The 144,179-nt window shown below is 39.6% G+C and overlaps 8 protein-coding genes and 1 non-coding gene across 19 annotated transcripts; 2 read left to right on the top strand and 7 right to left on the bottom strand.

Moving 5' to 3' along the window:
• The first annotated feature begins 1,469 nt into the window (after positions 1–1,469).
• On the top strand, positions 1,470–54,237 carry pkd1l3 (polycystic kidney disease 1-like 3). The gene is made up of 23 exons (XM_057842452.1): positions 1,470–1,525; positions 10,883–10,996; positions 11,121–11,146; positions 11,237–11,258; positions 11,343–11,404; positions 15,570–15,632; positions 22,804–22,962; positions 23,067–23,179; positions 23,271–23,394; positions 23,478–23,600; positions 25,208–25,427; positions 30,685–30,866; positions 31,152–31,382; positions 31,519–31,620; positions 34,787–34,965; positions 46,119–46,265; positions 46,343–46,545; positions 47,204–47,391; positions 47,570–47,702; positions 47,782–47,977; positions 48,086–48,302; positions 52,760–52,844; positions 53,610–54,237. Exons 2-23 carry the CDS (start codon positions 10,918–10,920, stop codon positions 53,654–53,656), a joined length of 2,901 nt encoding a protein of 966 aa, XP_057698435.1. The 5' UTR covers positions 1,470–1,525; positions 10,883–10,917; the 3' UTR covers positions 53,657–54,237.
• Positions 54,238–58,909: 4,672 nt separating this feature from the next.
• ist1 (IST1 factor associated with ESCRT-III) lies at positions 58,910–69,045 on the bottom strand. Of its 4 annotated transcripts, XR_009066352.1 has the most exons (11): positions 68,880–69,045; positions 67,840–67,939; positions 64,181–64,361; positions 64,004–64,091; positions 63,828–63,911; positions 63,635–63,745; positions 63,388–63,546; positions 62,455–62,556; positions 62,106–62,219; positions 61,933–61,972; positions 59,221–59,325 (listed from the first exon to the last, which is right to left on the bottom strand). XR_009066352.1 is itself a non-coding variant. In XM_057852692.1 (10 exons), exons 2-10 carry the CDS (start codon positions 67,925–67,927, stop codon positions 59,165–59,167), a joined length of 1,014 nt encoding a protein of 337 aa, XP_057708675.1. In that variant the 5' UTR covers positions 67,928–67,939; positions 68,880–69,045; the 3' UTR covers positions 58,910–59,164. The 4 variants fall into 4 exon arrangements, 2 of the variants coding, with proteins under 2 accessions (XP_057708675.1, XP_057708683.1); XM_057852692.1 differs by lacking the exon at positions 62,106–62,219 and having other exon boundaries at positions 58,910–59,325; XR_009066351.1 differs by having other exon boundaries at positions 59,208–59,325; positions 61,933–62,219.
• Positions 69,046–74,885: 5,840 nt separating this feature from the next.
• Positions 74,886–83,909, bottom strand: mphosph10 (M-phase phosphoprotein 10 (U3 small nucleolar ribonucleoprotein)). The gene is made up of 11 exons (XM_057837715.1): positions 82,624–83,909; positions 80,842–81,496; positions 80,610–80,767; positions 80,338–80,494; positions 80,081–80,222; positions 79,165–79,232; positions 78,922–79,059; positions 78,695–78,805; positions 75,686–75,793; positions 75,376–75,606; positions 74,886–75,244 (listed from the first exon to the last, which is right to left on the bottom strand). Exons 1-11 carry the CDS (start codon positions 82,707–82,709, stop codon positions 75,098–75,100), a joined length of 2,001 nt encoding a protein of 666 aa, XP_057693698.1. The 5' UTR covers positions 82,710–83,909; the 3' UTR covers positions 74,886–75,097.
• mcee (methylmalonyl CoA epimerase) lies at positions 82,785–91,306 on the top strand. Its single transcript, XM_057837741.1, has 3 exons — positions 82,785–82,830; positions 84,947–85,287; positions 89,477–91,306. Exons 1-3 carry the CDS (start codon positions 82,803–82,805, stop codon positions 89,627–89,629), a joined length of 522 nt encoding a protein of 173 aa, XP_057693724.1. The 5' UTR covers positions 82,785–82,802; the 3' UTR covers positions 89,630–91,306.
• Positions 91,307–91,415: 109 nt separating this feature from the next.
• On the bottom strand, positions 91,416–94,478 carry fth1a (ferritin, heavy polypeptide 1a). The gene is made up of 5 exons (XM_057837727.1): positions 94,217–94,478; positions 93,525–93,630; positions 92,439–92,585; positions 92,013–92,138; positions 91,416–91,827 (listed from the first exon to the last, which is right to left on the bottom strand). Exons 2-5 carry the CDS (start codon positions 93,624–93,626, stop codon positions 91,669–91,671), a joined length of 534 nt encoding a protein of 177 aa, XP_057693710.1. The 5' UTR covers positions 93,627–93,630; positions 94,217–94,478; the 3' UTR covers positions 91,416–91,668.
• A 4,241-nt stretch (positions 94,479–98,719) lies between these two features.
• trnaw-cca (transfer RNA tryptophan (anticodon CCA)) lies at positions 98,720–98,791 on the bottom strand. Its single transcript has one exon. It is a non-coding gene; the product is annotated as a tRNA-Trp (tRNA).
• Positions 98,792–100,529: 1,738 nt separating this feature from the next.
• On the bottom strand, positions 100,530–104,295 carry LOC130914918 (60S acidic ribosomal protein P2-like). The gene is made up of 5 exons (XM_057834546.1): positions 104,138–104,295; positions 102,895–103,018; positions 102,772–102,820; positions 100,708–100,803; positions 100,530–100,634 (listed from the first exon to the last, which is right to left on the bottom strand). The coding sequence occupies exons 2-5, from the start codon at positions 103,015–103,017 to the stop codon at positions 100,555–100,557; spliced, it is 348 nt and encodes a 115-aa protein (XP_057690529.1). The 5' UTR covers position 103,018; positions 104,138–104,295; the 3' UTR covers positions 100,530–100,554.
• Positions 104,296–105,305: 1,010 nt separating this feature from the next.
• lin7c (lin-7 homolog C (C. elegans)) lies at positions 105,306–121,771 on the bottom strand. Its single transcript, XM_057847039.1, has 5 exons — positions 121,552–121,771; positions 112,697–112,815; positions 110,547–110,618; positions 110,209–110,418; positions 105,306–107,799 (listed from the first exon to the last, which is right to left on the bottom strand). The coding sequence occupies exons 1-5, from the start codon at positions 121,586–121,588 to the stop codon at positions 107,632–107,634; spliced, it is 606 nt and encodes a 201-aa protein (XP_057703022.1). The 5' UTR covers positions 121,589–121,771; the 3' UTR covers positions 105,306–107,631.
• A 3,234-nt stretch (positions 121,772–125,005) lies between these two features.
• Positions 125,006–140,278, bottom strand: bdnf (brain-derived neurotrophic factor). Of its 8 annotated transcripts, none has more exons than XM_057846967.1 (2): positions 140,132–140,278; positions 125,006–126,504 (listed from the first exon to the last, which is right to left on the bottom strand). In XM_057846967.1, the coding sequence occupies exons 1-2, from the start codon at positions 140,276–140,278 to the stop codon at positions 125,662–125,664; spliced, it is 990 nt and encodes a 329-aa protein (XP_057702950.1). In that variant the 3' UTR covers positions 125,006–125,661. The 8 variants fall into 8 exon arrangements, with proteins under 8 accessions (XP_057702950.1, XP_057702974.1, XP_057702958.1 ...); XM_057846991.1 differs by lacking the exon at positions 140,132–140,278 and adding an exon at positions 139,533–139,808; XM_057846975.1 differs by lacking the exon at positions 140,132–140,278 and adding an exon at positions 139,309–139,452.
• Between the last annotated feature and the right edge of the window lie 3,901 nt (positions 140,279–144,179).

Below are 144,179 nucleotides of genomic sequence, written 5' to 3'. Positions count from 1 at the left end.
GCTTGTTCTTCAACTTATATTGGGATTTATGTGTACCATTTTATAAACGGTTAATTAAGTTAATTAAGTCTTACACATATTACCTAAATTATTGTATATTAAACTAAAGTTCTGAGGATTGCTGGATAGCAATATATATTATTGATGTTAATTCCTCTGGAGTGCCAGAAGAGTTTTCTATTATTTTGGAAAAGAGGCAGCTGAGTGAATTTTTGGGGGGAAATAAATATAAGATGTTTGCTAGTGAGCAGTTAAAAAGGCAAAATGCAAGTGTCTCATATGTATCCAACAGTAGAGTTACAATACGATAAAATTTATTTTCAATTATTTCTCTATTTATATTATTACTTATTTAATACATTTATTATGTTTATGTTTTGATTGTTAGTAGTTTTAAATGTTGATGTTGCAAATGTTAGCTAAATGCATTAGCGTTAGCTGTAGCGGATGATGTATGGGAGTTGAGCCTCAGACTACAACACAATCACATCGACGCAAGCGCCAGACTGGATGCTTTGTTGGCCTATAGGCTATATTATTATATTATTTGACGTCACCTCCATTCTACTCTACTCATATGTTATATGTTTCTTGTTGTATCCCCACTCTGATCTAAACTGGCCCTTCTCCAAAAATTGAAGTATTCCACCACCCCGAAGGCTGATTTATGCTTCTGTGTAGCAGTGACGGCGGACCTACGCCATTAACGCAGACCCGATTATGATCCTACGCCATAGCCTGACGTGCACCTCCAAAAAGTCCTGACTACACGTCACGTCAACGCGCTTGACGTGAACGTCGAAGGACTGCGATTGGTCCGCTCAGACCACTGTTCGCGGTTCAGCACAACAACAACACCATTTTCAAACATTCACAAATGACTTCTGTGTCGCCTACGCTTCAACATTTGTATTGACAACATTTGTTGTTTAATATTAATCAGCTGCAGCTGCAAATGCACACGTTTCATCTCCATTGCCATTGCTGTCAATGACCAGTGGAAAATAAAGGAATTCAACAAGAGTCCCCCCAAACCACACAAAGACAAAGCCACACCAATCTAGTGGTATAGCGGTGAATTACTGCGGAAACGTCACTGGCTGTGACAAACTTTGTCCCCACATCACACATGAGACCAATGTTTACATTTGGAGTAAATTAGACAGGTGCTTTTTTGCTCCAATTTTTTTTTTTTTCTTTTTACAAACTCTTACTTCTTCATATTGAAGAATCCATGCGAAGAATGGGAGTATTACGGACAATGATTTTTCACGCATTGTAAAGTCAAACCCTGATAAACATCATCAAAAAAGCATTGAGCAGACAACCAGGGCGTGAACTGGAAAATCACCGGCATGCAAGCACTATGGAAACGATGCACAGCTGGAAGAGATTGGCCAATCAACCCATGAGCAACCCAGAGCTATAAAAGCAGGAAAGGAAGATGGCAGCCTGGTTTGGCTATTGATACTTGCAGTCCTGTGCAGCTGGAGACGTTGGCAAAAGAGAACCAGAGAGGCAGCCGGTAAGCAGCAGAATTAAAAGATGAAATGTGCCAGCAGCGGCCATTAGCACATGGCTTCTGTACTAAACTGAAATACAGTATATGCATTCATAGACTGTAGTCATTTTCCCAAATCCCGTTAAAACACAGTATATCGTCAAAACGCAGCATACTGCAGCTCCTCAGTTGGCTGCTCTTTACTGTGAATTCTGGATTGTACTACTACTGTTAAATATTTTTACATTACCAAGACTGTAAAATAAGTCTGGTAATAGCAATCCAGCCAACGGACTTTTACTGTATTTTCTATAAATACAGGAATCAACCGTTTTTCTGGATTACGGACTATAACTGTGAAACATTTTTACATTACCAAGACTGTAAAATAATAGTCTGGTAATGGCAATTCTGCTGACAGACTTTTACTGTATTTTCTATAAATACAGGAATCAACAGTTTTTCTGGATAACGGACAATTAATGTGAAACATTTTTACATTACCAAGACTGTAAAACAACAGTATATAAATGGCAAACCTGCTACCAGCTCTTTACCGTTATTTTACACTGAAATTTTTTTACAGTTTGTCTGTTATTTGTGTCTTCTTTTTTTAAAAGCAAAATATGATATCCCTGGAATGACGGACGACAGCCAGCATGTGTGGTCATTTGTTTTGATGCTTCTGCGCATGCGGGTCTTCTTGCTCAGCGCGTGTCGGACTGCGAATTAGTGAGCAAGCGTAATATTTGAATGATCTCAATGGACAAAGGCAGTCTGAACGGGCATGCCAAAAAAACATGATAAAAAATTGAATTTGTGTATTAAGACCTGTAGTATCAACCTAGCCTAAGTGTCATCGAGCAAATTATGTCACTATCTTAGCTTGGATCGTTTATATCCGTTCAAAAGTGAGATAATTTGCCAGATAACACTAAATGACATCTGTTATACAGTGGGGAGAACAAGTATAATACTTGTTCTCCCCACTGTAAGTAGGGCTGTCAAAATTATCACGGGCGGTAATTAACTTTTTTAATTAATCACGTTAAAATATTTGATGCAATTAACGCACATGCCCCGCTCAAACAGATTAAAATGACAGTGTCATGTCCATTTGTTACTTGTGTTTTTTTGTGTTTTGTCGCCCTCTGCTGGCGCTTGGGTGCGACTGATTTTATGGCACCATCCATGAGCATTGTGTAATTATTGACATCAACAATGGCGAGCTACTAGTTTATTTTTTGTTCGAAAATCTTACAAATTTAATTAAAACGAAAACATTAAGAGGGGTTTTAATATTAAATTTCTATAACTTGTACTAACATTTATCTTTTAAGAACTACAAGTCTTTCTATCCATGGATCACTTTAACAGAATGTTAATATTATTAATGGCATCTTGTTGATTTATTGTTATAATAAACAAATACAGTACTTATGTACAGTATGTTGAATGTATATATTCGTAGTGTGTCTTATTCCAACAATAATTTACAGAAGAAATATGGCATATTTTATAGATGGTTTGAATTCAACCAACTTCAAACCATATGACTTCTGTTAAAAGTGTTGGATATCTTTCGTTAAGCTCCTCACAATGGGCAGCAGGAGGTTTTGTCCATTCCTCCAGAAAAAAATTGATGCTACTGAGCCTTGTTTGGCAACCGCCGTGCCTGAAATTTTAAATACTAAGGGACTGAGATCAGAACTTGATTATCATTTCAAAACATAGACTTTAGTATCCCTAAGTCTCTTTGTAACCTGTTTGGCAGATGGCCAAATTGTACATGTCATTGTACATCTGGCTGATTGATGTCTTTATGTTGTTTCAATATTCCTACATAAAATTCTTTCCTAATGAGGTCATCTATTGTTCTACCTGTAAATCTTTCAGCCACCTAATCCTTATCTCAGTGCAAATAATAGAACAGACTATCCCAGATTGCAAGCGAATAGTAGACTATAACCGGGATTCATTGCTAGCAAATAGCAGGACAAATGTAGAGACAGGCAACTATTCATACTGGTCAAACTTGCAATAGAGCTTTCATTTTGCATCTTGTTTGGGTGTCTGCAGTGATTTTCCTAATGTATTAAGAACACATGCAGAGTTTTTCTGAAGAAAGGGCTGTGATTTACATCTCAGCAGAAGTAACCTTGCCCATTTGGTGATACATCATCTCTCTCGGCACTATTAAACGCCTTTTGCTAGATGCAGTATAGAAAGAGCAAACATGTTTGCCAGAGTTGCAGTCTTTTTGTGGATTGCTGTGAGATATTTATCTGAAACAACTGAACTCTGTCAAGCTGACAGAAGATCCTCACAATGTGAACTTATTTTCAAGAATGTTTGTTATGAGATTTGGCTGGAATCTAAATCCTGGCCCCAAGCAAAAAGAACCTGTGCAGAGCGAGGAGGAGAATTAATGAGGTTTGATGATGCCATCAAAATGTTTTTGAGCAACATCACCAGAAAGAGAAGCATCTGTAACCTGACCTGGTGGCTGGGGCAGGAGGTTCGCATGGACAATTTGGATGCCTCATTGGGTGAGGATGGTACATATCTGTTCTTTTCTTGGTCATTAAAATTCAAGAAATGTTTATTACAAAACATACGGTATTGCTATAGAACTGCAAATCTGTGATTCTTTATATCTTTATGAGAATACAATAAAAGTAGACTAGAACTAAAGAGGTTTGTAGTAGAGGTAGTAACGTGTTACATAGGGTGCCCATATTTTGATTTCCAAAAAAAAGGACACTCAGCCCGGCCTCAAAATACTTGAATTTTACTCGAAGTTCACTCAAAGATGCCTATATCACTTTAATAAATTCAAAGAGTGCCCCCTCACTCTGGATGGAAAAATGCAGTTTGAAATAATAAAATAATAATAATAATATATATACAATGCAGACCCATGGAAATGTAGTCCAGTCAATACACATACACACAGTAGGCTATGTGCCATCTAAACATTTTTATAAATTACTATCACGACAATTGTCCTTGACGAATTGTTATTCCCATTCAATTGATATTCTCATTCAATGTTCTAGATTGCACACAAACAATAACCGAAATAAACTGACAAACTATTCAACCAGCATGTTTTCAAACGTAGCAGTTCAAAACTACGTTTGCCATAATGCCTCGCGTGGTTTAGTTTACTGATAGCTAGCTAAGGCAAAAATCAAACTTTGTGATAGTTTACAATCATCGGCAGCGCAACGATGCGACACCAAACGGGATTTTACAGTCAAAGCTCCGACAGAAGTCAACAGTTGCCATTATATACCTATTTATCGTAAAAAACTTAACAACTGGGCAGGCGTTGTGGCCAAATCGTCAACCCAGTAGATGGCGGTAATGCCTCATGATAGGGGTAAACTGCCAACAAAAACAAGAACTACTTCTTCCCTCTCTACTACTAGGAGCCATGTCATCGCAGGTAGGCGCTGCCACCCAGCGGCGGGAGGGATTCTCTTCAAATTGGTCCCATGAAAAATAATAAAAACCAGACATTTTTATGAATTTATAAAACCCGCCCGGATGACGAGGATACTACGTGAAAGTAGGACTTGTCCGGGCAAAAGAGGACGTTTGGTCACCCTAGTGTTACATTTACCCCATTACACTTAGTTGAGTAACCTTTTGTGTAAAAATGGACTTCTTAGTGTAATTTTTGGATTTGTGGAGAAAAAATGCTGCTCTTACTCCGTTACTTTGGGCTATACAACATTCGATACTTTCCCTCTTTATCCTAAACCTCTTTATCCTAAATCCTAAATTTCACTTTATTTATACCAGAGATGCCCACATGGGCTCTACCAGTTTCACCAGTGAGACGTTGAAACAATATTCACATGACTCCATTATACCAATCAGATGTGACAATATAGTCACATGACCACACACAAGCTTACAGTCGGAAATCCTATAATCACACCACCCTGATCAATCTCGTGGTGTCTTTAAAGCATTGGGGGTACAGAAAAAAATATATTTCACATAGAGGCTTGAAAGCATGGATTTCAACTCCTCTTCCAATTTTCACTTGGCACCAATAGACCACGGAAAACCAGAGATTTGATCATTTTATTTTGATGATAGTAAATGTTTTCCCCACTAGGGGGCACCTATGCTCTTTGGACAGGTGATATTTCATTTCTGTAGATTTTTCTAGTCGGAATTTGATGATTTTTGTGAATTCTTTAAGCCTAATATGGTCATGTAATCGGTTCTAGTACAGTGTAATAGTACCAGTTTATATAGATAACGTCGTGCTGAGAGAAATATTTAGGCACCCAAATCCAAGTCACCTGACTTTGAGAATCTGCCGATGCAAAGTCCTGATCCGATACCAAAAAAGTCTCTTTTTTTTTTTCTTTTGGCTGGAGGGGGAGACAAAACAGGTAACAGTACTGAACAGTTTACAATACTTCCGCTATTCCGTGAGTATTGAGGAGTATAAAACGTATGTGGCGGAAAACACTCAGGTGAATTGAAGTTCCGCTCTGAGACCACCAATTTGGCGAAATTTCAAAATTGTCCAATATGCATGCGTGATACATCATTGGAAAACTTACAATCTCAATTTTCTGGGGGAAGAAAATTTTTGAACAGGAGGGCATTTAAAAAATATATATATTTAATAAGATTAATTAAACAGCAAAATCGTAACTGAAGGTGAGAGCACGCGAGAGCATAATTAAAGACGCCATGATTTTAACTAGATATTATCCTGTACTTACGTCTTTTTGATCCAAAAACTCCATGTTGCATGTATCACCGAGTGTCAAGACACAATTGTGAATGGCCACAGCCAGATTTTGGGGGGATTTTATGGGTGAAACATGTTCATATAACAAGGGTCGCGATGCAGAAATCGCAGACATCATGGAGTGGTAGAGATTTTCTTTTTCATATATTTACTTTTTCAAACTTTTTTTTTTTTTTTTCAATTTTTCTTTGTTTGGATCGATCATTTATCATCTAAAATATTGGGGAAAATACGACAGTAACGAAAAAAATACAATTAAGCCATAGTTAAAAGGTAGATATCCGTGACATATTTACAGATGCCTTGTGAGGTAATTTGTTTAAAAGTTTAAAATATGCAAGTGAATAATTTTTCAAAGTCTTTTTTTTTTTTTTTTTTTTTTTTTTTTTTTTTTTTTTTTTTTTTTAACTAAATATTAGACATCAATTAATGGTTCCAAGCTAAAAATGACAGACATTTTGAATAATAAATACGATTACTTACCTTCTTTTTATGTCTAGCTTGAAACAAAAGTGGTTGCTTGACGTCTGTAAACGGGGGTTTTCAGGGTAAAACGGATACATTAAAAATAGTTCGGGGACTTAATGCGCCATGAATTTGCTATGGCAGCATATAGACATATTGTTCTATCAAACACAACAGTTCTTTTGGCTTAAAATACAGCTGTTTATTTTAAAGAGGGGTGCACCAGCAGAAACTGCTTTTTCAGCCTTGTCTGTTTTTTTTCGCCATATATATTTTTGTTTCTTTTGGCAATGCCATTGTATTTCTGGAATTTGTTGGAATTTTTATTTATTTATTTATTTTTTATTAAAATTCCGATCCCCCCCCATGAGTCATCACCTTATCGTGGTGGAGGGGTTTGCGTGTCTCAATGATCCTAGGAGCTATGTTGTCTGGGGCTTCAAGCCCCTGGTAGGGTCACCCATGGCAAACAGGTGCTAGGTGAGAGGCCAGACAAAGTATGGCTCAAAAAGACCCCTTATGATGAGCAACATTAATGAACCCCAGTTTCCCTTGCCCGGACGCGGGTTACCGGGGCCCCCCTCTGGAGCCAGGCCTGGAGGTGGGGCTCGAAGGCAAGCGTCTGGTGGCCGGGCCTGCCCCCATGGGGCCCGGCCGGGCTCAGCCCGAAAAGGCAACGTGGGTTCCCCTTCCCATGGGCTCACCACCTGTGGGAGGGGCCAAAGGGGTCGGGTGCGTAGGGAGTTGGGTGGCAGCCAAAGGCGGGGGCCTTGGCGGTCCGACCCCCAGCTGCTGAAGCTAACTCTTGGGACATGGAATGTCACCTCTCTGGCAGGGAAGGAGCCTGAGCTGGTGTGTGAGGCAGAGAAGTTCCGACTAGATATAGTCGGACTCTCCTCCACACACAGCTTGGGTTCTGGTACCAATCCTCTCGAGAGGGGTTGGACTCTCTTCCACTCTGGAGTTGCCCATGGTGAGAGGCGCCGGGCAGGTGTGGGCATACTTATTGCCCCCCGGCTTGGCGCCTGTACTTTGGGGTTTACCCCGGTAGACGAGAGGGTAGCCTCCCTCCGCCTTCGGGTGGGGGGACGGGTTCTAACTGTTGTTTGTGCTTATGCACCGAACAGCAGTTCAGAATACCCACCCTTTTTGGAGTCCTTGGAGGGTGTGCTAGAGAGCGCCCCCTCTGGGGACTCCCTCGTTCTACTGGGGGACTTCAACGCTCACGTGGGCAATGACAGTGAGACCTGGAGGGGCGTGATTGGGAGGAACGGCCCCCCCGATCAGAACCCGAGTGGTGTTCTGTTATTGGACTTCTGTGCTCCTCACGGTTTGTCTATAACGAACACCATGTTCAAACATAGGGGTGTCCATATGTGCACTTGGCACCAGGACACCCTAGGCTGCAGTTCGATGATCGACTTCGTAATCGTGTCATCGGACTTGCGGCCGCATGTTTTGGACACTGGGGTGAAGAGAGGGGCGAAGCTGTCAACTGATCACCACCTGGTGGTGTGTTGGCTCCGATGGCGGAGGAAGATGCTGGCCAGACCTGGCAGGCCCAAACGTATTGTGAGGGTCTGCTGGGAACGTCTGGGAGAATCCCCTGTCAGAAAGAGTTTCAACACCCACCTCCGGCAGAACTTCTCCCTTGTCCCGGGGGAGGTGGGGGACATTGAGTCCGAGTGGGCCATGTTCCGCACCTCCATTGTTGAGGCGGCCGATCAGAGCTGTGGCCGTAAGGTGGTTGGTGCCTGTCGTGGCGGCAATCCCCAAACCCGCTGGTGGACACCAGCGGTAAGGGATGCCGTCAAGCTGAAGAAGGAGGCCTATCGGGCCTTTTTGGCCTGTGGGACTCCGGAGGCAGCTGACAGGTACCGGCTGGCCAAGCGGACTGCGGCCTCAGCGGTCGCCGAGGCAAAAACTCGGACATGGGAGGAGTTCGGTGAGGCCATGGAAAACGACTTCCGGACGGCTTCGAGGAAATTCTGGTCCACCATTCGGCGTCTGAGGAGAGGAAAGCAGTGCACTATTAACACTGTGTATAGTGAAGATGGTGTACTGCTGACCTCGACTCAAGACGTCGTGAGTCGGTGGGGAGAATACTTCGAAGCCCTCCTCAATTCCACCGACACGCCTTCCTTTGAGGAAGCAGAGTCTGGGGACTCTGAGGTGGGCTCTTCGATCTCTGGGGTTGAAGTCACTGAGGCGGTTGGCAAGCTCCTCGGTGGCAAGGCCCCGGGGGTGGATGAGATCCGCCCGGAGTTCCTAAAGGCTCTGGATGTTGTAGGGCTGTCATGGCTGACACGCCTCTACAACATCGCGTGGACATCGGGGACAGTGCCTCTGGATTGGCAGACCGGGGTGGTGGTCCCCCTTTTTAAAAAGGAGGACCGGAGGGTGTGTTCCAATTATAGAGGAATCACACTCCTCAGCCTCCCCGGTAAAGTCTATTCAGGGGTGCTGGAGAGGAGGGTCCGTCGGGAAGTCGAATCTCTGATTCAGGAGGAGCAGTGTGGTTTTCGTCCCGGCCGTGGAACAGTGGACCAGCTCTACACCCTCAGCAGGGTCCTCGAGGGTGCATGGGAGTTCGCCCAACCAGTCTACATGTGTTTTGTGGATTTGGAGAAGGCGTTCGACCGTGTGCCTAGGGGAATCCTGTGGAGGGTGCTCCGGGAGTACGGGGTACCAAGCCCCTTGGTAAGGGCTGTTCGGTCCCTGTACGACCGGTGTCAGAGTCTGGTCCGCATTGCCGGCAGTAAGTCGAATTCGTTCCCAGTGAGGGTTGGACTCCGCCAAGGCTGCCCTTTGTCACCGATTTTGTTCATAATTTTTATGGACAGAATTTCTAGGCGCAGCTGAAGCGTTGAGGGGGTCTGGTTTGGTGACCTCAGCATTGAATATCTGCTTTTTGCAGATGATTTAGTGCTGTTGGCTTCATCAAGCCGTGACCTCCAACTCTCACTGGGGCGGTTCGCAGCTGAGTGTGAAGCGGTTGGGATGAAGATCAGCACCTCCAAATCCGAGACCATGGTCCTCAGTCGGAAAAGGGTGGAGTGCCCTCTCCGGGTCGGGGATGAGATCCTGCCCCAAGTGGAGGAGTTCAAGTATCTTGGGGTCTTGTTCACGAGTGACGGTAGGAGGGAGCGGGAGATCGACAGGCGAATCGGTGCGGCGTCTGCAGTAATGCGGACTCTGCACCGGTCCGTAGTGGTGAAGAAGGAGCTGAGCCGAAAGGCAAAGCTCTCGATTTACCAGTCGATCTACGTTCCTACCCTCACCTATGGTCACGAGCTTTGGGTCGTGACCGAAAGAGCAAGATCCCGGACACAAGCGGCCGAAATGAGTTTCCTCCGCAGGGTGTCCGGGCTCTCCCTTAGAGATAGGGTGAGAAGCTCTGTCATCCGGGAGGGACTCTGCGTCGAGCCGCTACTCCTCCGCGTAAAGAGGAGCCAGCTGAGGTGGCTCGGGCATCTGGTTCGGATGCCTCCCGGACGCCTCCCTGGAGAGGTGTTCCGGGCATGTCCCACCGGCGGGAGGCCCAGGGGACGACCCAGGACACGCTGGAGAGACTATGTCTCTCGGCTGGCCTGGGAACGCCTTGGGATCCCGCCGGAGGAGCTGGTTGAAGTGGCTGGGGAGAGGGAAGTCTGGGCTTCCCTGTTAAAGCTGCTGCCCCCGCGACCTGACCCCGGAACAAGCGGAAGATAATGGATGGATGGAATTCCGATCCTTTAGACGCATTTTCTATCCTCTGAAAAATGGCGCGATCGGCCCAATTTCCAATCACGTGATTGGATCGGGCACATCACTAATATAAAATAATATATATACACACAGACATTGTAATAAGTTACTCATTACTTGAGAAGTTCATCACTTTTTTTACTTGCACATTTATCTTTTCATAGCACTGCTAAACTTGAAAGGCTTGTCCCTAACTCAACCAGAATCTCATCAGTAACATCTTTCGCTACATTAGCTTTTGTAAATCATTAAAATGCAAACACTCTACTAGTGGCCAAATTCCAAAAGCTTTTGTACAGTATTCTGCCTCTTATAAGAACGGTAATGACCTGTGTGTCTGTGTACATGCATAAGTGCATTGTATCTGTGCATCTTTCTCAACACAGGAGATGCTGTTGCTTCCAAAGATGCTGCCAGCTGCATGTATGTAAAGCAGGATCCTTTTCAACTTGTTTTATCGTCTGCCTGCAACAAGAAACGAGGCTTCATCTGCGCCTACGGTAGGTTTCATATTATTAAGTTTTCTCCTTTTTGATTAATAACATAATTGTCATGTAGTTGTGTAAACTTCTCAATTCAAATACTTGTGTTTGTATTTTTTTTTTTTTATATAAATCTGGAAAGGTTTACAGCCACCACAAATCTCATGGGTGAGACTTACATTCATTATGCTGCCAGAAAAAAGTTATGTCTGAATAGCAGAATACATAATTATAGGATGATTTTGTTTTTGATTACAGAACGCTTCAACATCCAGATTGCGTGAGTGAGACGGTGCAACAAATCAGCAAAACTCAAACTGAACATTATTTTGGTTTATCACTATTGTGTGACACCCTTTAACAGGGTTTAAAAGGAGTGAACACCCTATGGCTCCCCATATTAATAACATTGTACACCTGCTCTGGGTAAGATTTTTTCAAACCCTTTCATGCACAAATTACGACTTCTGTTTTTCCCCCTTACAGGGCACACATTTAACTCATTGGCTGCCATTGACTGTAATAGACTTCCAATCCATTTCGACTGGGCATATTCCATTCAATATTGGTTGGATGGCTAGTGCCGTCAATGCAAGGGCGTAGGTTTGGTCTCAATGTTGATAGGGAAAATATAACCTTAATCCAGTGACGTGCGGTGAGGTTCATGGTTGGTGAGGCACTGACTCCTTTAGTGTCAGATTTCCAAATATATAAACCAAAAAGGGTAGCTTATTCAATTGGCTACTGGTTATTTCATATCTCATCAGCATTCTTCACAAAACACGCACACACAGTACATATTATCGATACGTAAAAGTAAGAAAATAACATGCATTTGCTCTACACCCTCAATGTGTTGGTCGTCGCAATTCTATAATTCATGCAACATAAATGAGAGTAAAGAGTGGTGTACAAGACCACAGAATTCAATTCTGACCTTTTGTGAAATATTCAGTTGTTTTTAAAACTTTTAATTCTGATACTTTAATCAATTTATTACAGATTGCTAAACAAAAAGTGTGAAAAGAAAAACAAAGAATATTTTATTTAAGGCCAAAATTTAGTTTTTAAATATTGTATTGTATTTTTCTTGGTCTAAGCTCTTTTTTTAATTTTTTTTTTTTTTTATAAGATTGAAATGAAAACTGTTTGTGCTCTTGCGCCTGTCCTTCACCACAAAAACCGGCGTTACTTTGGAAGGGCATAGGCTTGGTATCAACATTCGTAGGGACAATATAACAGCATAACCTGCATGTAGGTACACTTTTTGCTGGGGACGGGACATTAATTAGACCAAACAGAATGGATGAAGGGGGCAAAGGGCCACATTTCTCATGTATATGAACCTAATTAATTAATAGGCAAAATGATCAATGCAAAATAAATCCTTATCTACTGATAATAACTTTTACATGCATTGGTTCAGATGACTGCGGTTGGCTGGCAACCAGTTCAGGGTGTCCCCTGCCTACTGCCCGTAGTTGGCTGGGATTGGCTCCGGCACCTCCGCGACCCTCGTGAGGAAAAGCGGCATGGAAAATGAATGAATGGTTCAGATGATACACTGTTCGATTCAAACCTTTGTTTTCAAAAAATACTAAAGAAACATTTTGAAAACTTCCTGAATAAATGTCTGGTTTTTATTAGCAAACATAAACATAATGAAAATAATTCACTTAATAATGGTAGGGTCAATTCTATCCTTACAACATATGGAACTATTGAAAGATCTAAATTCTCTATATAACTGAACATTATATCATGCAAAAAAGGTAAGGTTGCTTAAAAGTTGGTGGGGACAATTTTAGCATCCTGAAAAGTTGGTAGTGTTATGTCCCTACCGTCCCTATGCAAACCTACGCCCTTTTTGTAAAAGTCCTCCTTATTTTCCTTTACTTTAAAAAAATCTCTCCGCCTCAATGGAGAGGATTGCTTCAATTAGATCGTTCTGTGTTCTATTTGACATGCCAGAAAACACTGTGGATGAGTCCAAAAGTCTAGCTAACCTTTCATCTTTCTCAGCAAAACCATGTAATTGTTCTACGTATATGCCACGTTTAGAAGTGCTTACACGCTCATCGTTACCACGAAATGTTAACTCCTGTTTGGCTAGGATGCAGGTTGCATTAATGAGGTCTTTCAAACTCTTTTCTTTACCTTAGCATGGAGGATGCTACCGTTGAGCTTCCGCTGTTCGTCAAAGCCAAATCGATCCTTGAGCTTCCAAAAGTTTTTAAAGCAATCAGGCTTTGAATGTGAGTGGTCGAGCTCTCATGTTTGCTGAGGCTTCGTGGTAGTTTTTTAATGTCACAATATCTCGTGTTAGTCCAGACATTGGCACAAGTTGAGAAGAAAAGGCAGGGAAAGCAGCAAAGGCGATTTTTCGAAGGACAGCCACATAGCCAGTCTTTTCGGGTGTACCAGTCCGTTTGAAAAGCACGAGTTATCTTCTGTCCCGTAGTTTGAAGCAAACCTTTTAGCTCCGGTGTTGTGTTAACCGCGTCCACATTTAACGGAAAGTCCAGTTTCACGTACGCCCCCTTGCAGTGCGGCAGAGTACTATCTGCCGCAACCTGTGCCTTTTCACTGCGGTTTTATTTCCCATCAGCAAAACTAAATATGTCGCTAACAAACATTAAACTTTAAGGGATAAAGACATTAGCCAGACTGTGGAAAATCAGGTCAAATAAACGTATCTGGAAACATTATAATGGCGACATGCAGATGTACGGCAACCAGCACGCTCCAATTCCATGTATCAACCCAGTTTGTTATGGATTGCGCAATCAGAGGTGAGGCTTTACTCGTTGCTGCCGCACCTCTCGTTTCATTTCTTTATTTGAACAGGAAATAGGCAAATTCAGCGATTTTTGACTATAAAAAAATGTTTGAAATGAGTCATACATAAAGAGCAATGGACAAATATTCATATAAATTTAATGCTATAATTATTTTTTTGTCATGATGACAGATGAGGCTCTGCCTCACCTGCCTCCCCTGACCGCACGTCACTGCCTTAATCATAACCTGCATGTACACATTTTGCTTGGGACGCGACATTAATAAAACTAAATAGATTGGGTGAAGGCCGGTCAGGGCTAAATTTATCTCCAATAAGAACCTCATTAATTGACAGGCTTGATGACTGATGCAAAATAAATCTCTACTGACCTATACTAACTTCCACACTGCAAATTTACAGTATAATTTCTTAATCCGTCAATTTTTCTTGAATGTAGTCGAATAATTTTTATCTTGAGTTTTAAAGGCTAGTTAACATATTAATGTGTCAGATTCTTCCACTTACTTTTAGTAAATATTACCATTTGTTCTTATTAAGCCTATACCTCTAAAAGTAATACCACTCAAAATTGTCTGTCTAAATAAATTAAATACAATTAAAAAAACTCAGGGAATAACAAAAATAAATTAAAATGGAGCCTTTTTTCAGGAAAAACACTACTGCTTTTGTCCACAAGCACAGCCAAACTCAACAAAAAAATGAAAACTCCTTTGGGCTGCTTAAAGACCACATAAGCAAAATAAAAATGAAAACTGGGGAGAAGGAGGTAAACCTTGGTACACTAAATTTTTTACAGCTGAGCGGAGTTTACTATATTTCTCACAGTTAGAACAGTAGAAAACACATGCAGAAGGACAGTTCTCCCAAGCAGCTTCCTATTCCGTTAGCAAGTTCACACGGTTTAATGTAATGGTAATGCTAAACTGTGATGCAGGTCAGACTTTCAGTAGCAAAATTAGTGGTGAGTTTCACAACAATTACGTTTTACAGTACTTACAGCGGGCTGCTGGCTGAAAATAACCTAGTAATATCCCTCTCATATAACATAATTCTGTACTGTGAGAGTTGCGTGTGTATGTGTGGGGAGGGTGGGGGGCAAGTCATCAGCCAATCAAACGTACATTTGAGGAAAAAAAACATGGAATGGCACATTCAGCAAGTGAAAAAGGGGTAAATGTAAGTCTGAAAATAAGGAAAATAATTCACTTAATAATGGTAGGGTTAATTCTATTGTTACAACAAATGGGCAATCAAAAGTTGGTGGGGACAATTTGAACCTTTTGAAAAGTTGTGTTTTGTCCCTACCGACCCTATGCACACCTACGCCCTTGGTACTGGTACTGTTAATGAATGGTACTGAAAGATGAACATTCATGGCCAGTCCTCCCAGTTTAAATAAATTTGGACATCTATCGCCGTCAATGGCAGGCCATAAGGTAAATACTGTGGAGGGAAAAAATCTACAAAAGAGTGTTACTAAAGGCCGTAAACAGACTTTCTTTCTTTTTTTAATACATTTTAATTCAATGACTTTAGCATTTGTTGATACCGTTTTCGTGTGTTAATGATTAACTGAAATCATACAAAAACACAATATGTTTGCCAATATGTTTTTAATGACCGAAAATAGTCAATTAATGGGCATAAAGGGCTGAAGGTCTTAAGTGTCACGTTTTGTATGGCTAGCTGTCCACTATAGTGACCGCTGTCCCTGAAAGAGTTAAAAAATGAATTTGGAAAAGTTTTCATATGTACTTTGGGCTTATATTTATGTTTTACTTGTCAAAGGAAGCAGACAATGAGATTATGCGAATGGAAACAGAGCCAGGAGAACCAACAGATGAAAGTAGGGTGAGAAAATTGCCTTTTTTTTCTTGTTCACGCATGAGTCTTTTTTCACACGCCTGGTTTGTGCACCTCATGTCCGTTCTATTCTCTTTTCTTCTCACATTACATCAATCTACACACATTATCCCATCCAGACTTCAGACTTACCCACCATGCAAAACCTGGAAATTTGTGCACAAGTTTCCTTGCATGTAACAACTTACAGATGATTAGCTTTACAAATAATTCACTGGAAATTTACATGTATCTGCACATGCGGCAAGGACTCCCTGTAACCTCAACAACCTGTTAAACGTGCTCCATGCTATGTATGCAAAGATTTTATTTTCTTAGTCTTGGCATCTTACTTCAGAAAAGTTCCTTCTAAATAATTACTACAGTGATTTCCTATTTGCCAGGGCTTTGGTACTAAATTCCATGATAGGTTGCACAGAAAAAGTAAAAGACTGCATTGTTAAAAGCACCTGTTGGGATACTCGATTAGGAAATAAGGATGTAATTGTACCTTCACATGGAAAAATGAAACATAGCCAGAAATGTGATTTTATAGTTTGGCAATGACTGCAAACTATAAGCCAAGCTGGGTAACAATTTGCACAACACCTAAAAGGAGCATTGTTATTCACCAAGTGTTGAATTTTTCATACACTAATAACATTTAAATGTTGACGTAAGGCCAAACCATTCCCAACTTCAAAATGTTAAATGTTGTGTGTGAAGTGGCGTGGGAAGAGGGGGAGCTGAGGGTTCTGCAGCAGCACCCCCAGGTGTTGGGGAGAAAAAGGAGCGTTTTCGGATTTTTTCCGAGGTACTTCTGCTTTACTTCCGCATTTCTGCTCGCAATTTCAGCTTTATAATTTCTCCATCCAAAACAACAGTGGATCTGGAATAACATAACTAATCAAAATCCCTTAAAAAAAGACAGTTTGGAAATACCGCATCCATCTGCCATTATCACGACAGGGGAAGACAACATATTCATGAAGGCAGATGTGGAACCAAGCTCGTGCCACCACAAAGACCGGTTGTTTTTGTAGCAATGTTGCTGCTGTGTTATGAAAGGTATGTTCTTCCTATCCTGCATTTTCATGTGTCCGGTGCTCAAAAAAATGCTAAAACTAAAATCTTGCGCATGAAACGACTTGTTGCCTTTTATTTTGTTATTACGATGATGATTGTAATAATGATGATCTTTAATATTATTTACTACAACTACTGTACTGCTGTGGCTGCTAGCCTGTTGCTAATCAGTACGAGTAGATGGCACAATTATGTCAAGGCATAAAATGCAAGTGTTACAAGTTTTTTGTTCATTTGTTTACAGGTGGAAACACTGTCAGGCAAGGGAAGACAAGTTGATGTGCCTCACAACAACACTTACTGTGCGTTGATGGACATATATCGAGACTACATACGTTCTACCCGGGGGCAGCCGAGAGGCTGGGGGCCGGTGGCTCGCCTTGCGACGGACCGTCAGCTCGATCCCGAGATCCAACTACAAGCTTTTACCTGCAGCAACTTTAAGATACACTATTGGAGCTGGAATTACCGAGGACAGCGGGAGAAAGCCCGTCTAGAGGTCAGCAAGGCTTTCCGTAATGTCAGGTAAAAGTTTGGAGAGGCTCTCTTAAAGGGGATGTTTCGGCAAAGGGTGTGTGAGACATCAATAGAACCGTTATGCGCCAAGATAACAAATATTGATAAAGTTAACAAAAAAATCAATCACATTAATGAGCAATTATCGAAAATAGATCGAAAATGACGAACACTACCGAAAGTGTTCCGGAAACAGCCGAATGGGGCGGCGACGTCACGACAAGTGATTGAAAGTCGAGGCGGAGCTAGGTGCCATTGTTTTTTAACGACGAGAGAGTAGCGTTGGGGTTTGTTTGACCAAAACATCACAACAATGGTTCAAAACTGCTGTGCTATGTGGTGTACAAATAGTTGTTTATCGGAATATAGTATCCATGAGTTCCTGAACGCGAAAAAAAAAGCTGGACTACACAGAAAATGGGTAAAGTTCGTCCGTGCAAAGAGGGCTAATTTTCTAGACACAGCCTCCGGCACGCTTTTCTGTGGTGCGCATTTTCCAACTGAAAGCTTCTCGAACTATGGACAAGAGAAATCGGGTTTTGCTAAAAGATTGCTGCTCAAAGGAGATGCGGTGCCGACCATAGATGCACAGCCACCTAAATGTCCCGAGATATCAAGAGAGAGACGATGACTGCTAAAGGAGGCTAAAGCTACGCAAAGAAGGGAGCAGCCAAGCTTGAAATGGCCAGAGTGAGTACTCTTTTATAATTAATAAAAAAAAATGTCACGCCTTTGGATACAGGACTCGACACATGTATAAATGATCGTTCGTAAAATATATAGAACAAATCCTCTGATCCCGTTCATATTTGTGTCTGTTGGCAGAGCGAAAAGCTATGATAGCGCAATAAATTATAATTATTCTATGCATTCCTTTATTTTGCAGTCACGGTGTATCAGCTTCACAAAAAGAAATGCTAAACAAATCATTGGTGTTTCCCACACGATCTGCTGCCGATGTTTCATCAGTGTCATTGCTCCCCTCAATGACCGTTTCATTACGCTGCATTGGCGTTCGTTTGGGCTCAAATTGGTCACCTATAACACCGATTAAAGCTTTGCAACTCTCCTCGTCACCATTAGATGAACATTCGTTACGTCCTTCTACGTCGGATTCGTCGCTGAAACTAGAAACGAAATTGTCTGCCATCATCGCCGCCATTCAGTATTAAAGCACTGAGCCTTTTTCTTGTTGAAGAAACAGCCCTCACTGCCAACTCTGAATTCTCTTTTATTGACAACGAGCGGTGTTTCTTCATGAGGGAACCTGGAATATGTGCAGGACGAACACAATGCATCAGCATAAACAGCTCAAAACACCCCTAATTCTCCCCACACTAGAAGGAATTATATTGATGCAGACAGGCGCTGCCCCCCTAGTGGCCGGTGGCACTCTCTTCACTTGACGTGACGTCACGCACACAATCTGCCAGATCTCGGGCGCCGGTCGTTTTAGCTTGACAATCGAGCCAAATTTCTCTCATTTTCTTGTGTGTAATTACACGAAGTGGCATGATATGAATACAAAAGGCATGCGTTTATGGATAAATGATGGAATATCAAAATTTTCCCAGGGCGCTACATCCCCTTTAAGCCGCTCTGCAGCTCTGCTGGCAGATATCACGTTTTCGAATCTATTTTTCGAATAATTTTATAAATCGTGCTTTATTTATCTCGTTTTTGATATGCACCAATCATTTTAAATAAAACAATAAATGAAATCATGTTGTCCAAATGTTTCATTGCGTTCAGTATCTGCAATAAAAAAGAATGACATACTATTTTTGTTGATATGTCCATACCTTGTAGTATTTCCTTGTAACAACAAAATCCTTGTCAGCCCTTCTGCATTCGGCAAATGTTATTATGTTATGTGTTTTTATGTTATGTTATTTTTAATTTCACCTCATTTTGGTCACACTAGTGGCCTGCGTATCAGTCTACACCTCACGTCAACACAGGCCGACAGGTTGTTGTAATTTCATCCACTAATGATCAACGAAGTGAAAAGTGTTGATTTCTCACACAAGAAAATCCGCCGTGTTGCCGTTCTGTGGGAAAACAATTACTGTATTGGCCTGAATATAAGACGGTGTTTTTTTAATTGAAATAAGACTGAAAAAGTGGGTGTAGTCTTATATTCGCGGTCTAGATGTTATACCCATTCACGACGCTAGATGGCGCCAGATATCATTGAAGCGATTTTCTGTCATGAGTCATGACAGATCTCAGCTACTCCCAATTTTAACCAGTTTGCATTATTTTATTGCAATGTTTTTCCTTATTCAGATTTGTTTCAAGACTACAGTTACAGTTAGACCTCACTTATTATGTTATTGCAATTTTGTTGTTTTATCACAATAGATTGGTTTATTTATATTTCAAAAACCAGAAGCCATTCATTTACGAATGTGATTGCACTTTAGTTTACATATTTAAATGTTCAGATATTAAGATTTGAATTAGGCAAAATAACATGCTTTTTCTCTCAAATATATTGTTATAATCATTTGTTCCAGATGTACTGTAACTATTTTCTGTATAAAAATTAATTTGGTGTTCAAAAAGTCTTTTTTCAAACTTGTGTCTTGAAAAAGACGTGGTCGTTTTATAATCAGGGCCATCTTATATTCGGGCCAATATGGTATATAGGTACAGTGGGGAGATCAAGTATTTGATACACTGCCGATTTTGCTGGTTTTCCCACTTGCAAGCCATGTAGAGGTCTGTAATTTGTATCATAAGTTCTCTTCAACTGTGAGGGACGGAATCTAATACAAAAATCCAGAAAATCACATTGTATAATTTTTAAATAATAAATTTGTATTTAACTGCATGAAATAAGTATTTGATACATTACCAACTTTTAACTGCATGAAATAAGTATTTGATACATTACCAACTAGTAAATATTTCGGCTCTTAGTTCTTTTTTAAGAACCCCTCCTGTTCTCCACTCATTACCGGAAGTAACTGCACCTGTTTGAACTTGTTACCTTTATGAAAGACACCTGTTCACATGCTCAAACAAACAAACTCCAACCTCTCCACAATGGCCAAGACCAAAGAGCTGTGTAAGGACATCAGGGATAAAAAAAAAAATAGACCTGCACAAGGCTGGGATGGGCAACAGGAAAATAAGCAAGCAGCTTGGTGAGAAGGTAACAACTGTTGGAGCGATTATTAGAAAATGGTTCAAGTTCAAGTTGACGGTCAATCTGCCTCGTTCTGGGGCTCCATGCAAGATCTCACCTCGTGGGGCATCACTGATCATGAGGAAGGTGAGGGATCAGCCCAGAACTACACTGCAGGACCTGGTCAATGACCTGAAGAGAGCTGGAACCACAGTCTCGAAGAAAACCATCGGAAACACATTACGCCGTCATGGATTAAAATCCTACAGCGCACACAAGGTCCCGCTGCTGAAGCCAGTGCATGTCCAGACACGTCTGAAGTTTGCCACTGACCATCTGGATGATCCAGAGGAGCAATGGGAGAAGGTCATGTGGTCGGATGAGACCAAAATTGAACTTTTTGGTCTAAACTCGGCTCGTTGTGTTTGGAGGAAAAAGAAGGATGAGTACAACCCCAAGAACACCATCCCAACCGTGAAACATGGAGGAAGAAACATCATTTTTTGGGGCTTCTTCTCTGCCAAGGGTACAGGACGACTGCACCGTATTGAGGGGAGGATGGATGGGGCTATGTATCGCCAGATCTTGGCTGACAACCGCCTTCCTGAGCCCTGAAGATGGGTCGTGGCTGGGTCTTCCAGAATGACAAAGACCCAAAGCACACAGCCAAGGCAACTAAAGAGTGGCTCCGTAAGAAGCACCTTAAGGTCCTCGAGTGGCCTAGCCAGTCACCAGATCTGAACCCGATAGAAAATCTATGGAGGGAGCTGAAAGTCCGTGTTGCCCGGCAGCAGCCCCGAAACCTGAAGGCTCTGGAGAAGATCTGCATGGAGGAGTGGGCCAAAATCCCTGCTGCAGTGTGTGCAAACCTTGTCAAGGACTACAGAAAACGTTTGGTATCTGTAATGGCAAACAAAGGTTTCTGTACCAAATATTAAGTTTGATTTTTGTGATGTATCAAATACTTATTTCATGCAATTAAATGCAAATTTATTATTTAAAAATCATACAACGTGATTTTCTGGATTTTTGTATTAGATTCCGTCCCTCACAGTTGAAGAGAATTTGATACAAATTACAGACCTCTACATGCTTTTCAAGTGGGAAAACCAGCAAAATTGGCAGTGTATCAAATACTTGTTCTCCCCACTGTATATCCTTAGGTTTAAATAACATTCTTAACTTCTTGTCTGCAGCTGGTTTCGATTTAAGGTGTTTGGCAAGGTAGATCCACACTGGCGCTTTGAAACTGGACGCTGTTCAAAACATTCCACTTTGAACCATATATATAGGCGCTTCCAGGAGTTCACGCACAGCACAGAAAGTCTTGGAGTCTCATCTACGTCGTGCTGAATCCATTTTGGGAGATTCCGTGTGTTCCTCTGGTTTGATTTTGCAGTTTTAACTTTGTCAACTCATTGCTTACTTTAACCGCAATTCATGTTGTTCTTTCTAAACCTGAAGTTCGGCGTAGAAATTTTCCAAGACGGCGATGCCCATGTTTTTGCTTAGGAAACTTGTCTATAAAACAAATAAATAAAACATATTGAAACAACAGCGTATTTAATTTTGGGGATTAATAATATGTAGTATGTTGACAAAGATTTGTTTTTTATATTTTTTTTGTTAATAACATGGTCACCACCTGACACCATGCTTGCTACCAGATCATATTGAATAAGGTGCTATTGGAGAGGAAAAGTTAACTGTTGGCAGAAGAGGCATTAACATGGCGCAAAAAGAAATTAGAATTTTTTTTCTTTACAAAAACAGCAACATTTTCTAAAATTTGAAGAGATTATGATTGTTCATAATAGTCCCCAGCAAGGAAAAGTTACAGATTTAGACCACGGAGAACTTCATATAGCTTGCGTTGTAGCTCTACTATGGTTTGTTGTTGAGCTGCCGTCGTGCAGAGCGCAGTTGGCTATTCGTGTACAATTTATTTGAGTGTTGTGAAAAGTGGGTGTTAAACCGAGGCTTATTGGACCTTTTCGTTTTGAAATGCGTTTGTGTGTCATTACGCCATCTAGCTGAGGGGATTTGCATTATAATACACGAGTGTTTTTATTTCCGATACAAAAACTCCAACACACACTGTAGTTGAAATAGAACGCTGTCTTTGTAGTGGCCTAGTAGTAGTACGTAAACCATCTGGCATGTGTGTGTACTGCCATTGTGCACGCCTTGTATGGAGAAAAAGCATGAGCATGACAAATTTGGACCGAATTGGCTGTTTTTGGATGGGACTTCCTGCGCCCCTGATGTTGTATGTCTGTACAAAACCAGTCGGTTCTTGTTTGTTTGTTTATTTGTATGCTAGTTAGTTAGTTTGTTTGTTTGTTTGTTTTTTCGTATACCTGTCCAAGATCACTCATAGTAGCTCTGACCCACCTAAATAGCACTCTCTGCTATACATAACATCTCTTTTTTCATCTGTTACAGGACAGTTTTATTATGTATTTGTTGAAAGGCACTCAAAATCTCACACCTGAACTTGCTTTTGAAAACACTGACATAATAAGTCGCATCATCAGCTGCAGCATTGGCATCCTTGAAATATCCATGAACAAATGTGATATTCAAGCTAACCCAAACCCTACAGTAAGTTTCAGACTATATCGAAGCTTTGGATGGAAATTTGTCATTATAGTTAAGTATTGGACTGCTGATTCATCAATATAGTAATGTTACATTACTTCCCCCAGTCTCTGTTTGAGGATATATTCGAAATTTTTCGGACCATTTCAGTCTTGCTGGGTTCAGCAACATCAGAGAGAATTGTCATCAAGTCCTCAACAGGTACCGTCTATCACAGCAGGTTGGTTCTGACTTTCTTAATCGACCTCAGATGACAGAAAATATGCATTTGTAACAGAATTTAAATTTGTTGTTTCATTGTTTTCACTCAGTCACATACCTGAAGATCTCAGCAATGTCATTCTGGGCTCTGTGGAAGATGGCGAGTACATCATAATGCCCCCATATTCCATTCTTCAAAGTCATATTGGACAGTACGAAAAAATTGTCGCTCAGGTGTGTGCACATGCCATTGGCATCCATGTTTTTGTGTCGTTGTTGAAACGAGCGCCATTCTCAACGGTTCTTTTGCCTATTAGATGGCTACATTCCCTTTGAATCCCCATCCATCCGATGACAAAATCTCGGGAAAGGTTTGCAGCCTGATACTCAGTGATGGAATTTCTGATGTTGAATTGGCCAATCTTACAGAGATGATAGAGGTACATTTCTTCTTGAGCTTGACAAAGGCAGATGCTTTTCTCTTTGTCCCCTCTCTGCTCTTTCATCTATCTGAGCCTCTTCCTGAATTTCCTTTGAAATTGGAAAATTATGGAATTGATCAACCGGTCCATCAATGCAATTGATCAAAAATTCTCAACAACAAGAGCAAGCAAAGGTGAAGCTGCTTGCCCTGGAGGAGCATTTGAGGTAAGATAAAAGCTGGACTCCTGGAACATGTTGATTCTTTCCATCGAGTATCTTGAAGATGTCGGCATCATTGGAATCCTGATTTCAGCGATTCCGCTGATTGGAATTATCAATATCCTGATCTATCGAAAGTGTCAAAAGCACTTTTGGAATCGGGAAAGCTGCCATGTTAATTTAGGGAATTAAGACTCAGGTGACATGAGTTTATTCACAAATTGGGTGTGATTCTTGAAGTCCTTCTAGGAAGTGATGTCCACACTGGTCAAGGTTGGCTTGGCTTGGCACCACATGTGCACCTCGTCGAGATCTGGTTTAATGTTTTATCTTATTGCTTATGAGCTGAGTTGGTTTTTCCTAATTCCCCATTGTGTCCCCCACCCATAGAAGTATAGCTGGAAGTTTTTTTTTCCCTCTGTGATTCTTTTTCCATTTTTTTTTCATCTAACAAGCTATCTTTTCTCCCCACCACAGTTCTCCCACTGATGCGTCACTGTCATTGTTTATATTATTGTGCCTTTCCAAATTACTTGGCCAATAAAGATGATTCTGATCTGGTCAGGGTTTGACATATATGTACGCATCTTTTTATGAGAGAGGTAGTGAAAGAAACACAACAAAAGGTGTGATTAGTGTACCATCTGATATCTTTTATCTTTCAAACCAAATTGCTTTCACATTACACTCTATGTACAGTGAGGAGCCAAAGTATTTGCACCCCTTGTGATTTTGCAAGTTCATCCACTTAGAAAATAGGTGGAGGTCTGAAATTTTAATCATAGATGCATTTCTACTTATAGAGACATAACCTAAAAAAATCCGGAATTTACATTGTATGATTTTTCAGTAATTTATTTGTAATTTACTGGGGTTCATAAGTATTTGTACCCCTGAGAAAATCAGTGCTAATATTTCTAGTAGAAGTCTTTGTTTGCAATTATAGAGGTCAGACGCTTTCTGTAGTTATTCAACAGGTTTTCACATGTGGAAACAGGGATTTTGGCCCATTCCTGCACACAAATCTTCTCTAGATCTGTCAGGTTTCGGGGCTGTCATTGAGAAACACAAAGTTTGAGTTCCATCCAAAGACTTTCTATTGACTTGAGGTCTGGAGACTGGCTAGGCCTCTCCAGAACCTTGACATGCTTTTTACTGAAGGAATCTGACCTTCCAGCCAGACCGCCAGAATCACGCCACCCGAACCACCGGACCCGCACCGGCGCAGCTCCAACGGCCCGGGCCGGTGGGACCCCGGCAATCCGGCCAGAAGGGCAAACTCCGCATGTTCACCTTAGTCTTAACTCTTTGTACTGACTCTATTTGGAAAGGTTTGAAGAAGGCTCACCTTCAAAAAACCCAATTTCCTTGGAAGACGTAATAATACTCAGTTGCTTTTTCACAGATATTCATCCCCCGCCCTACTGCTCCAACAGAGATTAACCGGACAGTCGTACTTGAAAAAAACACAAAGGTACTGACTACAGTCAACGTCTCAGACCCTACTATGACCATCGTTGTCAAAGTGGAACCCAATGGAAATGTGTCCTTGCGTCTTACGCTCTCTGAAGGGTCACCACCTAATTCCAGCTATTTTGCCAACAGAACCATCCTCAGCCAAATAGGTAACATCGCCCTTATCATTGACTGTAAACTCAACGAAACTTCCACAAGGTTTGAATTTTAATGATATAGGTAGGTATTTTAGTGTAGCCTATTGCAAGATTCAGTTAGCTCAAAATTAAGTAACCCTCTGTCATAGTAATGCTTAGAAATTAATTTAATTGTAAGTTATCCTAACCCTTTCTTTTGGTAAGTGTCTTTTTTTTTTTTTTTTGACTATTTTGTTCATAGGTGTGTTCTCGTTTTCATCGTGTTTAATGTTTGTAAAAATTGGGGAATGCCCGCAAATAGTATGCTTCAATTCCTTTTGCTCAAATTGATATTTTTTTTGTACAGATTCATCATCCGCAGCTTGCTTGAGTTATGGGGGGATTCATGCCTACATCCCTTTATTTTTCGTTATATATAATACTGTGTGCTTACTGAGTAATCTATTTTTAGAATGCACAATATCCAATTACATTGTTTTGCAGATGATGTGCAAATCTGGAGGTGGTTCAATTCCAAAGTAAAGAATATCCAGGTCATTCTGGAATGTCCATTTGTAGAGATGTAATTGAAGCAATCGTCTCAAAACATACCTAAATTGAGTTGTTGTTGCAGTTGTTTTCGTTTGTTTGTTTGTTTTCTAGTCTGAAATCATTTACCTGCAGTCTGCTATATACAGAATACTAAAGTGCCTTGCAAAAGTATTCGGCCCCCTTGAATCTTGCAACCTTTCGCCACATTTCAGGCTTCAAACATAAAGATATGAAATTTAATTTTTTGTCAAGAATCAACAACAAGTGGGACACAATCTTGAAGTGGAACAACATTTATTGGATAATTTAAACTTTTTTAACAAATAAAAAACTGAAAAGTGGGGCGTGCAATATTATTCGGCCCCTTTACTTTCAGTGCAGCAAACTCACTCCAGAAGTTCAGTGAGGATCTCTGAATGATCCAATGTTGTCCTAAATGACCGATGATGATAAATAGAATCCACCTGTGTGTAATCAAGTCTCCGTATAAATGCACCTGCTCTGTGATAGTCTCAGGGTTCTGTTTAAAGTGCAGAGAGCAGTATGAAAACCAAGGAACACACCAGGCAGGTCCGAGATACTGTTGTGGAAAAGTTTAAAGCCGGATTTGGATACAAAAAGATTTCCCAAGCTTTAAACATCTCAAGGAGCACTGTGCAAGCCATCATATTGAAATGGAAGGAGCATCACACCACTGCAAATCTACCAAGACCTGGCCATCCTTCCAAACTTTCTTCTCAAACAAGGAGAAAACTGATCAGAGATGCAGCCAAGAGGCCCATGATCACTCTGGATGAACTGCAGAGATCTACAGCTGAGGTGGGAGAGTCTGTCCATAGGACAACAATCAGTCGTACACTGCACAAATCTGGCCTTTATGGAAGAGTGGCAAGAAGAAAGCCATTTCTCAACGATATCCATAAAAAGTCTCGTTTAAAGTTTGCCACAAGCCACCTGGGAGACACACCAAACATGTGGAAGAAGGTGCTCTGCTCAGATGAAACCAAAATTGAACTTTTTGGCCACAATGCAAAACGATATGTTTGGCGTAAAAGCAACACAGCTCATCACCCTGAACACACCATCCCCACTGTCAAACATGGTGGTGGCAGCATCATGGTTTGGGCCTGCTTTTCTTCAGCAGGGACAGGGAAGATGGTTAAAATTGACGGAAAGATGGATGCAGCCAAATACAGGAACATTCTGGAAGAAAACCTGTTGGTATCTGCACAAGACCTGAGACTGGGACGGAGATTTATCTTCCAACAGGACAATGATCCAAAACATAAAGCCAAATCTACAATGGAATGGTTCAAAAATAAACGTATCCAGGTGTTAGAATGGCCAAGTCAAAGTCCAGACCTGAATCCAATCGAGAATCTGTGGAAAGAGCTGAAGACTGCTGTTCACAAACACTCTCCATCCAACCTCACTGAGCTCGAGCTGTTTTGCAAGGAAGAATGGGCAAGAATGTCAGTCTCTCGATGTGCAAAACTGATAGAAACATACCCCAAGCGACTTGCAGCTGTAATTGGAGCAAAAGGTGGCGCTACAAAGTATTAAAGCAAGGGGGCCGAATAATATTGCACGCCCCACTTTTCAGTTTTTTATTTGTTAAAAAAAGTTTAAATTATCCAATAAATTTTGTTCCACTTCACGATTGTGTCCCACTTGTTGTTGATTCTTGACAAAAAATTGAAATTTTATATCTTCATGTTTGAAGCCTGAAATGTGGCGAAAGGTTGCAAGGTTCAAGGGGGCCGAATACTTTTGCAAGGCACTGTATATGAAGTGCCAGGAATGTGAGGGTGGTCTTGTTCAAGACTTCTAATTTAACAAACTATTCAGCTCCATTTGTAAGACAAGTTTGATCCAATTGCAAGTGTTTATGGTGAAGATTTTGATTTAAAAAAATATGTGAGTTCCGTAATTTTCGCACTATAAGGCGCACCTGTCTATAAGCCGCCACCCACCAAATTTGACACGAACACAGCATTTGTTCAGAGATAACCACACCGGACTATAAACTGCAGCTGTCCTAACTGTATTATGGGATTATACCAAAAGATATTAACCGGTAACACTTTATTTGACAGCGGCGTCATAAAGATAATAATAACCATAATTATGACATGACACCGTCATGAGCATTAATGAATGCTTATGACAGATGTCATTTAGTGTCATCCGGCAAATTATCTAATTTTTGAATGGATTAAAAGATCCTAGCTGGACGTAGTAAATGGAGTTAGTGACAAAATTTGCTGGATGACACTTAATGATATCGGTCATAAGCATTCATTAATGCCCATGACAGTGTCATGTCAATATTATAACGGTCTTATGACAGTCTAATGCCGCCGCTGTCAAATAAAGTGTTAACTATTAACCCAAATGAATTAAAAATAAGACGTACCGGACTATAAGCCGCAGAATTCAAAATGAGGGGAAAATGTAGCGGCTTCTATTTCGAAAATTAAGGTAATCAATTTGTACTTGACAACACAAACTATGTACAGTGGGGCAAATAAGTATTTAGTCAACCGCTAATTGTGCAAGTTCTCCCACTTGAAAATATTAGAGAGGCCTGAAATTGTCAACATGGTTAAACCTCAACCATGAGAGACAGAATGTGAAGAGAAAAAAAAACAGAAAATCACATTGTTTGATTTTAAAAGAATTTGCAAATCATGTTGGAAAATAAGTATTTGGTCAATACCAAAAGTTCATCTCAATACTTTGTTATGTACCCTTTGTTGGCAATAACGGAGGCCAAACGTTTTCTGTAATTCTTCACAAGCTTTTCACACACTGTTGCTGGTATTTTGGCCCATTCCTCCATGCAGATCTCCTCTAAAGCAATGATGTTTTGGGGCTGTTGTTGGGCAACACGGACGTTCAACTCCTTCCACAGATTTTCTATGGGGTTGAGATCTGGAGACTGGCTCGGCCACTCCAGGATCTTGAAATGCTTCTTACGAAGCCACTCCTTTGTTGGCCTGTCTGTGTGTTTGGGATCATTGTCATGCTGAAATACCCAGCCACGTCTCATCTTCAATGCCTTTGCTGATGGAAGGAGATTTTCACTCAAAATCTCTCGATACATGGCCCCATTCATTCTTTCCTTTACACAGATCAGTCGTCCTGGTCCCTTTGCAGAAAAACAGGATGTTTCCACACCCATGCTTCACAGTGGGTGTGGTGCAATTCAGTATTCTTTTTCCTCCAAACACAAGAACCTGTGTTTCTACCAAAAAATTTATTTTGGTTTCATCTGACCATAACACATTCTCCCAGTCCTCTTCTGGATCATCCAAATGCTCTCTAGCGAACCGCAGACGGGCCTGGACGTGTACTGGCTTCAGCAGGGGGACACGTCTGGCAGTGCAGAATTTGAGTCCCTGGCGGCGCATTGTGTTACTGATAGTAGCTTTTGTTACTGTGGTCCCAGCTCTCTGTAGGTCATTCACTAGGTCCCCCCGTGTGGTTCTGGGATTTTTGCTCACCGTTCGTTATCATTTTGACGCCACCGGGCGAGATCTTTTTTTTTTTTTTTTTAATTTGTTTTTTATTGTTTTCCAGTCACATGTTACATTGAGCATTCATTTCTAAGCAGTGGAATCAAACTAGCAAACTATGTGACAATGTATAAAGAACAATACCCCCCCCAAAACAGAAAACACCGGGCGAGATCTTGCATGGAGCCCCAGATCGAGGGAGATTATCAGTGGTCCTGTATGTCTTCGATGTTCTAATAATTGCTCCCACAGTTGATTTCTTTACACCAAGCGTTTTACCTATTGCAAATTCAGTCTTCCCAGTTTGGTGCAGGTCTACAACTTTGTCTCTGGTGTCCTTCAACAGCTCTTTGGTCTTGGCCATAGTGGAATTTGGAGTGTGACAGACTGAAATTGTGGACAGGTGTCTTTTATACCGATAATGAGTTAAAACAGGTGCCATTAATACAGGTAACGAGTGGAGCCTCGTTAGCCCTCGTTAGACCTCGTTAGAAGAAGTTAGACCTTTTTGACAGCCAGAAATCTTGCTTGTTTGTAGGTGACCAAATACTTATTTTCCACTCTAATCTTGAAATAAATTCTTTAAAAATCAAACAATGTGATTTTCGTTTTTTTTTTTTCTACATTCTGTTTTGGGTCTTTCAGCATGACAATGGTCCCAAACACACAGCCAGCGGAACAAAGGAGTGGCTTCGTAAGAAGCATTTCAAGGCCCTTTAGTGGCCTAGCTAGTCTCCAGATCTCAACCGCATTGAAAATCTGTGGAGGGAGTTGAAAGTCCGTATTGTCCAACGATAGCCCCAAAACATCACTGCTGGATGGAGGAATGGGTGTTTTAAAAGCTTGTGAAGAGTTACAGAAAACGTTGTGGCCTCCGTTATTGCCAACAAAGGGTACATAACAAAGTATTGAGATGAACTTTTGGTATTGACCAAATACTTATTTTCCACCATGATTTGCAAATAAATTCTTTAAAAATCAAACAATGTGATTTTCTGTTTTTTTTTTTTTCCACACTGTGTCTCTCATGGTTGAGGTTTATCCATGTTGACAATTACAGGTCTTTCTAATCTTTAAAAGTAGGAGAACTTGCACAATTGGTGGTTGACTAAATACTTATTTGCCCCACTGTATTATGCAGTTTTTTTTTTTTTTTTCTTTATCATTTACTCAAGTTATTGATAATGCACTTTAATATTTGATATTTCATTTTAACAAAGATGGCTATCAATGGATCATAACCCCAGAGATGTTTCAGCAGTCTGTTGGGGTATGGTACATTAGCAGTGAACTCTTCAACTCAACGTGGGAGCCAGGCATTACACTGAGCATCGCCACATTTATGACTAAGTGCATGTACTGGAGCATAGATGGACAAACATGGAGCACAGATGGCTGTCAGGTGAGTTCCATGTGCACTGTATACAGAGAGCCATCAGAGAGGAACAGTCAAATGATCTCCTCTTTTGAATGATTTTCCTGGAGGTACGCATCTAGAGCTCAGTTTGTTATTGTTTTCCTTGTACATCACTGTCTCCATCAGTCAAAAACTTGTTTGTCGACAAAATCATTCAAGGTAATTAGAATTTATGTTGGGGGGGGGGGTGCTTGGAGGTCAGGGGGTAGCGTTTAAGAGTGACGATTTGACATGCGGCTCAAATTTATTGTAATGTTGTTTTTGCGACAGGTTGGGAAGCAAAGCAATTCTGGACAAATCCATTGTCTCTGCAACCATCTAACTCTTTTTGGTGGTTCCTTCTTTGTGATGCCCAACCATGTGGACATAACACGCACAGCTGAGTTGTTTGGTACTGTGTCTCAAAACTATGTGGTGCTGTCACTGCTTTGTGCCTTCTTTGGCCTCTACCTGGTCACCCTCTTCTGGGCGTGCTATGCTGACCGCAGGTCACTCTCCAGAGTGAGTCACTACACGCACAAAAGTATTAACTATCCATAGATTCCTATAAACAATACAATATGAAAATTGTCATGTCTCCATGCTAATAACTTCTTTTCAACTAATTTTTGTGTCAATGACAATAATCAAATATCAGAGGAAGATGACTCTACTGGAGGATAACCACCCGTGTGCGCAGTATAACTACTTGATTAGTGTCCAAACCGGACAGCGCAAGAATGCGGGGACAACTGCCAATGTAAGTCTTTATTACATGACACACTCGCAGGTGTTCTTTCATTAATGTTGAATCGCCAAAAATATATTTTTTAAAAATGTACATATCCATAGACTTCATAATGATATTGACGGGTCATATTCGACCTTCACTGCGCCACGCCTTCAAGTAAGGGGCCATCCCAGAATCCGCTTCAGTTATTCGCAGTCAGTCGCAGCGACACATGCAGCGGTCCAACGCTGGATTTAGGTTGAAAAAGTACGAAAGCTGTACCGCATACAAACAGGAAAGATTGTCTCAGAAGTGATTTGTTCGAGGAGTCAAGAAAATTAATATATTTTTTGTTTTCTCACAATTTTTAACGTACAAAGCTCTTTGTTGTAAGGCTGCCGCTACATTGTCTAACAGACTAGCATCGTACTTCGACATATTTACGTAAAATAAATGCTAGCTTCACATTTTTTTTTTTTTTTTTTTGCTTTTAACCAAGAATCAAGACTTTTACGCCCATACCTATAAAGAATTCAGGGATTTAAGCATTTATTCACAAGAATTTTCACCGGAAAAGCTCTGTTTACATAAGGCGGCCGCCACATTGACTAACAGACTAGCATCGTACTTCGACATATTAACGTAGAATAAATGCTAACTACACTTTTTTTTTTTTTTTTTTTTTTCTTGTTTGCTTTTAACCAAGAATCAAGACTTTTACGCCCATACCTATAAAGAATTCAGGGATTTAAGCATTTATTCACAAGAATTTTCCCTGGAAAAGCTCTGTTTACATAAGGCGGCCGCCACGTTGACTAACAGACAAGCATCGTAGTTCGACATATTCATGTAAAATATACAGGTTTTGATTTAAAAAATCAGTCAGGAAGCTGCAGATAGTATAGAATGCTGCAGCAAGAGTCCTCACAAATACAAGGAAACTGAACCACATTATCACTGGACCACAAATCGTTATACTGGCTTCCAGTGAGTCAAAGGATAGACTATGAAATACTACTGTTCGTCTACAAAACACTCAATGACCTTGGACCAAAATACATGCTTGATTTGTTAGATTCCTATGAAACATCCAGACCCCTAAGATCATCTGGAACTGGTCTCTTGTATGTTCCAAGAACAAGAACTAAGCACAGTGAGGCAGCATTTAGTTGTTATGCTCCTCACCTCTAGAACAAGTTACCTAAAGGTCTGAAGTATGCTCAAACTGTTAGCGCCTTTAAATCAGGGCTAAAAATGCTTTTATTTAGCACAGCATATCCATAACTGTCTATATATTTCAAGTTATTTGCTTTCTATTCCTCTTGGGCTTTATCTCCATTGCTGATTTCAATTATTATTAGTAGTAGTAGTAGTAGTAGTGGTGGTATTTTTTTCTTTATTTTTTTTTTAATTCTATTCGTGATTAAACGCGATTTTTATGTATAATTTTGTGTCCTGTTTCGATTGCCTTTGTTTTTACGTTCTATTGATTTTATTTTATTTTTATGATCTTCATGTGATGTAAAGCACTTTGAATTGCCTTGTGTTGAATTGTGCTGTATAAATTTGCCTTGCCTAAAATAAATGCTAACTGTACTTTTTTTTTTTTCTTTTAACCAAGAATCGAGACTGTTTTATGTCCACATCTATAATGAATTCAGGGATTTAAGCATTTATTCACAAGAATTTTCCCTGGAAATGCTCTGATTACATAAGGCGGCCACCACATTAACTAACAGACTAGCATCATGCTTCGACATATTCATGTAAATAAATGCTAACTGCATGTTTTTTTTTTGTTTTTTTTTTTGTTTTTTTTGCTTTTAACCAAGTATCGAGACTGTTTTACCTCATATTTATAAAGAATTCATGGTTTGAAGCATTTATTCACAAGAATTTCCACCGGAAAAGCTCTGTTTACATAAGGCGGTCGCCACATCGACAAACAGGCTAGCATCGTACTTCGACAAATTTACCTAAAATAAATGCTAACTGCACGTTTTTTTGCTTTTGAACAAGAATCGAGACTGTTTTATGTCCATATCTATAACAAATTCAGGGATTTAAGCATTTATTTACAAGAATTTTCAACGAAAAAAGCTCTTTGTCTGTGATTCCCCTCGGTCAGCTTTCCGGCCACGCCAACAATGCAGGCCTATTATTCGGCCCTGCTCCACGTGTCCTGTCAATATCATTATGAAGTCTATGACATATCCAAACTTCTATATAAATGGAGCTTTGTCTGTGTAGGTGTGTGTGCGTGTTTGCGGGTGTGTGTGTGCGTGTGTGCGTTCGTTCCTTATGGACTCCGAAACGGCTGGGTAGATTTTGACAAAATTGTACTTTGTTTTCTGAGAATGTTCTTAGATGGGTTTGATCACTGTAGGCCTCATTTAGTGCAGAAAATTAATTCGACATTCCAAAAATTAGCAAAGAAAATCCCCGATTGTGGAGGCAACAGCGCCATCTTTTGGGCGAAAGATGCGTCTGTTGCGATTGCAATGACGTAGTTGGCTTTCAAACTTTTTCCTGTATAAATTTTAATGTGTTGCAATGATACGTTGTGGCTTCGAGTACTCAACAACAAAACGCTGGATTACAAAAAAATGAAAATGAATTTTTCGAGAATATTACTAAGGGATTTATTTCAGCTGGATATTCATAGTGAACACAGTGATGGAAAAGCGACTGCGCATTAACCCCTTTACTATTACTACATTACAGCTGCATCTCTAAAGAAAGTATGTTTTATCTGCTATTCGATTGTATTGCGTTCACGTTACACAAACCCGAGCAACAGCGAGCCATACTGCTAGTACCGTATATATCAAGTAAAATAAGGAAATGAATAAAGAAATGAAATATTGTATCGTCCAACATTAATTGGAAGTTATGTAACAGGCCTGCATGGTGGCTAAGTGGTGATTAGTATGTCTGATTTACAGTTCAGTGAATAAAGGTTTAATCCAGGGCTCCAGGTCTTCCCACATCCCAGAAACATGAACGGTAGGCTGATTGGACACTCGAAATTCTCCATACATGTGATTGGGAGCGTGAAAAATGGGTACAAAGGGGTACGGAAAAATGAATGAAATACTCAACATTGCGGAAAATGGTCTTCAGCTTGTTAAATTTACGTTTGCCATTGTGTGAGTTTTGCTGCATCAGTTAATTAAATATCGGTACCTATCCTTAGGTCACAGTGACATTGATTGGCTCAGAGGGACAAAGTGATGCATACCATCTTACAGATCCCGACAAGTCTGTGTTGGAGAGGGGATCTGTCGACATGTTTCTGTCCGCTACTCCCTACCCGCTAGGTGAAGTGCGAAACATTAGGTTGCAACACGACAACTCTGGAGGTCATCCATCATGGTACGTGAGACATAAGGCTTGTAGCAAGTGCAACTGCAGCAAGGTGCAAGTGCCTGCATATCCTAATTTTTGCGCTTGAGCAATGCTCCGGATGCTTGTTTGGTGAATTCGCGGACTGGAAATGCTGAAATGACTGGCAATTACATCACACAGTCATAATAATTAGTATTATTTTTTATTATTACTATTACAGAAATCACCATATTCCAGTGGTGAGCGAAATACTTTCTTTACTGACTTAAAAGTACAGACAAAGGTGCAAAAAAATACTTAAGTAAAAGTACAAGTATCTAAGAAGAAATTTACTCACTTTGTACCAAGAGTACAAAAGCTCTTGTACCAAGAGTTCAAAATTACTTGCTTTAAAATTTACTTTACAAGTAAAAAGTAATTTTCTCCCAATGCAAAAATGTAATACACGTGTAATGTGTATATATTCATTAATTCATTCATTTTCATGCTGCATATATGTGTGTGTGTGTGTGTGTGTGTGTGTGTGTGTGTGTGTGTGTGTGTATATATATACAATATGCGTCAATAGTAAAAGAAAGAACCAGAAAATTGCTCAGTTTTATTTAAAACGGTGCAGAATGGAAAAACATGCAATTAAATTGACTGCACTGTAAACAAAAGCTTAACAAGTTCAAAAACTCCAAAATTTGGCTTAATGGCGGATTGAAATCAACTATCGGGTGCATACTGCCACCTACTGTACCAGAATTTGGTGGTTAATATTGTTCAATATCTTGTTCACCTGCCTAATCTGACTTCTACTTGTGTTGCTGCCTCTACGGCTCAATTACATTATAGTTGCACGGGGCTGATCGATTGAGCCTTACAATGAGAAAATAAGAAAACAAACAAAATTCATGTGTAACGCATGCGACAATTTGAAAAGTATTGGAGTAAAAACGATAGATACCTGCTGTAAAATGTAGTGAACTATTAGTAAAAAGTGCCAGTTCATATTTGTTTTTTGTTTTTTTTAACCTGTCCTGTTCAGCTGTTTGACACAGAGAATGGAAATCTGAGTGTCCGATCAGTCTGAACAGTTTTAATGTTTCACATAGGAGTATAACATACTCCTGTTGTGATCCTTCAACAACGAACAGGACGGGGTTATAGGGAAACAGAAGAAAAGGACAGAGAGACAGAAGAAACACAAACAACAACATTAAATACATTGAACGTCTACACTAACTATGAATATGTTGGTGCTATCGTCAACTAGATGTATTTCCGGTTGACAACATGTGGGGGGGCTGTCAACCAAGGAAAAAGAGTGGGGGGGTAGCCTAAAAGATAAGTGTTTGTGAGAGGTGGAGTGTACACAAATCAGCCCTGTGATCTAGAACTTAGTAATCGTGTGAATGCCTTGTGAGTGTGAGTTTGTTGGCATCCTACCCAACGCCATTCATCGCCAATCCCACCACCAAGCTCCTCCACCCGAGCGCGTCCAAACACATCCAGCCACACACGAAACCCACCAAACACATGACACCCCCGCAAACGAGCGGCGCCGCCCCAGGGCCACGGCCCCCCCTCAACCAACCGGGGCAGAAGGGGGGCAAGCCAGCACAGCCCGTCCCTCCTCCCGCAGCCCAACAAAGGAGCCATCGTCATCCCCCCGGGATCCTGAATGATCCCCCGGGCCATCTGCTCCCCCATCAACCGGCCTTCAGGGATGGGATAAGGGGACGTGCCACCACCCCCCCACGTCCACCCCCGCATGCCCACCCGGCCCCCGTGCCACTGCCCCATTTTCCCGACCAGCAGGGCACATCGCGGGACCCCCAATTGACCACCAAGCGCAGGGCAGTGCCCCCCACTGGAGCAGGCGATACGCAGCCAGTCAGCCGGCACCCAGCCATCGCCCCGCTACGGAGTGCGTGGCGGATATCCAGGCAGAAAAGATAGGGGAAGGCGGAGGCAGGAGAACGCCGAGGAGCCGCCGCGGGATGACGCGAGATCAGAGCCCCGTCCTCCCCCCACTCCCACAGCCGGCAGCTCAGGCAGAGGGGAGGCCGCACCCCAGGAGCCACGCCATATAGAAAAAGTGTGGGACCCACCTACCACACTATTACTGTGGCTGCCAGTTCCCCGACTGGCAGTCATTACCCAACACCGTGATGGGATTGTATGCGGAGGGTATTCTGTGTATGCATTAAAATAGAAGAGTCCGGCTTAGGGCAGTGGGACCGCCGCATGGAGATTCTACCCAGCCGCTCGTCCCACTGCCCCATGCCGGAGCTCCCCCGTGGAGTATAATGTTTGTGGTGCGTTAAAAGAGGTGCAGGAATGGCGGGCCCTGCTGCGAGGAGACAACCGTGAAGTCACCCCGCTCCCAACAGGTCCCATCCATCACACAACCTCGGTGTGTGGTGAAACAGGTCCCATCCATCACACAACCTCTGTGTGTGGTGCATTAATACCAGTTGCGAGTTCATATTTGTACTCAAGGACAGTACAGATACACAAAATTGTACTTAAGTAGAGTAATGAAGTACTTTTACTTCATTACATTTGTTTGCATGGTATATATATGCATATATACCATGCAAACAAATGCTATGCAAATACAAGACTTCCTTGGGTCACGACAGACGGTCCCAACATAAGTAGTTACAAATTTTAAAGATGCGCTTGATTTAAAATTTTACATGAGTTTTTTTTATAACATTAGATGCCATTACCTGGTTGGCAAGACAGTTTGCAGACATTTGTGGGTAATGTTCGTGTGTTGATTGATACATTGCACAGATGCAACTACAATCTTCTTGACAATGACACCAAGCTTTGCTATTTCACTTATTACTGTAACAAAATTAAAATATTCACTCACTTTACATTGCATTTGCATTTATTGGCGTTCTATAAGTATCCTTATGTGTATTTCTAAGACTTCCTGGTTATAAAATCCTTAATTCTAAATAAAACATTAGCTTCCATGATGCTAACACATACTCACGGTGCGCGGCTCTCGCCGTCTTTCAAGTGTTGGGACACAAAGCAATGTCGATCAGACTAGGATGGCGACTTTTGGCGGCCAACAAGTAAGCGAAATACCTCCTCTGCCGTTGTTATTTCAATTTGAGCTCCCCGTCAAATTGATATCCAAAGCGCTACTGAGCATACGCATGGCGACCCTTAACCCCCAAGGTTTATCACAGGTCAAATGTCCGTCAAATTGGTCTTCCATTTTGACTACGATGTCGTTGCTGCAAGTGAGCAATATTTTTAAAGTATATTTATTATATAGTATTTTTGACGACTAGCCTCAATAAGCAATTACACATGCACGAAAGACTAGACTAGAATATTGATGATATAATAATAATTATAGCGTAATGAAGTTAACGTTGTATGATACGCAGTAAACACGCGTGTTGCCTTGGTTTTAATGGCAGGTAGATTTGTCCGACGTTAAGCTGCTATCAACAACAGGGAGTTCACTTCGAAATCGACATAACACAGGCACAGGTGCATCTCAGCCGGATAAAAAGCAAAGAGCGTTGCGAAGTGGAGGTGCTGTTAAAGTCAATGGCAGACAAGACCAAAAGGACGACTCAACACCGGCAGAGGCGGTTCTAGGGCCGGTTAGACTGTCGACAACGGCTTTGGGATAGAGGTTACAGCAGAAAAAAGTGAAAAAAAAAAGGAACTGGTCATGCGATAAAAGTATTGCACTAAACCGCAGCAAGTGCACATGTATAGATTTACAGTGCCTTGCAAAAGTATTCGGCCCCCTTGAATCTTGCAACCTTTCGCCACATTTCAGGCTTCAAACATAAAGATATGAAATTTAATTTTTTTGTCAAGAATCAACAGCAAGTGGGACACAATCGTGAAGTGGAACAACATTTATTGGATAATTTAAACTTTTTTAACAAATAAAAAACTGAAAAGTGGGGCATGCAATATTATTCGGCCCCTTTACTTTCAGTGCAGCAAACTCACTCCAGAAGTTCAGTGAGGATCTCTGAATGGTCGAATGTTGTCCTAAATGACCGATGATGATAAATAGAATCCACCTGTGTGTAATCAATTCTCCGTATAAATGCACCTGCTCTGTGATAGTCTCAGGGTTCTGTTTAAAGTGCAGAGAGCATTATGAAAACCAAGGAACACACCAGGCAGGTCCGAGATACTGTTGTGGAAAAGTTTAAAGCCGGATTTGGATACAAAAAGATTTCCCAAGCTTTAAACATCTCAAGGAGCACTGTGCAAGCCATCATATTGAAATGGAAGGAGCATCAGAACACTGCAAATCTACCAAGACCCGGCCGTCCTTCCAAACTTTCTTCTCAAACAAGGAGAAAACTGATCAGAGATGCAGCCAAGAGGCCCATGATCACTCTGGAGTGATCTACAGCTGAGGTGGGAGAGTCTGTCCATAGGACAACAATCTGTCGTACACTGCACAAATCTGGCCTTTATGGAAGAGTGGCAAGAAGAAAGCCATTTCTCAAAGATATCCATAAAAAGTCTCGTTTAAAGTTTGCCACAAGCCACCTGGGAGACACACCAAACATGTGGAAGAAGGTGCTCTGGTCAGATGAAACCAAAATTGAACTTTTTGGCCACAAATGCAAAACGATATGTTTGGCGTAAAAGCAACACAGCTCATCACCCTGAACACACCATCCCCACTGTCAAACATGGTGGTGGCGGCATCATGGTTTGGGCCTGCTTTTCTTCAGCAGGGACAGGGAAGATGGTTAAAATTGACGGAAAGATGGATGCAGCCAAATACAGGAACATTCTGGAAGAAAACCTGTTGGTATCTGCACAAGACCTGAGACTGGGACGGAGATTTATCTTCCAACAGGACAATGATCCAAAACATAAAGCCAAATCTACAATGGAATGGTTAAAAAATAAACGTATCCAGGTGTTAGAATGGCCAAGTCAAAGTCCAGACCTGAATCCAATCGAGAATCTGTGGAAAGAGCTGAAGACTGCTGTTCACAAACACTCTCCATCCAACCTCACTGAGCTCGAGCTGTTTTGCAAGGAAGAATGGGCAAGAATGTCAGTCTCTCCATGTGCAAAACTGATAGAAACATACCCCAAGCGACTTGCAGCTGTAATTGGAGCAAAAGGTGGCGCTACAAAGTATTTACGCAAGGGGGCCGAATAATATTGCACACCCCACTTTTCAGTTTTTTATTTGTTCAAAAAGTTTAAATTATCCAATAAATTTTGATCCACTTCACGATTGTGTCCCACTTGTTGTTGATTCTTGACAAAAAATTTAAATTTTATATCTTTATGTTTGAAGCCTGAAATGTGGCGAAAGGTTGCAAGGTTCAAGGGGGCCGATTACTTTTGCAAGGCACTGTAAGTCTAAATAAAGTCTAAATCATTAAATAAAGTATTATTTACCGTATTGGCCCGAATATAAGACGGCCCTGATTATAAGATGACCCCCTCTTTTTCAAGACTCAAGTTTGAAAAAAATACTTTTTGAACACCAAATTATTTTTTATACAGAAAATAATTACAGTACATCTGAAACAAATGATTATAACAATATATCTGAGAGAAAAGGCATGTTATTTTGCCTCACTCAAATCTTAATATCTGATCATATGTAAACTAAAGTGCAATCACATTTGTAAATGAATGGCTTCTGGTTTTTTAAATGTAAATAAACCAATCTATTGTGATAAAACAACAAAATTGCAATAACTGCATTCACCATCAAAGTGAAGTCTAACTGTAACTGCAGTCTTGAAACAAATCTGAATAAAGAAAAACATTGCAATAAAATAATGCAAACTGGTTAAACTAAAAAGAGTAGCTGAGATCTGTCATGACAGAACATCGCTTCAATGATATCTGGCGCCAACTAGCGTCGTGAATGGGGAGATTAGCTGAGATCTGTCATGACAAGAACATCGCTTCAATAATATCTGGCGCCATCTAGCGTCGTGAATGGGTATAATGTCTAGACCGCGAATATAAGACGACTCCCTCTTTTTCAGTGTTATTTCAATGCAAAAAAACACCATCTTATATTCGGGCCAATACAGTGTATACCATATGCAGGAAGTGGCAACCTCCAGACGGCTCAGTGCTCAGCGCTCCTGATAAAAGTGGGCGTGAAAGATGAACAAGAAGGGCGGAAACCTGCCTATTTGTGCGCTGTTTGACGTCACTGAGTGCACAGTTTCAAATCCTGCAGGATTTAATTTCCAAACGCGATTGCAATCTAATTAGAAATAATAGTACTTGAACAGCATACTCCAACCAAGGGCACATTTCCATTTCGACCCATGAAACAGTTCAAAATATTGGAACTGAGTTAAGTGCCTCTTTATACAATTAACTTGTTTGGAGATTGGGTGATAGGCACACTTCCCATTGTAATATCATTACTAAAAATGTTCTCTCAAGTAACATCATAGAAGAAGAAAAGGCTGCTGTAGTCCTAACAAAGCGTTTCAGAGTGGGCAGCTCTTTTAACAGCTAAAAATGAGTGGGTGTGGAAACCTTACAGCACAAAAAGTGTGAGTTTGAAAAGCCCACACCTTGACTGGTGCGATACCCTTGACTATTACACATCATGCATAGCAATTGTTCACAGAATACTTTCCAAACAACACATCAGTAGTGGGTCACACATTTGGTAACTGGGCCTTCGGGAAGGATTCACAGTACAACACATAATCCAGCTATTAATACGGTCAATATAATGAATTGCAATAATATAAACATATTATTATACAGAGGCAATATAACAGCATTCAACATCAGAAGCAATTCAACAATTAATATCTATCCGAAAACATGGCAAAAAGATATGGCATTAAAGAAAAAAAATCATTGCAATCCTCAGAGATGTTGATTATTAATACTGTTCATGTGTGCAAAGTGCTACAGATGAGTTTTGCTTGCTTAAGTTGGCTTCAAGAAGCTTATTTTCTCTCACTGGCCAATCAAACGATGTGAAAATGTGAAATACCGTAATTTGCCGAATATAAGGCGCACCAGTGTATAACGCGCACCCCAAATTTACTTGTAAAATCTAGGGAAAATTAATGTACCCGTTTATAACGCGCACCCTAATCTTAGCACCAATAAATACAAGAATACAAGAAAACAGAGCTCGTGTACAGATACAGAAATGTCATTTTACTGAGTGGTGAAACACAGCACAAGCATAGCACATTGGTAGTTCAAAACATTACCGTAAACCGACAATTTGTACGGTAATAATATGATCTGATAACTTCTTGAACTTCGATAACTTCGTGGCATGCCAGACCCACTTAGAGTGTTTGTTGCACACACAGAGACACACAGTCCCAGGCTTCAACTGGGACCATGTGCTTTGGTCAGATGAGACCAAGTTTGAGCTTTTTGGCAACAAACACTCTAAGCGGGTCTGGCGTGCCATGAAAGATGCGCATGCTGAAAAGCACCTCATACCCACTGTGAAGTATGGGGGTGGGTCAGTGATGCTGTGTGGCTGTTTCGCTTCCAAAGGCCCTGGGAACCTTGTTAAGGTGCACGGCATCATGAATGCTTTGAAATACCAGGACATTTTAAATCAAAATCTCTTGCCCTCTGCCCGAAAGCTGAAGATGGGTCATCACTGGGTCTTTCAGCAAGACAGTGACCCTAAACATATGGCCAAATCAAGCTCCTCCCATGGCCATCTCAGTCCCCAGACCTCGTTTTGTTGGCAAAAGGGGGTTGTACAAAGTATTAACACCAGGGGTGCTAATAATTGTGACACACATTATTTGATGTCAAATATTTTTTTCTTTATGTGGGATTTTTTCCCCACTGAATGAATAATGCACTTATATTGAAGGTTGGATTTTTCTCTTTTTTTCCATTAAGGTCCCATATTATTTGAATTAAAAAATATATATATTAGAAGCTAAAAAACACATCTTTTTCAGGGGTGCCAATAATTAGGGAGGGCACTGTATATATATATATATAAATACACTATATTTATTGTATTCTCTATGTTCTATTGCCAGCTTGAGAGTCCGTTTTGTGAGCATTGTTTTTTTTCGTGACAGCATTTGAACGCATCAAACGGGGGTGAGAGTGACATCGTGCTCGGCTTTTACAAGCGATCGCTTAGTTGTGATTGAAATATATCTTGAGAAAAAACAAAAACGAAAGTCTAACATCATTACATGGGATATTACAAAAGTAGCTCAGCTGCGCACTAACCACTTCAAAAATAACAAATAGAAACATGGTGTGGTACTGCGTATATATCCTGAAAGTGAAAACTACAACTAGGGGCACGTGTGCATTACAGTGGCCAAGACAGGCGGACTCTCAGGGAAGCCGTTTTGTGATTATCGCTCTCCTGGAAGAGGCAACAATTTGACAGGCGAAAAAGTCATGAAAGTGAAACTGATTGCTCATCTGTGAGAACTGGGGTACAACACAGTTCAGGTTCGGTTGCAGTTTTTCTCATAACTTTGGTAAGTTTCGCTGATTAGAAATGAAATTCTCAAAACTTCTTGTTTAATCCTCACAACATTTAGCACAAGTAGCAAAAAAAAAACATGGATTACCTGCAAAAAACAGCTTTCTGTGAAAAATACTTCGTCTATCACTCAAAGTAAATTTTTGTGTCAATGAACATGTCAGTGCTGTCAGAATGATAAGTCCTTGTTTCATTGTATACAGACAAGACGTCAAGTTGCTTTTTCATGCTTTCAATATAAAAGTTACTTTGGTGGAAGGCTCTGATGCTGAAGATGGTGTACGTACGTTTTGATAAAAATTGCAAGTTACACCTTTGTGTGTGGGAGATTGAGTGCAACAGACTGGACAAGGTTCAGTTTAAACTTGTACTGTTTTTACCTTTACAGACCATGTCATTGCAATACAGAAAGCAAAAGATAGCACTGAGTATCACAAAGAAATATACCGTATTGGCCCGAATATAAGACGACCCCGATTATAAGACGACCCCCTCTTTTTCAAGACTTAAGTTTGAAAAAAGACTTTTTGAACACCAAATTAATTTTTATACAGAAACGACCACGGAAAGCTTTTCTCTGACTGAGCATTTTTTAGGCGATCTTTCTGAGCTCTCCATCTCCGTACATTACACTCTGTGACACCATATTTCACAGCCGCTTTGCAGTTGTTTGAAGACACCGCCTCATTTATCACCATCAACTTGAAGTTTGCGTCATAACTTCTCCTCAGCTGCCGGTGTTCTGCCAAAATGTCCTACATCGGCGAAACGTCCTACATTAGTCGAATTTGACACCTAAATTACTACCGTGCGCTCTAAACCTGTTTTGTTTAGATGCATACAGGAATAACGTACTAAAGAAATGCCTGCAGAAAATACTTAAATGTAGTTATGTCAAATAAGGACGATTTAAATACGCTACGTGACTAATGTGGTCAACTGCTTCAAAGCTAACACAAAAAAACACAATGGTTAAAAGTATGAGAGGGTAATACATGCAAAAAGTATCTTTGAGGCTGTGAAAAGGTTCTAAATAACTAAATAAAAACAAAAATAGTGAGTACTCGCCGCTTCCAACCGATGTGCGCATGCGTGTGAATGCATATGCAAGCGCCCTGAGCATTGTGTAGGACGTTTCGCCGCGTAGTAAGGAATGGCCAAACACCGGTTAACCTGGCCAATCTTCGACCCACTTTTCTCCAAATTGTCGCGAAGTTTCTCCATTTTCGGTTATCTCTTCTATTACCGGTATTTTATTCTCTTTTCCTTCTTACCACTTTCTTCTTCGTGTCAGGGGTTCCCTTTGGCCGCCCGAGTCGCGTTCAGCATTCGATTCATTGATGACTGGCGCCATCAAGCGTCGTGAATGGGTATATGTCTAGGCCGCAGTTTTTTTTTTTTTTTTTTTTTTTTTTTTTTAGACCGCAGTTATAAGACGACCTCCTCTTTTTCAATCTTATTTCAGTGCAAAAAACATCGTCTTATATTCGGGCCAATACGGTACATAAAAGCAAAATTTGAAATGTGAACGTAAGACAATCGGCACAACTAAACTTCAAATAATGTCAGGATTATTCACCCATTCTTTCTACACATCTCGACATTCCTCTCTGACCACAAATTTTCACCCACGTCACAACGGATGTCCTCTCTTGCTATACAGCATGGAGAGAATCTTCTTGAATGCCTTCCCCAGCCTCTGCAGTCTGCAGGCATCTGCTGTGATGTCACTGCATGCCGCATTCATGGCATCCAGGAGAGTCATCTGATTGTGAGGCTTGGCAATCATACACTTGCCATTTCCATGTGGAGAAAAAAATCTTCTACGGGATTGAGGAATGGGGAGTATAGTGGTAGGAACTTCATTACCATTCTGTTGTGGGTTGCAAACCATTCGCTGATTATGTTGGCATGGTGTAAACTCACATTATCCCAAACGATTACAAATTTTGGCAGGTTAAAATAAATAACGTAATGAAAATGCTCAGAAATAAGCACACACATGCTGACATATTCTGAAAACATGCTCATCCATTTTGCATGTAAAGGCTTATGCAATAAAGTAATGACTAGATGTTGCGGGTGGTGAGACTATTCAATAGATACAGTATGATGATAATCCATTTTGACCATCATGGCAGATGCAACCGATAATGTAGGAAACAGCAGAGAATTGTGCAAAATCATTTTTATGAATGCACAAAAACATCATTTCATACAACTTGCTCAAAGGAATGAGAAACTGCTTTTTTGATGTGCACTAGTCATGCGATGTTGTGAGGATTGAACTAGTAGTTTTGGAGATTGAAGTCTGATCTGAGAAACGTACCAAAGCAAATGAGAAAAACTTTAATTTTACTCTACATATTTTTTAGACACTCCAGTTCATCGCATTGAATTATGAGGTGCCAGCCTTGCTGCTGGATGAGTGGAGACTTGCGAGCCCATCTCCGTGGAATCACCACTGGGCACTGAACTGAAGCGTATTATTCTAACGTGCATTTAAAGTGTTCAAGATCAATGTGTGGATGCACCATCAGCCCATCACAGCTGGTTGATGTCAAGCGAGCCGGCTGGTTAAACATTTCAGATTACTGGTTGGCAGAGAGCCAGATGCACTAATGAAATAGCCAGATATGGCTCGCGAGACATAGGTTCCCGACCCGTTTCAAAGAATTCCTCTTTTTTTTAGGTATGTCAATAAGGTGACCATACAGGATCTCCAAACTCACCATGTTTGGCACTTCTTTTGTGACTGTTGGATAAGTAGCAGCCATGGAGATGGTATGACTAAGAAAATATTCAATGCTGCAAAGAATAATGAGGTTTCCTGCTTCAGGTAAGGTCAGCTATGTTGAAAGAATGTTAGCTTTTTTGGACAACCGAGTAATTACACATCTGGCTCTTTATTGTCAGGAATATTTTTCAGAGCAGAACAACGGCTGGTTTTAGAGATGAACATATTTGGGTGTCAATTGTGGATCCGCCATCACGCAGCCCTTTCACTCGGGTTCAGAGGGTTTCTTGCTGTATGAGCCTGCTCCTTTGCACAATGGCCATTAATATTGCTTTTTGGAATATTCCAGAGAATGAGGACTCTCCAGTAGTCTTCTCCCTTGGTAAATCTTGTTTTTAACCATTTGTTATTGTCATGTGATTTGGATTTAGTTAATTTGGTGTAATCTTGAATTCATAAATAGGGGAAGTAAAACTGAAAGTGTGCGCATCCTCTTATAAAAGCGGCTGTGGCTGTGTTTAAAATGCCATTGATTAGCCCCAAATAAAGTTCAGATAGTCTATGAGGATTTTCGTGATATTACTTCACTTTGTAGGCTGTACTTATCCATTTATCTTGGCAGCCCCATTTCATACCGAATGGGAAAACGTGAATGCTGTGGAAGCCAGTGAGATTGATAAATTATCCAAAAATTTGGCTACAGCAAAACAGGGCGAATTCATTTAAATCTCACAGTTTGTAATAGTGGGAATAAAAACTGGGACGAGGTCCATGGTGTTATACAAAGACATTCTTTATTAAGTAATTTTGCAGTCCGTATAACCAACAACTCTTCTGTGCATTGATGCAACCTTGTTTAAATTGTCCCCGGATCTAAACAGAGCACGAAAATAGTTGTGGGTGTCCCTTTTGTCCAAAGTCAGCAGGAATTTGCTCACCTATGACCCTGAACAAGTAAAGAGTGAATCATTTTTTTGTGGGTCCAAATATCTTTCTCACTGGCACATCTTTTCTACCTTTTCTAATTGGTTCCTGTGCAGGTTCACTGCGAATTACATGGCAGGACATTATGGTAGGGGTTGAGAGTGGTCTTCTCATGTTCCCAATAAACATCCTCATCATCACCATATTCCGAAGCATCAAACCTCGCATAATTTCAAAGGCTCAGAAAAAAAGCTCAGAGGTAACTCTGAGACCCAAGTTGGTTACCATACCAGTCATTCTGAAGGTGTGTTTTGTAATATATAATGGTGTGCTTTGTAAAATTCCATATGGTTTTCATTAGTGACCTTGTAAACTCACAGTGCTACAGTGTATATATGCTTTAGAAAAGGGAAGGGATTCTGTATGTATTTTATGTCTAGTATGTGTGTAATGTTTTGTTGTTTGTTGTTATTCCTTTCCAGGAAACAGAGGAGGTTCTTTCCCAGATGAGCAGAAGTGGACGGAACAAAATGCCCGGGATGTACAAATTGGACTCCACTGCTGATCTCTGTCCTGCTTTGAACAGAATGCATGAATTAATCCATTTTATGCAGGGTACATCAATTTTCATGCTAATAAAAAACAGAAACGCTGTAGAGATGCTGTAAAATTCTTCTGGTCTGTGTCTGTAAAGGGGAAACTGAGAGTGACCTTCACTGGGTCTATAGCAGCAAGTTCCTCCTAACTGCTCTTTGCCGCTTGCTCGTGTGTCTGGAAAGGTTGGATGGAAAGAACTTCCTAAGTCCACAGGAGTACACACAATCACTAGACATCACCAAGGTGCTGGTTCGAAAGGTCGACATGGTCTTCAGCAGTCATTTGGCCTACTGGTCAGCTATTTGCCTGTTACACAAACAGAAATATTGCCACAGTGCTGTACTGTGTCCCTTTGATGATAACATGTGGTCCTCTTATTTCCCCGATTGTCAATGACACAGCCCGCCTCCTGTGAAAAAGAAGAGGGTCTCATCGAGTTGCTGGTTGCCTTGGTGGTGTGTGTTCCTTGGCTGGTTCCTGCTAATTTCCCTCAGTGGCGTGTCCACTTTCTTTACCTTACTCTATGGCTTTTACTATGGCAAAGCAAAGTCCATCAAGTGGATCATGTCTCTGGGCCTCTCTCTCTTCCAGAGCATTTTTATACTACAGCCTCTCAAGGTGGGTCCAGATGGAACTGTCTATCCAAAATAACACACTTATTCTTGGTATTGACACTACAGTATATCCTCATCGCTGTGGTTTTGCGTGCAAATAATATCAGCTTTATACATAAAGATGTTATTTACTATGTTGCCCCGCACAGTTAATATAGCACGAGCACATGCTGATAATGATGGTAATTCCTGCGAATATTATTGAGTATTCACGGAACTTTTCACAGTCCATCTTGACGGACGTCTTTATAGCTAACCACATTCTGACAGCCACAATCAGAGACTACCACTATAGTACACACTGTTCTCTGTGATATGTGGATTAAGATAACAAGTACAGTACTGTCAACTCGTGACCTGCAATTGGTGGAATACAGATATGTACAAGATCTTTGCCCAAATTCCCAAAAGATTTGTGTATTGCAATTGGGTCCACCTCGTGTCAGTACAATCCGACCAGTCATGGACCTAGCACATCCTTCTTAATTGCTTCTAGAAGATTGAAGTTATTCCCTTTTCTCATGGAGACTTTCAGAAGCCAAGAAATACTAAAAAATCAGCAAGTGAGAGTTTGTAGCTTACAAGTTGACTTTTTAGGAATGGCAACATTGGCTCGAGGGTACTAAGAAACCGTTCTTTATTATTGAAATGAGAAAAACCTTGGGTACATCAAGATAGCTAAGTAGCTGAACTCATGTTAGGACCAATGGTCTTTGTTTTTTCACCTGATTCCACTACACTGTCTCCTACCAACCCGGGACCAGCAATATCAAGCCTGGTCTTTGTTTTTTCACCTGATTCCACTACACTGTCTCCTACCAACCCGGGACCAGCAATATCAAGCCTGGTGCCTTGTCTTGCTAGTTGATTCTTGACTCCGAACCATTCTTCCTGTCTTCTGCATGGTCACCACCTTGACCTGGAAAATTCAGGAGAGGGTAAAGTCAGCCATCTAGGGCCAGCCTGCACCCTCTGCCTGACCACCTGATCACCTGTAGGTTCCTTCAGCACGAAGATCACCTTCAGTGGTCATTCATCCATTCATCTTCTATGCCACTTATCCTCACGAGGGTCACATGGGTGCAGGAGTCTATCCCAGCTAACTGCGGGCAATAGGCGGGGCACACCATGAATTGGTTGCAAGCCAATCGCAGCACACAATGAGACAAACAACCATTCACACACAAACGCATACCAAGAACTCAAAATTTACCTGTCACCTAGAGATACAGAGGACCTAATATGTCCTCCAGCGGTTCTAGTGGGATACCATCGAAGAGGACACGAGGGAGTTCATGAATGTCTGCTCGTCTACAACCAACACAAGCCATCCCATCAGAGCCCTGCATGGTTCTTGGTCTTCCCTGTGCTACATTGCCCCTTGAATTTAAGAAGTTGTCACCCAGACTCGTTGGATCATTTGAGATCCAGAATGTCATCAATCCAGTAGCTGTAAGACTCAGTGTCCTTGAGTGTTGACCCAATATTTCATGTTTCATGAATCAAACCGGTCCGTGAAAGTCCTCTAGTTGCTTCTGCTACTGCTTCTCCACTGCTACCTAGGGTGACCGATTACCCATATTGTTCGCTGCTTGCTTCACTTACAGTGGGGCAAATAAGTATTTAGTCAACCACCAATTGTGCAAGTTCTCCTACTTAAAAAGATTAGAAAGGCCTGTAATTGTCAACATGGGTAAACCTCAACCAAGAGAGACAGAATGTGGGGAAAAAGACAGAAAATCACATTGTTTGATTTTTAAAGAATTTATTTCCAAATTAGAGTGGAAAATAAGTATTTGGTCACCTACAAACAAGCAAGATTTCTGGCTGTCAAAGAGGTCAAACTTCTTCTAATGAGGTCTAACATCTCCACTCGTTACCTGTATTGATGGCACCTGTTTTAACTCATTATCGGTATAAAAGACACCTTTTATACCGACACCCCCACAACTTCAGTCAGTCACACTCAGTCAGTCACACTCCAAACTCCACTATGGCCAAGACCAGAGAGCTGTCAAAGGACACCAGAGAAAAATTGTAGACCTGCACCAGGCTGGGAAGACCGAATCTGCAATAGGTAAAACGCTTGGTGTAAAGAAATCAACTGTGGGAGCAAGTTTTAGAAAATGAAAGGGATACAAGACCACTGATAATCTCCCTCGATCTGGGGCGCCATGCAAGATCTCACCCCGTGGCGTCAAAATGATAACAAGAACGGTGAGCAAAAATCCCAGAACCACACGGGGGACCTAGTGAATGACCTACAGAGAGCTGGGACCACAGTAACAAATGCTACTATAAGTAACACAATGCGCTGTCAGGGACTAAAATCCTGCACTGCCAGACGTGTGCCCTGCTGAAGAAAGCACACGTCCAGGCCTGTCTGCGGTTCGCTAGAGAGTATTTAGATGATCCAGAAGAGGACTGGGAGAATGTGTTATGATCAGATGAAACCAAAACAGAACTTTTTGGTAGAAACACAGGTTCTCGTGTTTGGAAGAGAAAGCATAATGAATTGCATCCGAAGAACACCATACCCACTGTGAAGCATGGGGGTGGAAACATCATGCTTTGGGGCTGCTTTGGGGACCAGGACGATTGATCTGTGAAAAGGAAAGAATGAATTGGGCCATGTATCCAGAGATTTTGAGTGAAAATCTCCTTCCATCAGCAAGGACATTGAAGATGAGACGTGGCTGGGTCTTTCAGCATGACAATGATCCCAAACACACAGCCAGGGCAACAAAGGAATGGCTTCGTAAGAAGCATTTCAAGTCCTGGAGAGGCCTAGCCAGTCTCCAGATCTCAACCCCATAGAAAATCTGTGGAGGGAGTCGAAAGTCCGTGTTGCCCAACGACAGCCCTAAAACATCACTGCTCTAAAGGAGATCTGCATGGAGGGATGGGCCAAAATACCAGCAACAGTGTGTGAAAAGCTTGTGAAGAGTTACAGAAAACGTTTGCCCTCCGTTATTGCCAACAAAGGGTACATAAGAAAGTATTGAGATGAACTTGTGGTATTGACCAAATACTTATTTTCCACCCCAATTTGCAAATAAATTATTTAAAAATCCAACAATGTGATTTTCTGGGGTTTTTTTCACATTCTGTCTCTCATGGTTGAGGTTTACCCACGTTGACAATTACAGGCCTCTCTAATATTTTCAAGTAGGAGAACTTGCACAATTAGTGGTTGACTAAATATTTATTTGCCCCACTGGATATCGCAATGGGAAAGCGCTGTGATAGCTGATTGATTAAGAGGGCTATGGCCAGAAGATTAGGTCTTGGGGCGAGCTCAACATATAGTGGGTGACCGTCTCATTAAGGACTTTCATCATCGTCCTCCAGAACAATTTTCCAGGTCCCAGAATAGAATAAAAGAATTCTGTGTTGGACTCTTTGGGGATGTCAGGAGCCCTTGAGGGGACGGGGGTGGGATTCTGTCACTGGCCATCTTGACGGCCAGACACAGCCTGCCATTCTTTTAGAACAGTGGTTCTTAAGATTCTTAAAGGTACCAATTTTATGTGTTTATTTTTACAGATATAGAGATGCCTAAAGTATTAACTGAACGTCTTAGACTTACTTACCAAACCCCTTTGGTTCGATCAAACCCAGGTTAAGAACCATTGTGTTAGATAATCATTTTCTGCAAGCTATGGTCAGAAATTGAACTACAGTACAGTGCTGCATGTCAGGCTTTGTTTAAGTACAAGAATTGTTGGATTGTCACATTCCCATTGGGATTATAATGTTGCAATAACTAACGGCGGGTTCTCTACCCATTGTCTGTTATTTGTGGATTAAGACAACAAGTATTGTCAACTCATAAATATCAGTGGAATATAGAAATTTTAGTCCAAATTCCCCAGTCTCTACCTCTGTGCTTTGATCCTGTCATGAAAGAACTGTTACCATGGCTACCAGAGTCATTAGAGACATTTCCAACTGTTAAATATGATTAGTGTGTTGCAGTTGGGTATGTCAAAGCCTAAATCTCGTTTCTGTATCATACTTTTTATACATTTTACATTGCAGCTTTATTCCAAAATTAACTTTCAAAATTCTCTGCACAACATCCTGTAATTAGAATTTCATTTCAAGAATTTTGCCAATGAATAACATTTTTTAATCCAATAACAATCAATTAATTCTAAACCAGCACAATAGTGAAACCCTCAATTTTAATGAGTTTCAGGGGAGGGGGGGAAAATCTATGTAAATTACAATGTTATATTTGAGGCATTTTTCCAAAATTATGTTACACTTTCTAAACAGACATAAATACATGCAGTATGCCTCCTTTAAAATCATCATGACTGTGTTTTTTACTTAATTATAATCCAATCCAACTGACTGATCTTGCTCTTTTCAAAGGCTTCTAATATGAATGAATGCATGCATTACTGTACATTTCAGTTTGTCTGTCCCTCACAATGTATTCATTATATTTTGAAGGTAATTGGAGTTGCTATCTTTTTTGCCCTCTTACTTAAACCTGTAGCTGTGGAGGAAACTGAAGAAGTTGAACAAGTGCTTTTAGGTAAGTACAGTAAGTAAAAATGAGCAAAATGCAGTGCTTTTTTTCGTGCTTATTACCGGTACATGGAAAATGACGACAATCGTATTTTACTTAGGTTTGAGTTTTCCACGAAACATTCAACATGTTCCAAATTTATCAAATTATCAGTGATTAAATGTTTTAGAAACATGGTTAAAAAGGGCTATTTCATATCAGTGCATGAAAGTAAAATTCATTTTAAAAAATTTTGTGGGAGCACAATAGTAAATTTGAATTTTAGCTTAAGCTCCTGTCTTCATATTCGATGTTCTCCCCTTGCTTCTCAGGAACCGAACTACTACATTCCAAAAACACATATAAACTGAAAATTCTGAAGTGCCTACACATATAAATGTGAGCGCTAAATACTTCCTAGTTGGGGGGGGGGGGGGGGGGGGTCATTTCAAAAACTTAAAGGCTAATTAACCTCCTTAAATTGATTATTCATAGTGGAGAAGATAACCTGTGAGAAGATTTCACATGGTCACACAAATTGTTAAGTCCAGAGTTCATATTTCTAATTCATAAAAGTAGAGGTACTGTTTATGTTCTATCTGACAAAGTGCTTGTTAGTAACTACGGATAATAAACAACAACTGTGCCAATCAATTTTTGTGCTTGGGACCCCCGGCAACACCACCACCACAACCATCAGTAACATACAGAATCAGTTTGTATGCAGTTTTGTATGAAGAAAGTAATACTCAAGTGTAATGTGACTCACTAATGTGTGATTTTATTTTACAGAACAACAGGACAAATGCAGGTACTATTCCAGGGGGGAGACTGTCTGAATTAGCTGCAAGAACATGGACTTCTATTTTCGTCACCCTTATCACCTTCAAAAATCAACATTCTGTTATATAGTTCTATCTGAAGATATCTAAATACACCCTAACCATCAAAAATATATCTGTGGTTAGTTAATAGGCTGTGCTGTGTAAAGCTCACTTTATAATGTACATATGAAATATGTAAGTCCATGCATATAGGCCATTCTACTTAGTCAATTACATTTGCATTGCGGGGAAATAAAATGTAGAAATGCTTATTAACTGTAAATGCTTTTAATTATGCATAGTTTGCCGCCCTTAATCTGATTGATTTTTTTAAAAATACATTTAACTTTTTTTTTTTTTTTTTTAAGTGTCGGGCATCATTTAGGCCACGGCAAAGACAAAATTAGTTAACTCATGTTCTGGTCAGTTGGTTAAATTTTAACTACGAAAAAAAGATCTCGGCTCTGTCCAATTACGTAAATATTATTTGCCTTTTTTTTTTTTTTCAACCTTTTTTTTTATTATTATTGAAACGATGTAATTTGCTTACTGTCAATATGCTATTAGCGTAAATGCCATGTTGCTGCATTTATGCATTTGCGAACTTCAGGGCTGGCCAAAGGTATTGGCACCCCTGCAATTCTGTCATATAATGCTCATTTCCTCCCAGAAAATATTTGCAATTTACAAATGTAATATAAGTAATAAGTAATATATTCATTTATTTTGCTTGCAATGAAAAAACATAAAAAAGAATGAAAAAAAAAATTATGATCATTTTTCACAAAATTCCAAAAATGAGCCATGCAAAAGTATTGGCACCCTCAGCCTAATACTTGGAAGCACAACCTTTAGACAAAATAACTGCTAACAACCACTTCCGGTATCAATCAATGAGTTTCTCTGATGGAATTTTAGACCATTCTTCTTTGGCCAACTGCTCCAGGTCTCTGAGATTTGAAGGGTGCCTTCTCCAAACTGCCATTTTCAGACCTCTCCACAGGTGTTCTATGGGGTTCAGGTCTGGACTCATTGCTGGCCACTTTAGAAGTCTTCAGTGCTTTCTCACAAACCATTTTCTAGTGCTTTTTGAAGTGTGTTTTGGGTCATTGTCCTGCTGGAAGACCCCATGACCTCTGAGGGAGACCTAGCTTTCTCACACTGGGCCCTATATTATGCTGCAAAATTTATTTATACTCTCCAGACTTCATAATGCCATACACACGGGCAAGCAGTCCATTGCCAGAGGAAGCAAAGCAAACCCAAAACATCAGGGAACCTCTGCCATGTTTGACTGTGGGGACCGTCTTCTTTTCTTGAAGGCCTCGTTTTTTTCCCCTGTAAACTCTTGTGTTAATGCATTTTCTCAAAAAGCTCTACTTTAGTCTCATCTGACCAGAGAACATTCTTCCAAAACGTTTTGGGCTTTCTCTGGTAAGTTTTGGCAAACTCCATCCTGGCTTTTTTATGTCTCTGGGTCAGAAGTGGGGTCTTCCTGGGTATCCTACCATAGAGTCCCTTTTGATTCAGACGCCGACGGATAGTACGGGTTGACATTGTTGTACCCTTGGACTGCAGGACAGCTTGAACTTGTTTGGATGTTAGTCAAGGTTCTTTATCCACCATCTGCACAATCTTTCGTTGAAATCTAAAGTCAATTTTTCTTTTACGTCAATATCTAGAGAGGTTAACCACAGTGCCATTGGCTTTATACTTATGATGACAGTGCGCACTGTAGACACAGGAACATTCAGGTCTTTGGAGATGGACGTGTAGCCATGAGATTGCCCATGCTTCCTCACAATTTTGCTTCTCAAGTCCTCAGACAGTTCTTTGGTCTTCTTTCTTTTCTCCATGCTCAGTGTGGTACACACAAGGACACAGGTTATGTCAACGTTAATCCCTTTTAACTGGCTGCAAGTGTGATTTAGTTATTGCCACCACCTGTTATGTGCCACAGGTAAGTAACAGGTGCTGTTAATTACATAAATTAGAGAAGCATCACGTGATATTTCAAAGGGAGCCAATACTTTTGTTTGGCCCATTTTTGTGAGTTTTGTGTAAAATGATCATTTTTATTTTTTTTCCCATTCTCTTTTGTGTTTTTTCATTGTATGTGAAATAAATAAAAATATCAATACCAAAGCATTTGTAATTGCAATCATTTCCTGGGAGAAATTGAGCGTTATCTGACAGAATTGCAGGGGTGCCAATACTTTTGGACAGCACTGTATTTGCCAAAAACAAACAAAAGACAGTTTGCCTTAGATGGGACAGCATTTTTTTTTTTTTTTCGAAGAGTTATTGGAAAAATTGCAAGATTTACAGCAAGGTCACTGATTTTATGGAATGGCTCTTGGGCTAATTTTAGATGTACATTTCATAATAATTTATGAGATCAATAGCAGTAAACATTTACCATTGTGCCAACATAAAAGTTCATGTAAAATGTTTCACCAATAAAGTAGCTAATAAAATGTTTTTATATTGCTTAATACAGCAATTCCATGTTATTTTACAAATGGACTATGTCAATTCATTGCCACTAGAGCAGTGCTTCTCAATTATTTTCTGTTACGCCCCCCAAGGAAGACGTAAATGTTTCGCGCCCCCCCAAACTCTCTGCCACCACTGTAAATAGTATCATTTGTCTATAAAATTACTATTATAAATACGCATCTGCCTAACATTGTGTCCTTTTTTTTTTCCTAATAACGAAAAAAAGTAACAGATCAACTTATAATAAAGTATAACTTTATTAACATTGTTTTGTTTGTAACAGAGAAGACGACGCGCATCAATTTGCCTGAATTTAAAAAAAAAAAAAAAAAGTCCCATCCAAACTAAAAAATACTCTCGTTACATTTTTGACCATTTGATAAAGAAAAATAAAATGTAATAAAATCAGTAAATAATAACAAATTAAAATTGATTAGAAACATTCACTCATGAGGACAATATGCCAAAAAATTTGATCGGAAAAACAAAACTGAATAAAAGGAAAAAAAAAAAAAAAAAGTGTCCTTGGACAGAAGGACAGTTTTTATTTTTGTACCTCCTTTGCAATGGTGTGGAGTTATCTTGCAATGAGCATGCTAACAATGCTAATTGATTTACTGATATTACACTGACAAAACAGGACGATTGTTGGAAATATTCGGCCGTTTTCGCTGAAAAACAATCAAGCTTATCAATGAGATTGGGGTCTAATGTCTTTAAGTGGCGTCTTAATTGTTTTGGCTTCTGGCTGTCCGCTATAATTATTTTTAGACACAGTAAACAGTGGTCTTTCTTCATTACCCACTGTATTAAAAGTCAAAGCTAAAAGGCAAACGGCACGAAAAAAGCGCATTCCCGCCGGCCGAGGTAGAACCGTAGGTGAGGGCGGTCGTCGTGACGATCCCAAGCCAAAAATGGCACTTCTCGGGCGGCGACGTGAGAACCGGCCGGACAAGACAGTGGGTCGCTGCGTGAGTCCGGTCGGAAAACGGCTTTCGAAAACGGCCGCGGCGCACTGCTCTTCATATCTGTTTTCTGTGTGTTCTGAGTGCTCTTCCTTAGTTCAAAAATACTGCGCGCACTCTGAAAATGAGAGCGCCACTGCCACCCACTGAGTGGATGTGCAAGTACACTTTATTCCAGTACGGCAAAAAAAAAAAAAAAAAAAAAAAAAAACATGTTCCCCGAGGTCACATGCGCCCCCCCCTGGCATCGCTCTGCGCCCCCTACTATTTGAGAAGTACTGCACTAGAGGAAGCCTCATTATGTTGTCGCAATACACCAGTGGTGTCAAACCGATTCCACAAAGGGCAGCAGTGGGTCCTGGTCTTTGTTCGAACATATCCAGCACAGACAGTTCAACCAATGAGGTTTCTGCTAAAATAAGCAGCACCTGACTGCAATCAATTGATTACGCTTGTAAAACACCAGATTGGTGAAAAGGTATTCATCTTGTTTGGTTGGAATGAAATCCAGCACCCACTGGGCCCTTTGAGGACCGGTTTGACACCTGTGCAATACACGGTCCACAATCAAAACACAAATTGACGCAACACACAAGGACTATAATTAAAACAGCTTGTAAATAAATTTAAAAGGAATGTGTATTGATTTTATGATCCAACATATATTAATTACAAAGATTAAAATAAAAAATGTGCTTAGTGGGGACACCAGAAACCATGAACCCTTTTGGCTGTGTGGATTGGCAATAGAAACAAATTGAAGACATTCACAGTTGTGAAGACTTTAAAATGTATTTTTATTTGATTTTACTTATGGGAAAACACACATAGTTCAACATAGAAAAACAGTACAGTGGAATTCTGTAGTTCGTTTTTATGCCCAACTCCCCTTTAGCTTATATTATTCCCAAAAAAATGCTTAATTATTTGGTTATGTATCAAGTTGGTTGTGGGTAGTATGGATCATATGACGATTCTGAGTGCTATTTACTCATCGACTTTAAACAAATAGTTCATTGGTAACGTGACGCCTCTACAATACAAAGTTTCAGATAATATCCAGTCTTTACAGATGGCAGGTACGATTATGTTGACAATGTGCGATCCTTGTACAGACTGGCAAGGCCTCTGGTGAGAAATGGACAGTAAGGCAAATGCAGCAGTGCACATAAAGTGTAAGATAGTTGGCTGAATTTACATCTTTGTGGGGTCAATATTTACATCAAATCAAGTGAGTGGTAATGTCTTGGGTAGACAGGAGGTACTTGGTACATTAAGAGTAATTCAATGGGAGAAACTTGAACAGACTTGTTTAAAAAATCAAAAACAATTCCCATCTACCACACCCAGTAACAGTATAATCAATTGTTTAATGTTTGATATGGAGTGCAACACTGGGAACAGGTGAGGCTTTTACATGTCTTCAAACTTTTGAGCTACAGAAACTGAAACTTCATCATGCAAACAAAACTCGTAACAGGCCAGGTTGCCCAGTTAGACCTGTTTGACCGGTCTGAGATAAAGAGGGTGGTGGTGGAAAATATTACAGCGTGACAGAATGTGCCAGCCATGACAGATGACCATACTCCAGAAATAATCTTTTAGATGATAAAGTATCTCAAATCAAAAGGGAAATGTTAGAAAACTGAGGCCAAGCAAGATAGTGAGAATGGATATATGTAGTTAGCTTCAGAATTAACCATTCAATAAATAGTGGGCACTCAAGTGGACAGCTCTTCAAACATTGCTTTCTGTTGAATGAATGTGATTAAAAACATTTGAAGAAAAAAAAATCCTGATGTAGGTTATGATTTATGCAAAAACTGGTTAATATAGCTATAGCTCAAGCCGACACCTGTCCAGCTCTGGCAAAAAAAAAAAAAAAAAAAAAATACAATTTGAAAATTAAATGAGCAATCCCAACTGCACTGATGTACATATTAATTCTATACAAGGTAAGTGTTCTCTTTTATATATGTATATAAATTCAGAGGTTTCTGCTTTCCCGTTTTCATCTGTACCCAGGCTACAATGCCAGCCTGTGTGTTTGTCAAAGGACTTAAGTATTCTTCTTCAGCTGCTCAAAACGTCGTGTTAAATCATCAAAGTCGATGTCATCAGAAGTTGTGGTATTCCCACCGAAGGAGGTGGCCGGGAGTGTGTCTGGGACTGAAGGAAGTTCTGGGAGAGCGTTGTTGTCATATATTTGTGACGAGGGAGCTGGAAAAGAATATATGAGGTGTGTCAATTGACCTATGTATGATGTTTTCCGTATTATTTTCAAATTATCTCAAAAACTATTACTCTAATTTGTTAAATAAATGACACACAAAGTCAAATAGTGCTGCAACGATTAACGCGAGTAATTTCGATAAGAAAAAAGATTCAAATTAAATATTTCTGCTTGAGTATTCGTTTAATTAAAGTGTTGTTGTAGTGATTTGTTTTGAAAGTGTTTGCATTTAGTTTTATTGTTTTGGGATGATACACTGCTATCTAGTGGCAAAAGTGATTATAACAAAACTCATTTTACATGGCTGAATGCAGCTGCTCTCTGTTAAGACCAACATAAGCTAAGTTGTTGTTTGAGCTAATGTTTTTTTTTAATGCATTTGTAATTTTGTTTTTGTGGGAATACGTGTTTGAACCAGCTGTTAACAGGATTGTTTAAAAAAAAAAAAAAAAAAAAAAAAGTGAGCATTTTATAGCATTTAAGCTAGCGGACTTTTGCCAGTTAGCCAATTGTTCTTTTGTTGAACTTAGATCTTCATTTATTCATTTTTTTTTTATACCGTTTGAGGCTCAGCTCAGGTATTTTAATTTTAGAGCTGAAACGAATACTCAAATACCTCGAGTTTAAAAACTGATTCGAGTAATTTTAGTCACCTCGAGGAATCGTTTAATTTTGCCAGCTCTAAGCATCACGTTTTGCCCGGACTACTTTTAACGTGAGACAACGCGCTGACATCAGCCCCAACAAACTACGCCGACGTTGATAAAAACTACGCCTGCATGATGCTATGGTGGTAGCAGGTAGCGTCTGATAGATATCACATGTATGTAGAATTATATGTGAAATGACAGACTCGGAGGCGTTAGTAAACAGCCGCCATCTTACAGCAGTAGACTTCTCAGCGCTAATAAATAAGATTAACGTTACTGTCACTCTTTCACGTAACGTTAGCCCTGCGGCGGGCTAGGTTTATATTAATTATGACCACTGTCAATGCGTGGCTAACGTGTCTTAAATGCAGGCTTTATTCAATCTGTGAAAACATAGCGCTGATGAGGGGGTAAAATAAAAACTTCATAAAGCTAACTGTCAATTTTAGCTCAGTAGTCATTGCTGGATAAAACACTAAGTAGCATTGGTCCCTAAAGTGGTCCAATACAGCAGGTATCATATATTTATTTTGAACACTGCAAAAACTCCTATCAGGACTTACAGTTTAGACTTACAGTACTTAAAACTTAACTAGAATTTAAAAATAGCTTGACACAAATGGAAATTCAATTGAAACACGAGGGAAAAACACCTAACTTTTAAGTGATATTTGTGTTAACAAGTGTAATGACATTTTTAGGTAAAAAAAAAATATATTTTTTTTGTAAGATCTAAAAGTTTTTTTGAGTGAAAGCAGTGAATTACTTTTTTATTCTAGTCACATCAGATGCAATTGTTGGCTGTTTTCAAAAATGTACATCGAAAATAAAGATATTGACTGAAAATGGTTCAATATAAAAAATGTACATCGAAAATAAAGATATTGACTGAAAATGGTTCAATATTAGATGAAATGTCTTGTTTTCTCATGATTTATAATTGCTCTTCACCTTAAAAAAAAAAAAAAAAAAGTTTTTTCCGATTACTCGATAGAATTTTCAGTCGATTACTCGATTACTAAAATATCCGATAGCTGCAGCCCTATTTTATGTTCCTTAACTGATTACCCTATTATTAGAACGAACTAGTTCATTGATTAATCGACTACTAAGATAATAGATAGCTGCAGCCCTAAAGTCAAATGTAACATTTCTATAAGTGGACCATTCAAAGTTGCTAATACTTTAAATTTATTTTATTTAAAATCTCCAAACATTATCCTTTCCTTTCAGCTACAATTAGCTGTCAAATGGGTGCTGCAAAATATTGTCCCGTGGGCCAAAAATTTGAAACCCCTGTTGCTTAAAACTCCAACATTAAATTAATTGAATGTAGTTTAAAGCTGCTGATACAGAATGGGGACTTCAGTATTTTATTAACCATTTTGAACTGTTAACTAGACACTGAAATAGTCATTTATTTAAGCCCGAGAGGCTTTTTGTACATTTTTTGTAACTGATATACGAAACATTAAAAGTTAGTAGCTAATAGCTTGGGTGGGGGGGTGTCATCAATAATCGATTTATAATCGAATCGTAGCCTCTGAATCGTAATCGAATCGTTAGGTGCCCAAAGATTCCCAACTCTATTGGACACAATAGAAAATATATTCTTGTAGTTAAAAGGTAAAAGAAAGTGGATTTCTTTCACACAAAATTAATTAATTCTTCGCCTGGGAACGCCTTGGAATCCCGCCTGAGGAGCTGGCTGAAGTGGCTGGGGAGAGGGAAATCTGGGCTTCCCTGCTAAAGCTGCTGCCCCCGCGACCCGACCCCGGACTAAGCGGAAGATAATTGATGGATTTTTTTCCCCACTTGAGTTTAATGTAGTCAGAGAACTCTTGTGAAAAGCTTCCATTCAATTGAATCTTGGTAGCAACTCCCCTTCTATTTAATGAGACGTACTATCGAGGCCAACTGTATAAAAGATTTGACATGACTTACCTACTGCCTGGGAAGGAACAGAGTTTTTTAGGTCATCAATCTGAAACAGAAGAAAGGTGTTTATGATACTATCTCTCCTTACATGAGGGCTGAGGTTATGTTGTGTTAGTGTGTTGAAGTAAGAAAAGACATAAAAGCAAAATGCTTGTGGGGCTCAATTAGGAAACCATCACCTCAGGCACCAGACCGTAGGCTATTTAGCAAATTTCCCCATTGTGGGACTAAAAGGTTATCTTCTCTTGAGTCTCCACTGCAGCACTCTGGCTCAGTCCAACCTATTCCCAGGCCTGTTAGTGGGACCACTGAGGTGTTAGTGCTCACAATATGTACAAGCCATTCTGCACTACCTAGTTTTGTACACACAAAGCAAAAACTTAGCCTACTCAGGGAAAAGGGCAGAAATACAGAGGTAATAGCAGAAGCTAAGTGAACAACTCTTCCCTGAGTGATGCCCTGCCCTGTCCATCTGTCCGTCTGGGGGAACAGGGAGGGGTCATGGATGGGAGAAGTTTGGTCACTTACAGACTCGTATGTGGGGGGAGAAGTGGGCAGCTGAGGGGGTTGCCCTCCTCCCATTGGGTGCGGGAAGCTGTTGTAAGATCCAATGGCCGGATTGAACGGTTCCTGGATGATAAAACGACATGAACACAAATCGCAAAGTGACCTGCAAAACACTAGCGTGGTATTTTGCAAAAGATAACGACTTAAACTCATTTATCATAATTTTTTTTTTTTTTTTTTAAACTTCCACCAGATGATGAAGCAATTTAGAGTTCCGTGTCTTACCCAAGGACACTTTTGACAGCGCACAGTCTAATCATAGATTTGAACAGCCAACCATTCAGTCACTGGACAACTGCCTCAACCAACTTAACCGCAACCGCTCTATTCCATGATTATTAAACATTTGTTGCTAAAGCTTTTTTTTAATGACCATTCATCAGGCAATGTTTGGAAAAAGTATCATTAAAACACCTTTTTAAAACTTCATGAATTTTATTATCTGGGTTTCTCAGCACTTGGTTTATTAAAATAAGGGTTAAATTTAAGAGTCATTTGTGGAGGCGTCATCAATCTTTGCAATAATAAAATGGAGCAGTGAGTATTGGAGCAGCCAAACGTAAACAGTGTAACAAACTAAAATGTGTTCTAATTGGTCATTTTTAAATACAATTGCTTTCTGTGAGATGAGCATTTGATATTTTAGAGATGTGCTTAAGTTCATAACTTGATGCTTCTGGTACTACTGTACTTGTATTGACAATTTACCATAAAGAAAAATACCAATATTTTATGCTTAGAAGAGTAGTAGTATTATTTCATAGTCAGCATAATTTATTCATTGATTTCCTTGTAATAGGACTAATAAGGAAGCCCTAAGAGGTACGCTTGTTTGCTAAATACAACATTAAAGTGGCGCGCGCACATGAACAAGTTTTGAAAGTATTATCTTACTCCTTTGGGAGTCGGATAGTTGAAAGGCATAGGCATTGGCATGGGCATTGGCATGGGCATTGGCGGCGCACAAAACCCCCCGCCGCCGCCGCCTCCTCCTCCTGACTTCTTGTCATGGTTCACGTCAATCAGGTCTGCTTGTCCGTGACTCACCTCAGGCTGTCAGGAAAAAAAAATGTTGTGACGCAACAAAAAATGTAAGTACGCAATATAACACCTTAATTGTCTCAGCCCTTTCTGTACTTACCCGAACCATCGCGTCAGGTTCATACGGTACATTATAGTTTTTGGCTATCTCAATCAGGTAGCGTTCCACCAAGATCTTGGGGGGCGCCTCCACACTCAACTTGTGCATCAGCTGCAAACATATCACATATTTGATCAGACTTAAAGTGCTGTCATATTTCGGGGAAATGACAGACTGGGAAAAAAATGCAAACCCTTTCATTGACCGTTCCAATCTGGTTTGTCCTGCATAGCTTGCCATACTCCTTGCTATATTTTGCACATAGCTGGTCTGACACCTGTAAGAGTTGAGAGGTAAATACAATCAAGGCGAGAAGACTAAATAAATGGCACTGGTCCAAAATTTAAGTTTCTTTTGATGAGTACTTACAAGTTTTAATTCAATCACCTCCACCTGGAGACGAGGTGCTGCCCAAATAAGAGTGGAAACTGCCTCCTGTAGTCCTGGATCCAACTCCCTAAAATGGTGAAGAAACAAAAACATTCACTGTATAAGTTCAATTCAGCATGAATTATTTTGAGCCGCAGTATCAACGTCACGACTTACTTCATGGACTGGATAAGGCCGAAACGTGTCAGGAGCAAATCACAGTAAAGCTCCAAGATCTCCATGGCTTCAACCATATAGTCCTCTCTGATGATGTGCTCCACACGGATGCGTGCCCGCTCATCTTTTCCTGACGACAAGTAATCCGAGATCTCCTTCCGAGCCTTTTGAGCAAGCTCAGCTTCATTAAAAATGGAAAGACGAGCGTAAGATGACATTAGAACAAAGACCAAAAGGTATATAGTATAGCGCAGTGTTTTTCAACTGGTGTGCCGCGGCACACTAGTGTGCCGTGAGAGATTGTCAGATGTGCCGCGAGAAGTTATCCAATATCGCTTTTTTTAACGTCGTTGGGCGGAGTTGCAGTAGGAAAGAAGGAGTAGATAGAAGGTTGCAGTCATGTGCAAATGAGCAAGGTATTTCTCGTGTCGCGTTCAAGAACTGCTCAGATTTCTAGCAATCAGCCACCTTGCTGTCCGCGACAATGTGGACACCAGTATGTCTACTGTACATCATTTGATCAGAGTTGTCAAGTATCACTATACACGGAAGTCCTTTACATTTCATCCATATGTATGACCTTCAATCCTACCAACACGTTGTCGAGGACAGCGAGGTTGCTGATGGCTAGAAATCAGAGGAGTTCTTGAACGCGACACGAGCAGTTGTATTTGCCCTCGTTTAAAAACAAGTCGATTGACTATTTTGTTTGCCTCCATGAAAACACAGAGAAACAGGCAACTTTTGGGAGAAACACTACAAAGGTAAGTGAGAAAGCCCTCAAAGCCAGTTACCTTGTTGCTAAACTCGTTGCTGAATCCAAAAAGAGACAATTCTACCTGCCTGCAAAACCAATGTCAGTGAGATGCTTGCCCTTGATGCGATTAAAGACATTTCTAAAGTCTCCCGTCTGACAATTCTGAGCGTTTCAAGCCTAACTGTTATAAAAAATAAAAACAGAGACTAAGACCTGTTGGCGAAGAGTCCTACCAGGATATCGTCTTTGTGTTCATCTATACAAGTTTCACACTGAGTAAGTATAAATATTGAGAAATTATTAGGGGTGCACGATATCCATTTTTTTGAAACCGATATAGATATTGATAACTTCCTGCTCCTCAAGGCCAATACCGATACGATAGCCGATAATATATATATATAATTTTTAAATGTATATTCACCTTTGTTTTTGAACACCTGTAGGTCAAAAATACTGGTGGTGGATTCAGCATAGATTTGCCTTTGACCTAACCAGAACTTTCATGATAACGTGAACATTATTAACAATAATGTTATTAAGGCCTGTTAGTGGGACCACGATACCATTTTTTGGCCCCGATACCGATACCTGGCTGTGCAGTATCAGCCGATACCAATACCACCCCGTTTATATATATATATTTTTTCCAAACAGCTACATAATTGGATGTGAAATCATTGCTATCAAGGCTTTGTCAGGCTGTTGCTTACCTTTGCAAAATAGGAAAAAGTACACTAAACCCTAGTAGACAAGAGTTGAATAAACCTTTTGGGCTCTCAAAGGCCAAAATAGTGCTACATTTGTGAAATTAATAAAACATTATTATACTAGCCTAACAGTAAGAAAGTAAAAATAAATTCGTAATAATAAACTCTGAATGAACTGAATAAACTTTTTTAAACCTCTCAACGTCCAACAGTGCAACTTTCATGACATTATTGTCACATTCTGCTGCTGGTTAGATTGTGTTTTGTTGCTGGGCTGGTAGTGGGGGCGTTCCTGACGTTGCACCTGAATCCAATGCAGGCTCATCAACGCAGCATTTAAGCACGGGTGATCTCAGAGAAGGCTGCCGTAATATTAGCCTTGCTGATCGCCATTTGACATCTCGGACTATAGTCTCGCTACATTTGCTTGTTACGCCCCTGCATTGGGTTTTTTCTGTTAGCGTGCTGCTCTCGTTTGTAACCTCTACCCTGTGCAGGTATTTGAGTGTTTTTATTTTGGCTTTTTGGCTCGCTGCCTATCGTCTTAGTTAACCGTCGAGTTTGTAGTATTGAGCTCCGTCGACCTGCTGTCACGGACTCCTTTTGTTATTTCTACTATCCCGCGATCGCGTGTTATTTTTTGTTTGCGATCATTAAACCCTTGTACGTATCCCCCACTTGTTGTCTGCTTCGAGGTTCAACCTTGTTTCCGCATTTGCGGACGCTAACAATTATAAGTAATAATAATTGACCACAGCATCCCGTCTCACCATTAGCCTCCTTTTTTTCGGGAGGGGGGAGTCCCTTATTTAAATTTCTGAAAGGTGGCAACCCTACTATGGAAACCGTTCCCAAATTACTGCTGCATTTCTTTCAGTAAAAGACAATAAAAGTAAAGTACAGTAGATGTAGTGAACTGACCAGAGATTGTTGCTACGGTCCAGCGCCCTTCCTCTGGAGAGCAGTCCTGCTCTTCCAGGCTCAAACTCGTCGTGTTCGTTCACGTTTTGTCTTCAAATGTTTTATCAGGTTCGAGGTATTGAAACTGGCCAATTTAACTCCACATCTCGAAACTTTCACGCCGCAAATCTTGCATGTAGCCATTGATTTTAATTGACGGGATTTCTTTGTGAAATATTTCCCGACCGCCGCCATTTCTCCTGGTTTGTTCTTCCTCCATATGAAAAAGCGCCTTTGTCATTGGTCAGAGTGGCTATTGGCCCGCTCTCATTGGTCTGGAGCAGCCCAATAGCAATAGCTGCTTGGTGTTCACATGTCATCACACAACACAGAGACTGTAGTGAGCGCCAGGAGGAAAAAAAGGCTACGGTCAAATGTTATAATAATGGACCGGTAAATGGTATCGGCGCCGTCTTTGTTGGTACTCGCCGATACCACCATTTCGGGCCGGATCGGCGCCCCCTGCCGATACTAGTATCGGTATCGGTGCATCTTTAATTATTAAAACGAATAAAACAAAGACAAAAACAGTTTTGACTTTAAATAAAGTGCCCATATTTATTATCTAAATAAATATAATTTGAGTCAATCACAATCAATCAGTCAATATCATTGACGATGTGTCCCACTGAACAATGAGCACTGAACTAAAACAAACAAACCCAACAGGTATTGTGCTTTGTCGGCAGATAAAACATTTGGTGCAGCAGGAGGGGACACTTTTGTGGTCTTGGTCCATTAACCAACTTTCTTAATCTGGCAATTATAGGACAGCAAGCCTATCCATACCCAAAAGGCCTCTCAAGAACTTGTAAACATAACACTGTAAAATGCAAACATTTCCTAATCGCTATTGTAAGGTTTATCACTCAGTGAATACGGCCTCTAGAACAGTAACAAAACTTTGCATACTGGAACAACAGAAGTGGAAACAAACGCACACATCCCAATACACCCGACACCGTGCCAAAAATATTATATATTATCGGGCCTATTAATATTGTTATTGGATTTATTGGGATGACGTCATAATTCCTATTATTGGACCGACCCCGATAATTATCGGATCGATAATTATCGTGCACTTATAGAAATTATTTTATAATTAAATAAACTGTACAGAGTAATTTTAGAACATATTTGGATTGTGGTGTGCCGCAAATTTTTTTTCCAATGTAAAAATGTGCCGTGACTCTGAAAAGGTTGAAAAACACTGGTATAGCGGGACTCACTTTTCTTTTTCTCGAGGAGCTTGAGTCTGTTGATGACAAGCCTGAGGTTGACTCTTAACCTCTCTGCTTTGTAGCCTCCTCCCAGCATGATGTCTGTGATCTACAATTAAAGGGAAAGGCAAGGTTTATTATTAATGATATTCATATAAAAGACAGTTGCTCAAAGTATTCAAGTATGGAAATTGTGAATTCGTTAGATCCCTTATAATGTAGAAAAACACTGCTTAAACACACAAAAAATGACATAGTTTATGGGCGCAGCCATTTTATGATATCGATTATACCCACCCATATACACACTGATAGACTCGAGAAGAGGTGCATGTGATAATGGGTATTAATAACATCACAAGAAAGGGTGGGTAATTTGGAATACTCAAATTTGATTGGCTAAACCAGTACAGACATTGACAAATTGTCTGCCTCTGCGTCAGATTGCCACTTCCTTGAAACGGTGGCCTTTTTCTTCAATTTTAAACATCAGAAAAAGACAATTCTTGTTTTTTCAACTTATTAAGGATTTTTTTCCCCACTAGCATGCCCATGAAAAGTCTCGTCTTTCCCTTGAAAAAAGCCATGAGCCAAATTGCCTTCTACCCCGGGCTTAAATTTTAGCGTACACCTCACCCATCTCAATTTATGTGAGTCACTAATCACGTGAACATGACCAACCGGTCTCAGCAGAACTCAAGATCTCCAAATACTAGCGCAAGACATATTTACTGAGAAGAATAGGCCAGGTTGCGTTTAACAATATCCCGACCTCTAAATGATCGGCTCCGACAAACCAACACGACATTGCTCACATTTTCAAACTACGCCCTACCATTACACTTAATAAAACACGTTTGGGTGTTCCCAAAGCAAGCAAATTGGTGGTTTGTTCACGGTCTTTTTCTCTGGCTAGCAAGCTACATAACTCACGCTCAATGCTAAAGAGGGCGCAACAAAATGTATGGAAACACATAGTAGTTTAACAACAAGTCTAAAAGCTGTTGACTATGCGGCAAATAACAGGAAATATGGTGTAAACAGCGTACCTGATCGGAGAAGTCGAGTACAGAACACTTCGGTAGTGCTCCGTGTTTTGTCTGGGTTTCGTCGCCTAGTTTACTTCCGTGATGATCTTTTGTGACGTAATGGGAATTTTCTAAGAGGGGAGGGCACTAACTCAGGCGATGACGGAAAACCCACGGAAATATGCAAGGGTTTCGTGCGTAAATTATATAAATAAAATTAGATGTCGGAGGCAGGCTGAGTTAAGGGGGACGAGCGTCGTCACTTGTCGGCCATTTTGCGTCAGACCAGTTCGGTAACCCAAAATAAACAGGAAGTGACCTGTATAATACCCAGGGGTGAAAGTGGCTAGAATTTCTTGCCAGAACTCCCAGACATGATGGTCGCCATGGACCTAGGAATTTTATTTATTTATTTGGGGGGGAAGGGGGGTCAAAACTTCTGAAATGCAAAGAAAACTGTTGTGGTCAGTATTTCTATAAAACATAAAAAAACTGATTTTCATTCCAAATTGTATTTTTTCAATGATTTGCAAAATAAAAGTTAACAAAAACAGCTATAACCCCAACCTCCATCTTCTAAATTGTATTTTCCCTCATATCCTCACATATTGAATGCCAAATCTCAATTTTAACAACTTAAGAACATGGGATGTATATTTAAATTGAAGATAATGTACTACTAATAATTTACTTTTTGTTGTGTTTTTAAATAATAAAGATATTAGTAACATACATTAAGGAAAATTAGTACAAATGACATATATTACGCAGAGTGAAATGGAATATATTTTGAAGATCACGCAAATATCCACTTTTTTTTAATCATAAGGAAATGAAAAAGTAGCCTAGCATAAATGAACAAATAAAAGTCCAATGTGCACATTGACAGCCAAGATGTTCTGAACCTCCCCATCAGAGCAAATAAAACTAAATATGATAAATAAGCCTCCTTAACTCTTTGCTTGCTCTTAAAGATTTTATCCATTTTTTGTTGCATTGCCATTTTTTTCCTGTTTCGTAAAACATGCACATTTGGGCCAATCAGAGCTAACTATCTCTGGTGATCACATGTCAGCCAATTGAACGGATAAGTGAGTCCAGGCATTGACGTGACTCGTCATTGTCAGACTCAGATAACTGCAGCAGCCGGGGAAACCTCCATGCCGTCTGTGGAATAAAGTAAAAAAATAAATATCGGTGGAAACGGATTACGCTACACAAGCACTTTAATACAGTGGGGTAAATAAGTATATAGTCAACCACAAATTGTGCAAGTTCTCCTACTTGAAAAGATTAGAGAGGCCTGTAATTGTCAACATGGGCAAACTTCAACCATGAGAGACAGAATGTGGAATAAAAAAACAGAAAATCACATTGTTTGATTTTTAAAGAATTTATTTCCAAATTAGAGTGGAAAATAAGTATTTGGTCACCACAAACAAGCAACATTTCTGGCTGTCAAAGAGATCTAACTTCTTCTAACGAGGTCTAACGAGGCTCCACTCGTTACCTGTATTAATGGCACCTGTTTTAACTCATTATCTGTATAAAAGACACCTGTCCACAATCTCAGTCAGTCACACTCCAAACTCTACTATGGCCAAGACCAAAGAGCTGTCGAAGGACACCAGAGACAAAATTGTAGACCTGCACCAGTCTGGGGAAGACTGAATCTGCAATCGGTAAAACGCTTGGTGTAAAGAAATCAACTGTGGGAGCAATTATTAGAAAAGATTAGAGATAATCTTCCTCAATCTGGGGCTCCATGCAAGATCTCACCCCGTGGCATCAAAATGATAACAAGAACGGTGAGCAAAAATCCCAGAACCACACAGGGGGACCTAGTGAATGACCTACAGAGAGCTGGGACCACTGTAACAAAGGCTACTATCAGTAACACAATGCGCCGCCAGGGACTCAAATCCTGCGCTGCCAGACGTGTCCTCCTGCTGAAGCCAGTACATGTCTAGGCCCTTCTGTGGTTTGCTAGAGAGCATTTGGATGATCCAGAAGAGAACTAGGAGAATGGGTAATGGTCAGATGAAACCAAAATAGAACTTTTTGGTAGAAACACAGGTTCTCGTGTTTGGAGGAGAAAGAATACTGAATTTCATCCGAAGAACACCATACCCACTGTGAAGCATGGGGGTAGAAACATCATGCTTTGGGGCTGTTTTTCTGCAAAGGGACCAGGACGACTACTCTGTGTAAAGGAAAGAATGAATTGGGCCATGTATCGAGAGATTTTGAGTGAAAATCTCCTTCCATCAGCAAGGGCATTGAAGATGAGACGTGGCCGGGTCTTTCAGCATGACAATGATCCCAAACACACAGCCAGGGCAACAAAGGAGTGGCTTCGTAAGAAGCATTTCAAGGTCCTGGAGTGGCCTAGCCAATCTCCAGATCTCAACCCCATAGAAAATCTATGGAGGGAGTTGAAAGTCCGTGTTGCCCAACGACAGCCCCAAAACATCACTGTTCTGGAGGAGATCTGCATGGAGGAATGGGCCAAAATACCAGCAACAGTGTGTGAAAAGCCTGTGAAGAATTACAGAAAACGTTTGGCCTCCGTTATTGCCAACAAAGGGTACATAACAAAGTATTGAGATGAACTTTTGGTATTGACCAAATACCTATTTTCCACCATGATTTGCAAATAAATTCTTTAAAAATCAAACAATGTGATTTTCTGTTTTTTTTTTCTTCATTCTGTCTCTCATGGTTGAGGTTTACCCATGTTGACAATTACAGGCCTCTCTAAAATTTTCAAGTGGAGAACTTGCACAATTAGTGGTTGACTAAATACTTATTTGCCCCACTGTATGCTTGTTGTTAAAACTTGTGTATGTAAATCTGATGTTGGTAGATTGTTTTCTTCTTGGAGATGAAATGCATGTGTGGCAGCTTTGTATTCTTTTTGACAGTTGCCGTCATATTTTTGGAATCAAAGCACCGCATACAGGAACAGTGTTCCGGCCCTGAATCCAATACCGGAACTGCATTCCGGCCCTGAATCTTATACCGGAACTGCGATCCTGACCGTTCTGGCCCACTTTCACCCCTGATAATACCCCAAAATCAACAGAAAGTAACTGAAAATCAACAGGTAAATGACCTTAAATAGCCCAAAATTACCTCATTGCCTGGTATTGGCTGCCACTGACGGCCATAGACGTTCAAATGGATTGGACGTCTACTAGTGATAAACTCATTCCAATTCACAGCAGAAGCTTGTTTTTCTGTTTATTAGTTGTTTGTAGAACATTGTAGAATGATTTCCTGACCAAAATATCGATAATCGTTTTATCGCCATATCGTCAGATCATCGTTATCGTGAGCTTTGTATCGCAAATCGTATCGTATTATGAGGTACCAAGAAGTTTCCACTCTTACTGAATAATAGCCATGTTAATCCATTTGTTATAAACCAAATTGCTTGTAAATCCGTCAAGGATTTAGCGCGTTAACAGCATTCTACTGAATTTTTTACAAAGTTTTCCGATGCAAGATGGTCGCCAGTTACTCAGGAAACCAACACCACCTCTAGCATTATATGTTATATCTATTGTTTTGTGTTGTTAGATATTAGAAATTGTGACAAACATCATAAAAAACACACACACAAATCAAATACCCACTTATTACCTAATACAAAAAGAATTTTAAGTTCCCATAAATAAATTTTGACATACTTATTGTGTCAGCCAAATTCCAGCTGTTGAAGAATTCTGTCAAATACATACGGCGGAAAACACAGACATGGCTGAAAAGCAGTTTCTACTCTTGCACCCCTCTTTAAAATCAACTGCTGTATTTTAAGCCAAAAGAACTGTTGTGTTTGATAGAACAATATGTCTATATGCAGCCATAGCAGATTCATGGCGCGTTAAGCCCCCAAAATATTTTTAATTTTTCCGTTTTACCCTGGAAACTCCCGTTTACAGACGTCACACAACCGCTATGTTTCAACCCAGCCATTAGGAAGGTAAGTAAAGAAGGTAAGTACTTATATTTATTATTCAAAATGTCTGTCATTTTTAGCTTAGAATCATTAATTAATGTCTAATGTTTTGTTTAAAAAAAAAAAAAGCAAAAAAAATTAAAAATTATTCAATCGCATATTTTAAACTTTTAAACAAATTACGCCACAATGAAAAAACATGGTGTCTGTAAATAAGTCACGGATATCTACCTCATAACTCGGTTAATTGTATTTTTTTGTTACGGTCCCAGTTTCCCCGATATGTTAGATGATAAATAATCGATCCAAACAAAGAAAAATTGGTGAAAAAATGTTTAAAAGGGTAAATATATGAAAAAGAACATCTCGACCACTCCTTGATGTCTGATTTCTGCATCGCAACCCTTGTTATATTACCATGTTTTACCCATAAAATCCCCCCAAAATTCGGCTGTGGTCTTTCACATCTGTGTCTACACTCGGCGCTACATGCTACATGGAGTTTTTGGATCAAAACTAGGTAAGTACACGATAATATCTTGCCAAAATCATGCCGTCTTTAATTATGCTCCCTCATGCTCTCACCTCCAGTTAGGGTTTCGCTGTTCAATTTTTTTTATTTTTAAATGCCCTCCTGTTCAAAATGTTTCTTCCCCAAGAAATTTGAGATTTTAAGCTTTCCAATGATGTATCACACGTGCATATCGCACAATTAAGAAATTTGGCCAAATTAGGGGTCTCAGAGCGGAAGTCACCTGAATGTTTTCTGCCATCCACATTTTGTCATGCAAGATATGGTCGAATTTTCAGGCTTTATCAATAGCTAGTTTGAATCAGTTCGCAACAGTACAGAAGTTATGGAAACATGTTTTGAGAGCGTGAAAAAAAATCTGCCTAACTCATAACACAATTGCACTGAGTAAGGATCATTCAATGCCAAAATTGATTTGATGTCTATAGCTGTAAATGGTAGTGAATAAGTTAAGTACATTCACTGTGGAATGCGAGTACTGTACTTATGACACCTAAAAACAGTGGTACCTTTACTTACAAAATTAATTGATTCTGGAAGTAGAGATGTGTTTCACATGAAAATGCCCTAATCCATTCCAAACCCCCCAAAAATTCAGACATAAATCTTTCATAATGCATAAAAATTCATCAAAACATTTAACAAATACATGTTCGAATTAGATTATTGCACAATAAATTAAAAAAAAAAAAAAATGAGTTGTGCATAATGTAAAAAAAACAGGAATAAAAAATAAGTTACTACACTCTTTTTTAAAACTGTCAGAACATGAAGGGCAAATGAAGAGGATGTTGGGATACACACGTACACATACAGTAGAGGTCCTTCTTAGCCAATTGGATGCCACGAATGCTAGGGAAAAGCCAATGGCAGAGCAGCTATACGGTTGTTACGTTCAGTAAACTCTGGGAGCTGCGCGTACCAGCCATACTGCCTTTTGTATCCTGAAATTTCTTAACAATAGGCAATATTTACCCATTGAGGCATGTCTTAACCTGAAAAGTCTGTATATAGAGATGTTCTTAAGTAGCGGTACCACAGTATCTAGCAGATTGCAGAAACTGAAATGTTATTTGACAGTATCCTACTCCCATTTCTTCAACAGCAAACAAAATAGGACCTTAGATTTTATTTTATCTTCATTTAAAATATTTTGTGGCCGTTTACTGAAACCATCAAGCACCTAAAGTTAACGCATTGATTGGGTTTAACATTGGCACTTGTGTTATAGATCTGTATGGGAAAAAATGTCAGTACAAAAATTAACCCCTTAAAAAAATTAATTAAAAAAATGTTTTGGGGGAGGTCTTGATCAGCTTGACGACCTCAGTTGAGGGAATATTTCAATGAGACCTGTGTTTTTTCAAACATTTGAGCCAATACGTTTTGTAGTACCAGACCTAGAGAATATTTCACCATGTATCTGAATTTTCCCAATCCAACGCAGGAATAAATATGCAGGTGAGATTGCAAACTCACAGTCCACTTAGAGTTGCTAAAGCAATTTCCAATTATTGTACATTGTAAAGAGAAATTCAAACTAGATCAGGCTTTATTTGTTTACCTCTGTCTCTATAAATACAAGCCACGAGTGCAGCCTCTATTACGGCATAAAACGCTCAACACATTTGAATGTTTCATTTTTAATGAAAAACGAAAACATCTTCAAGGATTCAAAGATAACAGTTTGTAATAAAAATGGCCTCTGTACAATATCACCCACTGCAATAAACAATCAGTTGCTAATTATAATTTAAGTTTGCTGGCAGAAACGTCTTTGTGTTTCTTTTTTGTAGGCTGCCTTTTTGCACTTTTGATCTGACTTTTCACTTGGTCCTGCAGCTGAGAAAAGAAGGCTTGAGAAGAGCGCAGAGCTTTGTCCTTTCCGTCATCCTGGAATAGAACAGCCAAAATATTAGTTGTGTTTGTATGAAGAATTACTATCATCAAAACTACCATACAAATACATATAATAACCTTATTCTTGACTTTTGTGATGGATTCAAAAATACGAGGCCACTCACCTTGAGTATAGTCGCCTTGCCTCCTTTAGTGAGTTTCTTCAGGTCTTCTTTGACTTGAGCCTTTGAGGGCCTTTTGTTTTCACCCGCTGCACTTGCTTCCTTGAGTTTCCGTTTCTTTTCCTTCTCCTTGATTTTGAAATGTTTCACCTTTTTCTTAAGGCGTCTTTCACGCTTTTTGTCTGTTGAAGTCTTCTCGGAATCCCCCAAAATATCACCGGCTTTGTTTTTCTCCTTTGGTAGGAAGAAACCACTTTTAGACATTTTGTCCTAGTAGCATAATTTATGCTAAAAAATATAAAGTCTTCCTAACCTTAATTTCCTCTGGAGCAAGTAGAGTAGCATCACTGGCAGTGACTGGAGTTACCTCTTCCATTGTGATGGACGGCAGGTTTGAAACCACCTTCACCTCAGGGACAGACTGGTGACACAAAGCAAACATGAGCAACTGGTCAAGCAGCACATTTTAAAAAAGACGATTGAGTTTAACATTGTCACTTATGTTATAGGTCTGTATGTAAAAATTATGTCAGCACTAAACATGTGCCGATTACCAGTTTCAAGTTATACAGTGGTATGAAAATGACACGGTTTCAAAACCGCAAAATTTTCCATCATACCGTCCCTACGGTATTGGCTATTTTTTTAATGTCCCAAAAATACAGGAAGAAATCACTCGATTGCAGCTGCAAGGCTTAACCCTCCCCCACCAGTTGTTGCTCAGTGTCAGTGAGTCAGCTGTGCTACACGATGGCTGGAGGAGGTGTAACTCCTGAACTTTTTCACCCATCGAAGAAAACAATCGCTGGTGTGGGAATACTTCAGCAACAGAAAAGTTACAGACGGCCGTAGCTTAGAGGAAACGGGGCAAACGACATGTAAAACATGTTTGCGGAGAGTGGCTGCCGAGGAAGCAATACCTCCAATGATTTCACATTTATACAAAATTAAAGGTTAGTAAACTCATGAATATTTCTCACCAGCTACGAAAGTTAACTCCAGTGTGTTTAGTGTGTCTAGCGGTGGTAAAACGTGGTGCTTTTTTTTCTTGCTGGCAACTGTGTTGAGAAAGAGAGTGTGTGTGTATCAACATAATACAAGTCATACACACAAGCTTTTTAAGGAAAATAATTCAATTATTTTTGTTCTGATGGTAACAATGTTGTTTATTTTAATTTTATTTAGAGTATTTCAGTTTTTTTTGTTTTTGTTTTGTTTTTTATTTATTTTAACTTAACATTATACTTATGTTCCAATTTGCTAATATGTTTTGAAAAATAAAACTACTGTTCAATGGATTTTTTTTTCTTAACCCAGACATCTGTAAGTAACAGATTTTAGAGCTGTAACTGCAATTTTTTAAAAACATTTAAGCAAATACATTTTGTAGTAACAACCCTAAATAATGTATCACCCTGGACATGAACCAACGAATAAGAAAAAGGCGAAACTTTATCTCTTGAGTGAAATTGACTCACTAACCGCGCACATTTTAATTATTCCAACTTGGAAGAGGAGCCTTCGTTGGGGTTACAGAATCTAAAGGGCTCATTCCAACTGAAATAAAAAGAGGAACTTTGAGGAGAGAAGGCCCATTAAAAAATGAGTGAAAGCATACAAAAGAAAATTAAGGTGAGACTGTCGACTTTCATTTTGATGCTGATGGCTTGCGCATCTCCTACTTGTCAGGCAATTCTAGTTAATGTAATTTTAACATCGCCTTGAGTTTCCAAACTGTGACTGATTGACACTAAATGTCATGTGCACATCTTTACTGACTTCTACTTCAATCTCTAAAATATCTGAGCTGGTACTTGTACCAGCACGACCAAGAAGCAATGTAGGAAATTGCATTAACCGCTGGCTTAATATAAAGCGAAAACAGCCACACACTTTCAAATTTTTTTCAGCGGTTCAAGGGGCTATGCCAGAGATAAGAACTGCCTCCCATCAAAAAAGATAATACCAGGAGCCACAAAAGTCCTTTGACATCTAACATATAATGAACTTCAACAGAGAAAAAAAATATAGGCTTACAGTGGTACGTCGACATACGATCTTTTCGACCTCCGACTTAAATTTTAAATTGTAATTTGTCTCGACATACGACGAGATATGCTCGAAATAGGCCGATTTATGACAGCATCGCAATTTCATTGTTTTCACGCAAGACGGACGCACGGCAGATTTTCTTGAAAGAGAAATCAACTTGGGTCCTAAAACGGTTAGTGCGGGTGGTGAAAAAAAAAGGAAAAATGTGACGTTTGCCATCAAAATTCAGATGGAAATAATAGAAAACTATGACCGTGGTGTGCGTGTTAGTGAACTGGCTCGACAATATGGCCGGAATATGTCCATTACGATCTCAAGGAATACTTTCATTATTATTTTTTTTGTATCCTAGGCAAGGAAGTAGCCAGCTTCGTCAGGTTTTTAATCAGATATTTAAGAACTTGTGCAGCGCAACACAACATGGCTACTGTCCGCCGTAGCCGACGCCAACAACAACAGAACATGAAAAGAGAAAATAAAAGCTTCCCACTCTTCCGCACCGCTGTCATTCTCGCGTCAGTCACACAGTGCGTCCAGGAACAGGATGCAAAACACAACCGCCACATTAGGACCAAATTCGTTACATTATCAATATTATTACCATTATATTATTATTACAATTTGTATTTATAAGTTATTTGTTTTGCTATGTGTAACTGCTATTTGTAATTATACCTGCAGTATTTATTAAGGATTTAGCGTAGGTTTTCGGGCTGTGGAACGAATTCATCGAATTATAATATATTCTTGTGGGAAAAGCCCGCTCGACATACAACAGCGGTCTACAATATAAATGGCCCGGGCGTACTTTTAAAACTGTCAAGACCACCAGAATGCTCCAATCACTGGTCCAGTGGGGCCAGTAAAAATAATGTGTCAGTTAAAAAAATCTTTTTAAAAATCTCATTTTACATTAATTCCCATTGGTTCTGTGTTTCGATGAAGTTACACTATCCTAATAAAAGTCAACCTTACAATCTATGCAGCCAGCCATTCTTCTCCATTGGGCGTAAACACACCTTGGTCACTCGCTTGCTCCAGCGTGAACGGGCGCCACCTGATTACTTATGCTGATTGATTGTCAGTATCTCAGTACCCACCTAACGTTATACTACAAGACAACATGTTTCTGAAACCACAAGCACCCAGCCAAGCACAGAGGGGAAAAAGACCACGCAAAAAAGAGTCACCGGAGGAGTTGAGGGAAAGCGAAATTCAATATGAAAAGAAAAGAGACAGTTTCAGCCCCAGTGGCAAAAAACAAACTCACTGGTTTAGGTGTAAAATGGAAGTTCGACAGGGCATCCAGCTTTAAGAAGAGAGCGTCCATCAGTTTTTGTATTTCAACATGGGCTGGGTTTTCTTCCTCCTCTGTCTTTTGCTGAAATCATTATGAATGTATCAGAAATAAATATATACATTAAAAAACCGTATAATGTGAATTTGAAAATGTGTAAAAAAAAAAAAAAAAAAAAAAAATTAAGACAAAAACTGAACCTGTGTCTGCTTGATGTATTCCTGCTCATAAATTTCTGCTAGACTCTGCTTGCTCTTCTCATGATCTAATGTTAGTCTCTTTTTGTACTCAAACACCTCCTCTTTGGGCTTCTCCTTGCGAACCACATCATCAAATGCCTGGCGGGGGGATAAAAGTGAAAAGGTAAAGCGTTATAGATGCAGGAAAACAGTAGGCCTAAAAAGAGTAAAACATTAAACACAACTTGTGACGGGTAAAAAGACCTGGTCTTTAATTCTTTGTCTAATGATGTCTTCAAGCTGTAGTGTGGTTTCTTCTGTGATTGCAGGAGCTGTGGGAAAAGATGGAATCCTGCAGTCAGAGTAAGGTACTGAAATTACAGTATTTAGCAGTAAAATGAGTTCTTGTTTAGCACATTGTAATGAAAAATACTTTTTAAAGAATTTTAGATGAAGTTTTTTTTTAATTGTCAAAGAAAAACAAAAATAGCAGCATACATTGCTGTATAAGGTACAATGCAGTTTTCTGATGCGTTGACAAACAAAATTAGTAGTACATCCCTTCTCAATATTGACAAAATGCACATGAAGGCAACTAAAAGAGGTCTCTATATTTAATGTGCCATTTTAATCTTTTACTTTTTAATTTTAGCTCTCATTATCTTATTATCGCATATGTGTCATGCTCAGTGTTGTCACAGATTACTTGAAAAAGTAATTTAATTACTGATTACGCCTCAAAAAAGTAATCTAGTTACTTTACTGATTACTTCATTATCAAAGTAACTAAGTTACTTTAAAAGTAATCTATCAGTTACTTTTTACCTATTTTTCTCCCTTTGCCGCCTAAACATACGAATGACAACAGAAAAATATCATCACATGTAATTGACTTTCCGATGATTGAATTTAAAGAGGAATATCAGAATTTCGCACTAGCTTAGCCACTCCGGAGCCCTGAAACTAACAAATATCTGACATACTGCTTGGAATTTGTTGAAATCAACTCCACCGACCAATTAAACCCTGCTAACTCTAAGATTAAGCCTAATGTCAAAACTTCTGAATTTCGGGTTATGGTTAACAGCATATCACTGGTCATGCTGCTATAACATCCCCATTTAATTGATGCGATTTTCACCATTACACTTACACACCAATCTGCCCAAGCTGTACTTACCCTTCCGAGATGCCTGCTCATAGTCCAAATCTTCTTCAAGCATGCTGTTTTCTGGGCGGGACTGCGCTGTCACCTCTCCAGAAAGCTGCCATGACTTTCCGGCAAGGGAGGCTTTCTCAAACTCCTCAATTTTCTGTGACATCTACAAGTGAAGAAATGGGATAGATTGAGATAAGCTACCGTGCTGTGATGAATCACAAGGGCGTTTTGCAGCACACAATTGGTCAACTGGGGTAACATATTTAATTTACGGATACCTTTTCTTGATTTTTCTCATATGATGACTTGGATTGAGATTTATTTGAATTTTGGCCCTTTCCTCCAAAGATGTCCTCAAATTCCTCCCCTTCACTGTCTTCATCGCCAGAAAGGTTAAAGGTCACCTTTTTTTGAGAGGTTATATGGCTCGTGTCCCTGTTGTTTGAAAATAGCAGATAAACACATTTTGAGAAACTGTTTTGACGCTTCAAATTTTAAAATGTCCAAAACAGGAGGGGAAAATTTTTTTTTTAACTACGATCATTCTTACTCATTGTCAATGTCCTTGCCAGAATCATCATCATCATCTACTTCGTCCTCTCCATCTTTTTCCTCATCCTCACTATCCAATTGTTCATCTGCATCAGCATCAGTCCCTTCCACAGCATAAAAGTAGTCCTTGTATTTAAGATCTCTGGTGCTCTTTCCCTGTTAATACAGTATTTTTGTAACATAAATAAATGCATGAATAATGATAGCGCACTTATGTGACAGTTACATACAGTGTTTTCCTTTGGCTTTTTTCTCAAAAACATCTCCAGGTCAATATTGTCATCCTCGTCAGAGGGAATGTCCTGAAAATAATCAACGTCATTTTCATCTTCCTGCTCCTTCCCTTCCTGTTTGTCCATGTCATCAAGAAATGACTCCATTTCAGATAACTTGAAGAACTTGTCATCAACTTCTGAGGGAATGCCCTTCCTTTTGGAATGTTTCTCTGTGGGTTTCCTCTTTTGCTTCTCCCACTTCTCCAGAGCGTCCACGTCAAAATCTAAATTAGAGTCTTCATCCGTGTCAGCTTCTGCTCCACACTCAGGCATTTTCTTAAACCTACTCTGAGGCCTCTCTTCGGCTTCTTCCTCCATATTTTTATCAAGCTCTCCTTCCTCATCGCAGGTTCCTTCATCCATCTCCTCTTCCTCCAGCAGTACTGCCAACGTCTCATCGGACAAAGCATCATCAACTGATTTCCTAAAGTGTTTTAGTACACCAGAGTTCTGCAGCTCCAGCTCCTGCCAGATTTGCTCTTCGTCAAAGTTTTCCACCACTAACTGAACCAACGGGCTGGCTTGATAGTGCGCTGGCTCCTGGGCTTTGTGGAGGTCATAAAGGGATTTGGTAAGAGAGATAAAGTCTGTTGCCACGGCATCTTGAAGGCTGCAACAATGCCAACATATAGCAATTGCATATTATTAGTGACAGACGATTTGTTTTCTTTTAATTAAGGCTGTCAAAATTATCGCGTTAACGGGCGGTAATTAATTTTTTTATTTGATCACGTTAAAATATTTGACACAATTAGCGCACATGCCCCGCTCAAACAGATTAAAAAGACAGCACAGTGGAATGCCAACTAGTTACTTGTGTTTTTTGGAGTTTTGTCACCCTCTGCTGGCGCTTGGGTGCGACTGATTTTATGGGCTTAAGCATCCATGAGCATTGTGTAATTATTGACATCAACAATGGCGGGCTACTAGTTTTTTTTTTTGATTGAAATTTTTACAAATTTTATTAAAACGAAAACATTAAGAGGGGTTTTAATATAAAATTTCTATAACTTGTACTAACATTCATCTTTTAAGAACTACAAGTCTTTCTATCCATGGATCGCTTTAACACAATGTTAATAATGTTAATGCCATCTTGTTGATTTATTGTTATAATAAACAAATACAGTACTTATGTACCGTATGTTGAATGTACATATCCATCTTGTGTCTTATCTTTCCATTCCAACAATAATTTACAGAAAAATATGGCATATATTATAGATGGTTTGAATTGCGATTAATTACAATTAATTAATTTTTAAGCTGTAATTAACTCGATTAAAAATTTTAATCGTTTGACAGCCCTAATTTTGATTTATCATTACTCTGATTTAACTACGATGGTGCGAAACTAAGTGGACACTGAATAATGGAACAGACAATTTGGTAGCAATAACTTGTGATATAACATGTAAGCATACTAGAATGTAGCTCAACTTCCGCCCGCAAGTTAATATTATTATTTTATGACTATTATTTTCGCAATTTAAATGCATCACGTCTTATTTATGATTGTGTTACACACTGACACGACAACGCACACCATGTCGGTACTACCACTAACAGGCACCTCCTTTAATACTTCCTGTATTCAATTTAATTTTTTTAAAAAGCCATTATGAATCTTTTTTATCATTAGCTTTAGCTCACAGCTAATTAGCTTGCCAAGCCACCATATGCAAATTCGAAATAAATTTGCGAATAGTCACAACCAGACGTAAAAGTAACACTTGCCTTAGAAAATTATCTGGATGCTCTGTGTTGACGTGGAGTTTACTTATACACTCTTGCAAAGTGCTCCATTTGTCTGTGTTAGCCATCGTAACTCACATGTGAGAATTTGTGCGTCGCACATAAATAGGCTCTGTGGGAAACATCTCATTTCGGATTGGTTCCGTCAGTGGCGTTCAAACATGGCGTCCACTTTTCTGAAGGTTGCGGGTAGGTTTTGTTGTTATTCTTGCATGATTTTTTTTTGTTTTTTTTTACCAGTGTTTTTATTTTACAACCGAACAAGTTGCCATACGATTTGTCCCTGGTTTTCAGGAGAGGGCTGACAGTTTATAAACGCTTAGCTCAGCGGGGTCCTAATCACGTTGATGAAAATTGACGTTGACGAATACGTTTTTTCTTATTTTTTCGTTGCCTTAAATAGTACATCTTCTTAAAATTTGTGAATTTGCCTTGTTTTCAGTGTAAATATACTAGAAATAAGTGAATTTTAAGCAATAAATTAGTATACAGTATTTAATCTTAAAGAAAATCTTGTTTGGCAGAAATGTTCTTAATTCAAGAATAGATATTGTTCAGAACATTATTTGAAAGCAAGTTTTTCTTGATTTAAGTGGAAAAATTACCAACTTTTAGATGTATGGGTTTAATGTAGGGCTGCAGCTATCGATTATTTTAGTAGTCGATTAATCGATGGACTAGTTAGTTCGAAATTCAGTAATCGGATAAGGACCATGAAAAATTAAGATACCTGAGCTGAGCCTCAAACAGTATAAAAAAATCAATAAATGGGGATCTATGTACAACAAAAGAACGATTGACTAACGTACATAGGAAAAGTCCGCTTGCTTAAATGCTATAAAATGCTAACATTTTTTTTTTCTTCTATACAATGCTCTTAAAAAATTGTTCAGACATATATTACCACCCAAAAATCGGCTAAATATATCTATAAACTAATTTACGAATGCACTAAAAAACATGAGCTCCAACAAAAACTTAGCTTACATTGGCCTTAACAGGGAGCGGTTGGATTCAGTCATGTGAAATAAGACAGACCAGAGGGCAGTGTGTCCACCTTAATCAATAAAACAAAATGAAAACTTTCAAAATAAACAATTACAACGCCACTTTAATTAAACGAATAATCGAAGCAACAAAATTTTATTCAAATATTTTTTTCTAATTGAATACTCAAGTTAATCGATTAATCGTTGTAGCACTAGGTTAATGTGCTCAAATAGTAATATTTACCTAAAGTAAATAGAATAATCTGACGTATTAATCTGTTAACTAGTCTTTAACACTCAAAACAAGATGGATAAAATTATTTGACTAGATTTAAGAAAAAATAATTGATCAAAACGTTATAAATTTGCAGTGTACTTTAGCTTTTTCTCAGTTTACCATCTTGCAGGCGCATATAAATTGGCATAATGGGTGTGATATTTTTGATAATCGCTAGTCATATTTAGCCTGTATAAATAATAAACCATATGAAAACTGTTTAGTGTGGGACGTAAAACATGCGCGCTCCTACATGTACTCATCTTCCATCACGGCATTAGTTTGAAGAAAAATAATTAACGTTTGTACATGTATTATTTTTGATATTTCACTTCTATTCCATAGTTTTTGAAAAGCAATCTTGATTTTTCTTTTCCCCCCGTGGATCACACGATTTTATTAATCATGCCAGACCAGGGCAATTATTTTTTTCACCAGGGACAACATGATGTTTCAGTTATTGATGGGGGGAAAAAAAACATCATCATTTGTTCAAATTACCTGTGACTTCAGTCACCTGAATAGTTGTGTCACATTGGTAATTATCATTTTCCTGCAAAAAGCCAATAAACTGAGATAAAGTGCTTTTTACTGTTTTTTTATGGAATTTTATTGTCATCATCATCATCGGTATCATTGACATTCATTGACAATTACAAAATGTGATATGATTTGCCCGAAGGAACCGAAGAAGACTACAAAGGCGGACGAGATGAAGCATATGCAAACTTAAACCAAATGAATGTCTTGTCACACAAGGGCATTGTCCTTTTTAGTTACAGTATTAACAACATGGCTTATTTTAAAAGAAATTTTGCATAACATGTCCTGATTAATAAAACAATGTTAAAGATATGAAATAAATAAATTGCAGACACAGGACACTAACAATAAGGACAATGTGGAATGTGCTGTACTGCGCTGCTGCTAAAGTGCTATGTCCATGTCCATGTTATCTACGTCCATTTACATTTAAAAAATTGAGCTGACATGTTAATATTCTTGCTGACTATGTACTCTTGTTCTGATGTTCTTTAAGTTTCCTGTCTTTCAAGATATTCTCATCCCATGCTCCTGAGAGCACATTCGACCACAGCATCCCTTTATCAGGGTATCCCTGGATCACTGTGGAATCTTGGCAAGCTGAACCATATTGCCATTGCTGTCCCAGACATGGACAAGGCCACGGCCCTATATCGAGACGTCCTTGGTGCCAGAGTGAGTGAAAAAGTGCCTTTACCGGAGCATGGCGTCTACGCAGTGTTTGTAGAGCTGGGGAACACAAAGCTTGAGCTTCTGCATCCTCTTGGGGAGAAGAGCCCAATTTCTGGATTCTTGCAGAAGAATAAGGCCGGCGGAATGCACCACATTTGTATTGAGGTGAGCATGTGATCACCTGGGGGCAGTGTTGTATTTATTACCAGAGTGAGATTTCTTTTAAATGTTCATTGAAATCATTATCCATAATGAGGTAGGTATTACGAACGGATGAAATTTCAGGAAGAACCTAATAATACGCAATTTATTTGTCAACTTATGGATCATACGACTCATGTTACCACATGATCTAACAATTATGAGATATGTGAATTCAAAGGTTTTCAGAAGGCCGTATTTACTCTCCCTGCAAAGGTATTGGTGCATTTAGGTTCATTACTTGAAAGCCAAATAGTATCCTTAACTCTTTAGCATTATCTTTATCACTGCCAAAGTCTTTACTCTCAAGAAAAGTGACTTAAAGTCAATCTTCTACAGCAGAGGTGCCCATTACGTCGATCGTGATCAACCAGTCGATCGCAACGCTGGTGTGGGTAGCTCATGGCACCCCCCCAAAAAATGTACATAGTTAATTATGTTGTGTGAGCAACATTTAAGGTTATGCAGCACTACCCCACCCCGCTGTTAAGGTAGATTGCGGGTGATTGTCTCCTTGAAAAGTAGATCTTGGAGCGAAAAACAATGAGCACTACTGCTCTAAAGTATACACTTGGTTGAGTTGTCTTCAATACCAATAGACAAGAAGCCTTTTTCCGTTTTTGCACATCAAAAATGTATGTCAAGTTGGACTTTTTTGTGAAGACATAAAACTTTACTAAAAATCAACTTTGGTGCTTAACATCCTTCTCCATATTTTAATCACTAAACAATAGGGCTGCAGCTATCGATTATTTTAGTAGTCGATTAATTGATGAACCATTAGTACGAATAATCGAGTAATCTGATAAGGAACATGAAAAATTAAATTACCTGAGCTGAGCCTCAAACGGTATAAAAAAAAATAAATTAGGATCTAGGTACAACAAAAGAACAATTGGCTAACTTACATAGCAAAAGTCCGCTAGTTTAAATGCTATAAAATGCCAACTTTTTTTTACAATGCTCTCAACAAATGGTTCACTTATATTTCCACAAAATTAGGCTAAAAATACCTATAAACTAAATAACGAATGCAATAAAAATAAACATTAGTTCAAACAAAAACGCAGCTTATGTTGATCTTAACAGGGAGCACCTGGATTCACTCATGTGAAATGAGGCAGACTACAAGGCAGTGTATCCACCCAAATCAATAAAACTAAATGCAAAAACTTTCAAAATAAACCATTAAAACGCCACTTAAACAAATACAAAATTTAATTCGAATCTTTTTTCTCTAATCGAATACTCGAGTTAATCGATTAATCGTTGCAGCACTACTGCACAATATATGGCGGAAAACACTCAGGTGACTTGAAGTTCCGCTCTTAGACCCCCAGTGTGGCCAAATTTCAAAATTGTCCTATATGCATGTGTGATACGTCATTGGAAAGCTTAAAATCTCATTTTCTGGGGGAAGAAAATTTTTGAACAGGAGGGCATTTAAAGAAAAAAAGAAAATTACAGCAAAACCCTAACTGGAGGTGAGAGCGTGAGAGATCATAATTAATGACGCCATGATTTTAATGAGATATTATCGCGCACTTGCCTCTTTTTGATCCAAAAACTCCATGTAGCATGTATCACTGAGTGTCAAGACAAAGCTGTGAATGGCCACAGCTGGATTTTGGGGGGATTCTATGGGTGAAACATGGTAATATAACAAGGGCCGCGATGCAGAAATCGCAGACATCAAGGAGTGGTCAAGATTTTCTTTTTCATATACAAGTATTTACCCTTTTAAACTTTTTTTTTTTTTTTTGATCAATTATTTGTCATTAACAAAAAAAATATCATTAAGCGATAGTTTTGAGGTAGATAGCCTGGATTTATATACGGCCACTATTTTTTTCATTGTGGCGTAATTTTTTTAAAAGTTTAAAATATGCGAGTGTTTAAAAAAAAATAAATTTTTAACTAAATATTAGACACCAATTAATGATCCTAAGCTAAAAATGACAGACATTTTGAATAATAAATATTGTATTTATAGCTAGGTTGAAACAAAATCGGTTGCGTGATGTCTGTAAACGGGGATTTTCAGGGTAAAACGGACAAATTAAAAATAGTTCAGGGGCTTAATTGTGCCATGAATCTACTCTGGCAGCATATAGATATATTGTTCCATCAAACACAACAGTTCTGTTGGCTTAAAATACAGCATTTTTTTAAAGAGGGGTGCAAGAGCAGAAACTGCTTTTTCAGTCCTGTCTGTGTGTTCCGCCCTATACAGTGGGGAGAACAAGTATTTTTTTGATACACTGCCGATTTTGCTGGTTTTCCCACTTGCAAGCCATGTAGAGGTCTGTAATTTGCATCATAAGTTCTCTTCAACTGTGAGGGACGGAATCTAATACAAAAATCCAGAAAATCACATTGTATAGTTTTTAAATAATAAATGTGTATTTAACTGCATGAAAAAGTATTTGATACATTACCAACTAGTAAATATTTCGGCTCTTAGTTCTTTTTTTAAGAACCCCTCCTGTTCTCCACTCATTACCGGAAGTAACTGCACCTGTTTGAACTTGTTACCTGTATAAAAGACACCTGTTCACATGCTCAGACAAACGAACTCCAACCTCTCCACAATGGCCAAGACCAAAGAGCTGTGTAAGGACATCAGGGATAAAATAATAGACCTGCACAAGGCTGGGATGGGCTACAGGAAAATAAGCAAGCAGGTTGGTGAGAAGGTAACAACTGTTGGAGCGATTATTAGAAAATGGAAGAAGTTCAAGTTGACGGTCAATCTGCGTCATTCTGGGGCTCCATGCAAGATCTCACCTCGTGGGGCATCACTGATCATGAGGAAGGTATCAGCCCAGAACTACACGGCAGGACCTGGTCAATGACCTGAAGGGAGCTGGAACCACAGTCTCGAAGAAAAAAACCATCGAAAACACATTACGCCGTCATGGATTAAAATCCTACAGCGCACGCAAGGTCCCGCTGCTGAAGCCTGTGCATGTCCAGACACGTCTGAAGCTTGCCACTGACCATCTGGATCAGGGGTGGGTGAACCCGTCCTCGAGGGCCGCAGTGGGTCCTGGTCTTTGTTCCAACTGATTCAGCACAGACAGTTTAACCGAGGTTTCAGTGGAAACAAGAAGCACCTGACGGCAATCAACTGATTGCACTTGTAAGAAACCAGATTGGTGAAAGGCTGTCCTCATGATGGGTATGAACAAAAACCCGCACCCACTGCGGCCCTTTGTGGAATAGTTTGCCCACCCCTGATCTGGATGATCCAGAGGAGCAATGGGAGAAGGTCATGTGGTCGGATGAGACCAAAATGGAACTTTTTGGTCAAAACTCTGCTCGTCGTGTTTGGAGGAAAAAGGATAAGTACAACCCCAAGAACACCATCCCAACCGTGAAACATGGAGGAGGAAACATCATTTTTTGGGGCTGCTTCTCTGCCAAGGGTACAGGACGACTGCACCGTATTGAGGGGAGGATGGATGGGGCTATGTATCGCCAGATCTTGGCTGACAACCTCCTTCCTTCAGTGAGAGCCCTGAAGATGGGTCGTGGCTGGGTCTTCCAGCATGGCAACGACCCAAAGCACACAGCCAAGGCAACTAAAGAGTGGCTCCGTAAGAAGCATCTTAAGGTCCTGGAGTGGCCTAGCCAGTCACCAGATCTGAACCCGATAGAAAATCTATGGAGGGAGCTGAAAGTCCGTGTTGCCCGGCATCAGCCCCGAAACCTGAAGGCTCTGGAGAAGATCTGCATGGAGGAGTGGGCCAAAATCCCTGCTGAAGTGTGTGCAAACCCATGTTAAGGACTACAGAAAACGTTTGGTATCTGCAATAGCAAACAAAGGTTTCTGTACCAAATATTAAGTTCGATTTTTGTGATGTATCACTTATTTCATGCAATTAAATGCAAATTTATTATTTAAAAATCATACGTGATTTTGTTTTTTTGTATTAGATTCCGTCCCTCACAGTTGAAGAGAACTTATGATACAAATTACAGACCTCTACATGCTTTGCAATTGGGAAAACCAGCAAAATCTGCAGTGTATCAAATACTTGTTCTCCCACTGTACATGCGCACACACAGTACACACATTTTGTATTATACTAGTATATTAGGTGAAACATTAATCCATTCGAGATAATCATATACTCTGAATATTTTGCAGGTGGACGACATCAATGCTGCAATCAAAGACCTGAAAGTGAAGAACATCAGAACTCTTTCAGCAGAGCCGCGAATAGGAGCTCATGGGAAACCAGTGATGTTTCTTCACCCAAAAGACTGTGATGGTGTACTCGTTGAGCTGGAGGAAGCATGACACGGATCAAACATTTTGTATTTTGCTCCTTTATTTCCCGAGCAGTGCCTCTACATTGGCCATGAAATTTTTGGGCGGTTATGTCGAGCACTAAGTATTGTTATTTGATGAATTAACTTCTAGTTGTGCATACATGTTGACAACCTCATAGAAGTACTTTGATAATCAGGATTGTGTGTGTGCTGGCTGTCATAAAATTATGCATCGCTATTAGTTTACATAATTATCTTGTCCAAGTTTATAGCTATTGCAGCATTATCATGGAATTATCAAAGTGTGTCTGGCATTTATTTTCTTCACATGTAAATATTGAGCTTTACTAAGGGATGAATCAGAGAATAAGCACAACTGCATAAAATTATGATTAGGGGAGATGTCAACTCTCCAAACCTTAAAGGTTCTTGTAATATTTAGACTTGAGGCTAAATGATGTAAACAAAACATCAGGGAAGATGCAGCTCTGCTACAACACAATTGTAAACATTTATACTAACGGTTTCCATTTATGCTGAGCATTGTTATTTTACATTCTATTTTTGAACCACATCAAATAATTAAATAATTTGCCACTTTGGCTGTTATGTGACTAAGATACCCACCAGCACCATTGATGACAAAAGTAAATCAATAAACAGTGCACAAAAAACCTACCATAATGCCTTGTGCGGTATTACAGCAAGAAGACAGGTGAATGTAAACTATACATTTTCCATATATAGGTTTGGGAGATGTAGTTTGTGGTCTCACTGAAAACCAGTTTTTGGGCTTTAGTTCCAAAGGCATATTTGCTTCGAACACACCTTATCACTTAAAGAACAGTGAAGCAAGGTGTTGGCAACATTGTGCTATAGAGCTATTATATGGAATTTAATCCAGGTGAGGAAAATGAATAAAATACCTATGTGATAACATGTAACCTTCAGGCTTCATATTACAAAAACCTGAACAAAATTCATTTCAGGTTGATCAGATGCAGATATATGCTCGCCCTCACGTGATGTCTTTTATCCATTCTATTCAAACATCCCCATAGTAAATGTAAGGGTGTGCAAACTTGTGCAGCCACATTTTTACATACTCTATATATTTTAAATTTCGAGGCCTTCACAGGCTACTTATAGCCATTCGTTATTGTCAGGCCACTTACTGATGCAATGGGCAAACACTTGGTTCTGTGAGATGCATTGTCATGCTTTGTCATCTGGTTGAAATTTTTCAAAAGTTCCAGCATAATGCAAGACTGTTGGTTTCCAGGAACTTTTTCAGAAGTTCCAGCATGCTGCAAGAGTATTGGTTTCCAGGAAAAGGTACACAGAAGCTGAACTGATCCTACAAGTAATTTTGAATTTCCGAAGTTTGATCACTGATCTATTACAAATTTGAGTTGTACTCAGAATCACTGTGGGTTAATGATTAAAGTTTCCACGTCTATCATTTTGTCAACACATTAAATATTTCATGAAAATACATAAGTATTCATGATTTATTAACATCTGTTGGGAGTTCCAGGGTTATTTCAAATATCTCAACAAAAAAAAAAAAAAAGTGATGGCTTCTGAAAAGTTATGCCAATACGTATAAAAGCCATTTTTAGTTAAAATGGATCAGAAACTCACCGTTTTACAAAGAATTGCATATGTAAATCAGCCACGAGTTAAAGATTTCAGTAAAAGGAAGTGAAATTACCGTACAGTACATCTGGCACAATTGCTTGCTGGGTGACATGGAGCATTGTTCAGACCAAATATTTTCCATCTTTACATTCAACATACAAAAGACAACAATCTTTCATGTGGTTTGATTTATTTGGTGTGGTTGACAGCTCAATGTTAAATATTTTGATCATAGTAGACCATAGTGGGGAGGCGGGTTGCAAGATACAGCAAACTTTGTCACAGCTCACCACACTGATCACAACTTCATGAAGTTTAAGTTATGTGGGATGCTTAGTTACCAAATGACTAACAAACTGGCCTGAAGCATAACAATCCATATTTTCAAACACAAAGCAAGCAATAAATGCACAAATATGGAGGGATTTAGCTGCTTTCCTTGCCCAGAGTATGTTTGTCAAACAGGTATTCTGCCATGCCATTCTGCGGGGCACCCATGCGACGTAGGTTGGTCACCCAGTCTCCCAACTCCTTGATGGACTTTACCTGTTCGTCTAGGTAGTGGGTCTCGATGAAATCACACAGCTGAAACATTAAAATATTATAATTAAAAATTAATGCTTTTTCTGTGCATCGAACGGCTAACAAACTCGGAAATGTTCACATTTTTAGGGACAGTATTTGGCATTTTGTAAACCTAAAGAAAGAAATTTCCCCAAAAATGTTTGATTAAACGGTTTTAAGTTCCCGTGTTGATGTTTACTACTCACATGTGGGTCATTGTGATCGGAGCACAGTTTGTGCAAGTCCAGAAGAGACTGGTTGACACTTTTTTCAAGCTGCAGTGCACATTCAAGAGCCTCGACACCACTGCCCCACTCATCCCGTTCTGGCTTCTGCAACACAAAATGTGTCAATAAAACCATGACGCATGTAATATTAAACAGGAGGCCAATTACTTGAACCAGACAAATCCATTAAGTAACTGAACCTTAATTTTACAGTTTAACACATTACTTAAACCTTGTTTACAAGTCAACTAAAGATAAGCACCTCTTAACACCACCACACCCTCAGTATCTTCAGTCCCCCTGTGCTACCCTCCCAACTCGGGCCTCGTGATAAGCGTCGAAATAAACGACTGTTGAACCCACGGAGACAGAAAAAAAAATATATATATACGAATGAGTCAATACCCTGACATCTTGAAGGAAGATCCTCCCTCCCCGCTGGTTCTGAAGTTTCATGAGCTTCTCTGCATGCTCGTGTTCCTCGTGTGACTGATTACGGAAGAACTTGGCAAAATTGTGTAAAGCCTGGTCATCCCGGTCAAAGTAGTAACCCTGTGAATAGAAAAAGAAGGTTGAGGTCTGAGCTATTTATTAACTTATTATGAAACCATTTGCTGAAACAAGCATATGCTTTGTTGCAAGTATTAAACCCACCAAACAAAACTTTAATAAAACAGCCTTTTTAATTGCCAAATTATTTATATGTACTGTATTACTCTTGAAATCTGGATACTGGCTGTGTGTTAGAACAATTACAATATTTTTCAGACTAAGTTGCACCCGAGTATAAGTTGCACCAGCCATAAAATGCCCAACGAAGAGGAAAAAAAATATATATATATATGTAAGTCGCACCGGAGTATAAGTCGCATTTTGGGGGGAAATTTACTTAATAAAATCCAACACATAGAACAGATATGTCATCTTGAAAGGCAATTTAAAATAAAAATACAATAGAGTACAACATGCTGAATAAGTGTACAGTACGATAACGTTACACGATGCATGAACAACAAAATGCGAACGTGGCCGGAATGCTGTATATTACCGTAACATAGCTATTAAGAGTTATTCGGATAACTACAAGCATTAAGAACATGCTAACAAGTTTACCAAATCATCAGTGTCACTCCAAAACACCAAAATAACATGTGAAATGATATAATAATGTGTTAATAATTTCGCACGTAGGTCGATCCGGAGTATAAGTCGCACCCCCAGCCAAACTATGGAAAAAAAAAAAAAAACTTCGAAAAAAGTCCGAAAAATGCGGCAATAAAAGATATTTTCTTTTCTGTAACTATTGTTAAATTGAAACCAAATATGCAATGAAAAATGTTGCTTCTTTTTCTGGCATTGCTTCCACTGCATTTCAATTTATGAAGTATCTTCATCATCCCAACTTTTCTTCACCAGATCCAGCATTATTTGTAAGTCTTCCAAAAGAGTCCCAAAGGATACTAGACTTATTTGCATAGACATAAAACTCACCATGGACAGATAGACGTAGGAGGCATACAGCTCTAGGTTAATCTGCCTGTTGATTGCAGCCTCGCAGTCCTGATGGAAGTTCTGTCTCACCTGGGAAGTCATTGTTCTGCAAAGGCATTATTGTAATCATCAATGTTTGTGAAATATTGTCCCCACCCACATTGATTATGATGACGTGGCAACCAGCATTTCGTATCGTGATTAATGATATATCGCAGAAAGTGTCAATTACATAACAGCACGCTAAATGTTAATAACACATTGGCTCCCATTGGCAGCGATGGACGTCCAATCAGTTTTAATTGAGAGGTCTGGCAGCGATCGAAATCAAATTGGGTTGGACGTCCATCGCCGTCAGAGGCAGTGCATGGGTTAATCAGACGTCTAAAACAATAACATCCCAAAACCAAAGCAGCCTCTAGTGACATTACGCAATCTTTTTCTTAAAAAAAAAAATATGTTCGTTTTTTGAAGTCAATAAAAAAACAACAAAATCGCCGTCGACACGCGGTGGACGCCATTGTTTGTGAAATCAACAAGCTCGCCGCAAGGCCGAGTCTGCGCAGATGCTGACTGACTGCGCCAAGGCCACACGTAAGACACAAACAATCGTCTGCTCGAGGGCGAAGATCGGCGATGACTGGAATTAAAACCCCAGCACATTCAAGTAAACGAATTATAAGAATTCTTACCTTAATTCAGAGGCTTTGTTGGCGAAAAGACGTGTCAATGACGCGCGTTGTTAGCAAAACAAAGACGTTAGCTTGCGAGATAAATCGATTTGGGTTGCACAGTTAAACGTGGCTATTACGTTGTTCTTTTTGTCTTGGTGAAGAAAAAAGAAGACAGTGGAAAGGTTGCCGTTCAAGCACTGTTGAAGCAGGTAACCTTCACTGCCCGCTACCGAGACGTGACTGACTACGGCGACTTTTGTTCTTCTACTTTAGCGTCATCCAGAGGAAGCGTGCAGCATGACATCATTGACCCTCCTCTTAAAGGGTGGGACCAAGGGCACAGCACCGATTTGACGCCATTATCATAGTAGTTCATATTTTTGTTTTCTTTTGACGACGAATTTCTTGACGATTTTGACCAGCTAACAATTTTCGGAAATTAAAAAAAACTGACACGTAAGGAATTTAGCCCTTTATATGGCAAGTGACAATTGTTGGTCCTATTTTTAAGTGTTATCAATTATTATTATAATAGTTTTTTGAGATACTATTACTCTCTGCTGTATCTTTATTATTAATAAATTAAATTTTTGGTCCTATTTTTTTTTTAAGTGTAATCAATTATTTTTATTATACTTTATTGAGACACTATTAATCACTGCTGTATTTTTATTATTACTAAATTCATGAATTCATACAATGTTAATCAAAATTGGAATAATACAAATAAAATGAATAAAAACGGAAGTAGAGTACACAATGGTTACGGCCGGCCGCGGTAAATTAGACAGACAGACAGACAGACAGACAGACAGAGACAGACAGACAGACAGACAGACAGACAGACAGACAGACAGAGTCATGAAATGTGAATTTAAAAATATGGGGATTGGAGTACTGCGGATGGATGGATGGATGGATGGATGGATGGACGGACGGACGGACGGACGGACGGATGGATAAGAATGTGAATAAAGTAATAAAATGTGAATTAAAAATATGGGGATTGGAGTACTGTGCAACAGTGCAATAGTAATGTGCACAACGAGCAAGCCAGGAGGAGGTTCACAACATGACACAATATTTCAATATGCAGTGATAGGTAAATATTACGTAAACTGTCTGAATGTTGTACAGGAGTGCAGAGAAAAAGACATGTGCAGTGTGCAAGCCAGGTAGACATGTTATGTGAACAATTTGGAGTTTAACAGCCTAATGGCCACGGGACAACTATTTCTGAACCTGGTGGTCTAGCACTGCATGCTGCAGAACCTCTTAGCAGGTGCTAGCAGGGTAAACAGTCCGTGATGTGGGTGAGAGGGGAAACAATACGATGTCATACTGAACAAGCCCATCCACATTGTCATGACTAGCTGGTGGCTAATCCCTCTTATCTGATCAATTTTAGTTGTGAGCCTTAATGTGTCTGTCAATGTCCCAATCTGACTCTTTGTCTCATTTGATCTTTTTGTGTAGCTGTTCAGACCACAGTTGTCATTTTCTGTCCAAAGTGACACGTATTTGATCAATAACCAGACATGACAAACCATGCTTTCAGGACAAGTGGACCGCATGCGCGGAATAATTACAAATGACATCACAAGCAGCTACAGTTCGAAAGGCCAACAGCTGGAAATCATTGCCCACCACATTATTTTGTTCATTCCAAAACGGACATGTTGTCTTTTTCCGACTGTGTCGCTGACAGCAACACTCCTTCTCCGTGGTGTATCAAATTCATGAAACATGACTCATGTGTGGCTTGGGTCAAAGAAGAGATAGAGGGGAAAAAAAGGAGTGAAGTGAGGTTACATTTCAATCAAATTTCCTATCTAGAAAATATAATCTCACACCACATTTTCATTTATTGTGGTATTTTCTTTACGAAGAAAGTGGGGGAGAAAGTTATGCCTGCTATGAGGAATACAGAAGAAACGACCCTGGGATATGACTATGATCCTTGAAACATAAAAGGGATCAAAGTCAGAGTCTTGATTCTTGCATGAGGAAATTTGGTGTAACCTACGAAATTGACACTGAACATAACAGGAAGCAACTGTGTGCATTAAAAACAGCATGAGACTACTGGAACGTTCTGTCCCAGAAACTAACTTTCCTGTAAATTGTTCGTGTCTGAAAAAACTTGAATCAATTAGTTTGTTCATTATTTATTTTAACCTGTCCAGTGAATGAACAAGCTGCAGTTCCCTCTAAAAGATTTAATGATATGGAGTATATCATGAAGGAATTGGATTTAGAAAAATCACAGCACGGTTGAATGAGAAAAAAACTAATTTAACCTTGTTCTTCTTTTTTAAATGCTACAAGCAGCATGTGGTCACGCGGGATAAAAAAAAAAAAGATAAAGATAGATCAAGGGTTTTGCTGAAGCGGTTTCCCAATTCCTGAAAAAAAAGTCGGTGCCTACTGACTCAGCACTATGTATTTTCCAAATGATGTTGCAATGAATTTTGGCATGATGAAACCGTATATATGACTCACCACCGAGGATGTGACTATTAGTCATCCATCCATCCATCCATCCATCCATCCATCCATCCATCCATCCATCCATCCATCCAATATGTACCACGTCTTATGTTCTCAGCTGTAGCAGGGAAGCCCAGACTTCCCACTCCCCAGCTACTTCAACCGGCTCCCCTGGCAGGATCATCCCAAGGCGTTACCAAGCCAGCCGATCTCTAGCGTGTCCTGGGTCATCCCCAGGGCCTCCCGCTGGTGGGACATACCCAGAACACCTCTCCAGGGAGGCGTCCAGGGGCATCCAGACCAGATGCACGAGCCACCTCAGCTGGCTCCACTCAATGCGGAGGAGTAGCGGCTCGACCCCGAGTCCCTCCCGGATGACCGAGCTTCTCACCCTATCTCTAAGGGAGAGCCCGGACACCTTGCGTAAGAAACTTAGTTCGGCCGCTTGTATCCGGGATCTTGTTCTTTCGGTCATGACCCACAGCTCGTGACTATAGAGTGATGGTAGGAACGTAAATCGCCTGGTTAAATCAAGAGCTTCACCTTTTTGCTCAGCTGCTTCACTACAACAGACCGATATAGACTATTTGTCATTTACACCTATTTGAAAAACTGATCATTTCAGGAAACAAAATGAAAACATTGTTGGAGAGACAAGCTTTGTTTGGGGGACCAAACCTGCCCAAATTAAAAATAAATGAATAAATAAACAAAAGAGAAAATGAAAATGAGTATGAATACAAAAATTTGAAAAGAGATTAAAAGATTAAGAATAAATATATAAATACAGTATATATTTAAAAAAGTAGAATATAAAAGAATATAATACAAAAATACTGAACAGTACTCAAAAATTAAATATAAATAAAAAACATATATACATTAAATATTCATGTTAAAAATGATATAAACTTTTTTTTTATGCTCACAGGGCACTCATTGAACTCATTGGCTGACCGTGACAGCGCTAGACGTCCAATCAATTTTGACTGAGAGGCGAATGAACGTTTGTTCACAAAATGGAATGGACGTCTAGCGCCGTCAATGGCACTGAAATATAAGCATTCACAGCCACTATTCCCGGTTTAAATGAATTGGATGCCAGTTTCTTTGCTAAAGCCATCTCCACCCTGAACAGCCATATGTAACACCACATCACCCAATGTCCAATATTCATATACATGCAATATACTACGTGCAATACTTACTAAATGCAATATTCAATGCCTCACTGTCAACTTCTGCTACTTAACTTGTATTCACACATATTCTATGTGCAATACTTATTTACGTGCACTATTAATGTGCAATATTCAATGCCTCACTGTCAACTTCTGATACTTCTATTCACACATATTCTATGTGCAATACTTATTTGCGTGAAATGTTAATGTGCAATATTCAATGCCTTCACTGTCAACTGCTGCTACTTCACTTCAATTATCTGCACTGCCTGAACATAGGACTACCTTATACATTTTATATATTTATTTAGATGTAATACTTTTATTCTTGCAAGCCACTCTCAAATTTTTTTTTTACTTGTCCTGCACTGTCATTGTACAACTGTATAATGACAATAAAGGGCTATTCTATTCTATTCTATTCTATTCTATTCTATTCTATTCTATTCTATTCTATCGTCATCTAATGAGTTAAATACTTGGGAAAAACATCAACTTTAGAGGGTTACTTGGGTCCATATGCTGTGTGTATTTTTCCTCTTCATTTTTTTTCAATGTCATTAATTCAGCTTTCGTAACCCTTTTTTTCCATTAATGTCATTGATATCAATATATCAATCATTGATATAAAAATATAAGTATAAATAAATATAATTATGATAAATGAATGGAACAAATAGCATAAAATTTTCTAATATTGTTTTTTAATTACCAAAATAATAATTGTCTCAGTAAAGGGTTAAAAGTCCTCAGTTTCAACTTTTGAATACCTGTCGACTGCAGTGACCACTGTGCCCGAAAGGGTTAATTTTGAGATGTTTCATGTAAGGTGCCACAAAAATAGTAATGACCCTGACGTGATTTGAACACGCAACCTTCTGATCTGGAGTCAGACGCGCTACCGTTGCGCCACAGAGTCTACTGCTTCAGACCGTGTGCAGTAAGAATCTTGTAACGGCCAAGAAAGATATGACCGTAGAAAACTGGTGCTTCTGTTGTCAAGCAGACACCGATACATTTTTTATAAATTCACCTAGATTTGTTGAAAATCGCATTCATCCATATCTGCCATACATTCTATGTATACAGCTAGATTTGTTGAAAATTGCATTCATCCAAATCTGCCTTTTACAGTACCCAGACCTGACTTTCAATTTGGGATGTCAAGTGTGCAGTGTCGCAGAGCTGCTCGATAGTTTACTTCAGGACACCTACCGTCTTCAGCAAGTAAACAAAACCAGCACCCCTTTATGCCTAAAACAGCTCCAAAATTAGATAAGGATTTTGCTTGCTCAACCACAGATATGAAATAAGAGCGATAACTAACATTTTTGTTTTAAATTGGATTTTTTTGCAACACATTATTATTAATTTCCTGTTTCTTTTCCTCTCAAGTGTTCCATGTGAGCTCAAGATGGCACAGATCCCAGCGGTTTCTTCTCCAGCCAAATGACAGGGTAAACACTGACAAAAATTACATGTACACTTTCATTCGAATTAAAAAGAAGAAAACAAATACTTCATGTAAACACACCATTTGGAATTTTCTAACCCAATCCAATGGGTTGGGAATAAACCGTCTGTGACGTCTGTATATGCGTTTCGGTTACTCCCGGAAGTAGTACAGTAAAGGAAGACGGACAGACGCAGGACTAAACTGGTCTGTACCCGAGGCGAATACGTTGCTAGAGATATTGAAAAAATATAAAAAATTGATAAAAGACTTGATGGTGGAAAACAGGAAAAATACACGAAATAATAATGTTTGAGATATGTTTCGGTGACACGGAAGTCAGTACTACGGCTTCTTCTTCTACTACTATTTCTGGTATATTTGGTCATGTTGCCTTCAAATGCTCTGGTAAAGATGAACTTTACCACATTGGTAAATACGACTACGTCCTGTTAATGTGCTTTTGTTGCCGGAAAAGAAAAAAGCAGACACGGACTTCATTTTGTTTTGTTGCGCTGGCAAATCTATTTTAGACCTATTAATTCATCTACATTCTACAACAAGTAGAGAACACATCAAAATGCGTCTTTGTTTGGAACATGCACATTTTAGCAAACACTAGGTTGAAAAATACATTTTTTAAAAATGTACATAATGCTGGCGTCAAAAATCATGCAAATTGACGATAAATCGTCTTTAAAAACTTAACATTAAGGTAAAATCTTACTATAAATGACACCACATGAAGGTAGCAACAATCTGCACGTCAAAATAATTTGTTCTGACGGAAGGTCTGGTGCATGAACATACAAATCTTAATCGGATAAATATTTTTAGTGTCCATGAAAACTGCATTCAATCATTAATTAATCCAGAAACTGGATTAAGGGAATTTTGTCCATGTAAACAAAGGCCTTGACAACCAACAGTTTCAGAAATTAACAAGCATCTTTTTGGATTATTGGAGGAAAACGATGTAAAAAAAAATATTACGTCATTCAAAATTGTTTATGACCACATTCCTTCAGTTTTGATGGTTTAAAAAAAAAAAAAAAGTGAAGTGTTTAGCTATCATCCCAAATAAATTTAATTACGCTTGGAGATTCCAGTAATACAATTTGAATCCCAGTTTATAACATGTGGATCTTTTCGTGAAGCAATTTATCTAAAAAAAAGAAAAAAGAACGTTTTTTTTTTTTAAATCAATTTTTTTATTCCATACAAAGAGCTTAATCAAAAAGACCGAATCCCATGTCGTCATCGGATTCTTCAGACTCTTCCTTTTTCTCTTCCTTCTTCTTCTCTTCAGCTAGCAAAGAGACAAAGATTTCAGTGGACTGAATGAATTTCTGATACTCAAAGTGGTAATCTTTTCCGCTCACCTGCGGCAGGTGCAGCGGCTCCTCCTGAGCTGGCAGCAGCGGAGGTGGCAACTGCGACGGTACCGCCAGCTGGCATGCTGGCCAGTTTGCACATACCTGTACATGATCATAATGGTTAAGCACAGGCTGTTTCAGTTAAGCTAACAGTTTATCATTTCCACAGTGATTTAGACATCTCAATCGCGGGACATGAGTATTGTTGTATGAGATTTGTAACCAAATGAGGACTTTTTTCCTTGTTAAATTTAAACCTAGTATGTTAATACACTGTACTTTTACATCTTATTTGGGGAACTATGAGAACCAGGGTGAGAGTAAATCAATATCTAAAATTGTTTGAGTATATTTAACAATTTTAAATGTTCTCTAATAAGTTTGAATGTGTTTAATCATTTATAGAACACTCATTTAACTCATTGGCTGCCATTGAAAGGAAAGCACTGCTAGTCCTTCCTGTTTGAATCAACTGGATGTATATTGTTGTCAATGGCACGCAATAAGTTAAATATTATTTTAAATTTAAAAATATATATATATACTTTAGAGCGGACCTTTCAATTTGGACCATTTAGGACACACTTATATACCAAATGTTAATATTGTGGTGTAGATGACCCAAAATACGGTATCTACAATTTTAGATATGTGGAAGACAGGTCTTTATGTCTTTTGCCCTGTAAAGTGTTAAGACGAGGCAGATGGGTAAAACTAGTGCTGCAAAGATTAACTCAAATATTCGATTAGAAAAAAATATTCGAATTAAATTTTGTTGCTTCGAGTATTCGTTTAAAGTGGCGTTGTAATGGTTTATTTTGAAAGTGTTTGCATTTAGTTTTATTAATTAGGGTGGATACACTGCCCTCTGGGCTGCCTCTTTTCACATGGCTGAATCCAACTGCTCCATGTTAAGATCAACATAAGCTAAGTTTTTGTTTAAGCTAATTGTTTTTAATGCATTCATATTTTATAGGTATATTTTCCTGTTTTTTATGGGAATTAGTGTCTGAACCATTTGTCAAGAACATTGTTAAAAAAAAAAAAAAAAAAAAAAAAAAAACATTTGAGCTAGCGGACTTTTTCTTTATAAGTTAGCCAATTGTTCTTTCATTGTACATAGATACAATTTATACCGTTTGAGGCTCAGCTCAGGTATTTTAATTTTTCATGTTCCTTGTCTGATTACTCAAACTAACTAGTCCATTGATTAACCGACTACTAAAATATTCGATAGCTGCAGCCCTAGGTAAAACTGTTCATTGATTGTGGGTGGTTCTAGAACAAAATCCCTGCAATGATGCATTCGCTGTACAATCACTGCCTTTATCTCAACATACCGTATTGGCCCGAATATAAGACGGTGTTTTTTGCATTGAAATAAGACTGAAAAAGAGGGGGTCGTCTTATATTCGCGGTTTAGACATTACACCCATTCACGACGCTAGATGGCGCCACATATCATTGAAGTGATGTTCTGTCAGGACAGATCTCAGCTACTCTCCCCATTCACGACGCTAGATGGGGCCAGATATCATTGAGGCAATGTTCTGTCATGACAGATCTTAGCTACTCTCAAGTTTAACCAGTTTGCATGATTTTATTGCAGTTTTTTTCCTTATTCAGATTTGTTTCAAGACGACAGTTAGACTTCACTTTGATGGTTAATGCAGTTATTGCAATTTTGTTGTTTTATTGCAATAGATTGGTTTATTTACATTTCAAAAACCAGAAGCCATTAATTTAGGAATACGATTGCACTTTAGTTTACATATTTAAATGTTCAGAAATTAAGATTTGAATGAGGCAAAATAACATGCTTTTTCTCTCAAATATATAGTTATAATCATTTGTTTCGGATATACTGTAATTATTTTCTGTATAAAAATTAATTTGCTGTTCAAAAAGTGTTTTTTGAAACTTGAGTCTTAAAAAAGAGGGGGTTGTCTTATAATCAGTGCCGTCTCATATTCGGGCCAATACGGTAATAGATGTTTTGACACTTATCGTAATATGCTGTACACATCAGAGTTTAGTTTTGGCACAAAAACGCTCTCCAGTGACACTTACCTGCCGCAATCACATCATTTACTTTCTTGCCTTTGAGCTCTGAGAGGACCTGTCAAACAGAAAGACTATCAGACCACCATTTAACACAAAATACACTTCACGACTTAATTCTAAAACAGGTACTTTTTCCAAACGGGTGTCGTCTGCCTCAATGCCAACACTTTCCAGGATCTTCTTAATGTGTTTAGCATCTGGATTTTCATTGCCACCAAGGGCGGATAGCAGGTAAGCAGCAACGTAACGCATTCTGGAACAAATCATTAGATTAAATCACTAGACTTGTAAGCACTACTGGTTTAGATTGACATTAGATCACCATAAAAAAAAAAAAGGGCCAAGAAATAGTTATTAAGTCATTGCCTGCCATTGACAGCAATACACGTCTAATTCAGATAAACTAGGACTGACTGGGTATGCTCACGTTTCAGTGCCATTGACGACGCTAAACGTCCAATCCATTTCGACTGGGATTTGACGTTTAGCACTGTCAATGGCATCCAAATACTTAAAAATGTCAAGCAATATTGAATGAATTGGAAAGCTAAATTATTATGCATTCCTAATATTCCTGTAATAATGCGATACCGTTTGATAAGTCTCCCATAATTTCAGTGCAAGCAGAAAAAGAACCACCACTCAGGTATATAACTTTAACCCTTTCATACAAGAATCGACTTTTTAAAAATATATATCCCTTATAGAGCACTCATTTAAATAACTCACTGGCTGCCATTGACAGCGATAAGACGTTCGCCCATCATTCAAAATGGATTGTAGGTCTATCGCCGTCAATGGCACTGAAAGATGAACATTCACTGCCATCTCCTAGTTTAAATTAATTGGCCGTCTACCATCGTCAATGGCATGTACTGAGTTTAATATTATGGAATATAAAATCTCCTTCTGTGTTACTTGCGACCGTAAATAAGTGTATTTCTGCTTTCAAATTTAATTGATTTAGCTTTTATTAAGATTGTATTAATTTATACATGTATTCATAATCTTATGAAAAACATTTAAAACTGCATTGATAATTGTTAAGAACTGCTAATATATATGTTTTTATGACCAAACAGTCACTTGCCCTATAAAGGGTCAAGGGTCTCAAGTGTCAACTTTTTAATAGCTGTCCCTGACAGTGTTAATAAACTATTTAATATACACTGTGGCAATGCATTTTTTACAGCAGGATACCATGTGGCGGTTGCTTTCGATACAGCTACTACGGTCCGGTCCGCCAAGAACTTTTACCACTTCATGTATGTACAGTCTAATCAAGCAGACACATCTTAATCGTATCATAACTCCACGACGCTGATCATTTAACCGCCCACTATAGCTATTAAAAGCTTCAAAAGCCACTCACTTGCGCGAGAAAGGCGAGCGCGTGTTCACTTGGACGCTAGCACAGACGGAAAGGAAATGACGTCAGAAAACGAAACCGGAGGCGCACTCTTTTCTTCTTGGTTTTCAATAATCGTTTATCTACAGGTCGAGCGCCATCTGCTGTATTGTTCAACCATGTGCATGTTACAACAGGGTTTCGTTAGCGCCCCTCACGAATTGAACATTTATTTATAATATATTCTGCTCGTTGTTTTATCTTGTTTTTTCGTGATATTCATATATACATTATCACAACTCTTGCGCTTGACAATATTTGGCCTCCTCCATTATTGGAGTTCAAAAGGAGTGTCAACTACCTAGGGAAATGTCATGAAAAATCTGTGGGTAGTGGGCTTATTTCTACTGTACTATGTTGGTCGCTGACTAGGGTTGCCAACCGTCCCTTGAAAAACAGAATCGTCCTGTATTCAGAAACAAATATACATGCCCCGTAATGAGCTATCAAGGGACGCACTTTGTCCTGTATTATGATGAAACTAGAAAATAATGTTTTATTTGTAGAACGATACTGGTATGGTGCTTTACAAGAAAATCCAGAGAAACGCATTTCCCCGCCTCTCCTGCTTTTTAACCAATGAGCTGACGGAACAATGACAATACGATATTACACTCATCTCATTGGTCGATGTACTGTCGCTAGCCATGATAACGGAAGACAACATAATTGTGGCATAGGTTTAAGTGCGCTTGAGTAAAAAGCTTGTTCAAAATGATAGTTTTTATCTCTGTGTATTTTATTTTCACTCATTTTATTTTTGTGCTATGTCAATTTCATTTTATTTCTAAATTATATTTGGAGCGATCATTTGCAAAAATGTTTTTGCTGAGGGGACTTTGAACGCACCTAAATTATATTTTAAAAAAAATTTTTTTAAATTAAAAAAAGATTTTTTTTTTTTTCCCCCTAATGGACCCTCCCCACCCTAATGGACAGATTTAAACTTTATTCGTTTTTTTTTTTTTTTTTTTTTTTTTTTTTTAAAATACATTGCAGATAATCGTTTTCCCCTGTGCTTTTATCACTCAAACATTTAAATTATGAATAAAAACACATTTGGGTGTCTGATCGGGCCGCCCCAACCCCACAGGGAGTCGGTAACCCTAACGCTGACTAAATACATGCAACATTCATGATTGAAACGAACTTTTATTTAGATTTCACTTTTATTACTACAGTTGACATTCCACAAACACATACCAGTAAATGACGAAAACATAAAAATAACACAATCTACAGATAAATAATGTTAACAAGCACGACTAAAATATTTCAAAGCATTATCAAAAGCTTACAGAGCACAAAGACCGTTTGGGATCTCAGAAGGGAGCGTATGTTTGTAGAGTTCTGACATCCAATTGCTGCCTGAATATGGCCTTGCTGCACACTCAGCACAGACTCACATTGCCCCTATATTTGTTTTTTTCTTAGCAAAAACACTTACAAAAATTGAGAAAAATATCAAAAGAAAGCTATTATAAAAAATACTCTTGACCGTCCCAATATGAAGATCACATAAAATGGCTAGAGTTGATTCACGTTTTTCCAACATCAGAGGATGGACAGTGAAATTCAGTGTCAAAATGTGTGTGAGCAGGTAATCTAACACACTGCTGTGTGTTAATATCAATAAAAACCTAAACATACAATATTCCACCACATGTACACGGAATGGTGTGTCACCTAACACAATACGGAGACTGTCGCTAACAAATGAACGGTAGAGGTGAACTCTGTGACATTCTCAAAACGTTTTGTTACTCAAATGTATTCAATTGTGCTCGTTGAATGTATGTCATATTCAACTTTGCGGAGGCTTCGCACACATTCTAGACTGACATTCTACAATAAAACAGACTACTTTGCAGCAATTGAGGTTCCTTATGATGATCCTCCATTTGTTTTTAAATACTTTGCATAGATTAGATTAGCATGTACCATAACTACAATTCTGTATTCTTGATTCCAACTTTCATATTTAAGAATTTTCCAAATAAACATGATTATTTGCACTAAAAAGGGATATCAGAGTAACATAACATCCACTTGTTACAATCATTTTTCCTCACTGGGAAAACAAAGCTGGGGATCAAACAAAAAAATGTTTTGTTCCCCTTCGTTTTCCATCAGAAATTCAAGAAACGATGTTTGATGTACATGGTGGTAGAAACAATACATAGCTACCAACATTACAAAATGATGAAGCAATTACTGAATATGTGAGAAAAAAAAAACCTACAGGCATTTAATTTGTACACATGAGTGCATCACAGAAAACGATTATGTCCTTGATGACTAAAGTACTTAGTGTCAAAATCGTAAATAGTTCTGAGTGGGACAGTGTCATGCATAACATGGGCCGGTTGCTTTCATGCAATTCTTATTCTTGCAAAGCCGCTTACAAATTTAAAATATTCATGTGTGACAAAATAAGTAAATAAATGTGATAATATTCTGCGTATGTTGAACTGACTGAATACAATGTGTGATCATGAGAATGTAAGAATGTTGCTTGGTCAAAGTCATGTCGTTTTGGCTTGAAAACAGGAACCTTCATGTTCAGATGAATAGACATTCATCACTAACTTAAGTTGGTTGTAGCATGACACATCTGACCATAAGACAGCTGAAAGCTTTTGTTAGCCTTCTTAAATATCTGTTTCTTACATTTTACATTTACTTTTTAAGTAGGTGTACAGTACTGTTATTACCTCTAAATGCCGAAAGAGCTATAATGAACAATCAGTGGAAACAAAGCAGGAAAAAAAGCACTTGTACTCATTTAGTTACCTGCAGTTGGAGAGTTGCAAACTTTTCTCATTAGGAGTTTCATATTTTGTATTAAATACTGTTGAACTCCCAATTTCCAAAAGTAATGCACAAGGTGTAAGTGAGCTTTGCTGACAATCTGAAGCTGAGTGAAGCAAAAACATTGCCAAATGAACATGGCATCCACAAAACTGAAATCCTTTCAGCCATTATGCCAATAAGTGTTTCTTTCCACTACTAGGTAAACGCATCACAGCTGTAATACTGGACAACACAGCTGGCAGGAAGTTTCTAAAACCAAAAAGTCAAAGGTTTTTGAAAGGAACTGATGTTATTAGTGTAGGCCTTTCATGACGTAGTAGAAAATACTGGCCTGAATGTGTTGCCCTGGTTACAGAAATGGCTAATGTTTGGCGATGTGTGCCTTGGCCGCATAGTGAACCATGCCATTTATTTAAAAATATGCAGATATTGGCATATATATGTGTATATATATATATATATATATATATATATATATATATATATATAACCTACAGCATATATAGCCTACTTTTTGTGGATCAACTACAACTATGTGTGCGTGTGGGTTAGAATGTTTTTGAGATATAAGAGAGAGACCAGAACAGATGGCCTGAAGGCTGGAGGAGGAGAGCCGTAAGAACTGGCGTCGACATGAAACAACCCTACTGGGGATAGTTGTTCTGCTGCCGACGCTTCGCCGACCTCATTTTCTCAAAACGTGACTCCATCTCTTCGAGGACCTTGGGGGTGTACCTCACTACCAGCTTCACTGTGCCCTGAGCTGCTTTAAGTAGTTCAACAGCTTTCTCGTGGTGCTCACCTTCCACGCTCTGGAAAAAGAACCATTCAATAGTGCATACTGTACAATTGCAAAGTAATAATGGTGCAAAAATGTTGCAAGATTGACAAGCACTCGGGTCTTTCTCGCATTGGCACAAGATTAGCTTAAACCCAGTATAAACGGCCATGTACAGTGGCGGAAAAAAAGTATTTAGTCAGCCACCAATTGTGCAAGGTCTCTCACTTTAATTGAGAGAGGTCTGTAATTTTCATCATAGGTATATCTCAACTATTTGACAGAATGAGAAAAAAAAAATCAATAAAATCTGTCAGATTTTTAAGACATCCGTGTAATTTGCTGACTTTATTCAGCTGCTCATGACATCAACACTTGCAGAATGAAACTAAAATCAAATGAAATTAAATCTGTCTCATCTTCACTCACAGCTATTTAAATTTGCTGTAAGTAAATAGCTACTGATAGAGCAATAACAAACGATTAGAAGTTAGCGTTCGCACATCATCAAAAACAATCACATAAACTCACCCCAAGTATTTGACCACAATTGAAAACGTACAATAGACAGTACAAAAGGGGTAACATACAGTCAGCGCCTCTGCATGCTTCACAAGCAGCAAATGTGAGCATGGGCTGTCACCTCTTTACCTGGGCTGCTTCCTCATGTGTTCGTGTGCCATGTGTGGGGTGGGCGGGTGTGTAAATGCTCTCGCGTGCAGACGTAAAACCTGCTCTTTGATTCCTGCGCTAAGATAAAAGCATGCATCACAAAACAAAAGCCAACATTAAAAGAAAAAAAACGACGAGACTCAGGCGTCTCAAAGTCGATGTCACGCAAGTCGGTTACTTCGTAACCCGGGGACTACGTGTCAAGAACAAAAATTAATCTCAATACTTTGTTATATACGTTTTGTTGGCAATGACAGAGGTCAAACGTTTTTTTGTAAGTCTTCACAAGGTTTTCACACACTGTTGCTGGTATTTTGGCCCATTCTTCAATGCAGGTCTCCTCAAGAGCAGTGATTTTTTTGGGGGCTGTCGTTGGGCAACACAGACTTTTAACTCCCTCCATAGATTTTCTATGGGGTTGAGATCTGGATACTGGCTAAGCCGCTACAGGACCTTGAAATGCTTATTACAAAGCCACTCCTTTGTTGCCCTGGCAGTGTTTGGCCTCATTGCTGAAAGACCCAGCTATTGTTTCATCTTCAATGCATTTGCTGATGGAAGGAGGTTTTCAATCAAAATCTCACAATACATGGCCCAATTCATTCTTTCCTTTACACGGACCTTTACATGGTCCCTTTGCAGAAAAACAGCCCTATAGCATGATGTTTCCATCACCATTCATCACAGTAAGTATGGTGTTCTTTGGATGCAATTTAGCATTGTTTCTCCTCCAAACACGAGAAGTTTCAACCGAAAAGTTCTATTTTGGTTTAATCTGACAATTTGACATTCTCTCAGTCCTTTTCTGGATCATTCAAATGCTCTCTAGAAAACATGTACTGGTTTAACTAGGGGTACACGCAGGATTTGAGTCCCTGGCGGCATAGTGTGTTACCAATTGTAGCCTTTGTTACTTTGGTCCCAGCTCTCAGCAGGTCATTCACTAGGTCCCCCCCACATATGGTTCTGGGATTTTTGCTTACTGTTCTTGTGACCATATTGACCGCACGGAGCGAGATCTTGCCCTAGATTGAGGGAGATGATCTTCTTGAGGTCTTGTCTGTTTTCCATTTTCTAATAATTGCTCCCACAGTTGATTTGTCCAAACCAAGCAGTTTAACAATAGCAGATGCAGTCTTCCCATCATGGTGCAGATCTACAATTTTTTTTTCTTGTGTCCTTTGACAGCTCTTTGGTCTTGGCCATAGTGGAGTTTAGAGTGTAACTGTTTGAGGTTGTGGACAGGTGTCTTTTATACTGATGAGTTCAAACATATGCGATTAATACAGGTTTCATTATTACAGGACAGAGGCCCCTCTAAAAGAAGTTACAGCTCTGTGAGGGCCAGAAATCTTACCTTTTTTGTAGGTGACCAAATACTTATTTTCCACCATAATTTGCAAACAAATTCTTTAATAAAATCAGACAGTGATTTTCTGGATTTTTTTTCCTCATTATGTCTATCATAGTTGAGGTATACCTACGATGACAATTACAGGCCTCTCTCATCTTTTAAAGTGGGAGAACTTGCACAATTGGAGGCTGACTAAATACTTTTTTGCCCCATTGAACTTCTCAAGAGCAAAAAAACACTTAAATGGAAATCCTAAAAATTTAGACTGTGTCTACAGGTGCCAGTTTGTTTCAGGAAAACTGTAGAGCCATAGGCATTAACGTCTGGCTACACCCACAACTGTTGAGTTATTGGTTTGGAACAAAAATCAGAGAAAAGTGGTGGAAGCTTTTTTGACTTTAAATGGAGAAAACTTACCACACCGTTGACAGACAGCAGCTGATCACCTCTCTTTAGGCCACCGTGACGGTCGGCGATGCCTCCCGGGATGATCCGTGAGATGTAAATGGGAGAGTTTTGTTCCTTTCCACCCATTATGTTGAATCCCAGGCCTTCTTCTGTTTTGGGCAGCTCCACCACACGTGGATGTGAGTGTCCCTCACTCGCTGCGAAAGCTGCCACGGTTGCCTATTCAATGAAAGTATCTAATAATTAAGACTTCTATGCTGCAGTGCACTGTCTGATTGTAGTTGTATTAAGCTCATTTTGTCTGCACTTATAGACTAGTTAAATTTTTCTGATTGGTCTGATTATACCTTTGCTGTAGCATTTGCTCTGACTTCTGGACTGCTGTTAATGTCCACAGTCTCGTACACATGCTCATAAACCTGTAAAAACAAATTTTCATTAAATATAGAGGGCGCTGCAAAGTCGCAAAAATACTAATTTAAAGGTACGTTTTAAATTGAAAAACATCATTATCATGACATGCAAGAGAAATCTTGTCAAAGGGCATGAGGATACTTAAATATTGCAGATATATTTAAGGTTTTTTTGAGGGGACAGTCAGGAACAAATTTAAATGCAGTAGAAACCAGATCTTACGCAGTTAAGACAGTATACAAATTGTGAATTAAAAACAATGCAAGATGTGGGAATGGCAAATCTCAATTCAGAATAGAACGTAGATGACAGGTCAAAACTTTAAATTAAGAAAATGTATAATTTAAAGGGAAAAATATGCATTTGAATTGTGATGTGTCGAACTGAAAAAAGCTTTGACTTTTTTTTTTTTTTAAACCACTGTGAGGCATCCCCTCATCATCTGACAACAGTATGCAAACATATGGGCACAGAGACAAATTTCACATGTATAGGTATACATATATATATATTTATATATATATATATAAAAGTATTGGAATGCTGTGCTGTCCCATTCTTGTCTAATATTGGGCTCAAACTGTTTAACTATCTTGGGACTACGCCCATATGATGCGGCAAATACTCTGAAGATCTGGACTGCAGGCCGGCTATTTCAATCCTTTTCCTGCGCAGCTATGATTTTGTAAATAAAACTGCATGTGGTCTGGCATAATCATGTTGAAAAATGCAAGGTTATTTTCTGAGGGAGACGACATCTGGATGGGAACATATCTTGTTCTAGAACCAGATGTCTGGATGGGAACAAATTTTGTTCTGGAACCTGGATCTACATTTCTGCCTTTACCAGATGTGAACGCTGGTATTGCCAAACGCATTCATGCAACGCCATACAATCACAAATATCGGCTTCTTAACTGAGCGCTGATAACAAGGAGGAAGCCTCTTCTGAAGATGGTACACAAGAAAACTCGCAAACAGTTTGCTGAAGACATGTCAACAAAGCACATGGATTACTGAACCATGTCCTATGGTCTGATGAGACGAAGATTCATTTGTTTGGTTCCGATGGTCTCAAGGATGTGTGGCGGCGACCAGGTGAGGAGTACAAATATAAGTGTGTCATGCCTACAGTCAACCATGGTGGTGGGAGTGACCCTCCTACCTCTTCAATCTCTGCAGCAATGCTGACAGCACCCCTATAACGAGTCACATGACATTTTGGAGGGAAAATGACAAGCAGTCCTTAATTTGGACTTTTATGGATGTACGTAGTTCCCATACGGTGTACTCAGTTTTGTTGTCAGGGGTTTAGATGCCCGTTTGAGGGGGAGAAAATGGACCGACATTCAGCAAGTAAAAAGGGATGAATGCAAGTTTGAACATAATGAAAATAACTCACTGAATAATAGTAGGGTCTGGTCAATCCTGAAAACCTATGGGAAGGATATCTAAATTACCTATGTAACTGAACTCATTATACAGTATAATGGAAATAAGGTTGCTTTAAAGTTGATGCGGACAATTTGACCATCCTGAAAAGTTGCTAGTGTTATGTCCCTACCGTCCCTCTGCAAAGCTACGCCCTTGCCTCTACCCATCTTGGCACTACCAATCTGAGTTGTTTTCATACTCAACCATGTTGTCATTGGACCTAATTCGTGGTAATTGGTCTTTCAGTTGTCCGGTATATGTGCAATCTTTTCAAGCCTCTTATTGTTACCTGTTCCAACTTATTTGAGAGTTGTCAACACCATGAAGTTTAAAAATTAAAGTGAACATTTTTTTCCCCTTAAAATGATGCATTTTCTCAGTTTAAACTTTTGATCTGTCATCTATATTCTATTATGAATAAAATAATGAAATTTGGCCCTTCCAAATCACTTTATCCAGTTTTTATTGACAATTTGTATAGTGTTCAAACTTTTTGGGAATCCGGCGTGTATTTCAGCTCCCATAAGATCATTTTATCACTTAAATGAGTGTAACGAAATACTGTAGATTGTGTTTGACTGCCGTGGTTTCACATGAAGAGGAACAAGGTGGATGAACTGAAATCACATGTATATGCCAGGTGTCTTACTTCTCTGACAGCATTGCAGAATTCACTCTGCAAGACCCTCTGCAAGGCCTGCAGCTTTTGAGGAGGAACCTCCCCTGTCCTCTGGAGTTTGTCAAGCAGTTCAATAGCACGGTTGATATCTGTCAATAGTGTCAAAAAAGTGCATGTATCACATTCAAAACAAAGGCAGAATTAGGGAAAACAACTACTAGCCCGAAGATCTTAACACTTTCCCATTGACAATGATAGAGGCCTAACTGTGTAGCTCTTCATTCTTCTGCTGTGAATTCAAATTAGAGTTTCACTAGGGGACGTCCAACCCATTTGAGCTGGGAGGGCTGGCAGCGAAATAACATTTGTTCATTCGCTGCCACCACTCTCAGTTTTACTGGATTGGACATTAGGGTTGTTCTGATCATGTTTTTTTGCTCCCAATCCAATCCCGATCGTTTTAGTTTGAGTATCTGCCGATTCCGATATTTCCCGATCCGATTGCTTTTTTTTTGCTCCCGATTCAATTCCAATCATTCCCGATAATTTTTACCAATCATATACATTTTGGCAATGCATTAAGAAAAAAATGAATAAAACTCGGACGAATATATACATTTAACATACAGTACATAAGTGCTGTATTTGTTTATTATGACAATAAATCCTCAAGATGGCATTTACATTATTAACATTCTTTCTGTGAGAGGGATCCACCGATAGAAAGACTTGTGACATTGTATATTGTGACTAAATATTGCCATCTAGTGTATTTGTTGAGCTTTCAGGAAATGATACTGCAGCCATTCAACCCAAATGCATGATGGGAAGTGGAATCATGACTGTGCGTAGTGCTACCAATTGATACATCTTCTCTGCGTTGGGAAATAACATAAGGTGATAAGAAAAAGATCAATTGCTACTGCAATCTAACGAAGCGGGTGACTCTTTGTCAACGTTACAGTATGATACCTGCTGTATTGGAACACATTAGGGACCAGTGCTACTTGGTGTTTTATCCAGCAATGACTGCTGAGCTAACATTGACAGTTAGTATGATTACGTTTTTATTTTACACCCTCATCACGCTACAGCGCTATGTTTTCACAGATTAAATAAAGCCTGCATGAAAGACACGTTAGCCACGCATCAACAGTGGTCATAATTAATAGAAACCTTGCCCTCCGCAGGGCTAACATTACGTGAGCGAGTGAAAGTTATTTATTAGCACTGAGAAGTCTAATGCTTCAAGATGGCGACTGTTTACGAACGCCGCTGTCTCTGTCATTTCGCATCTAGTTCAACATACATGTGATACCTATAAAACCCATCAGACGCTACCTGCTAGCAGGGGCGGACTGGTAATCTGTGGGTTCTGGAGGATCACAGAACGGCCGGTGCCCTGGACGGCCGGCGGCCGCCATTCATTATACATCACTGTTTTTGTCCCCCCTAGCCTCTGATTATCTACAGTTTGCATCCAATCCAACAGGTGGCAGCAATGCGCCTGGCTGTTCATCACCAGCCTGATAGAAGAACGAAAGAAGCACAAAGTTGCCTTCATTGGTTCCTTGTGGAAGCAAAATGGCGACGAGCGTTATTAATGCATAATATGGATGGTGGTGGCAAAAAAAAGAAAAGAGAAGGGTGGCGCGGAGAAGGTTAGGAAGAAAAAAATTAAAGAAACTGGAGAGCGAAGCATTAAAATGTCATAAGTTGACAAATATTTTCGCAAGCAGCAGTCTGGCTGCAACGGCCACGTCGGGTAACAGCAGCCCAGCCCCGGCGTGAGAGGGGGAGCGGCAGGCGCTCTGATGTGCAGCCGGTGCAGGGAGAGAGATAAAAAGAGGGAGGGGTTAATGATAAGCTGGTGGAAGTTCGAGAGGGAAGTTCCCCAGACAAGCGCAGAGCAAGTAAAAAGGGATGAAGAGGGTCACTTGCTCGGTATACTGGCAGTTGTTATCCACCAGGTAGGTACATTTTAAATGAAATAAATGACAATTAAAGGGTTAGTGCCAGCTAGTCGATGTACCCGTTTGCAATCGTGTCAAGATACAATATGCTAGTCCAACTATCACTCTCCTAAGAAAAAATATTTTAGCTGTAAAACAACGTATGCACACGCAGCAGCAATATTAATTCAGAAGAAATATAACAAAATATTAATAAAATGAATGGTTTTACTTTAATGTTTAGGTAGTTAAATTGATATATATTTTTAATCATTTATATATCGTTTTGTTTTCTGTTTAATACTTTCCAATGAAGGTTATGTATACAGGATTTGTCTTGAAATGTTTATTATATTTTCATTGAAATTTATTATTTATATGGCAAGATTAATTATGGCAGGGGTCTCCAAACCGGTCCTCAAGGGCCACTGTGGGGCCTGGGTTTTTTTTTTCAACCGATCGAGTACCGACAGTTTAACCAATTAAGTTTCTGCTAAAACAAGCAGCACCTGACTGCAATCAACTGATTACACTTGTAAGACACCAGATTGGTGCATAGGTGTTGTCTTGTTTTGTTGGAATGAAATCCTGTGCCCGCTGCAGCCCTATGTGAAACAGTTTGGAGACCACTGAATTATGGCATAAACAATGAAATCGTTTTATAGACAGAGATATATTATAATCAATCGGATACACGAATGAATGAATTTATTGTCATTGTCATCATGATCATAATCATTGACAGTTTCAGAATGTGGAATTTGCTCGAATACATAAAACTTGCTTTGAAAAATACATTCTTTCATTTGTTTATTCAGGTCTATCATAGAGCTAGTACAGAAAATGAACCCAACTCCAGTTCAGCCTTGCAGTACTTTGAGCGCCCCAAGTCAGACAGTGACAGTCTGACATATTTTCTTCATTTTCTCTTAAAGTGCAAGAAATTGATGCATTTTACAATAAAATGTAAAAAAATAAATAAATAAAATTCTCCCCGGGGTTGAGGGGTTGGGCGGTATGCCCCCGGACACCCCTAGGGGGTCTGTTTCCCTTCGTATAGCGATTCTTGTGGGCTGGGCTGAGTCAAAGTCCAGGGCTGCTTTTTAGTCCCAGTCCGCCCCTGCCTGCTAGTGCTACCACCGTAGCATCATGCGGGCTAGGTTTTAGCAACGTCTGCGTAGTTTGTAGCGGCTGTCAGATGCAGTAAGGTATTTTTCTATTGCTTCTTCCTCTACGCACGTGACATCAGCGCTAGAGGTGTGCAAAATTTCCGATTCTTAGATTATTCGCGATTCGGCCGTGGAAGATTCGAGAACGATTCACAAACATCCAAATTCCGATTATTGAAATATGCCAAGTAAAGCGGAAGTACGACACACTCAGCGCGCCGCGCGGTCTTCGGTACGCAATTAGGGACGGAGCGAGAGTAGCTAAACATCATGCTTCTCATTACCCGGCCCCTCGGGTAACGCCAATGCTCAACTCACGGCTCTAGCTCAACTCATGCCACGAGATAAAAAAAAAAACAACAACATACCTGACTGCTGCCGAAAAGCTGCTACAAGCCACATTATGTTACGGTAGATATCATTTATATAGGACTAGATGCATTATAGCTTCGGTATCGTTACCAGCACATCTACAAAAAACTAGATGCGGGCGTTAGTAACGGCCGCCATCTTAAAGCAGTACACTTCCCTGCAAGGCAGTTGTTGCGAACCTTCCAAGCGAATCTAATTAACTTTTTATCTAAAATACTCCTAAATCGGTAAAATATTGACTTGAATCTATCTTTAAAATAGTTTTAAAACTTTTACATGTTGAAAGTAGACAAAAGAGAAATTATGGAATAACAGGAGCAATTTTAACAACTTTAACGGTTGATTCACAACATTAAATTAATTGAAAGTAGTTTAAAGCTGCTGATATAGAATGGGGACTGGAGTTTTTTTATTTACTGTTATTTTTGTATATTTGTTTACTGCTATATGTTAACTTGATATTGAAATAGTAGTTTGGTTTAGCCTGAGAGGATTTTTGAACAATTTTGGAACTAATGTACAAAACAAATTAAAAAAAAAAAAAAAAAAAAAAAAAAAAAAAAAAAAAGGAGTGGGGTGCATCAATAATCGTTTTATAATCGAATCGGAGCCTCTGAATCGTAATCGCAATTGAATCGTTAGGTGCCCAAAGATTCCCAGCTCTAATCAGCGCGTTGTCTCTCATCAAAAATAGTCCGTGCAAAACGTGATGCTTAGAGCTGGCAAAATTAAGCGATTCCTCGAGGTGAGTAAAATTCCTCGGATCAGTTTTTAAACTCGAGTTGCTCGAGTATTCGTTTCAGCTCTACAAAGGAGTGGCTTCGTAAGAAGCATTTCAAGGTCCTGGAGTGGCCTAGCCAGTCTCCAGATTTCAACCCCATAGAGAATCTGTGGTGAGAGTTGAAAGTCTGTGTTGCCCAATGACAGCCCCAAAACATCACTGCTCTAGAGGAGATCTGCAAAGAGGAATGGACCAAAATACCAGCAACAGTGTGTGAAAAGCTTGTGATGAGTTACATAAAACGTTTGGCCTCCGTTATTGCCAACAAAGGGTAGATAACAAAGTATTGAGATGAACTTTTGGGATTGACCAAATACTTATTTTCCACCATGATTTGCAAATAATTAAAAAAAAAAATCAAACAATGTGATTTTCAGTTTTTTTCCCCACATTCTGTCCCTTATGGTTGAGGTTTACCCATGTTAACAATTACAGGCCTCTCTAATATTTTCAAGTGGGAGAACTTGCAAAATTAGTGGTTGACTAAATACTTATTTGCCCCACTGTGAGTGTGTGTGTGTATGTGTGTGTGTATATATATATATATATATATATATATATATATACAGTGCCTTGCAAAAGTATTCGGTAGTTCAGTATTCATTCAGTATTCCCCCTTGAATCTTGCAACCTTTCGCCACATTTCAGGCATGGTGGTGGCAGTATCATGGTTTGGGCCTGCTTTTGACGGGAAGATGGATGCAGCCAAATACAGGAACATTCTGGAAGAAAACCTGTTGGTATCTGCACAAGACCTGAGACTGGGACGGAGATTTATCTTCCAACAGGACAATGATCCAAAACATAAAGCCAAATCTACAATGGAATGGTTCAAAAATAAAGGTATCCAGGTGTTAGAATGGCCAAGTCAAAGTCCAGACCTGAATCCAATCGAGAATCTGTGGAAAGAGCTGAAGACTGCTGTTCACAAACACTCTCCATCCAACCTCACTGAGCTCGAGCTGTTTCGCAAGGAAGAATGGGCAAGAATGTCAGTCTTTCGATGTGCAAAACTGATAGAAACATACCCCAAGCGACTTGCAGCTGTAATTGGAGCAAAAGGCGGCGCTACAAAGTATTAACGCAAGGGGGCCGAATAATATTGCACGCCCCACTTTTCAGTTTTTTATTTGTTAAAAAAGTTTAAATTATCCAATAAATGTTGTTCCACTTCACGATTGTGTCCCACTTGTTGTTGATTCTTGACAAAAAAATTAAATTTCATATCTTTCATATCTTTATGTTTGAAGCCTGAAATGTGGCGAAAGGTTGCAAGATTCAAGGGGGCCGAATACTTTTGCAAGGCACTGTTCATACATATATATGTATATATATATATATATATATATATATATAAGCTATTTATTGTTACTATTGATCACTATCTATATATTTTTAATGAATGATTATATATACATCTTATTAAAAAAAATAGTAAAATGAATAAAAAACAAATTTACTCTGGTTATAGCACCCAATAAACACTGAACACACATTTTGAAATTTCATAGTACGTATTTAACTCAATGCCTACCATTAACAGTAGACGTCCAATTTATTTAAATTGGGAGGACTGGCTGGAAATGCTCGTCTTTCAGTGCCATTGACAACGCTAAATGTATTGGACGTCTGTAGCAAACAAATGGGGAGAGCTACAACAGTGTTACTTGGGGACATAAAAATGTGTATTTGTAATTTGTTGAATTTCGTTTTAACAATTCATCCATATTATAAAAAAATTTAATAAATACAATAGAGCTGTCCCGACTAGTCGACGTTGTCGACGTCATCGATGACGTAAATGCGTCGACGGGCAAAACATACCGTCGACGAATAATGACGGGTTAAAAAAAATTACATGCAGATAAAGTTTAGAATGGCAGGCGCTCGCGATGCAAGTGGTTGTTACCGGCACCCCCAAGGAGGCCGCTGTTATTATCAATGTGACCGGCATTGTCAAATTGAGCGGAGAGAATGAAAGTGGGCGAGTTCCGTGAGAGTTGGAAAAGTGCGCGGGCAGCGCGGAGTTTAGTGGCTGCATCCATCACGTTTTTGTTTTGGTCAATAAAAGTATCTATAAAAAGCCATCCGACGCCTTTCGGTGTTTTTATGCACGCCGCCGCCTTCCTGAGGAGGAAATCGGACAAACCGACGAAAACGAGTCAAGTGAATCGCCGGTTCACGCCTCACTGCGGCGAGCAGTTGAAAACACCACCAGTTACCAAGAAGGGCAGAATTGGTAACAACGTGAAAGCAGCATAAAGCCAAAAAAGCGGACCAGACTAGCCAGAACCTGAAATTATTTCAAGTAAAATATGGAGGGTGCCACCACTATGTGTTCTCTTTGCTAAGCTGAGCTCGCATACCACGGTAGCACGTCGGCTATGAACGAACACTTGACGCGCCGTCACCCAGGTGTATTTCGGAAGACAACAGGAAACAACAACCTAGCGGATTGTAAGTCCATACAACTTTCTAACGATTTTACAAAAATTTAAGTTGCCTTTATGTGCGTCGTATCAACGTGCATTTTTAGTTAATAATAATAAGAAATAAATGAATAAATAAATATAATGGAATTATATAATATTTTATTATTATTAAATTATTAGGATCATGGTAGGTCCCACTTGGGGGGAAAATATATGTATATCCTGTATATACATAATATAATAAAACTATATATGGAAACACAGCACTGGCCTGCTTACTGTAATCCATGGCTGCACTAATGTTAGTTACTTTATATTATAAAGTATTATTGCATATATACATATAGTAGTATACTATAAAATTAATACAATATATTTAATTTTTGTTACTATGACTGTGTCTGCCTTTCATTTAAAATAATTGTGCTAATATTTCAGTGTGCCCTCTGCTTTATCTATTTTTAGGTTAAAACAAACAAAAGTTTAACAGTTTTCCCCTCCCCCAAAAATGCGGAATGCACACCAGAAAGAGCATCTGAACTCACACAAAGTATTCTGAAAATGATTGTCCGGGATACTGCAATTCATTTGAACATTTAGAACAATATAGACAATGACATACCGCAAAAAGAGTAAGAAGTGTTTTGACTCCTGTTAAAAAGGTGAAGTCACAGTAGCCACGTTTACATGCTGACTTTTATTCATACCGATTCAAATCATTCCGAATGGAAATTTCACATCAGCTGTTTACATGTCACTTCATCTATTCCGATCCAGCGTTTACATGTGACTGCCTTTATTCCGAAAGGACGTTTGACAACTGCCGTCTGACATGCGCAGATTAATCAAAACAAAGCGTCACGTTGCAAAACATGGAGATCGATCGTCAGATCAGCTGCTGTTTTAACTTTTCGAGTGGAAACAAAACTTCAGAATGATACGCCGTTCATTTAAAAAGTTGTGTGGGTGCGCTGTGCGTGTGCTTGGAAGTCATGTTGCAAGTGACGTTACTTACGTCACCACGTCAGTACGGAGCATGCGCAGAAAGAACGCAACCAGACACCATTCCGCTTCCCTGTTTACATGATATAATTTTACTTCTAATCGGTTTGGGAAAAGAAATATTCCACCCATGTGAATCGGAATGAAATTCCATTCGGTTTGGGCCTGTTCATTCCGAATGAGGTGTTTATATGGAACACATTTATTCGGTTTGAACAAATATTCCGATTGTAATTGGAATATTTGGCTCCATGTAAACGTGGCAAGTGTTTCCGTTTACATTTTTTTGCACCAGTTCATGCCAGCAGCATTTGATCTCACTGTTTGAGATTTATTATTGATATTTTATTTATACGTTAATAAAGAATTTAGGTGTTCCAAAATGTTTTTTGTGAATTAATAAGCTTTAACAAAAATTTCATTATTAAATTAGTAAAAAAAAAAAATTATTAGATTAGTCGACTAATCGTAAAAATAGTCGGCTGACTAATCGGGAGGAAATTAGTCGTTTGGGACAGCCCTAAAATACAGTAATGATTAGTAATTTTAAATATGATATTCTATAATATATATTAGATGACCAAAAATAGACACTTACCCAATAAAAGGTTAAAGGGTCTTAAGTGTCTCTGAAAGGCTTAAACTTTAAGCCTTAAAGACGTACAGTAAGTGTTTGTACTGAAAAATTACAGAATTACAATAATTTGGAAAATGTTAACGAATAGCTACCTCCCGTTAGATTGAAAATATAGGGGTTTAGTTGTAATTGCTTTGTATGACAAGCTTTATATGTTGCACATCCCAAATACCAAAATCGCTGATGCCTGTAACGTCAAACCAAATTGATCAAAATATGATACAATACGTCAAACAACTGTCAGGGTACTTTTCGCCACTATTGCCGTGGTTGCAGCCGCTAAATTAGCACATCATAGAGTAAACAACATTCCATGTTAAATACATTATACGCCGCAGTTTCTAATCACAAACACCATACACATCTAGCCAATGTCGGTTTTTCGTTCTGTCGTCGTGTTGGGCTTCATCCTAAACATCTCAAATTTTACTACCGCAGCTGAAAACATGTATTTGTAGAAAGATGGTCTTAAATTCAGGCCAAATTATTCTAAAAGAGTAAAACATGTCGAAGCTACTCTAGCTAGCCAATTAACTTTACCTCTCTCCAGACGTACAGGCTCGCCAAGTGACGCCATTTTCTCAACGCGACGCTCTTTGATGTCACCAAGATGTTACGTTAAATAAAGGATATGGGCGAGTAAAACTGGTAATCCTCCCTAATGTGACGTGCTCTCAAGCGAGACGATAAATGAGATTAGCTAAATTAGCAGGCTAGGCTAGCGGCCGGTGTCATGCGACGTTCAAGGACGGCTGGGAAATAAAGAGCTGCCTGCCCTCAATGCCCTCATACTGTAAATTCAGAACATGAAGACTATCGACTAATTTTATACATATTCAGTAATGTGCGGTCGGAAGAGCCTCACTTTCTTATTAAAAGCGGAGTGAAACAAACAAACAAACAAACAAAAAAACAATATTGACACGTGATTACATTAAATTAGCTGACATTTTACTTATGTAGTCTATGCTTTATATTTTCTTTTCGAGGCAAATGTATTCAAAATGCAGTTGTAAAAATAATAGCACATTTCCTGCTAAACTACAAGTTTATGAAAGCCTCAGAAGTCGATTGTGACAAGAGCGCATTGCAATAGCATCTTCTATTGGTAAAAGTAGTGTACTACAACAGGAGACTGTTAGTGACTGACAATTGAGTGGATTTTTGACTGCCTTCGGCGCAAACTCCAACAGAGATTAAAGCAATCCCCCCTCAATCCCTTGCCACAATTTTATGGAAAAAATCGTCTACTTTGTCTTACTTCACGTCTCCAATATAGTTTTCAGGCACTTTAATACGCGTTATAGTCAAGCCCGTCAAGGGGGGGGGGGGCAAACAGGTATGCTGTCCTAGGCCTCAGGACCATCGGGGCCTCTGAATGACCCTTAATTTATTTTACTTTACATTTATATATTTCTTTTTATTCAAATCATTGTCTGATTAAATACTATGTTCTACTCGATATAGACTTAAAAACTTTAACATATTGAATATTTAAAATGTATTTTTCCTTTTTTTTTGCGTCCCCCCCCCCCCCCCCCCCCCCTCTCTCTGTCTTAGCAAAGAATGGTTTTACCCTGCTCTGGCGCACTCAAGGCTACACTAAGTACGTGCCCTGAAGCGGGAAATTAAAATCTGTCATTGTTAAAAACTCTAAACATGGCGAGTTGTCATAAAGGGGGACAAGAAGCCAGAAAATTAGGGATAGAGTTGGCTGAGGACAGTGATGGCGGTAAGTGAACAACAGCCGCTAACGCTCCACGTTTACATTTGCGATCACTGTGACCAAAGCCCGATTCGAGTCTGCCACCGGCTGCTTATAGCCTATTGAGCTGCGGTATGACAAGACATGCTGCTCGCGTTGAGCCAAAGAGAAAGACGGTGATGGGAGATCAGGGATATATGTTAGTCTGTGGGGAGCAGGTGCGCGAGGCTGAACAGACTAGGGTCCGGCGGCTGGATTTATCTTCGGTTTACAACCCACTGTATATTTTAGCAAACGCTAATACGAATCCATTCCCGAAACAGCACAAACGAGCAGCAGTGGAACAGCAGAGGAGCCTGTCAGGGAGAGACAGGGAGCTGTCAGGCAGCCCACAGTCAGAGCTGAGGAGGGGGCCCGTTTAGTTATACTGTTTTGTTGCCTAGCAGGCAGGCATAGCACTCTCAGTTGTATTGTATTGTAGCCTACATGGGACAATAGATGGAGATTGTTTGTTTATATTGTGTCACATTACATTACAGCCTGTTAAATTTAACTGTCCATCTCAAATTAAATAATTTGAAAATTTACACTGCCATTGCTTGCAAAGCGTTAAAAGTACTGCGTACGTTGTTGTGACAAGCAGGGGTGGGGTGGGGAGGCCGTATAATGGTCTCTTGTCCCCGGGCCCCTGCAAGTCTGTTGACAGCCCTGATTATAGTTCCCCACAATCAGGCTAATGTACAAAATATTTTGCTGTGTGGATAATCGTCTCTTTGACTGTGAGACTAAAAGGCCTTATCTGATCAAAGGTTGGGGAAAAAGTGAAACAACTTGACAGCTTTGCAACTTTTTGTTGAAGGGTGGGTTACACTAGTTTATGTTCTCTGTCTTGAGAAGGTAATGTCATGGGCTGTTTTTTTCTTGAGCGAGAAACCACATTACTTTAATCAACCAGCAAACTATCATATTCACTTATTATGGTTCCATTTAAAGCTGTGCTAGGCCTCTTGGTGTTTTTATTCAAGGGATTATTGGACTACATCCTGTGTGTGTGGGACCTGGCGCTTTTAAGTCTTTGGCTGACGAATATGTACAGTCCCCCAGGGAGTGGTGTATCATTGAATATTTTGAATTGTAAAGTGATAACATTCACTGATATGTCTGATTCATTCAAAGAACTGAGAAACTTCTCTTGCAGATTTACAGCATGGCATTACTAAAACTGCAACACTTTTTGAAGCATTTAATATACACTGTTAGTTACCTTTTGAGCACCAGTGTGAATCCTTCCTGGCATTCGTTGTAGGAAAGTGACCACAATAAATCCATCCCACATATCATGTGGTTCATGAGGTGAACAGAGGAGCGAACATTGTTTCTCTGGTCAGCGGTTTCCTCTCCTGGGATCCAACTTACCTCCAAGCAGGTTGAGATGAAGGAAATTGAGGTGGTATTATTTGCAATACACATAATTTAGCGTCGCTTTGTTTTATTTGTGAACATGTCAGTGTGAATACACCATATAGTGTTAAAAAGAGGTGAAAGAAACTGGTGAATTGAGTTAAATTCTGGCAACCTTTCAACTGGGAAAGTAGACATGCAGGTTTCCTTCTGATCTTTGTGATTGTACAGCTCGCTGAATGGCCTGATGACTGATCTTTTGTTGAAAACATCATGATGGGATTCACTAATATTGAACTATTGCTTTTAATGTGCACAGGTGTATGGGTGGGTGAAGCCCTCAAGTATGTGTCAAGAGCACCCAGAGCTTACTTCCACAAGTGGAAACATGTACGTGCAGGCACTTTTCTCGTGAAAGTGAGGATTATTTCTCTTTGTGGAATTGTCGTGACTTTTGAGACTGCACCTGTAAACATGTGAATGTGTGTTAAGGTGGCGTTTTGTATTTTCCCCAATTTGCTCTCTTACAAAGCACGGAATAAACCCCAAAGCTTTAAGTACCCGTCTGATCTTGACTACTGGCATGCATTCCAAGCCCCGGCTTCAGATTATGCAGAGAAAATTTAATCTAACTCATGAGGTTATTCGGTACTTGCTTGGTCAATTCGGCAGCCAATTAATGTGTTTTATGTGCTGATTCATTTGTGCATATCACTAAAAGTGGAGTGTTGAAACTTTATCAACATTGGTTTTGTTTTTTCAGTTGCCTATAGTCATTTTTATTTCTTCAAAGATTTCAGTTTAATATTGCAAACAACTTCACAACATACAAAATGAATAATATTAACCCAGAAACATGTCATATATATGACATTTCATATGTATATATATGTATACATATATATATATATATCTATATATACATACATATATATATACATATATACATTTTTTATAATATATATCTTTCTCTGGTGGGAATAAAAAAATAAACAGCAAAGCTTTGACAACAGCACCTTGACATAGTATGTAATCCCGACATTATACCTTGCGAAGTTTAGAACAGTAAACAGATAAATTACTTGAGGAAAGTTGTTTTTCACCGAGTATGTAAACGGAAAGTTTTTTTGGTCAGCCTCTTATCGTTTTTTTGTAAGTGGAGAATTTCTCAATTCACAATTGAAGCAGCATGCAAGCTTTTGAAGATGGAACTGTCCACTCTCATTCCTTGCTTATTTTTTCCACTTCATTTTGTAAATGTTGGCAACATAAACAAATCACAATGTCTTGAGAAATGTGATATAGTAATTTAAGTGGGAGCAAAATGACTGATCAGATTTTTTTTAATCGTTTACAAGGTCATGAATATGTTCAATAAATAGACTGTTATATCACTTTTACTGTATAAACTTCATCTTTTTTTACATGCAGTCCATAAAATTTTCATTTGACGGAATAATTTACCCTGTTATGCATATATACAAATAGATATTTTCTCTGTATTCTTTTTTAAACTCTTCAATAAAATCTATACATTTCATACACTATCTCCCTCTTTTAATGGTCAATGTGCATACACAGGAAGTGTCTATCCTTATAAAGCGCCAGCCAATCATCTTTTTGCTATCCATGGTGAGAGCTCGCACGTAGGACTGGGTTGTCCTGCATTGGGAATTGTAATGCCTCTTGTCTATTCCTCTGCAGCCTTCCTTCGTGTAACCCATGGTGTTGCATTTGGTCTCGTAAAAGTATTGCTTCAGTTGGCCATTGGGGACGCGAACCTTTTCCATGACGGTAACGGTCTGCCCCGACATGTCTATTGCCGTCTTTTTATCCACCGCTGTCACCCACTGGCTAATACTGTCACACACGCTGAGCTCTCCACGTCGCAAGGGGTCGGAGTGTCGTCGCACCCTCATGGACATATTAGCAGCATCCAGATAGTTTTTGTATTCCTCCAGAAGAAAGAGCAACGGCGGCTCCAAAGGCACTTGGTTGCTGATCATCACCCGCGAGTCGTACATGTCGACATCCTTGCTTTCGGTGGTGACGACTGAAGCCAGACCCCCACCTCCCTGGCTCTTGTCTGCCCCCTGTCCCATCTGGGCTGCCTCTGCCTCCCCCTCTACCTCCAGCAGCTCCTCTATCACCTGCTCAAAGGTGTCTGAGAGCGAGGGCATCCCACGCTGGCCTGGCCCGCCACTACTCTGCGGAGTCCCGCGGCCTCTGGCGACCGTTGCAGCAGCAGCGCCGGCACCCAGATAGCCTTCCGTCCGATGGCCCTGCATGCCTGGGCCGTCTCTCAGGGGCGCAGCTCTCATGCAACTGAAGTATGAAATAACCATAGTAAGGAACAGGATGGTCATCACTCTTCTCACCTGGTGGAACTGGAGGGACAAAGAAAGGCAAGATGGAAGAGAGGGGAAGACCCAGCCAGTTAGTTCAGAACATTTTACATCATGAGTCATAATGCACTGTGTACACCTCGCCTGATATTTGCACGTTCAAAAGAGTGAAATCACACTGATATTAGCTGTCTTCTCTCACTGATTTTTGTTAACGTTTGGAAACTCTGATCATCTTTTTCATATGTAAAGCTTGGCTTTGATTCTCATTTGTTGGCATCAGTTCACCAAAGCTGTGTTGCGCATCAGAGGGTGCCGTTAAAGCAAAGATAATGAGTGAGCGAAGATGAGCTTTGTGTGTCCTATTTGGACGGTACTGTTTGGAACGCTCTGGGGCTATCGCAAGCTTGCTTTATCTTTTAGCAAAAAAAAAATCATTTTAATCACGAGTTGCTTTGCTAGGAGGCAGGATCGCTCAAAAACTACACAACTTTTTAGAGGTGTTGTACTTTACCAGATCGAGGACCCATTCGATATACTGTAGCTGCAAATGCAGATAAAAATCGCTCTTTGTCATGTTTCAGACACGACGAAACATTCTATAAAGTAAACAAAAATAAGGCACTCATCGCTTTTTCGCTTTTGCTAAAGTCAATTTATTCTTTTTGCAGTTGGCCTGATGCTGGAATCGTTTCCTCCTTTACCAGATCCCCAAAAAAACTCCCATCAGTGCTTCTCAAACTTTTTACACCAAGTTCCACTCAAAATATGTACTACAATCATAAGAAACGTGAAAATACAACAGTATAGCATTCCTAAATATTAATCAAAAACAAGACCATGATAATACTTATATTTCTAAAGCTGTAAAACAAAATGTATTTCAGTGAATTAAAATCTTAATTTTACATTAAAACATTTACAAACAATGAGTCATCATATAATTAAGGGAGAAAGAATATCACAAAGTTGTGATATGGAATGTTTACAGGAATAAGGAAAACATACTATCAAAGGTACAAATTATGGGCAAAGATGGAATATTTAAAGCATCTGAAAAAGAATATACAAGAGTCAAATAAAATAAGTTCGGCAACAAACTAACAACAGCAAAGTTCTATTAGATATAAAATTGTTAATTCATTGTTGTGATGTTTTTAAATACCAAAGTTATACTTTTTCAGGAATTTAAGGAGAAGAAAACGTACTTACTCTTAGCAATCATTCAATTTAGATACATTTAACCATAGTAGGTATCAGTAAATGAAAACTATGCAAGAAACAGTTGTTAGACATATTGTATTCACTTAAGTCAAATACAACTGAACAATACTTGGGCAGTTAATCAATGGCATACCACTAGAGCGAACCCATGTACTACTACTACTACTACTAAGTACAACATTGAGAAACACTGTCAAATTTCATCGTTTGTATAAGATGCATTCATGAAATACGCAGATTCCAGTCATTTGCATTTGAGGATGGCAACACAATACATGCAATCCATCTACTATCTTGTTGCTGATTGCTTGAATTGATACACTCTGCATTCAGGTTTGGATAAATGCATATGCCTAACTTGCATTTGTCTGTCCTCCATTTCGAGTCAACAGTTCGATGGTTCTCAAAGTTTTTACACCAAGTATCACTTTAAAAAATATCTTGGCTCTCCAAGGAGCTCCATGACGACCAATATTAAAATCCAGCTATACAGTCGGCCCTAGCGTCTATGTACGATATCACTGAAATACTTCCAAATGTACTCAAGTACATCTTGAAAATTGCCTTAACACTCTTAACTCTACTAATATAATCCCTTAAAGTAATCTAAATACTATCTATAAGTTACCTAGATATGTTTAAACGTGCCAAAATCTCTAAAAGTAATCGAAATTTTCTTAGATGCACTAAAAGCAAACTAAATATTCCAATTTGTTTTTAAATCACCCTTAAAAGGTATCCAGACGTGCACCAAGATGTATTCTGATACTCCTAAAAGTTACATAAATACTGTACTCTTAAATACAAGGGTTGTGAAAAGCTAGTTGAACCCTTGTAAATTGACTGAAATACTCAGTATTAGGTAATCCAAGATTCACACACTTTAAATTTTTTACCAAAATACTAAAAGAAAATATAATTTCCTTATGTAATGATTCAAAATGCATTGGCATTCAATACAAATCGAATACAAAAATTCTAAATGATTAATTGCAAATGTTTTGTACCTGAAAGCTTACTCTCCTTGACAATTGTAATGTGCTGGACATGAAAACGCGAGACGACACCGAGTATAAATGACAGTCATATAAAAGACAGTTTCCCAAAGTATTTAAGTATGCAAATTGCAAATTTCTTCAACCTTTGAGAATGGAGAAAATAATGTTTTAACACAAAAAAGACACATTTTATGGGTTCAGACATTTTGTGATGTCAGTTACAACCACTCTTATGCACAATAATAGAACACAGGTGCATGTGCAGGGACTCTGCAGGCTTCAACATGCCAAATTTAAGACCTTTAAAGACTTTTTAAAAGACCATAATGAAGCAAATGTAAGACCCATTCCACATAGATAGCGGAAATAAATGTGCAAAAGATTCGAGGGAAAATTAGAGGCCTGAAATTACTTGCAAAGTATATGAATTTTTTCCCAGCTCTTTCACTGTGATATAAATGAGCATGAAGTACTACTACTAGTAGCAGTAATAGTAAAGCAACGTCAATAGATTTGTAATACCTTTCAAAATTGTATTTAAGTCCTTTTATGAGATTTTTGGAGACCTTTAGACATTCTAAGATGATTGGAATGAAGACTTTTTTAGACTTAAAACCCCGCAATAATAGGTATTAATGACATTACAAGAAAGAGTGGGTAATTAGATTGGCTAAAATAGTCCCGACATTGACGAAATGTCTGCCCAGACATTTTTATTCAGGTTTTTCTCCATAGTCTATAATTGTGATTCATTGTAAATTTAATTGTTTTATTTTGTTCTTTCCCTTTAAAGAAATGTTGAGGAAAAAGAACAGTACTATTATGTGGTTTGTCGATTTCTTTTTCTTTGAGAATCACTACGAGTTTACACTTTATGAACACGATTGTAGTGGCTTTCATGTCTGAGACTACATGTCATGGTCAAATTTGGGAAACCTTAAGAATGTGGTATTTACCCAACAATTCTGGAGATCAAATTCTCATCCTAAGTGGGGAAAACTTTATTGAGAGCAGGTGGATGACTCCAGAACTCTCCAGGCTGAACCCAGCAGGACATGAATGACTAAAAAATGTGTCATCTTCGCTACCCTGAAAGGTGCCAAGCTTTACACTGACATGATGATTAAACCCGGCAAGGTGTCACTCCAGCACTGTGCATACGCCAACGATCTAAGGACAGAATGATCCTTCCACTCTTATTAAGAAGACAAGAAAGGGCACCCAGCAACCTGCATTCCAAATGGGTTGATTTGGAAGATTGAAGGCAAAAAGAGCCTCACTACAATGCAGTGTGCATGTCCCAATCCTGTGCTGGAAAACATGCTTCTGCCTCTTTAGGTAGAGCTTTACCATAAAGAAGGAGCAAACCCCTACCTTAAATGCATTTGTTTCATCCTTAATTGGTGTCTGGGGCTTCAATTAACGACACCACAGTGACTATCTTAGAGATAGATACTCTAAAAATAGATGTGCTGGGAGTCTCCCAGTCTATTCAGAATATCACATCCTTCTTCTTAATGAGCCACTCATTCCCCAAGCTCAGTGAAGCGCTCCCCTCCACAATGTATGTGTGTGTGCTCTCAAAGGAGGATGTATAGAGAGGGGTCAGCTTGTATTGGGGGTATTTTCCCCCTTTCCCCCCAAATAAAACAACAATGAGGACAAAGAATGGCGTAAAGAGCAAATCCGTGTCGGTGAAATGTAATGATATGCTAAATTACTCAGATTAACCCGCCATTATTGTCGGTAGTCCAATGAGGAGACGTCTGCGGGCCTTCCCATCACGGCGAATCGTGTCGGTTTACGGGATAGATGCCAGTCACGAGCTTTTCGCGTGGGATGCATTTAGGCTGATATTATTATGGGCACTGCACACAAATGGTTCCACTTCCACGTGGAGGAAATGAAGGGAGAGGGCTGATTACTGTTAGGCGTCAAACTTCATGCTGGAAATGGTGCAGACAAAGTGCTGCATCTTCCGTAACAGACCACAGGGGTAATATTGCAGCAACGGGGGGTGGAGAGAGTGGCAGCGTCATTTCACAGCATAACAACCACAGATGACGTCGCTTCCAGGTCTCCACAGGGGAGAGAATGGAGAGGAGGAGGTTGCTGGGGGTAATGCCACTCAACAGCGTGCAATTGCATGCAATTCCCCCAGGTATCCTCACACCGGGAACAACAAATGATTGTATTTATATCTCTGTGATTTCCTGCTTCCATCAGGACGATCAATATGGCTTATGTTCTCAATCAACATCCTGTTAAAATGCAATAAAGCCAATGAATCATTTAATTGCTGTGGGACTGGCTGAGAATTATACAAGCAGCGAAGGAAGATGTTACGTGCACTGCAGGATTTTCCCATCGAACAAAAGCATGTGTCTATTTATTCAACATAATGCATCTAGCGAGGAAGGATGCAAATATTATCTGGTGTTGGAGCTCCAAATTTAGAGTTTTTCCTCCACGATTCCAATGAAAAGGCTCGGATATTGTGTTCAATTAGTCATCAAATCTCGACAGGAGACATGGAGCAGAGGGACAAAAGGCCTCACTAACCACTGCTCAAACATGCTTTTATCATCCATGGTGACACACCTCGTGCATGATGCGCACAGGACAAAGAAAGCAGGTGAGCGTGAGGCCTCCAGGACGTCCGCAAACACCAAATGACCACCTGTTTATCTGCTTTGAGGTCACGGCCTATATGGCTGCCATATGGACCTCAGCCTCACATTTGTTCTTTGCGGCAGGTGGAGAACACAGTGCTAAATAACTAATATGACATGACGAAACATTACTAAAGCACATGGAAGGATGCCATTATTAACTATCTATAGGGCACTTATTAGCTGCCATTGACGGAGTGAGACGTCCAATTCATTTTGACTGGGAGAGTCCTCAGGCGTCAAAATGGATTGGGAAACTGCGAAACTGTGAAAGATCACAGCCAGACAACCCAGTTTAAATGAAATTAATATCTTCTTTTGAATGTTATTGAAGGCCATAAATTATCTTTTAATTATCATTTGAATTTTCTTAATTTTATTTAAATATATATTACACTTGTTTACCAATGAACGACCCAACTTTTCATGTCCATGTATGTGGACGCCAGGTCTTTATGTGGTTTTCATTTACCAAAAATAGTCAAATGCCACATGTACGAAGAATCATTTACCACTTCAATATGAGAGATAAACATCAGATTGAACTGTAAAGCAGCATTTGTTATTTGTCATGCCTCGCTCATGTTTTGTACACTTTGTTCAGTTCCTCAAACCCTTGCCAAGTGGAAGTGTTTACCAAGCTGCATGTTTGGTCACGTCCAATGCGCACAGAACTCAAAGCCAAATGTTCAGCAATAATAACAATGGAAAAACAAACCAGCGCACATGATATTAGATTAGGGACACCCCCTATGCTCCATAACGCAACGCAGTAAAAAGCAAATCAAACTGTCAGATGTAATGGCTGACACATGCGGAAGATGGCTGCCTTGAGATCCGTTTTTAATCTGACATAGTATCTGAGCATATTTAGTAATATACTGTATGAGCACCACCAGGGGATTACGCCTGGCCTTGGAGCCAAGCATCCAAATGGCTGCTCTCTGCGCTAATAAGGAGTTTCTTCCCTCCCACACAGCCAAAAGTAGTGGGCATTGATTCTGAGTCTTCCCTACCTTCCGCACGAAACTAAAAAATATTCAAATGCAACCCCCACCCCCAAAACGAATACACAAATCACACGTTCAAGGAGGAAAAATCGCTGCAGAAAATGTTAAATTGGGACACCGCAGTTTTCATGTTTGTACACTAGATGGCGCCCAAGACCGTGAAATATTGGCGTTTATCACGTTTTACTGGCAAATCGTCTCTTCCGCAGATAGATAGATAGATAGATAGATAGATAGATAGATAGATAGATAGATAGATAGATAGATAGATAGATAGATAGATAGATAGATAGATAGATAGATAGATAGATACATACATACATACATACATACATACATACATACATACATACATACATACATACATACATACATACATACATACATACATACATACTGAGTTAGATATTCAGTCAGTCAGTCAGACAGACAGACAGTAATTTGAAGATGAATGCAAACAACACCAAGAAGTGGACCAAAGTGGCCGGTGTAGCTTTGGTCTCGGGTTTCTCCATAAAGTCTTAATGAGTGATGAGTCTGTCAAAGTTTTCTAAACTTTTTTTTTTTTTTTTTTTTTTTACTAAGCCTAAAGCCTATCTTGTTGAGATAACGTATATATCTGAATCATCTCAAAAGTTGTAGTTGCATTGTAAAAGGTGTTCAATACTTTGAAGTGTTGAAGCGAGCGCCTTCTTTTGTGTTATATTACATCTGGTGAGCCCTGGCTCTCCACTGGAAACCCAATCAACATAATAACTCCGTTTTTTATTAATGAACTGCGGGATAAGATTACACATACCCCCTCTGGGACCGCAGGGCTGTCTGTCCAGGGGATAACAAGACTGTTGGGGCTTTTTTAGATCCACAAAACACAAACCACCAAGTCTTTTTTTTTCTTTCTTTTTTTTCTTTTTTTTAACTATACATACAAACCGTTACGCTTTAAAAAAAAAAAAAAAAAAAAAAAAAAAAAAGCTACAAACAAGTTGCGAATGGAACGTACCTTGTGCTGTCCAGTCGTAAAACAGACCATTCAACAGGACAGAGTCATCTGGGCTGTCCTGGCTATAACTCCCAGAGTATAATTTCGACTTTAGCGCTACTTTTCCTCCTGACAAGCTTCGCGATATCTCTTCAGGTTTGGAGCAAATAGATTAAATTATTGATGGTGGAAATTGCATGGATGAGGTCATGCACTCCCATGGCTGGACGGCTCCGGTGGAGATGGTGCGTATATGCCGAGTCGTCGCCTGCATGCCGCCGCCGCCGCCGCAGCAGCAGCAGCAGCAGAAGAGGAGGAGGAGCGAGCCAGTGGTGGGATGTCGACGACAAGACAAGAGAGCCGCCAAACTCGGAATGGGGAGCCTGTGTGGAAGTCGAGCAACTTTACTACACGATGACGCTGCAACATGTGACCAGCGACTGGCTGACTGGCTCACTGCTCGCCTTCAACTCCTGTTTCAACAACCCCGAGGCGGAACTATTAGTGCGCCCTCACTGCGCATCTTGTCTTTTTTATTCGCGCGCCCGCCGTGCACATCACACCCACACCATTATGTCCAGCTATATATATATATGTACATATATTCTATGTATATATAGAGCAGGGAGCCTCGCTGCTTCCGTGTTTGCCCACCAAACATGGTGGCATATTTCTCGAGGGTGGTGCGTCAGTGTGCGAGTCGTGACCCAACGCGCGAGAATCAACCTTTATAGCTTGCATGTATTCATGAGCATTGAGCGGCACTATCCTTAGTCACATTTGCGTGGACATTCTAAAAATAAATTCATAAAAAAAATCGAAATCAAAGATGAGGCTTGTTCAACGCCGACACTGGGGGCTGACAGGAATAAATACTGAAGCCATTGCAGCAACTCATTATCCTTTGTACAACGATTGATGGTGATTTGCTTGCTCTATGAGCGTCATAATTCTTCCCTGCACGGGCCGGGAGCTCCTGTTTGGCATGCAGCAATATAGGAGTTGATGCTGACACCTGCCTAATGAGTCAGCCCCACCTCCAACACACACGAGGACATGCCAAGATAGATATAGCTCTTCCCAAAGGCCCACATGGAGGTGAGTACGAACTCAGGATGACACAGACTTGCACCAGCAATCACTGAGGGACTTGACTCCAGCGAATACACACACCCACACGCACCCCCCTCACACACACAAACAACGCACAAGGGGTCTGTTCCAAACAAGTAATTCATAAATAAATCACTTGCCATCTCATTAGAGTAGCAAAAACAACAACACGGTCTCTCTCTCTCGTTTGTGCAAATGCAGCACAATTGAAGCAAGCAGAGTCTTTTCGGCTTGCATGCAGCATCAGAGGCTTTAGGGACTTGTTTTCTGAATGAATTCAAAATAATGTGTGATAAATGAAGGCAACAAAGAGCTCCGAGGGATGTTTGAGGCCTGTGTTAAAGCAACCTTCTGAAAACCAAGCCACTATTTCATCCGCACCACGGTGTTCAATTTCTGCAGGTTTAAGATTTCTCTGGAACAATGACTTCAAACTGTCTGAGGCGTATGGATGAACATCCTTTGTCTTTTGGGGGGATACATGGCTCAGGTTTTAATCGAGCCTTGTTACAAACACGAGATTTGCGTTTACAATTCTCTCTACCTTAACGTCATCTGTTTTTTAAAAAACCCTTTCTATAGTTGCTGCTGCAAAATACAGAGAGACGGAGTGTCTGCACCGCTGATGGCTTCATATTCTGCAGACAGGAAATGCGTATGGGGAAGGAGAAATGACATTTGGAGAAATTGTCATTTTCACTGGGGATAAAAGGAGAAGATGAGGGCACTTGGATGAAAGTGGGAGTGCATCCTTCATCGAGCAGAGCTGAGAAAACACTTTGTATAAGGGTAGATGACGTCAAACGGCGGGGGTGGGCTGAGTAGCACTTGGGACGCCTTTTAAATAGGTAAACTCGAGTCCTTCAATAAAATGAGACACTGATGAGGAGATAATGCAATCTCTCCTGCGACGACAATACCTGTATTTCAATAATGACCACGAGGCAGCAGTCATTTATACGTCCACGTGTCTTTTTCCAATTCACACTGAAACCCATTAAGGCTGTTTCTCTCTCTGCTTGGCATATGCCTTTTCCTTCAGCCCACCTCCACACACAAATCAAATATCACCACAGCATCAATAACCTTCCCATGGCTCACCGCTGATGGAAAATGCATAATTATGCTATGAAATCGACTCCAAAACATTCAAATATACGCGATCAGGGACATCTAATTACAATTCTGCGCCTAAAGCCTGTCTCCTATACATTACAGAGAGTGCCATGAGAATAAAGTTCAGCGGATTGGCGATCATATGTCCTCCTTGTTCCACAGGGGGACGATATTTATAACGCCTACCCTTTATTATGTTTTTGGTTGTTTTTTTTTTAAACACCCTTTTTAAAAAAAAAAATCACTTGTACCCACGTTAAACAGCACCGTATCCAAAAACTCGCCTCCAAAAAGAACTTGTTCAAACAAGCCTGTTAATTGGATGAAGGTGATGGTGATGAAGCTGATGACGGTGGCGACTAAAAGCGGCAGCGGTGGCGGGGCGATGGAGCTTTCATTGCCATCGTGATTAAGATGATTATTCCTTGCTCTAAATATATCGTGACGTCCGCCTGCTGCCGTGTAGAGATTTCCGCCATCTATAGCCCAAAATAATCGATAGCCCATTTCTTATTTATATCGTGCGCAACGACGAGCCGACAGTTGGTTATAATTAATAAATGAGACACGGAACGGAAGGGACGCGATGCAGAGTGGGGGTGGCGGGGTGCTGTTGTAATTATAAATATAACAAGATAAAAAAAAAAACAAAAAAAAACAACCGATTTCAAATCAGTTGAAAGTGCAGACAAATGAGACAAAGGCCAACAAAAACAAAAATGGAGGAATTGAAATAAATATGAAATGAAATATGCACCCTTTTTTTAACTGTATAAAACCAAGCGGAAAAAATAAATGTAATAATAAAAAAAAATAACAACAACAATTCGATATGTATTTTGACGCCCACTTCAACTCTGCGGCGAGAGAAGGAGAGAGGGAAAGAGAGAGAGGAGACGCTCAGTAAAGATAACTCGTGCGTCCGCGTGCGTACGTCGACGCGCGCCCGCACACATGCACGCAGCCCCATTTATGGACTGATCCGCTGACGTACATTGCAGGAAAGTGCTATAAAAAAACCTTCATACATACAAAGTGTGTCGTGCCACCCCACAGACCCCTCCTAACCCGCCTCCGCTCATCCCTCCTCCTCCACCTAACACGCCCACGCCCACACCATAATCCCACGTCTCAGTTGAAAAAAAAAATGCAACATGTCCACAAAGGCACGCATTTTGCTTACTTTTTAAAAACCTATTTAAAGCATCGACGTACACAAAATATGCAACAATTCAAGACAGATGATGGTAAAATTGTGAACTAAACTGCCATAATTTGTTGTCAACAAATTTATCTGACAGCTTCGTCTATTTTTTTCATGCAATAAACTATTGTTTAGTAATCTAGAAATGTATCATTCAATAGAGGCGTACATAAGGAGCACATTGCACCGGCGAATAAAGAGAGCGAGGACGCCTGCTGACATGTTCCGTCATGCAAACCCAAACGTGAGGACAAATTCGTTTTCGGACTATTTATTGGAACACATGCGGCGTGATAGAAGAGTGCTGATGAAAACAGGACTGACTGTGGGCGTTGGGGCTTTTCTCGTCTTGCTTTGCAATTGCTTCGTCTTGGATCAAAACATCTTAAATCTTTGACCGGAGGAAGAGGAGAGAAAAAGACGAGATGGAGAGTGGGAGTGGAAATAGATAATTTCCCAAGCTTTTTTACCCGGACTTTGTGAGAGAATGAAGCAATTTTTAGTGACGATTGTCTAAATCTGTCTCATTTCGCAGTAGGCTAAAAAAAATATTAATAAAAAAAATCCGCCCCTCGTCAACACGAGTGATGACATTTCTCTCCATCACATCTGTCAGTGACGTACTCCGGCCACGCCCATTTTTATTATAATTTCACACAAAAATAAAAAAAATGCTTTGAGCAAATTCCACGAGAGGAGGTGACAACAACTGATACATTTTGAGAGTTATTCCTGTGCAGGCTGTGGTTGTGGTATGCCCCCCCCTTCTTTAAAAAAAAAAAAAGAAAAAGAAGGGAGGTAGTAGGGGAGCAGGTGAAGCGAAAAGCACCTTATGAATGAAACCGTGGAGCGGTCGTAGTAAAAACACAAGTGATTTGATGGCGATGACGGGAGGGGTAGGGGGTATGGGGAAAGGGAGGGGGTAGGGCTATATTTGGACCGATAACAGAATCCACAGACATCAAGACAAAACATGAATGTAGCAGTGCAAGCACGGGTAAATAAGCAGGTAGAAAACAAGGCAGCTCTTTCCCCGCACATGTGTTATCACGACTATTACTCCATTATTGTTGTATATATGCACATAGAAAAGGATTAAGTCCTCCGGTTATAGAGCAGGATGAATGGATCACTGCAGCGTATTAGTTCCCATATTGGGAGCATGATTAGGCATAACGCAACCATTACGCACGATGTTGCAGCAAGGCAGTCTCGGAAACTCCGTCGCGTTACAAGAAAAATGAAAAGCCTATTTAAAATAAATTAGAATAAAAGTCTCAAACACAGACATTTCACCTGCAGACTTACATGCGAGCCTTAAATCTTGCCTCGTGCTTTCATTTTCGTTGCCAAAGACCAGGCGTCTGATCAGCTGGAGTTATTTCGGTGACTATTTGCCGACAATGCAGGAGAGGATGCAGGCTGCATGCTGCTTAAAAAGCCCAAGTTCGTTGAAGACAAAAAAAATTCCGCAAGGACCACAGCAACAAAAGAGTGATATGAAAACAATGGATCGGGCTCTTACCTTTACAAGAGCTGACAACCACTATGTGCGTGGTCAGATCTCCGCGACCAACGCTCACATGTCCCAAAGTTTAAACGCAGTGTGAGAGGCTTAAACTGACAATGTGAAGGGGTAAAAAAAAAGGGAGGGAAACACCAAACACCCTAACGTTACAACTTTGACAAGGCTCTATTAAAAAAAACACATGCGTTCCCCTCTCACATTCGCATTTTATCCCACTGTCTTTTAACTCTTTCACCCCAATTGACGGCGATAGACGTCCAATCATGTGGCTCTTTTCATACTGTGAATTTAAGTGAGTTTGTTATTGGACGCCCAATCCATTTGAACTGCAAAGTCTGGCAATGAATGAACATTTATTCATGTCAGCACTCCCAGTTCGAAAGGAATGGACGTCAGTCACCGTCAATGGCAGACAACGAGTTAAAAGACATCAGGCTCTCCAAGATTAAGCTTACCAAAAGTTGGAAAAACAATCCCAGGTTTGGCAAAGGGGGGGAAAGAGGGAGAGTTGGCGTTCGCTATGTGCGAGGTTAGTCCATGCACGGCTCCGGTGCCTCTGTCCAACGTGCTGAAAGCATCACACAGCTTGGGGAACTACAGTATAAGGGGCCAGGGAAATATCTGGGTACTTTTGTGGAGTGCCCACTTTCCAGACAAAAAAAAAAAAAGAAAAAAAAACTGCTGCTGCTGCTCCTGTCACGTGTATTTCCTCTCTTGCAAAACCGACCGCGTTAATATTTAATCACGTCGGTAAGATATTTTCAAATAAAGACTCTTAATCATACAAACAAACAAAAAAAGCCGGTCCAGTCGCCTTGTTTAAATGATAGCCAGCATGAGCCAGAGCTCCAAGTGGCTCACTTAAGTGGCACGTGTTGCTTTAAAAGAACATACATGCATGTATAATAAAGCCCCTGACTGGCAACATGTACGAACCTCCTGGATGTCTCAGTATATGCGCACGCATGGCGGTTGCTATGTACTCCACGGTTGCCTTACCTGCCTCGGTGTAGCCCCAAAACGCCACCCAATCTTTTTTTTCCTCCACGCAAGCTTTGTCAACATGAGCCTTCAACACACAAGCGAGTCTCGCTATACTGTGATGACTTTGTCAAGTAGATGCCATCCAAGCCTGCCGGCAATGCAGCCTTAAAACGCCAAGCACGACTATTTACCGCTCGTGCTTCCCCTCAGAATGCTGTGTTTTCCAAAGGCTTACTTACCATTTTCCCCCCCTACGCTGTCCTGGAGACACAAGTGTCTTAATATCCACTCACTCCAACAGATGCTGGTAGGTAATGTGTCTTGTTTGAAGTCATCATATGAGAAGTTCTGCTGTGCTCAGTAGATCGCCCACCACTTCGCTGACTTATGAATCTAATAACCCTTCGCAATATCGCCGTACTAAAACTCTCTTAGGCACCCAAAAAAAAAAAAAAAAAAAAAACCTTGGTGGCTCTACGGGAAAACACAAATAATCAACAAACCCGACTTGTCAGAGAGTAGCTTGCGCACACAGACATAACACCCTCGCTCGGAAAACGCCATTATAGGGGGGCTCTTACGTGATTGGGGAAAAAAAAAGCCCCGGGAAGCATGCAACTTTATGACGGGGACTAGTTCCTGACTGGGGGGCTCCTTGACTGGCCGTCAATTGCAATCGAGCAGTGAGATCAGACGTACCCACCTTGTCGGACAAATGTCCCTATAGGCCAATTACGCCGACGTGCATTTGTGAGTAGGAACATCAACATTAGCAACATTTACAGCGCCCTTTCTTCCCGAATAACTTGTTGCTCGCTCAGAGCCGAATCATACTTACGTCGCCTCTCACACAGATATGATGGAATTTTCCCCCAAACCCCAGCAGAAGAGTTCTACTGCGAGAGGTTGAAACCCCGTAAGGAGACTTTTGGATGAGGATTTTGGGGAAGTTCAAAGGCGAAACCTGTTTTGAGTAAAATTCCATCAGTTGCGGTGTTAACACCGAGCCATCTGATTGTTATGCAGTGACGAGGCGCTGTGCTTGCAAGCCGTGCCCCAAATGTACTAAGCAACATGAGTAATAGGTGAGATTCGACTGAGTCGATGCCAGCATGCAAAACTTTTTTAAAGTCTATGGATCGTTCAGGATGTTGAATGATTTTTTTCAGGGGGTAGGGGAAACCACACAGCATGGGTGGTGCTGTATATCCTGGAACCTGAAGGCGTCTGGAAGAGATAATAAAATGAGACAACTCATTGGACATGTGTCACAAACAAGTAAGCTGTGAATCAAAGCAAGATCCCACAACTACCACGCGAATCCATGAAAAGCATGATGATGAATACAAACTAACAAGGGTGTAGGTTTGGTCTTAATATTGGTAGGGATGATATAACTGCATATGCAGTGTATCACAAAAGTGAGTACACCCCTCACATTTCTGCAGATATTTAAGTATATCTTTTCATGGGACAACACTAACAAAGTGACACTTTGACACAATGAAATATACTCTGTGTGCAGCTTATATAATAGAATTTATTTATTTTCCCCTCAAAATAACTCAAAATATAGCCATTAATATCCAAACCCCTGGCAACAAAAGTGAGTACACCCCATAGAAACTACGTACATCCCAAAATGTTCAAATTGAGTACTGCTTGTCATTTTCCCTCCAAAATGTCATGTGACTCGTTACAGGAGTGCGGTCAGCATTGCTGCAGAGATTGAAGAGGTGGGGGGTCAGCCTGTTAGTGCGAAGACCATACGCCGCACTGTACATCAAATTGGTGTGCATGGCTGTCACCCCAGGAGGAAGCCTCTTCTGAAAACAGTACACAAGAAAGCCCGCCCGTCTCATCAGACCATAGGATATGGTTACAGTAATCCATGTGCTTTGTTGACATGTCCTCGGTTCCAGTAATCCATGTGCTTTGTTGACATGTCCTCAGCAAACTGTTTGCGGGCTTTCTTGTGTACCGTCTTCAGAAGAGGCTTCCTCCTGGGGTGACAGCCATGCACACCAATTTGATGTCGAGTGTGGCGTATGGTCCGAGCACTAACAGGCTGACCCCCCACCACACCTCTTCAATTTCTGCAGCAATGCTGAGAGCACTACTGTAACGAGGCACATGACATTTTGGAGGGAAAATGACAAGCAGTACTCAATTTGGACATTTAGGGATGTACGTAGTTTCTATGGGGTGTACTCACTTTTGTTGCCAGGGGTTTGGATATTAATGGCTATATTTTGAGTTATTTTGAGTGGAAAAAATTTAACTTTATTATATAAGCTGCACACAGACTACTTTTCATTGCATCAAAGTGTCATTTTGTCAGTGTTGTCCCATGAAAAGATATACTTAAATATCTGCAGAAATTCGAGGGGTGTACTCACTTTTGTGATACACTGTACACTTTTTGCCGGGCAAGGGACATTAATAAGACCAAACATATTTGGTGAATGGGGTTCAGGGCTACATTTGTCACCAATATGAACCTAATTAATTGATAGGCTAAATGATTAATACAAAATAAATCTGTATTGACCTATACTAACTTTCACACTGCAAATTTATAACGTCTTAATCTGATCATTTTTGTTGAATCTAGTCAAATAATTTTCTCCATCTTTTTTTGAGTGTTAAAGGCTAGTTAACAAATTAATGCGTCAGATTCTTCCACTTACTTTAAGTAAATATTACTATTTGTTCGTATTGAGCCCATACATCTAAAGGTTGGTCATTGTTCACCTGACTGAAGTAAAAAAGTTCTTTTAATAATGTTTTGAACAATATTCTGGAATTAAGAACATTTCTGAAAAACAAGTTTTTCTTTTAAGATTAAATAAATAAAAAAAACTTTTAAAACTTTTTGCTTAAAATAAGTTTGTTAAGCTTATTTTCAGCTAGCTGTTTTTCTTATTTCAAGAAATCTCAGTGAGTAAAATTGACTTGAAGCACTGTACCAGTAGCAAAATTAGTGGAGTGTTCCCCACCTTCACAACATTGACGTCTTTTTACATTACTTACAGTGGCTGCTGCTGGCGGGAAAAAACTTCTAATATCCCTCGTCTTTGAAGGGGGCAGTAGAGGTGGCATGTTGTATTTCTGTCAGGCTATGAATGTGTGTATGTGTGTGTGTGTGTGTGTGTGTGTGTGTGTGTGCGTGTGTGTGGAATTCAAGTCATCAGCCAATCAAACGTGCGTTTGAGGGGAAAAAATGGACTGGCACATTCAGCGAGTGAAAAGGGGTCAATGTATGTCTGAACATAATGAAACTACTGTTATTCACTTAATAATGGTAGGATCAATTCTATCCTTACAACATTAGGAAGACAATCTAAATGACCTTAATAACTGAAGTCATTATATAATGCAAATAAGGTTGCTTAAAGGTTGGTGGGGATAATTTGAGCATCCTGAAAAGTTGGTAGCGTTATACCTACGCCCTTGCAAACTAATACTACAGTATTGTTGTTATCATCAATTTAACCCTTTCATGCACGAAATATGACTTCTTTAATTGTTCAACCTTTTTAGGGCACTCATTGAACACATTGGCTGCCATTGACGGCGCTAGACATCCAATCCATTTTCATTTGTTCATTCGCTCCTCCCAATCAAAATGGATTTGACATCTAGTGCTGTCAATGGCACTGAAAGATGAACATTCACAACTGTACCTCCCAGTTTAAATGAATTAGATATCTATTAACGTCAATGACATGCAATGAGCTAAATACTATGAAAACTGCTTAAGCGGAGTTTGACTTTTAGGGCGGGGGGGGGGGGGGGGCACAACATGTTGATGACCCCGAAACACAGTGTCAACTATCAAATTAATTTACAAGAATATTTATAACAATAAGTTAAAAATGAGCGCTTTTTGTTTCCCATTATTCTTGAGAGGAATTCTAAATCAGGCTGCTTAGACAGCTATACTTTTCGCCAATATTGTCATCCATTAAAATATGATACACCCGCCGGTGTCGTGCCAATGTAGTTACCCCCGTCAAAAATTGTATCCCCTGGGCGGAGCCACTGCGTTGCACTGATTTGCTTGATTTGGTGATGTAGTTATCTATGAGGTTTTAAAACATGGCCCAGCCATCAAAACAAAAAACAAAACAAAAAACAACCTTTTTTTTTTTGTCGTATAACGTAACATACGTACTGAATGTAAAACAGGCAATGTTTCACTGTTTTACTCGTAGGATGACCTATAACTGTTATTCTGTAATTCAAGTCCTGTATGGAGTGTCTCCTGTTTAATAAAGGTGATGTCCAAAATATATAACTGTGGTTATTTTCTGGCTTTGATTAGTTGTTTAAGTCGACATAACTGATAACTAATGTGTGTGTGTGTGTGTGTGTGTGTGTGTGCGCTCCCGCGGCCAGGGCCCACAATTTTTGACTGGGGTAACTACATTGGCAAGACACCGGTGGTGGCTCTGTTGTACAATTAGTGTCTTTAATGGGGCAAATTGAAACTCCGCTCACCATTTTGACAGTGGTCTCTAGTGTTTCATGGTCCACATTTTCAATCCTTGTTTCTTGCTCAGTAGTTGTTGTCGGTTTTGAAAGCTTAGGTTTGAAAAAAATTATGTACATCCATCTTGCCTCTTCGGTCCTCGAGTGGTTTCGGCCAAGCAAAGCAAATGACCGTCTAAGGTGCTAGTCACATGATCTGTTTGAAAAAAAAATTTGACCCATTATAAAAATATCTTTTTTTGTTCATTTCATTCATTTTTGTTATTTGTTTTATTGTTTTACAACTTTTATAGACAATATTTTCAAAGTCAAATATAGGAAAGTCAATAACATGCAATGACACTTTTCGGCCACCACGGGGGCCTGGCCCCCCTTAATCTCCGCTTATGGAA

Source organism: Corythoichthys intestinalis, chromosome 1, assembly GCF_030265065.1.
Source record: "Corythoichthys intestinalis isolate RoL2023-P3 chromosome 1, ASM3026506v1, whole genome shotgun sequence".
Taxonomy (NCBI): Eukaryota; Metazoa; Chordata; class Actinopteri; order Syngnathiformes; family Syngnathidae; genus Corythoichthys; species Corythoichthys intestinalis.
This window is presented reverse-complemented; position numbering and strand designations above follow the sequence as displayed.

What these genes read in the sequence shown, in the direction of transcription:
- bdnf (XM_057846967.1), bottom strand. Translation starts at nt 140,278, where the DNA reads ATGGAATTTTACTCAAAACAGGTTTCGCCTTTGAACTTCCCCAAAATC. An exon ending in ATATCTGTGTGAGAGGCGAC is followed by an intron (nt 126,505 to 140,131) that starts GTAAGTATGATT and finishes TTGTCCCTCCAG; the next exon opens with TTCCACCAGGTGAGAAGAGT.
- ist1 (XM_057852692.1), bottom strand. Translation starts at nt 67,927, where the DNA reads ATGCTGGGAGGAGGCTACAAAGCAGAGAGGTTAAGAGTCAACCTCAGG. An exon ending in ACTATCCGACTCCCAAAGGA is followed by an intron (nt 62,557 to 63,387) that starts GTAAGATAATAC and finishes TTTATCATCCAG; the next exon opens with GAACCGTTCAATCCGGCCAT. An exon ending in CTCCCCCCACATACGAGTCT is followed by an intron (nt 61,973 to 62,454) that starts GTAAGTGACCAA and finishes CTTCTGTTTCAG; the next exon opens with ATTGATGACCTAAAAAACTC.
- lin7c (XM_057847039.1), bottom strand. Translation starts at nt 121,588, where the DNA reads ATGGCGTCACTTGGCGAGCCTGTACGTCTGGAGAGAG. An exon ending in GAGCAAATGCTACAGCAAAG is followed by an intron (nt 110,419 to 110,546) that starts GTATAATCAGAC and finishes TTCATTGAATAG; the next exon opens with GCAACCGTGGCAGCTTTCGC. An exon ending in TGCTGTCTGTCAACGGTGTG is followed by an intron (nt 107,800 to 110,208) that starts GTAAGTTTTCTC and finishes TTCTTTTTCCAG; the next exon opens with AGCGTGGAAGGTGAGCACCA.
- fth1a (XM_057837727.1), bottom strand. Translation starts at nt 93,626, where the DNA reads ATGACTTCCCAGGTGAGACAGAACTTCCATCAGGACTGCGAGGCTGCA. An exon ending in CCTACGTCTATCTGTCCATG is followed by an intron (nt 92,586 to 93,524) that starts GTGAGTTTTATG and finishes TTCTATTCACAG; the next exon opens with GGTTACTACTTTGACCGGGA. An exon ending in TCTTCCTTCAAGATGTCAGG is followed by an intron (nt 92,139 to 92,438) that starts GTATTGACTCAT and finishes TTTGTGTTGCAG; the next exon opens with AAGCCAGAACGGGATGAGTG.
- mphosph10 (XM_057837715.1), bottom strand. Translation starts at nt 82,709, where the DNA reads ATGGCTAACACAGACAAATGGAGCACTTTGCAAGAGTGTATAAGTAAA. An exon ending in GGCAAGGACATTGACAATGA is followed by an intron (nt 80,495 to 80,609) that starts GTAAGAATGATC and finishes TTCAAACAACAG; the next exon opens with GGACACGAGCCATATAACCT. An exon ending in ATGAGAAAAATCAAGAAAAG is followed by an intron (nt 80,223 to 80,337) that starts GTATCCGTAAAT and finishes CTTCACTTGTAG; the next exon opens with ATGTCACAGAAAATTGAGGA.
- LOC130914918 (XM_057834546.1), bottom strand. Translation starts at nt 103,017, where the DNA reads ATGCGTTACGTTGCTGCTTACCTGCTATCCGCCCTTGGTGGCAATGAA. An exon ending in AAATGATGTGATTGCGGCAG is followed by an intron (nt 100,804 to 102,771) that starts GTAAGTGTCACT and finishes GATCATGTACAG; the next exon opens with GTATGTGCAAACTGGCCAGC. An exon ending in AGCCGCTGCACCTGCCGCAG is followed by an intron (nt 100,635 to 100,707) that starts GTGAGCGGAAAA and finishes TCTCTTTGCTAG; the next exon opens with CTGAAGAGAAGAAGAAGGAA.
- mcee (XM_057837741.1), top strand. Translation starts at nt 82,803, where the DNA reads ATGGCGTCCACTTTTCTGAAGGTTGCGG. An exon ending in CACTTTTCTGAAGGTTGCGG is followed by an intron (nt 82,831 to 84,946) that starts GTAGGTTTTGTT and finishes ATGTTCTTTAAG; the next exon opens with TTTCCTGTCTTTCAAGATAT. An exon ending in TGCACCACATTTGTATTGAG is followed by an intron (nt 85,288 to 89,476) that starts GTGAGCATGTGA and finishes AATATTTTGCAG; the next exon opens with GTGGACGACATCAATGCTGC.
- pkd1l3 (XM_057842452.1), top strand. Translation starts at nt 10,918, where the DNA reads ATGTATGTAAAGCAGGATCCTTTTCAACTTGTTTTATCGTCTGCCTGC. An exon ending in CGCTTCAACATCCAGATTGC is followed by an intron (nt 11,259 to 11,342) that starts GTGAGTGAGACG and finishes ACCCTTTAACAG; the next exon opens with GGTTTAAAAGGAGTGAACAC. An exon ending in AACCAACAGATGAAAGTAGG is followed by an intron (nt 15,633 to 22,803) that starts GTGAGAAAATTG and finishes CATCTGTTACAG; the next exon opens with GACAGTTTTATTATGTATTT.